This window comes from Mercenaria mercenaria, chromosome 8 (genome assembly GCF_021730395.1).
Source record: "Mercenaria mercenaria strain notata chromosome 8, MADL_Memer_1, whole genome shotgun sequence".
Classification (NCBI taxonomy): Eukaryota; Metazoa; Mollusca; class Bivalvia; order Venerida; family Veneridae; genus Mercenaria; species Mercenaria mercenaria.
The window spans coordinates 75,192,759-75,303,601 of NC_069368.1; the positions used below are offsets into that span (position 1 = coordinate 75,192,759).

At 33.7% G+C, this 110,843-nt stretch overlaps 3 protein-coding genes across 7 annotated transcripts; 1 reads left to right on the forward strand and 2 right to left on the reverse strand.

Annotated features, from left to right (window-relative positions):
* Positions 1-2,108: 2,108 nt before the first annotated feature.
* Positions 2,109-3,038, reverse strand: LOC123565254 (putative deoxyribonuclease TATDN2). Its single transcript, XM_045359122.2, has one exon. The coding sequence runs from the start codon at positions 3,036-3,038 to the stop codon at positions 2,109-2,111; it is 930 nt and encodes a 309-aa protein (XP_045215057.2).
* A 15,075-nt stretch (positions 3,039-18,113) lies between these two features.
* On the reverse strand, positions 18,114-18,821 carry LOC123565253 (uncharacterized). Its single transcript, XM_045359121.2, has one exon. The coding sequence runs from the start codon at positions 18,819-18,821 to the stop codon at positions 18,114-18,116; it is 708 nt and encodes a 235-aa protein (XP_045215056.2).
* Positions 18,822-30,004: 11,183 nt separating this feature from the next.
* LOC123566048 (uncharacterized) lies at positions 30,005-76,731 on the forward strand. Of its 5 annotated transcripts, none has more exons than XM_045359878.2 (7): positions 30,005-30,965; positions 48,151-48,231; positions 48,601-48,684; positions 52,683-52,745; positions 67,138-67,439; positions 69,391-69,495; positions 74,397-76,731. In XM_045359878.2, the coding sequence occupies exons 3-7, from the start codon at positions 48,660-48,662 to the stop codon at positions 74,904-74,906; spliced, it is 1,005 nt and encodes a 334-aa protein (XP_045215813.2). In that variant the 5' UTR covers positions 30,005-30,965; positions 48,151-48,231; positions 48,601-48,659; the 3' UTR covers positions 74,907-76,731. The 5 variants fall into 5 exon arrangements, with proteins under 5 accessions (XP_045215813.2, XP_045215811.2, XP_045215812.2 ...); XM_045359877.2 differs by lacking the exon at positions 30,005-30,965 and adding an exon at positions 33,082-33,773; XM_045359876.2 differs by lacking the exon at positions 48,601-48,684 and having other exon boundaries at positions 30,007-30,965.
* Positions 76,732-110,843: the final 34,112 nt, after the last annotated feature.

Sequence of the window (110,843 nt, forward strand, 5' to 3'; positions counted from 1 at the left end):
AGATTGTTTATATCATTTTGATTCGTCAAAACAAATGACCACCAGAGGGCGTGGTCATAGCTGCCCTGATTTTGAAATGATTTTGCACAAACGGTTCTTCACCAAAACTGTTTACCTTATTCGTCAAAACACATTGCTGCCCGGCGGGCGTAGTCACTTTTCTGAATGTATTTAGCAGAAATTTAGGAAACCTTCTTGTGTAAAACTACTAACCCGATTTTTAGATATAATTTCACACAAATCGTTCCTGTGTGACATTCTATAGATATTGTTCATATTTTACTGATTCGTCAACAAACATTGTTGCCAGAGGGCGTGGTCACTTACATCAAAAAAGTCTTTAAATAACCTCTCTTAAACTACTGAATATATTCTGATAAAACTTTACACAATTGATCTTTCGAAGCTGTTCAAATGGTTCCGGCTCATTGAACATAAGGGTATTTTTGGTAAAAAAAAGGTTTTCAGCTATTAGACTTTAAAAATCTTTGTTTCTAGAGCTTTGACATTTGAAGTGTGACATCAAGGTTTGAATATTTACCATACGTGTCCAAGATAATACACTAAAGTCAAAATTTTGCAGGCAACTGTGTTTGAAATGTTTTCATGATAGGCTTATATATAAGAAACTTTGTGCCGTGTCTCACATCTAACATCATACTGGGAAAAGGGTATAATACTATTTTACATCTTTAACTAATTTTTGATTGAGAATTGCAAATAATTGATTAAAGTAGTGTGGTTGCCTGAAGTCAAATATCGAAGAAAATATCATTAAATCTATTTCCGAAGTCATGTAATAAAACACTTATTGAATGACATTACAGTAAACACTGTAAGCCTCTAGTTCAGACCTCGGGCAATACTTTTGACTATAAACCGGCAAGTCATGCAATAAGTGTTATGTTATTAGGACTCCTTATCTAACCGGCTGGTTTATAGAATATGCCTTTTGCCATGTTGATATTTCAGCATTTCACAAATTTGTCATTATGTAGCTTTATCATCTCCTGGCAAGTTGAAGTTAAATTTGTTTAGAGCTGAATGCTTAGCACTCGGACATCAACAGCAATATACAAAGAATTTAATGCAGAAGGAAAGGCATTTGAAATGTTTTGGAAATACTGGAAACTTTCAGAAACTGAACTTGCCTTCTGGTGCAGATGATAAGCCGTTTTCGGAAATAACACTGTACTTTGCAAGTTTTAGGTTATACCCCTGTCACACATACGGCGCAGAAAGCTACGTCTAGCCACGGGTAGAAACGTAGTAATTCGTATCGATCCGTACCTGAGCAGTACCTTAAAATAGTAATCTTTATCAGTCTGTACCAATCTGTACGGCTCAGGTACGGATCGATACGTATTATTACGTTTCTATCCGTGGCTAGACGTAGCTATCAGCGCCGTATGTGTGACTGGGGTATAACATGAATTACTACGAAGTTGGCGTATTTCACATTAGATTGAAAAAGAAAAAAAAAGAAACCAAACACAAAAAACCTATTCAGCTACAATATTTTGCCTGTTCAGTTTATAGCAACTCTGAATGAGATCAGACGTGTCATATTGATTTTGTTTGTAGTCGAACAATGTCTTTGTAAGAAAGGCATCAAAATGAATGAGTTGGGTTTTACGGCGAACCGACACAAAAAGGTCATACATCGCCGAGAAAGAAAATTAAATGGATTACGTTAATTTTAAAGCATTATTATAATTGGTGATAATTCAAAGTAGCCCAAGACAATTTACCAATAACCTTAGAAGGTGGATACTGTTGTATCAGATGTGATACTGGCAGATTACTGAGTTGTTATGAAGGACGTCTAACCGGCTGGAACGCTCCACAGGAAATCACCCCTTTCGGCTTCCGGTAGGGCTATCCTCACGTATGCCGGACCAGACCGGACAGGCACTACACTCCTCCCCGTCCTGTAGAAGGAGGTAGTCTTAGACCATGGGAGTTAGCCATGGTCTCTTACTCTCAGTAATATGAGAGGTTCCTGGGTAAAACCAGTACTAGTATTGCGGCTTTTCAGTCACAAAACCACAACTACCGGTGACCATGGATCTTTATATCCATAGTGCACCGGGTTTAGCCCCTATGGCTTAACCGGACTCATCACCGTACATTGAGACTGGAGGGAGCTTCGCAATGTACAGTCTTTGTGCATTAGCACTTGCAAACCTGAGGAGGTCACCCCAAGACTGGCATCTGGCCTCAGCAATTCTGGATGCAACCCATCCAATCATGTAGGGATTGGACTTTTTACAGCGTGGCGGGCTGAAATAAGGAGCATCCGTCTCAAGGAGCAAACGGGAAGACTCTAGTTTCCGGAGCATGTCTAGGTAGTCATTGGACTTACAGATCATAACTGTGAACCCTACATAAGTGTTAGGGAACACCTCTAACCATTTCTGTAACATGTCCAGAGACCCTGTAAAGCAGTGAAGATGAATCAGCCGCTCTTTCTTGACTGAGGGATGACTCTGTAACAAGTGAAACATAGTTAACAGAGACTCATCCGAAAGGTTTGTCAAACGTCTGCAATGAATAACAAGCGCATGCTCCGGTTGCAGCAAAGTCAGGACTTGCTCAACCTTGCGGAGCTGTTCAGCCCATTTTTCAGCAGGTTCAGTTCGATCAAGACCGATCTCCCCCAATCCAGCTACCTCCGGAAATTCGAGAACTTCCGCCAGCTTACTGAACGCTTTCTCGGTAAGCGCCTTCCGGGGGTGGAGTCCCACGACCGGTACGACACCCTGTTCAGACCATGATTTAATACCCTCCTGTGTAGGGTAAGTCTCAGGGTCACAGAAAACCCCAACAACTCCCACGAGGTGAACCCCATGAGACTCTAGTGGGTTCAGGTTTCTCATCTCCTTCAGAGATGGGTTAGTCATCCCCCACTCCCTCATAGTCCTGTCAAGGTGACAATGACTATCAAAAGCCTCGGGCAACTTAGGGAGGTGCTGTTGATCATCCTTGGACAGCTGAAATAAGTGTCCAAGTTTCTCCACCTGGTGTCGCTCCAGCATCGACGCCAATGACAATAGAAAGCGCCAGTGCACAAAGGCCATGACATCATTACCCTCTGGTCTTAATTTCACGTCCCTGGGAACCGACACCCCAAAGTCACACCTAAATCAACCATTGCCTGCACTGTGGAGGCATCTGGCTGCTCAACCGAGGATAGTGGACTCAGCGATTCAAGATAGACCAGCAAATCACTGAGCTCCCGATGTGCTCCTAAAAGGCACCTGCAGGATAGCTTCAGGGCGCTTAATCTGCGTTGAGATATTTCTTCTCCCGAAAGAGCAAGATTAAACACACCAGGCAAATGACAGAGAAGCGCATGTTTGCGACTAACACCTGCCCCACATCCTCCTATCGGACCCCTAGGGTCATGCCCTAGTTGCCCTGTTTCTCCCAAAGACAGCTTTGGCTTCTTTGCAAGGGATTCTCCATTCAGCGAATGCTGAACCGAACGGCCTTTAACATGGGACCCTTTCCCCAGACCAGCAGGCTGCTTCCCCTTACCCGGCACAGTTATGACTAGCTGAGGCTTGCCTTGCCCAACAAAAGGTCTTGTTGCCCTCTATGCCGGACTAAGCGTTCTAGAAACAGGGCCTTGCGGAACCTGCCCTGTTCCAGAAGCACTGTGCTGGGTCTTCCTCTCGTCTCGCTCACGCGGACGAGGCTTAACCGGACTAACCGGCTTCCCACTGCCTGAGGGTTTTGTTGGGCTGTTACCTCCCAAAAACTTTTCGGCAGTTCCAGAAGAAACCGATTCTGACTCGCTGTCGGCCTCTCCCCCAACAAGCAACTGTTGCTCTGTCGGAGGAAGCAACTCGACATTTCCACCAGTCCGTTCAATAGCCGGATCTGTCCCTTATCGGATGCCCCTACTCTGTTCACGTGGGGCATCCTGCCACTTGGATTTACGAATGGGCCCCAAACGGCTCTCATTCTGGGAAATCCACTGACGGGAGTGACACTGTAGAACGTCTAACTCCCTGGCCAGATCTCTTAACCAGCTATACCTATGCCTGCTTTTGGCTTCACGGACCTTGTCCAACAGTATTTCAAACCTGTTCGGTCGCCTACTAGAGGTGATTTTGCTGCCAATTCTTTTGGGTTGGTCAGGTTGCCCATCTTGAGCACCTTTATCACCCTGCCCAGACCGTCTTTATACTCTTCAGCCATATTCTTAAAACATACCCAAAAATGATCAATTTTGAGTCCTCACTCTTCTTTGACAGTCCGGACACTTGTATTGATTTATGTCTAGTGCATCAGAAGCGGTTATGTTCGCACAGGACCCATGGAACCACTTCTTACAGAAATCACACTGGATCATAAATCTACCCTGCCATGGCTTTCGACATAAGCAGTAGACTCGGTCGCTGTCCTTAGCAGCAGTTATGTCTCCTGGATTTTGCTCCCAGTGCTTAATCCACCGTGGCACTTCCCTGTCCTTACACTGTTTTAGTCTATCATGGTTTACTACCAAAACAGCATTTCACACGGAAGAGGAATGATAATAATTTGGATACTATCACCCCTGGTCCCTTCCATGGCGGAAGAGCTTACGGCATTTACCTTCAACACCGCAGTATCAAGTAGGTAAACCCTATCACCTACCTCATAATTCCTCTCAAGTAAACGCAAGTCATAATTGCGCTTCAAATTTTTTGATGAAGTTTTCATCATTTTGAAGGCTGTATCATGTGCCTCCCGCAACTTTTGGACCAATTCATCTGAGTTATCACTAGGGGACTGGCCTTTACCCAGATGCTGAGGAAACATTAGGTGAGCAGGCGCATTTACCTCCCGACCCAACATTAACTTATCGGCCGTAAACCCGGTCATACGGTTCACAGATTATCTCAACGCTGCTGCTATCTGCTGCAGGTGCAAATCCCACTGGTTTTGTGATTTGCCAATGAAACATCTAACCGCATCCATCAGAGTGCGATTGTACCTATCTACCTGACCGTTGGCAGAAGGTCTATACGGAGTAGTCCTTGCTTTGTGTATTTCAAGAACATTACAGACCTCCGTAAACAGTTTCGATTCAAAGTTCCTGCCCTGATCTGAAAATATCTCAAAGGGCACCCCAAACCTTGTAAAAAAAACGTCCACAGCTGCCCGTGCAGTAACTTCTGCGGACTGACTAGGGAGTGGTATACATTCCACCCATTTGGTGAACTGGTCCACCATCATAACTACATATTCATTGCCCCTAGGAGTTTTAGGTAAGGGACCTAGGAAATCAATGTGCACCCTTTCCATGGGCGAACCTGCCTCGTACTCGTCAATCGGCACTTTCCTTGCCGATCTGCTTTCTTATTCTGATTACAGGTTTCACATTGCGACACATACTGTCGGACGTCCCTGCCTAACCCATACCAGACAAATTTCTCCTTTACCCTCTCCTTAGTGCGTTTCACACCCTGATGTCCCGAAGATGGAAGTCTATGATTGAGTGCTATAGCTTCCCCTTTCAGGCTTTCTGGTATGACAAGACGAATGTCATCTTGTCCTGAGTCATTCTGGTATAAACACCATCTAACAGAAGAAATTGTTCTCTGATTATCCAATTTGACTTAGCCCCTGGACTGGCACGAAACAGATCGGATCTATTCTATCTCGTAACCAATTCAAAACAAACAGCAATTCCTCATCCTGTTTCTTAGCATCTCTCAAATCTACTCCTGAGAACACCCAACAACACAGCCGTGTTTTATCCTTCAGAGATCCTTGATCTGGTACCGAGATCAAACTCTGAAGGCTAGACCCCTGGCCCTGTGTAGAGTCAGAGGTACCTGTCGCACCCGTAGGCACGGCAAGTCTTTTTAATTTGTCCTTTCCGGGGGATCAGACCTTAAACTGTGAACTTGGTTGCCCTCCAGTAGGTACTGAACCCGACTGTCCAGAATTGACTTTATCACCGAGACCCTTACCAGCCTCAGTCTGATTTTTGGCACCCCTCCTTGTGGTTACCATATTTATGCTTGTAACTTCAGTTCCTGGGCTGTGCTCAGACACCTCCCAGGGAATGAGTTCTACAGCATCCCTGAACATATCTACCACAATAGGGCTGACTCCCCTGGAGTGGTCTACGTCCATGCCAGATAAAATTACTTCTTCTGGTAGGCTACTCTCAGAAATGCATTCTGCATCTGAGACTTTTATTGCAAGGGCTGGCTTGCCACTCTCACCTTCAGTATTAGTGGCGGTTCCATCTTGATACCCGTAGACAGTCGTATCCATGCCTTTGTTGGCCCCAGGCTTCCCAGATGCTCCGTGATGGCCACCCACAGAGGTATTGTCTGGGTTACCCTTATTTACCAACGGCACTGCGTCGACTACTTCTTCATAAAAGTTTTCCCAACTTTCATGGGCCTTCTTACAATATTTGCACCCTCCACAATGTAACTGCTCCAGCCGTGTACCAGCATGATACTCTTCGCAATGCCCCTCCTCAGCCGGCATTCTAGACAAAGCGTCAGCATTACCATGCTCACGACCTGCCCTGTGCTGCAGCAGCATATTATACTGCGATAGCTCCTCTAGCCATCTCGCCAGATGACCTTGAGGCTCTCGAAACCCCATTAACCACCTTAAACTCGAGTGGTCAGTCCGTACTATAAACGGTCTGCCAAGTAAATAGTGTCTGAACTGCCTGGTAAATCTAACTACAGCAAGCAGCTCCTTTCTGGTGACACAATAATTTCTCTGCTCTTTCGTAAGAGCATAACTACCATATATGCAATGACCTTTTCCTTGCTATCCTGGACCTGAAATAATTCTGCTCCAATAGAATTATTAGAGGCATCCGTGTCTATTATGAATTTATCAGTTATCGGTTGGCAAGGCCAACACAGGAGCCTCTTTCAAAGCTTCAAAAGCTTTAGCCTGCTCTTCCCGCCATACAAACTGACGTTTGCCTGTCACAGCATACTGAGGTTCAGCTAACTTTGAAAAGTTCTTAACGAAACCTCTATGGTAGTTCGCTAAGCCCATAAACCGTTCCACATGCTTTGCACATGTTGGAACCGGCCATTGCTGGATCACTTTAATGTCAGTATTAGACATAGCTAAGCTATTGCCACTGACATTCCTTCTCAAGATTTCTATATCTTTCTGAAAAAAGATACATTTCTTAGGCTTTAGTTTCAGCTTGTATGTGCGAAACCTTTGCAAGGCCTCTCTCAGATTAACCATATGGTCTTTTCCAAACTTTTGCCAAACACTACTATATCGTCCAGAAAGCACTGCGAAAAAATAATTAATATACGGGAGTGTACGGGATCCCGTATTTTACCCGTATACGGGAAGAAATACGGGAAAACTTAAATACGGGCGTGTACGGGGCTTGTATATTTAAAAGTCCGTATACTAATAAAATACGGATTTCCGTATACTATGAAATACGGAATTCTTAGTATACGATACCCTGTATATTATTGAAATACGGGAAATTCTAAAAAGGGTTATTCTGATCGTATACAACACCGTATATTCCCGTATATGTCTGGTGTACGGGAATACATAAATCCGTATATTACGAAAATACGGGACGTATATTTCCCGTATATGTTTCATATACAACCCCGTATATTTCCTGTATATTCTGGATATACGGAATTTGTTTAGTTTTTATATTTCGAAAATAGAGGGATTAAATTTCCCGTATATTCTTCGTATACAACTCCGTATATTTCCCGTATATGGCGGAAATACGGGATTTAAATAATTTGTATATTTCGAAAATACGGGACGTATATGTCCCGTATATGCTTGGTATACAACTCAGTATTATTCCCGTATATGCCAGAAATACGGGATTTAAATAATTTGTATATTTTGAAAATACGGGACTTATATTTCCCGTATATTCTTTGTATACAACTCCGTATATTTCCCGTATATTCTGGATATACGGGATATGTACAGTTTGTATATTTCGAAAATACAGGGATTAAATTTCCCGTATATTCTTCGTATACAACTCCGTATATTTTCCGTATATGCAGGAAATACGGGATTTAAATAATTTGTATATTTCGAAAATACGGGACGTATATGTCCGTATATGCTAAGTATACAACTTCGTATATTTCCCGTATATGCCGGAAATACGGGATTTAAATAATTTATTTATTTCAAAAATACGGGATGCAATCAATATGTGTAGCGAAAATTATATTCTCCGGCCATTTCAAAGGTCAGACGTTTTGCATGTTTTCGAACTTGTACGTGTATGTAGAATGAATGCCAATATTGAAAGAAAGAAATGTTTAATACTAATATGACATGAACTGAAAAAAGCATTCACGGACCAAAACAGGTATAAAACCAAACATGAATGAATCTATCACTACATCTAGTGCGTTCCCGATTTATTTTAACATTTAATCTAAATAGCCGATTGAAAAAAGAAAAAGATTAATCAATTCATCCCTATTTATTTGTAGTGATAAATACATCCGTGGATCATCGCCATTGTAAAAATCAAATGCAAGCATAAATTAACTCTTTTTCTGCACATTTCCAACGCTTGTGCATACAATGAAAATATTTATAGAAAAAAAGAGAAATTAATCCATTTATATTTTGTACTGAAAATGTATATAAGACATGTATTGATACTCTACTTATGAAATCAATTCTAATATTTTACAGACGCAAAATAATCGATATAATTTGTCTGCGTCCAAAGATTCGAACAAACGCCTTTCGTTCGATTTAATACAGTATCGTCTGCTTCCGACCGAGTAGGTCGGGTTTTTTGTGTTTTTATGTTGGGATTAACGTTGCGCTGACAGACTTATAGGTCCTTTAGCGACTTTCCAGTATTCTTGGTGGAGGAATACCCCAGGTGTCCTAACGTGCATTATTTCATCACGAGCGAGCACCTGATTAATGTCTTCCTCACATGGAGAATTCAAGACTCTGAGTGAGGCTTGAACCCGCATCGGTGATGGGCAACTGGTTTGAAGTCATCGATCTAAACCACTCGGCCACGGAGACCCACTCCGGGTAGGTCAGTCCTTTAAACCAACATGTAGATAACATAGCATTTTGTTAATAAAGAAAGCACATAATTAACTGAAGTCATTCAGTTTAATATGATTCAAACAGCTATAAAATATGTATTTTATACCTTTTTGTTCAATGTTCACTTTCAGCTGTTACTTAATTATAAATTATTAAGCGAAAAATATTTTCATATCCGTTGACTTTTGTTTCGAAGTAATTCTGCAGATGTTCTATGTATAGTACGGTGGCATAGCGAGGACATAGGAAATATTTTTTCTGTGCGCACGTGTTAGCTACCACGTGCGTATGTGGTAATTCATACGTGCGCGGGTGATAACTATCACGTATGCATGTGACAGCTATCACGTTTGCACGTTATACTACCATGTGATAACTAACACGTGTGCACATGTTAGCTGATAAATGAAAAAGCGTGAAAGATCTGCAATTTTTCTAAATGGATGTCTTTCATAAGGAAGTGTTATTTATAGTTAGCTGTAATTTACGAAGTAAGTGTTTCTTGTTTTTGAAAAAAGGCTGATATCTCGATTAGTTTCGTTGGTAATTTTTCACGTTCGCACGTGTCAGCTAACAACTGCGAACGTGATAGCTATCACATGCGAACGTGTTAGCTAACATAGTTATTACGTGCGCACGTGTTAATCAACAAATCCGCACGTAGTATCTAACATGTGCGATTGTGGTCCTAACACGTGCGCACGTGATAAATAAAATGTTTTTCTTATGTCCCGTCTATTCCACCGTAGTATACACTGTTCCAAGGCTATTTTATTTCTCGTGGATGTAGTTTCCTTTAGTATTGACCTAGCACATGTGAATATTTCAAATATTTCCGTAAATTCATTTTCAATGTCCAAACATAAATAGCGAAGCAAATATTAGATATATAATTCTTAGTTGATATAATACTGTCGTATGTGCAGGTAGCTGAGCGGCAAAGCGTTTAGCTGCCAATACCAGGGTAGTGGGTTCGAGTTTTGGCCATACGTTTTCCCCTAAATTTTATTTGCAAATTTTCCACTTATTTGTCAAACGCACCGTGATATTTATGGTCCATTTATTAAAAGTTATCATATTCATCCGTTGTAAAAAAGTCGATAATTTAAAATATTCTAGACAAATCGTCATTACCTGTCACAAGCATACTAGAAAATAAATACTTTAAGAGAAAATAATTAAAATTCATAAATATAAAACAGGTCGCGATAACATCACATTACTTTAGTTTAAAGAAATGATAACCGTGGTAACGTGGATGGCGTGACACTGATTAACAGTAAAATATTCAAATATTGCTTAAAATTAACGAAAACGCTCGAAAAATATTGGCAAAGATTAATGAGAGTCTTTCATTAAATCAATTGATATAAGCATTTACACTGGTTTATCCATCTCCACGAAAATAAACTGTACATTTAAATTCTGCAGAACAGTTTTACTGCAATTAATTGATAATAATTGTATCATGTATGCATATTAACTAAATCAGATAGATAGCCCATGTACCCTAAGCCTGGTAATCAAGTCTGACAATTTCTAGCATTTTTCTACCTGCATATTGACAATATCAGAAACTCGATGAATGCCAATTAACACAAATTAGCGCAAATTAAGTGGGATCTTTAATGCATAGATATTAGGTATGATTTCTTCCGTCCAATCAGTGGGGAAACGCTTCGCGCGTTCATGTCCCGACGCGATAACATCTGGCTCAAGTGACCGCACGCGTTAATCTGTATATTGCATATTTCAGAGGGAAAGGAAGTCACGAGTAAGTGCTTATTTGATTTAATATGTTTCAATTTTTAATAAACTGATTTTTTTGTGACAAACCAGACCATGAATTATATTTCAATTAATCGGAAACACGGGTTGCTTTTTTATTGCTTTAACAAATTCAAATTCAGAAGCGTCAAAAAGGTCAGTTTAATTTTGTAATCTTAATATAAAAAAGAAATTCAGAATAGCCGTTAAATAATTCATTCATTCATTCATTCATTCATTCATTTTCCATTTTTCACAACTTATCATTTAACTATTATTTCATTCATTCTTTCATACAAAGAAGTCAGTCACCAAAAGTTCATGTTGCAAGTGTTTGAAATAAAAAAATATCGTGCAAAAATCATTTGATGAAAACCATTGGGGTTAGATGAGATAAAAATTGCAAGAACAAAAGCAACTCCTGATAGAAGTTTTATTTCGTAGAAGCTATGTAGCCGAGGCTAGCTTCTTTAAAAATGAATAAGGCGGCACGCACATTCATTCATTCGATCAAAACTGGAATCTCGGAAAAGCATTAATGAAGTTCATAATTACAATCTTTTATATTTAGAAAATGGGTACCGGTAATCCGACAAAATAAGGCTTTTTTCTAGATGGCACTTTTGACAACAAGAGGGCCATGATGGCCCTATATCGCTCACCTGAGTAGAGTTGCTTGCTTGAACAAATTTCTTAGCTAAAGCTTTAAGATCTAGGCCTTCTGGTTTATTTTTAGCAAATTTATGAAGATTTCCCTATGTACAATCAAGTAACCCCTGGGGCTGGGTCAATTTGACCCTGGGGGTCATGATTTGAACAAGTTTTGTAGAGGTCCACTAGGCAATGCTACATGTCAAATATCTAAGCTCTAGGCCATCTGGTTTATTTTTAGAAAATTTTGAAGATTTTTCTATGTACAATCAAGTAACCCCATGGGACGGGGTCAATTTGACCCCGGGGGTCATGATTTGAACAAATTTTGTAGAGGTCCACTAGGCAATGCTACATGTTAAATATCTAAGCTCTAGGCATTCTGGTTTATTTTTAGAAAATTTTGAAGATTTTTCTATGTACAATCAAGTAACCCCATGGGACGGGGTCAGTTTGACCCCGGGGGTCATGATTTGAAATTTTTTTGTAGAAGTATATTAGGCAATGCTACATGTCAAATATCTAAGATCTAGGCCTACTGGTTTATTTTTAGAAAATTTTTGAAGATTTTCCTATATAAAATCAAGTGACCCCTGGGGCGGGGTCAATCTTGACCCCGGGGGTCATGATTTGAACAAATGTTGTAGAGGTCCACTAGGCAATGCTACATGTCAAATATCTAAGCTCTAGGCCTTCTGGTTTATTTTTTAATTTTTTTTGAAGATTTTCCTATAGAAATCTATGTAAAATAAAGTGACCCCTGGGGTGGGGTCAATTTTTATCCCGGGGTCATGATTTGAACAATTTTAGTAGAGGTCCACTAGGCAATGCTACATGTCAAATAACTAAGCTCTAGGGCTTCTGGTTTCTGAGAAGAAGATTTTTTAAGATTTTCCTATGTAAAATCGAGTGACCCCTGGGGCGGGGTCAATTTTGACCCCGGGGTCATGATTTGAACAAATTTGGTAGAGGTCTACTAGGCAATGCTTCACACCAAATATCTAAGCTCTAGGGCTTCTGGTTTTTGAGAAGAAGATTTTTAAAGTTTTTCCTTTCAGTTGCCATGGCAACCAGAGTTCTGCATGGAATTCAATTCTTTGAACAGTTTTTAAAGAAGACCATCCAAGGAACATCCCTGTGAAGCTTCATCAAAATTGGCCTGTTGGTTTAGGAGGAGATGTTGTTTAAAGAAAAGTGTGGACGGACGACGGACGGACGGACGGACGGACGCCGGACGGTGATCGATCACAATACCTCACCCTGAGCACTTTGTGCTCAGGTGAGCTAAAATTACAACATCTCTTGCCTCTGTTTAGAGAGAAAATGTTTTTCTGCGAAAATATCAGTGTAAGTATGAAGAAATTAATACTATTACAGATTTTTTGATCTCTACAGACTTAGTAAGTCTATGTAAGCGGTTGTGATGCGTATTTTTTTTTCAAAGTATTATATCAAGACAAGGTTGGTAATAATAAAAATTCATATTATGTAGAATTTGATTATTAATCTGAAAGTTTTAAGAATTTTATAGTAACCTAAAAATACATACATACTACAGATCTTTTGCATTACCAACTTTTAGTAACACCTTTAAAACCGATAAAGCGGGAGAGCTTTACCTAAGAACGAAAAATCCAATTTGTCGATTTCCGTACTAAGTGTTGTTTTTGTAGTAACAAGGGTTGGGGGTGGGGTGAATCGATAACTAATAGCTTTGGTCATTATAATTTTTTATCTTATGCATTAACAGGTGAACGGTTTACTAAACAATGTACTTGAATGAAGTTTAAATTAATATTAAAGTAAAATGCGGAACAAATCGAATATGTATATAATACTTTATTTATTGTCAAATAAAAGTAATATTTAGTAATATGAATATGGTATCTAGCATATTTAAAAAGCGTTACATACTATACATCTAAAACAAACATTTACTTTCAAGACCATACATGTACAAACAATAATATGAGTAATTGCTCAGCTTAGTCTGTTATTTTAAATCGATTTTCAACGGACCATTATGGCATTTTCACAAACTAAAGTTGACGATATTTCCGATTGACTGGTATTTTTTCAGTTCTCTGTTTTACTCCATTTTGCAGCTGTAAAATCTTCAAATATGACCACAAACGTCTTTTTTTTCAGCAGGGCGCAAAATGATGTACTTAACAGGTTTTCTAAGTAGCGTTTCTGTATACAACAAAAATACAGCAAAAATTGGTTGTGTTAAACTTATCTCTCCGATAATATATAATTTGTCAAGTTTAATTAGACGTCATATTGGAGGCAAACGATTTTGAACGCAAAACACTGACGTCGAGTTTCACCAAAAATTTTGCGTAAAGACGCCTGTATTTATTCTTTTTTAACAATTTTGAAAAAGCGTACATGATTTCATTCACTATCGATACCAAAAATTAAAAAGGAGAAAAATGGAGGAGGGTGGGGTCACCATTTAAGAATTCGATCTACTTACCATTGCGCTTCCCCTACCCCTGTAAAAATAATGATACCTTAAGTGTTTTCGTGAAATTTGGGCCAGGATCTTTACTGTTCGATATTCACTCAGTATATGCAATTCTATTAACATGTCCAAGGCTGGGTAATAGTTTGTACTGATTCCTCCGTCTGTCATAAGATTTATGACATGGGTGCAAAAATCATGAAAGCTAAATCCCCGAGAGAAAGAAAAAAGACGATATAAAGACAGAACAAAGAAGTATAAGATATATTTTTATACCTCTTTGGACAGAAGAAGGAAAGTGATATGTATATTACAATGCAAAAAGCATAAAACCATCAAAAGTACCTATCACCTGTAGTTAGTGGGTTAACATATTTTTATGACCCAGCTTGAAACAACACTGACCGGATATTTCTTATCCCCAGACAATATTGTAATACACAATGAAATTTAAAGGGTGATTAAACATTTGACACAATTGAATTATTTTATTTCTAATGTAACTATATGCAATCTTAAATAAATTTAAGAAATAATGCAATTTTAAACGAATACCTAAAAAAGGCACTGGCCTCCTGATCGTCCGACAAGAACAAAGAATATATAATTGAGCCGTGCCATTGGAAAACCAACATAGAGTTGGTTTTCGACCAGCATGGATCGAGACCAACCTGGGCACCCGCACAGTCTGCTCAGGATCCATGCTGTTCGCTAAAAGTTTCTCTAATTCCATTAGGCTGTGAAAGCGAACAGCATGGATCCTGACCAGACTGCACGGATGCGCAGGCTGGTCTCGATCCATGCTGGTCGCAAACCCACTATGTTGGTTTTCTCATGGCACGGCATTATATTTTTTTAGATATAAGGAAATTAATGGTGTATATGCTACGTATACTGACAGACTATAATGTTGCGGAAACACACGCGAATTAGATGTTTTAACAAATTTTTACCATAAAATTTGTATATTTAACGCACATTCAACACTAAACCCTCAATCGCGTTATTGGTAACGACAGCGGAAAACTATTTATTGCCACTGCAGTCAGGGTTCGATTCCCGGCGCGACCATCTTTTTTTCTATATATGACATTTTTAAATAGTTTATGGAAACTAAAATTCTTATTTTAAGTTTCATAATGTGACAACTACAGCTTATAAGGTATCCTTGATGAACTGATGATTCTGCTTTTTAATCGAACATCCTTTCAATATTTTACTCCGTAGATGTCATTTGTAGAATTTTATCGTCAAGTATATCCTGTGCATTGAGGAATATTGATTAAGGAATATTAAAGCCGGTTTGCCTAGGGTCTATATATTTAAAAAAAAATAAAATATAAAACAACTGTGAGAACAATAAACATCTCGCGGGAAGGTCTATCTTTGCATGTCTACCGTTTTTCTGTTACTTCAGCCAGGCCTGTTCACGTGCACGAATAGACATGCGCTCATGTGAGAACAATAAACATCTCGCGGGAAGGTCTATCTTTGCATGTCTACAGTTTTTCTGTTACTCTAGCCAGGCCTGTTCACGTGCACGAATAGACATGCGCTCGTGCACAACCAATCATTCTGAAAACAAAGTGGTCATTTGTTAGGAATGAAATCGAGTATGTCTGTAAATTCGATCTTCAAACATTCAATCAAACTAGTACCATTCCTTTCATTATACCACAGATTACACAAGTATACACTGTTACATTATTATTATCGAATATTCGGCAACTCTAATATAATACAATTGAAAATGGAAGAACAACTTCAAACTGGTTTTTAATTTATTTCCAACTTGTTTCGGCTTTCAATGCCTTCATCAGGGGTATAATGTTTACAAGCAATAACGTTGATGAACATGACGTCATAACAACGACGTCAAAACGTATGCAACAGCATGGCGTAATTTAACATTCAAAAACATTATACATATTATACAGAAAAGCACAATGTAAAGGATCTATGAAGATACATTATTTCCAGAGAAAATGCAGATAGCAAAAAGGATAATAAAATTCTGGAAAAAACTTGAACATTTATAATGCTTATTACTGTATTTTATATGGACAAGAAAACTCTAATATGAAATAATGCAAATTATATTGATACTCTGATATTATTTATTATATTTTAGTTAGGTTAATCTATGAGATTTGGATAATTTTAAATCCAGATTAACAGTAAGTTTTCTATTTTCATACTTTAATACAGGATTGCTGAATTAAAAACCGAGATGCATTATATTTATTTGAACATAAAGAGATGAGACGTTTATGATGAATATTTTACTTGTCTAAGAATATTATACTGACCGCGAGATTGGAAATTCTGGAAACTCTTCAGATTGTTTAACCAAATATTAAAACGTTAAGAGGCAAATATATCGTTCAGAACTTGTTCAGTCACATGCTGTTCGCTTTCAAAGTCTATTGCAATTACAGAAACTTTTAACGAACAGCATGGATCCTGATCAGACTGCGCGAATGCGCAGGCTGGTCTGGATCCATGCTGTTCGCAAACCCACTATGTTGTTTTTCTCATGGCGCGGCTCATATTAAGAAATGCTTGATGTTATTGATTACTGACATTTTAATTCTGCTTATTTCATTTGGACAAGAAATGAAAATGATTCATAATCGTTTGAAAAACTGATTTAAAAAGTATTTAAGTTGAATAAAATGTTAATTTAATCTGACATGTCTCCAGTTAATAACAATATGAATTTTTTCTCATACCCTGTCTTTGTCTTGCTTTTTTCTAACATACCGTATGTTGCTGTAGGTATACTGACATTCATTTTGTCATCTTTCAGTGTGTTCCCATATACGAAATAAGTTCAGATAAAAGAAAAATACGGGATTTGTTTACTACACATAGTGCATATACGGGAAAAGTCTGGCAAATGTATCTTTTAGAAATACTGGTCCGTGAATTCCCCGAATACGAAAACCAAATTCAGTCTAAATGTGACACAAATATGGAATCTGTATACTCTGCATATCTTGCATAAACGGGGAAAAACCTGGCCCGTATATAAAAACCTACAGGTTCGTATATCCCCGTATATCAGATGTATACATTCCGTATATGACACAAGTACGGGATCCGTATATTGCGTATACCATGCATATACGGGACTAGTCCGTAGCCCGTATAGTAAAAAATACAGTTTCGTATATTCCCCGTATATGACACAAGTACGGGGTCCGTATATTGCGTATACCATGCATATACAGGACTAGTCCGTAGCCTGCATATCAAAAAGTACAGTTTCGTATATGCCCCGTATATGACAAAAATACGGGATCCGTATACTTAGTATATCATGCGGAAAAATCCGAAGCCCGTATATTAGGAAATACAAGACCGTATATGCCCCGTATATTAGATGCCATCACAGTCCATATATGACAAAAATACGGGATCCGTATACTACGTATATTCGGAATATACAGGCTCGTATACGTGTTCCGTATATTCTAAAATACGAAAAGTATACGGGAAAAAAGTCTCAAGACCCTTAGAATACATGAAAATGAAACTTATGTTAAAGCAGGACACGAATAAACACCATTTCTAGGGATTTTTGTTAAAAATTTGGTATATTGCATATATACGGCAAATATACATTTAGGTATATTCGGCGTATACGGGATCCTGTATATGCATCACAAATATACGGACTTCCCGTATACTAGATGTTCCGAATACGAGATCGTATATTAGGTCCGAATATTTGTAATATACATCCCGTATATTCCCGTATTTTCGAAATATACGGGACCGTACACTGCCGTATATTGACCCTTTTTTCGCAGTGTTAAGGCTAACACCGCTTTCCATGTTAGGCCTCTGAGGACTAAATTCATAATTCGGGCATATGTGGCTGATGCTCCACATAGACCGAATCCCATTCGCACATGCTCAAAAAGACCGTATTTCGTTATTTCGTCTTTTTCCGGTCTTCTTTCCTGATGGGAACCTGCCAATAGGCAGAGTTAGCATCAAGCTTTTAAAACCATACACTCCCTGACGGAGTGTCTAGACAGTCATCCACTAAGGGCAATGGAAACGCATCTTTCTTAGATTTTTCATTTAAGCCTCTATAGTCAATACACCACCGAATTGTCCCGTCCCGTTTCCGTAAAAGTACTGGGGCGGAAGCTCAGTCAGATATTGACTCCTGGATGACCCCTGCCTTTAACATTTTATTGAGATGGGCCTCTTCCTCACCAGCAAAACACACAGGCGTGCGCCTCATGCGTTGCTTAACTGGTTCGGCATTACCCGTTTCAATAACATGTTCCATTACAGTAAAATTACCAAGATCAAATTCATCTTGAGCAAACACATCTTGGTACTCAATAAGCAACTGAGCCAACTGCCGATGTTGCTCCTCATTCAAATGTTCACAGGAATCGGAGTATACTTGCTGAAGGTGGGGCGCGAGAGCACTATCACTCTCCGGCCTAGGAACAATGTCCTGTTGCCAACCCAAATCAGAAAGTTGATTTATATTATACTCCTCATCCTCCTCCCCCACTTCAATAATTTCGGACACTGGATAAGCTCTCCCTATCTCAGATCCCTTTGAAATTAACTTATACCTATCAGTGGGGTTAACAACACAAACTACTGGATCAGTGACCCCTTCCCTGACCACCCTAGGCTTCCATACCTTAGACTGGTCCAACGGCTCAATGACATAATCAGTAAGTTCTGTGTCCATATTACATATTACATGGGCCACAGAATGAGGCGGAATAACCCTGCGTTTAGCCACAGTAACCCTGGACTCTGAAGGAAAACCGTTTATACTATCAACAACAAGAGTTATGTGCATGCCGTCAAAGATTATTATACCCCTACCCATGTCTAAAATCGATTGGCCTTTATCACAGAGAATGTCAAAAACTAACAACATCTGTTGTTCTATTGGGGCAACATATACATTCTCCTTATATCATTTCGATCCTATTTTCAACCGGACGGGGCCGACAATGAAGCTGTTTATCCATAACTCCCTCCCAGCAGTCATAAGTTTGACCTCTTTGACCTTAGTGGGCTTATGCCGCAAGGAATTATAGACCTTGTCTGAAATAATTGTGACCTGGGCAGTAGTGTCCCAATTGCTTTAACCAGTTGATCACCCACTTGAATTCCCATGGAAAATTGAGAGGCCGACTTTACCTGGCATACAACAACATGCTCAAGATCAGATTCAACCTCCACCTTAACCTGGTTATTACAAGTGCTATTGCAGTGGTCTTTATGTTCTACCGGAACAGGAAATTTATCTAGGGTCGAGGTGCCACTGCCTTGTCCGACCCTTTGTAGATAAACCGATCCTGTTGATCTGTTCTTGACTTATGACAACCCCTTCGGAAATGTCCCTCCTTGCCGCACCCATAACATCGGAGAGGCCCTTTCTTAGCTTTCGGCATTGGCCTATCTCGGTTGTGCTTAACCGCCATAAATTTATCAAACTTAAGCTGCAATTGCTTAATTGCCTCCATGACTGTTCTATTATCCGGTGCTTCTCCAGAACTTCCGGATCTTTCACTCACAGCGTAAACCCGTTCTGGTTCACGCCGTTTGGTTTCACGCTTTGGTTTATCATATATGGCCGAATGTCCCTGCTGGTACTTTCGAACCATTTGTTTAGCCTGTTGGATGCTCGGAGGATTAAGCATGAACACATTCTGTCCAGCACCCTTATCCAATAGGCCCTGACAGAAACGATTTATGACCTGATTGGTCACAAACGAATCTGTAAGACTTTTAAATGCTTTCGCCGTAAGAATCAAAAGCCGGTCTGCATAATCATCCAACAACTCACCATCTCTCTGGCAAGCTTGTTGAAATTGTGTTTGAGCTGCTGCCGGCAGCTCCTGTTCCCCAAAACGCGCTTCCAGTTTACTACGTAAACTCTTGTACGAGTTCACGTCACCACTATCATGTATTAATACATAATATTCAATAGCTTTGCCAATAAGTGCCCAGCACAAGCCGTCAATGTTTCTACATCTGACCATCCGCAGGCCTCTGCATATCTGGTAAACTTTAAATCAAAAGCCTCCCAGCTGCCTTTACCGTCAAAGGTCAGATGCTTTGGCAAGGAACTTATTGACTTCCTTGTCCTACTACAGTCAGCGCTCACCCCTAACCCTGGTGATGGTTTGGTTGCTTTCGCATTACCATCACTCTCTTTAGGGGTGCTATTTTCACCAAGGTCGAACTTTAATTTCGTACTTGGTACCGGTACATTACTCCTGCCCGCCGGTGTTGCAGATACAAATTCGGCCGTAGTTCTCAACAATGGCTGAAATTTACTTTGAAATTCCTTATGAGCCATTGCAGACACAATAATAGGTCTGGGGATGGCCCTTACAGGCGAAACCTCAGGTCTAGCATGAGCAGACCTTATATTTCGGCCTTTATACGTCATGCTATGCTAGGCTCCTTTGGAGTCTTAGCCTTTTCATCACTGTCCTCTTGTACCCACAATTTAATCAATTTTACTCAGCTCTGACTCCGTAAATGTCTTACGACAAATTACAGACAGCGTTTCTGGGGTTAAATTCCCAGTAGCCTCACGAACGGACAAAAGTGCTTTTTGGCAATTTTTTCATTTATGCCCGGTATCGTTTTTAATTGCTCAAGTGTCGCAAAATTAATTGGGACCACCTGCGCGCTGAATTCTGTCGCAGAAGGCTTACCTTTTGAATCTTTTTTCTGTGCCATCTTCGATAAAATCAAAAGAATAACAACAGACAATGTAGAAATAATTTTTATTATTTCAATTAAAGAATAACACAAAAAATATACCTTTTATGGATCCTGAAAAGTTCACCAAAGGAAACTGTAATGCCGACTCTGTGGATTTCCGATGGCGCATGCGAAGACAGTTATCCGCGAGATTCGAATAATTATTTCAATTATTCGACTAAATACACCTAAAATAAAATTTTAAATGTATCTGACCAAGAACGTAATCGACTAAATACAATTACGCCTTACTTGGTCCTTTATCTCACTCAAATTACAAAGTTTTTAAACTGGCAAAATGGCCAAGTCCAAAAATAAAATCTGCTATGTAGCGATTTATTGGTCTACGAAATTGGGCTCTTAATCACCGCTGACACCAATATTGTAATTGGTGATAATTCAAAGTAGCCCAAGACAACTTACCAATAACCTTAGAAGGTGGATACTGTTGTATCAGATGTGATACTGGCAGATTACTGAGTTGTTATGAAGGACGTCTAACCGGCTGGAACGCTCCACAGGAAATCACCCCTTTCGGCTTCCGGTAGGGCTATCGTCACGTATGCCGGACCAGACCGGACAGGCACTACAGCATATATAAAACTGTTAAAGTAAAAACATATATACATATATAGTGTAAAAATCAGTTGCAAACATAGAAAAGTGTAAAAGTTGTGAATAAATATCAAATAAGGTTCAGATTTTATGATATAGGCCTATTTGCTTCAAAAACTGTAAAATTTTGTCGGCAGGAATTTGCTGAAACAACTCTTTTAACGATTCAACATTATAGTATGAATTGCGCTGTGGATCAAGTCTACACAGTCGATTAAAACATGTTTAACAGTAAGCGATGTTTGACATGGTACACATTCAGGTTGATCTTCATTGTTCAGAAGATACGAATGAGTCAACCAAGTATGGCCTATTCGACAAAGAGAAAGAACAACATCTACCCTGCGAACAGATCTGTTTCCTTGGTGCCATTCACCTAAAGTAGGTTTAATTTTAATAAAGTTTATTGAACGAAGCATTGTTCCATGAAGACTACCATTTAGTTAAAATGTATTTGTTGATATTTTGCCTAAAATCAGTAAATGGTAATTTCAATTTAGATCGATGTAATGAAAGTGATTTCTTTTCTGCGGTTTCAGCATCCTCATTTCCATAAATACCAACATGGCTAGGAATCCAACAGAATATGATGGACTTCTAAAAAGATAGTTCATGAACCCTGAGAAGAATATTTTGAATGGAAGGATTTTCAGTATTTCGGTTGTGAATTGATTGTAATAGTGAACGTGAGTCGGAAAAGATGATAAACTTTTCTTCGTTATATTCTGAAATAAAATTAAGGGCCAAATCAATAGCTTTGGTCTTAGCTGAAAAAAGTGTAGCGTTATTTGGCAAACGTAATTTTGATTGATGAAGGTGGCTAACGGCGGCACATCCAACCTTTGAATCATCTTTTGATCCATCTGTATAAATTCGAAAATGATCTTTGTAAGTCGACTTAATTTCGTTATATTTGGACTTTAATATTTCAGGGTTTGTTTCAGACTTTTTCAAGGCGGTTTTCATATCAAAAAGAACTGTTGGAGAATTAAGAGTCCATGGTGGTGTATTCAGGACTAAATTTTCTTTTATATCATCGAATTCAAAATCCATTTCCTTCATATAACTGTAGATGCAAAGTCCAAAAGGTTTAATTTGTTTTGGTTTTCTGTCATACGAATCGTGGTACTTAGGTTTAAATATGATTTTATGAGCAGGATTGAATTTGTTGGCAGCTACCCTCAGAGCATATTGCAATGACAGTTTTTCACGTCTCGTGTAAAGGGAGAATTCGTTTCCTTCAACATACAAACTTTCAACAGGCGATGTTCTAAATGCGCCAAGAGTAATACGAAGACCTTGATTATGGCTAGTATCCAACATTTGTAAATACGATTTACTGGCTGAACCATAAACAACACAACCGTAATCTAGCTTGGATCTAATCAAAGCTCTATAAAGTCTTAACAAAACCTTGCGATCTGCTCACCAATATGTATTTGAAATTACCTTTAAAAGATCCAATGATTTCAAACATTTGGCTTTCAGGTATTTTATATGTGGTATAAAAGAAAACTATCAAAACTAACACCAAGAAATTTTGCTTCTTCAACAACGGGTATTTTTTACCATTTAGAAAAAGCTCAGTGATGTTTCTGTAATTGACAAAAGTGGACACACTGAGTTTTTGATTGGGAAATTTTATAACCATTTTCAATGGCCCAATTTTGAACTTAAGTTAAACACTGTTGTAGTTGGCGTTCGATCGTACGCATATTTTTTGAACGATAACATATCAGATAATCATCAACATATAATGAACAATCTGTCCCTGGTAACAAACATTTCACAATATTATTAATTTTGTTGATAAAAAGTGTAACAGATAGATCAAAACCTTTTGGAACTCCCTGTTCTTGCTCAAAAGAGTCAGAAAGGGTAAAACCAACACATACTTTAAAATTGCGATCAGATAAAAAATGTGATATAAATGTTGGAAGACGACCTTTTAAACCTAAGTCGTTAAGATCATTCATAATATCATAATTCCCTGTAGTGTCATAATTTTTTTCTAAATCGAAAAAGACAGACACTAGATGCTCCTTTTAAACAAATGCATCACGAATAAATTTTACCAGTCGAACAAGATGATCAGTTGTGCTGCGCTGCTTGCGAAAACTGCTTTGAAAGTTAGTTATTAGGCCTTGAAATTCAAGATACCAAAATAGATAAGAATTGATCATACGTTCTAGAGTTTTACATAAACTACTAGTTAGGGCAATCGGTCTATAATTACTGGGGTTTGTACTATCTTTCCCGGGTTTTGGTATTGGGATAACTATAGCTTCTCTCCAGGAATCTGGAAAAACGCCAGTTTTCCATATAATATTGTAAATTTCAAGGAGGAGGTCTAATGATTCTTGTGGTAAATGTTTTAAAAGTTGATAATGAATTTGGTCTGGACTAGCTGCAGTATCATGACATTTGTCTAAAGAGTCAAGCAATTCTGTGAGCGAAAAGGGTTGATTATAATCTTCATCATTGTTTGAATCAAAATTTAAAGGTCCATTACTAAGGGAAAGTGAGTTAGCAATTTTTTTCATAGCCAGTGCATAGACTTCTGCAAGACACTTAATAATGAAGATTGGCAGGTCAAAATTTACAGAAGGTCTTTGGAACTCAAAGAAATGTATGTGTATTATGTTGAAATTTCAATGAATCGACAGAATGACCCCCCCCCCCCCCCCAGGTCTTTTTAACTTTCTTCATACTTCATAGAAAAATAATTGTACATATACTGCGATTTATTTCGAATTTCTACATACCAACTTTCATTTTCCAATAAAATGAAATAGTTTCTGTGCTTTTTAAAAGAAATTAAAATGTTCACTTTCCTTAGTATTGGACCTTTAAAGGTTTACTTTCTTTAGTCGATTTAATGTTTTGAAACCTTTGATCATAATTGTTTGATGAAGAGTTGTTCGAAAACGATTCACCAAGTGTTTTAGCAATGTCCTCCTTAGTAGATGCAATAAACTGGTCTGATTTTGTTAGATGGGAAACACTCGATTGTTTTCCTTTTCCGCTTATTTTACGAATCATTTCCCAGACCTTTTTAACCGATGACATAGAATTAAGTTTTGAAACGTATGAATGCCATGATTTTTTCTTTGCTTGATTTCTAGTTCTGCGAGCTTTTGCTCTCAGAATCTTAACTGATTGTAGATTGTCTTTTGTCGGCCGTATATTGAATTTTTTAATTGCCGCTCTACGTTTTCGAACAGCGGTATTACAATCATTATTATACCAAGGCTTATTTTTATGTTTACCATTTCTTGAAGTTTTAGGAATGGACTTGTCAGCAATATCGGACAGAAGAACCTAAAAACGATCAATAGGATCATAAAAACTTTTCCAAAGTCAAATCATTTTTACATAACGTTTGAAATTGATTCCAGTAAGCTTTATTAAATTTGAAATATGAAGGGTGGTCAGAAGGCAGATTAAAAGTATTTGAAATAACAATTGGAAAATGGTCACTGCCATGCAAGTCATCCAGTACTTTTCATTCAAAATCAAAAAAGATGTGCTGTTGACAAATTGTCAAATCAAGCGAAGAAAAGTTACCTGTTGCAGGATGAAGATATGTTTTTGATTTAGCATTTAACAAACAGAGGGCATTTCTTTTCAATAAAAGTTTCAATAATTTGACCTCTAGTGTTGCTGTCAGAACAGCCCCAAAATTCATGATGACCATTAAATTCTCCCATAAGCAAAAGTGGTCGTGGTAATCATTTTATAAGATCATCAAGATCTTTAAGATTTAGTTAAACTCTGGGAGGTATATAAATCGAACAGATAGTAATTGGTCGATGCAATGTAACGTTTATTGCAATTGACTGAATACTTGTATTTAGAACAATTTGTCTGTGCGGACATGCATTATTAATAATAATAGATGTACCACCAGAAGCTCTGTCAGTGTTAGTATTAATGAAGTTATACACTGAATAGTTTTGAAATCTATTTTGTCCGTTTCTTTTAAAAATGTTTCACTTAGGCATATAAGTGTAGGATTATATTTTGATAAGAGAAGGAGAATTTCATTATAATTTGCTTTAAGTCCACGGCAATTCCACTGGATAATTTTACTTGCCATTTACAATGGTAAACAAAAATTGAACGACTGGAAATTTAAGGAAATATTAGTGTTGCATTGACTCGGGAGGGAACCTTTTGATCTTTCAATCTTTTGTGCTAGTTAAACAGGACGGAGCAGATAATGGCGGATCTTCATCATCCTCCCTCGTCAACCGGTTCATATCAAGAGGGAACAAGTTATGGGTTTGTATGGGATTATTTAATCCCTTTCCAAACCCATCAGTTTTCAAGTCAAATTTTTGTCTGGGTCTTTGACTCACCCCATGTTGATTAGAATTCAAATTAACATTTTGCTTTGACGATTGCGAATTTGCGTAGTTTGGAACATTTTGTACAGCTGGTGGCAGCCTTGGTTTAGCAGCTGCATTTTGAACTACTGGTTTCTGAACAGGTTTTGCTGCAACATGTGACTTTTCGGTTTGAACATCTGGGACACAATCAGTTTACCTTGAATTGATTCGTTTGAGTTAGATTTTGTGAAGGAAGAATATGTTGATGTCAGTGATGGAGATACGAATTTAGCATTGGCAATTTGTCTAGCCTCAGGAAATCCAATGCCCTGTGTGAACTTGTCATGGAGAACTTCCTTTTCAATCTTCCATGTCTAGCAGTCTCGAGACCTGGCTGAATGCGGCTCGCCGCAATTCACACAACGTATTGGATAATTGCAGGTGTCATGTTCGTGAGAATATCCATCTTGGCAGCACTTTGGACAAATATGGTCAGCTTTACAGGTGTTTTCGTTGTGGCCAAACCTGAAACGATTGTAACACTGAAGATGAGTGGGTATATAAGAAGTAACTTTTGTACGTAGATAGCCAATGTTTATAACAGAAGGGAGAAACGGAATGCCAAATGTTAGAATAATAGTGTTGGTGTGGATTTCTTTACCTAATCTTTTGATTTTGATGCGTCTCGCAGCTGTCACGTGTTGAGCAGTAAGTTCATTTACAATCTCCGTCTCTGATACCCCAGCAAGATCAGGACATCGGATGACCACCCTTGAGGAGTTCAACGTACGGTGCGGTATACATTTACATGGGTGGTTAAAGAAGGATGTAATGCCAAATAGATTTTTAGCGTGTGCTGCTCTGTCAAATTCAACGAGAAGATCACCAGTACGCAATTTTTTAACTGATTTAACACTAGCTATACTTTCTATAGTTTTCTCAATTGCAAACGGTGAGATACTTGTCATTTTGAAATCTTCGATATTTGATTGAATGAGAAGAAATCTTGGAAAAGCCGTATTTGATGTGAGAGGTTGATGAGAATTCTCACCTTCCATGCCGTCAGAATCCGTTTCGGTATGCGGTCGTTTTTTATTTTGATTTTCCATACTGAGTTTTTTAAAAATCACTCGCAGCACCCACCCGCCGCGGAGTCCAACAAGGGAACATGAGAACAGAGCGGATATCCAGCTCATACATGTTAGGGATACTGTAGTGATATACTCGGCCAGGTATTTCACAATCTTGTTTATATCACCAGCTGTATTGCAGAAAAGCAAACATGAGATTCAAGAGATTGTTACTCTACCCACCCGATTGGCCCTAAGCCATCGCCTCCTAGGAAACATAGATTGAAGTACATATGAATATATATTGTAAAATAAATTTGTGTGAACGTAATATGAAATTTGCTGAACACAGTAAAATGTGACAGTACAGCAGAGTAAAGACAGATTTTGTGTAACGTATTTTGTTTCAAAATTATGTTTGTGAAAATATAAAAATGATCACATTAAGATGCAATTTGAAATAAACAATAGAAAATGTAAACGTAAATGTGAGATTTCCTAGGGCTTGGCATGACTAGCCGATTTATCGTATCGGGCAGTGTATTGGCATCCACATCCTTGGAAGAAGATTCGCACATGCAAACAAGCACACATCATCTCCCCGGGATGCTATGGGGTACCTCAACATCCAAGACCCTACTCTCCGGCTTACGGGCCGCCACCCACGGCAAACAGATGGCTCCATTTTCGGGGGAGTCGTATCCCTCTGCATGGAGATACAGCCAGCATTTTCTATCTTTTCCTTGCGTAATAATTGAGCATTTTACTGCCGAGCCACAATCAAGCGTCAAATATGTAATCTGTTCATTTTGTCTATTCAATTTATTGTCATTTCTCGTAAAATATATAAATTTGTTAAAGTTTACATCTTTAAAAACCACTGGTCTTCCGTAACAACTTTTGTAATTGTTCAAGGCTTGTGCCTTCAGGCGACCAGCTCTTTTTCCTCTGTACTGATTCAATATTCTCAATTTTTTTAACCTTGATAACACAATAAGATTATGTCTACATCTTAATGATTGTCCAAACTGGTGTAGAAAATTGCTGTTATACATTTACAATTCCATTACTGAAAATAACAATGGTGAGCGAAAGTTCACAACGTATCTATCAACAATAAATGTATCCAAATTGATTGTATGTGATTGTTTCTGATGCTGATTCTGGATCAACACAAGCAGCAATCAAAATAATGATAATAATAATAATAATAATAATAATAATAATAATAATAAAAATAATGACATAAACCCATCCAGTACACATTCACAAAACCACACTAAAAATGCTGTTTCTTGTTCATACGTCATGCAACCATTCATACATATCTCCAAGACATGGCTTCGACGTGAAGAGAAATTGTACATACGTATTTCTACCATTTCAAATTGATTGGAAATTACGATGTCGAGACTTATATTTTCTGGTCCTTCGGGATCACTGATTTTAACTTATTTAGATTTGGAGATTGAATACTTCTTAAAAACAAAGAAAAATATCAAACAGGGAATGCCACGCACCAAAAGCTAAGGGGGCGATAGCAGTGTTGCATTTTCCATTACTACTCATGAACAGACTCAATCAAACTGAGTCAGCAATTTTCACTGTTTGCCTTGTTCTCGGTGACTGCGAGGGATATTAATTTTAGATTATATTTACTTCACAACATCAGGTGTTAAGTGCTGTGTGGCGGCCGTAAAAAGTCGCCCCGACTACATCTCAGTGTTGTTATAATTTCTGGTCCTTCGGAATCATTTAATTCAACTCATTTAGATTTGAATATTGAATTCTGCTCATGCAAGTGCATTTTAGGCAGTGTTGCATTTTCTATTACTGCTCATGAACAGACTCAATCAAACCGAGTATGCAATTTTCACTGTTTGCCTTGTTCTCGGTGATTCCGAGGGATATTACTTTCAGAATGTATTTGTAACACGATATGTGCGACGTTGTCACATATTTTATGTCATCGTTGAGACCTTGCAGCATTTGTGTAGCAAATCTTTTTATTTGTAACTAGTTCTTTTTTTTTTTGAAAATGTTGTTTACAGCTAATATATCTTTTACACAATCAAACTCACCTTTCCAGTTATGAAAACGTAGAATAAGTGCTTTATTGCTGAAATAAAACGCCTTTCCGTTCATAAACACACGGAGGTGCAAAGGACGCCCAAAACAAATTAGATGAAAATATTGCATGCTCGGTTTGAATAAGCCTTTTTATGCACAGTAGTGGAAATAGTACACCGTCGACGCCCTTCGGCGCCGGTTTTAGCAGAACTCAATTACACATTTCACAATTACCGAAATGAAATTTTGAGACACCCGCAGATGTATTCATACGGCAGTGTAAATAGAACCTTCATTGATACAGAGACTACACGTCCATTTAAAGTGGCGTATTGTACCCAGTTACAATACTGGGTTTGTCATAACTGAGAAAACAAACTAGAATTTAGAGCGGGGAGTTTATTAAAGAATCATTAGATGCATTGATAAGCAATTTGGATGTATACTATCTCTTATTGTAAATATATTTCATAGTATATTGTAGACCTATTGAGCACATATGAGTGCGTATGCTTCATTTAGCATAGTGTTGTGTGAAAATTATATATTTCACAATATTGTCGATCGTTTTTCTGCAGCTTATGGAATGAAAGAAACATAAAATTACTCTAAATGACATTTCACAGTGTTTCAAGAAATAATTTTGTCTTTAAACTACTTGTTTAAGGCGAGCTATATACATCGATGGACACCGATTTCAGAGACGTGTGTATTTTTAGAACATACCCTAGTCTACAGCTAATGGAATGAATGTAGCATATAATATCATTAAATGACACTTCGATGTGCTGCAAGAAACAATTTTGTCTGTAAAGCACACCTTTATATGTAACCATTTTATGTCATGTTGTAACCAGTGAAATACGAGCTCATACCTATTTTCAACTACTTTTTGATTAAAGTTCAGCTTTTCTTATGTCATTAAACATACAGAATTAAGAGTAGTTGACTTTTATCGACACAACTATAAGTTATGAGACACTGAAAAGTAATACACGTTTATGACGTAATATTTAATTTCTCTGCTCTGTGCGTACCTCTCTCTCTCTCTCTCTCTCTCTATTAACATGCAAAAAGAGCTTCCCGATGCGCTTTACTGGTAAATTTTCGAAGAAAGGCATACCCAGTATGACATTCAATAACAGTGCATGCCGCCAAAACTACAGACATGTTCATGTTAGCAATAAACAGTGAAGTGTTTGTATACTAGACCTTCCAAAAAGCCGGAAACTTCTAAAAATCGGACGATTTGCACTGTCCCGAATCTTCTTCTTCTATCTTCTATATATAACGTACTTCTTAAAGTCCGAACTTCCAACTTTGGAACACTTGAAGATATTTTCGAAGTAATTGACTAATTTTAATATAATTTTACTTTCAGAAACTGTACTTCACAAACAAGTATAGATTTGTTTGAATGCAAATCTGCTCTTCCGGGAAAAATTTATCTGTGATTCCATTGTTTGCTAAATAGCGATGAAGGATTATTTTGACGCGCATTAGAATCAAAACATGTCAATCAAAAGATCAAACACATCCGAAGATCTTGTTGATAAGATAATGACATTTTGTTAAAAAAATGATTAGCTGCTTATACCAAACTTCTTCATTGACTTTTAATTTTAATCGTGTTATTTTTAAAAAACCAACATTTAGTTAAGGAATTAATCAAACAGGCTGAGTTCGAATATTTAACTTCGGACAAAGGTTTGATTTCTTTATTTGTCAAACTGTTCAAGGCTTGATGAAAGTTTGCAAAAAATATGAGTAAACCTTTTAAATGCACGGCATAATCAAAATGACTTCGACATTGTAGAAATATCGTAAAACGGAAATGTCCATACAGGACAAAAGAAAGGATAACTTTCCCGTCTAGACTTGCTCTAAATCACAGACAACAATTGATGGTGTGCAGTTGTATTGTCCAAAACACTTTGTACTTCCAAATACCGGAAATTACGTTACACAAAACACCGGACCTTTCTTCTGATCCTGTAATAACAATAATCATGAACATCCAAATACGTTCTTAGTGATTGGATAATTGCCATAATATCTATAAAATGCATAACACAAACCCCCTGTACCGTAAGATACATTCAAAGTCGTAGGAGAAGCATCCGCATCCAGTTTTCGAGGGATAAAGTCATAACTATGAAAAAGGTAATCATTTGCAGTTTTATGACTTTTTATTTTCACCGTGCTGTTGCAAATGATCGGGTATTACACATTATCAACAGTTGAACAGCTTTTATGAAAAGTTTTAAGATTTGCGCTAAACCTTCATGCATCTGCGTAATGGAATGATTTTATATTTCAGTGAATAAAATCTATACTTAAAGAAGATCCTTTGAAATCATTCAACGCAAATACTCTGTTTGACTGAGTCTCCTCATAAAAGCTATATCTTCGTCAGACTCCGTTTCTATAGAAACTATTTTAAATTCAGACTAAGAACAATTTTCCGACTGGGCGAAACAGTGGCTTGTTATAAAATTTAATCCTTTCAAAACAAGTTATGTTTTTCTCCTTTAGAGATATAGCCCAACCTTCCTGAACTTTGATAATATTCATTTCAACTACGTTGACGATCACAAACATCTTGGTCTTACAATAAGTCATGATGACAATATCACTAATTTAGCCTCAAAAGTAGTCTGATCGATCGGAATGTTAAAATTCAAAGTTAAAAGATCTACTCTTAACATTTATATATCGTATCTAAGACCTTTGCTTGAGTATGCGTCAGTTGTATGGGATAGCTGTACCCAATATGAAAAGGACACTCTTAAAAAACTTCTTTATGAAGCTGCTCGTTTAGTTACTGGTTTTACTTGCTCCGTTCCAAGTCAAAATTTACTTACAGAAATCTATTGGGTTTCCCTTGCAGGTAAAGGAAACAGCGGACCTCTTTCGGATTACCTTATAGAGGTTTTTCCACCAACAGTTCATAATTCTAACAATTATGAACTTAGAAATAATACTAATTTTGTTAAGTGCCTTAGAGGTTTTTCCACCAACAGTTCATAATTCTAACAATTATGAACTTAGAAATAATACTAATTTTGTTAAGTGCCTAGACGTCTTGAAATTTACTCAAAATCACTTATACCCGATTCAGTAAAACTATGGAATAACCTTGACTTTCTGACACACAATGTTAACACACTTACATATTTTAAGAACAAACTGAAAAGCAAATTCAAATCTCAATTTGTTCCGTTGTTTTATCTAATAGGAGAATGATTCTATAATGTCATTCAAACTCGTATTAGAAACCGATGTAGCAACTTAAACAATTATCTCTTTTTAACCATCTATGCGACTTTCCTGGTTGCTCTTGTGGACATGGTATTGGAAATGAGGAACATTTCTTTTTAAATGTAGCCATTATGCCAATGCCAATCGCTAGTTATATATTAATACTCGTAGATTCCATCCACCTAGTACTCTCAAATTAATTCGTGGTATTGACCCACTATATGATGGGGAGAACAAAATTTTTTCTAGAAGAACAAACATATATAAAAAATACACATCGCTTCTCTAGTACTGCCCCCTGATCGTTTGTCTATACATCTGATTTAAGACCTCTGGGTTGGACTAAGTGTGGAAATGTGGCAGTAGGAGTTTAAAGGTATCATTAAGTCATTTTGCGCTTGATTATGTTGTCTTTTTCGTACGTTTTCTTCTCGCTCGCTTTTCTGTTTAGATATTTTGTTATTTTCACTGAAATTTGTATCTGAAAATTATAAAATATGTACAGCATTTTTTTTTTCTATTCTAGTCCAAACAAAAATCCGTCATTTAGTTTAATCGAACATTAATTTTACACCCAAGGACGGACCCGTTTCTAATGTTGGTAAAACTTGTGCTCAAACCCTTGTTTTTCACACTACTACAAAATTACCGAATGTATTTTGATGTGCTATAGTATTATATGTCTTGATGTACTGTATATTCATGTCTTGAAGCAAATTTACTATCGTGTCCTGTGTGATAATTGCAATAAAATATGATTAAACTAAAACCCCTCATAAAAAGTAATGGATAATGAAATATGCAACGCCCTCATGCCCTCAGATACCGACTCTTATGGAATGTTGTGTTACAGTAAAAATAAATGGGCTCCATGGGCCGAAAGAAGCAGAAAACATAACAGCATTAACTTATTTTATCTTATCTTTGATAGCTATGCGTAAATTTTAAATTGAAATACACAGGACGTCCTTCATAAATATCACATTATTTGGCTTGGATTCTTTAGAACATTTTTTCCGCAACTGCACAATATATAAAGACCTTAAAACAGACTTGGAATTAATTTAATGTTTTGACATCATTTCTACATATTACTGAACTATAAATATTTTAATGCAAAATGGGCATTTTATGTTGTGTTACAAATGTATTAATTCCATTATGTTGATTGTATAATTAACATCAATATTTGTGTCAAATAAACGCTGAACTACACACACTTTGTATCAAATATTTATGTTTAGATAGTTTTTAGTTGAACGAACATTAAGTGGGTTGAATTGATCATATTGCATCCGTTGCAAGACGAAGTCAACATTAATTAATATGGTTATAAACTTATGCCGTAAAAAATATTTACCAATGATCACCTGTTTAAAGCGATTAGCAGAAACGTTTGCATGGATAAATTGTTTGCATGGCTGTATTTATAAGTACGTGCTTTGTTTCAACTATTTACTTTTAGATGGTTTTGGGTTGAATGAACATTAAGTGGATTGGAATATTACTTTCGTTAAAAGATGATGATGACATTAATGCATCTGTTGTTTTTCTGAACTGTTCCCGTTACAAAGTTGTTTTGATCACTATAACGTATTTTAAGTGATTAACAGAGACGTGTCCATGGATTAATTGTTTGCATGGCTGTACTTATTAATCTGCATTTAATACTGAAGATCATGTTGAGTCATGTAAACTGCTTAAAAACAGGTATTTATACAGATTTTCAATTATTGTCTGGAATAATTTTACTAATACATTAATAGAACAGGTTACTGCATAATACTTCGCTCTTACAAAGATTTTGCCTCGCTTGCAACATAATATTTGAATCGTAGTTTTATTTTATTATGTTATACACTGCGCCTAAAAATGCATATATCGTTTTGTTTCGCGAAACTACAATTCAGAATATCTAAAAATAGTAAGTAATATTCTTCAGATACAAATAAAGAAGATAACATTATTTATGTCATTAAATTTAAAATATCACTTCTAAAATATGAGTAAAATCCAAAAAGTATTTATTTTGACATTTTTCTTTTAGTTATTTCTGGAAATGTACGAGTACCGAATAATATTGTTGCCTTTAAATTGGGAGAAACACTACTTTGTACACTATAAGCATATAAGTGTTCGCATTTATTCCAGAAAATGTCGGAAAAGTTTATTTCCCCGTTTGAAAAATGTTTAATATCAAAGAAAGGAAGGCCATGATAAAATGTCAACGACAAGTTAGTCAAACTGGATACCTATCCTACTATTGAAATGTACATTCACATCACACATTTGTCGTTTTGTTGTTCCCATTATTGAACGAAAATAGTATTATCATACTGGAGATAATGTTAGTTATATAAAGTTCAAACTATACCATTTTTATCAGAGGGAAAATTTACATTTCTGGTTTCCCTTTATTGTGAGACACTACGAAGTTAGCTTTATCTACTAAAGGATTTGTTAAAGTATTAAAGAAAAAGCCTCATAAAGTTTTTTTCAGACAATGTTTCACTTGTGGATTTTCGAGATCTTTAATTGATGTACATAACTTTAAAATAAACTGTTAAATCATAAAAGTTACTGTAGTTATATATCTTGAGTACAAATATATAAAGGAAGCTCGTCGAAAACAGATACACCACGTTACTTTGAACAAATACATCGATTACTCCCATGATAAAATTCTGAATGCAAGTCAATTAAGCAAGTAATATTAACATAATTAAGCATGATTTCTTAATGGAGTAATAGACAATGTGTCTTGGTTCTCATCTTAGTCAATATGTAAAACTCTTGCAGTGCTATCCATTTATCTTTCGTACATTAGAATTTCAAAATGTAGTTAATCTAAATTTTAAAGGTGCGTTTCATTACATAAGTTCCTATGCATTAAACTATTATTGAAATAGTATTTATATATAATGTTTCATTAAAAATCACTCTTTTATTGAATTTTCGGCCACCTGGCCTTTATCAAAACATGAAAAGTCATTGATACAGCTATGTAACATCCATATTATAATACTTGTTTTGTCTCAATGACGTGACGTCATTTCCTGTAAACACGACGTCAAACGACGTAACGTCACTTCTCGTATTATTTCACATGTGTCTGTCACTCAATTTATGTGTTATATTTAACATTGCACCATATGGAAATTTCGTTGCAAGCTTCTTCATCCATTTCTCCTCTATTATCTGTCTGTAAAGGCGGCCTTCATGGTATAACTTTTGCAGTACTACCACCTGCAAGTCCCTTTCAGTATGACCTATAAAATGACGATTAATAGGCTTGTCAACCTGTTGTCTGATATCACGCAAATGTTCACTTATTCTTTCTTTCAGACTCCTCTCAGTTTCCCCAACATATATTGTTTTATTGCATGGTTTGCATAGCAATCCATACACTAAATTGGTATTACTACAACTGGTATGTGTTACTGTCTGGTATGTGTATCTCTTTGTGGTGTCAGCTACCTCCCCTTTAAATATCAGTAGGCAAATGTGGCAGGAACATATATCAGGAGAAGATCTAAAAGCTCTATTAGTTTTGCCATGTACCAATACATCACGAATGTTTTTATCTCTTCTGAAGGCTAACAATGGTGGTTCCTGGAAGACAGTTCTCATACGTTCTGAATTATAGAGTACTTTTTGATGTTTTCGCAGGTTGTTTCGTATATCTGGTAACATTTTGGAATAGGTCAGCACTAATGGGACCCTCTTTTCTTCTGGTTCAGTCTTCTTTTTTGTTTTTAATAATTCCTGCCTGTCTAATTTATCGACCCGTTGCAGCTGTTGTTCAATTTCTCTACCACTATATCCTCTTTTTCTTAGCTGTTGTTTCAGTTCTCCTCTGTGTTTGATATAGTCAGGTTCTTTTTCACAAATTCTTTTAATTCTTATACCTAGGCCATAGGCCAATGCCTTCTTGGTATGTGCCGGATGACATGAAGTTTTCTGTATATAGAGCTGTTTGTCTGATGGTTTTCTGTACAATTCAGTATAGATATTACCATTCTCTAACCTAACCAGCGTGTCTAAAAATTCCAATTTTTGATGACTCCATCTCAGTTCAACTTTTATGTTCTGGTGAATATTATTTGCAAATTCACTAAATCGCTTCAGCTTTTCAATGCCACCTGTCCATAGTCCAAATCCATCATCAATAAATCTTTTGTAGAACCATTAATCGTCATTTTATAGGTCATACTGAAAGGGACTTGCAGGTGGTAGTACTGCAAAAGTTATACCATGAAGGCCGCCTTTACAGACAGATAATAGAGGAAAAATGGATGAAGAAGCTTGCAACGAAATTTCCACATGGTTGCAATGTTAAATATAACACATAAATTGAGTGACAGACACATGTGAAATAATACGGGAAGTGACGTTACGTCGTTTGACGTCGTGTTTACAGGAAATGACGTCACGTCATTGAGACAAAACAAGTATTATAATATGGATGTTACATAGCTGTATCAATGACTTTTCATGTTTTGATAAAGGCCAGGTGGCCGAAAATTCAATAAAAGAGTGATTTTTAATGAATTATTATATCTACTTCCCTATGGAAGATCTTTGAATGAATATTTAATGTTTGTTTAAAGATAATTATAAGAAAGTACAGTATTCACAAACAAAAAAGTAGGTTCTTAAATGTAGACAAAAACAACTAATAATAGTAAATAACGGTCATAGAATTTGGTAAGTTCTCTTAGTTGTTACTGCAAACAGTAAGACAGTGTTAAAATACATTTGTTCGACAATTCCTCTACAATCGTAACGAGCGATTCATTTCGTATGATTTTTCATAGATAAAAAATCAGCCTTTGTTTCTTCGTTTTAATCAGTTTTGAAATATGGACTTTGGTGTCATAAAGTATGTTTCGACAGTGTATTCATAATTGCAGTATATTCTAAATGGTTATCAGATGTGCCGGTGTGGTATTTTGTAGTAATACATATATTATTTAAGCTAAACTGTGATGAGATCGCGAAGAATGTTTGAATCATTCTCATATCCGGTTCCTCAAAAATCTGGCACTGGTGTTATACTTGAAGGCATGGTCGAGATTCAAATAACTAGAAACTACAGCCTCCGGATTAAGCGACCGACACATTAACCATTAGATCTACATAAATATATTTATTAATCTTGTATCCTTTATGTGTCCTAACAAATGTATGTAACTGTGGGTTATAAACATTGGAGATGTTTCCATGGAATGTGCATAAATGTTTTAATTAAAGGTTCATTTAAATAACGTTCTGGCATAAGCCTTCTACAAATACAATTAAGTGTAAAAATGTAGATAATCTGCAAATTTTGCAATCTGAAAAATTTCAAATAGTGTTATTTTGCTTATTTGCTGCACTTTCCATTTGTCTTCAATCTTTCTGTGAAGTTTCAATCAAAGGCTAAATTCAGAATTGTTCAAAATCGACCCAAAATCAGAAGTATTTGAAAATTATATAAATGAGGCGTTAATATGGCTTTATTGATGTTCCTTTATTAACATTCATTCATGTTTTTTCTTGTTTTTATCCGAGTTGTTTATTAACCAAATCGTAGTGTACATTTTGATGTCACTTAGGTACAATGATAAACGACGTCATGACGGTGAACTTTAAAAGAACAAACGGTAATGATGCCGCAGTTTGTAGCTTATCAGTCTTGTTGTGTCTTGTTGTGTATTAACATATAGATAACATATATATATATATATATATATGTGTGTGAATTGTTCATGGATAAAAACTTGATAAATGCAAAAATAATTACAGTAGATCCATTTTAAATTGTCTCTTAAAATTAATTTCTAACAAGTAATATATCGGTAAAACCAATGCATGCTCTCCAAAGTATGACTATTGCATATTAACTCACGACAGCGGAATCCATTGACTGAGCACATTACTTGTCTTAGCCGTGAAGCTTCCAAAAAGGTTTCTTAGAACACCAGCAATTATTCATAGAGAAATAAGCACGCAGACTAGACGAAGTTATTACATACTTCTTTCTATTTCCAGTTAAGTTACAACAGTACCGAAACGTGAATATTTTTTCCATACACTGACGCCTGAATTTCATATCGGATACATGGAGTATTTTTGATTTTATGTCTGTTGTTGCATAAATTGTTTTATCTAGTTCAGTATTGTAAATCATTCAGGCTGTTAAAAAAACCCAAAATATTTACATGACATTTATACTTGTAGATACGTCTGTAATAAAAATGTTATTATCTATACAACAATAAATATGCACTCGTTCTTTAGCGGAAGAATATTGCGTTCCGAATGTCGCGCAATATTTCCGTTGCAGATCTCTTGCATACATCCCCGTAACCTGTAACTATAGTACACTACTGAATAATCAAAAGGACAATAACTCGAAATCGAACCGAATCATGATACTATGTGCATATCAATTTAGCTTGAAGTTTCACTTAATTGCAGTCAGTACCGGACAAGAATTGCGAAATGGACGGACAAAGCAGCGACATATATGCTATTTAGGATATTGATTGAACAGTATAGTGGTAATTCTTTCACATATACGACTTGTAGTTCCGGCATTCAGGATAAAGCTTCCTTACTTTTGTTGATTGACGCCTTCAATTTTTTTTTTATAAAACTTGTCTACACATTTTCATACCTTACTGTACGAACATAATGCTTAAAAATAGTTCAATCGTTTTCGTTCATTTCCGTCTCCTAATTTTAGGAAATTAAAGCTTGACTGTATGAATATCAGACCCGTTAAAAAATGTAAAAGTGGCATATGGACAGAGCCTCGTTACGGCCTAAACCGGAAACCGCAAGCGTTATGATCGCCAACAAAACTATGGACCATATGATTGAAATCATAGATGAATGGAACATATTTGCATTTTGCAATATCTAAATTAGTGCAAAAATAACTAAGATAGTGTCAAATGAATGATAGACAAATTATATCGCAATGACTGAATGTTTACATTACAATATAACTTCGGATACGCTTTAGAATTGAAATATCTTAGGTATATCACACAAAAGCATGTTTCATCTTACAGACCGACGCCTATCTTTCATTCTGAATTTATGTTTTTACCGAAGTAAAATCAAGGAAGACAAGCGTGCTATCAATATTACAACAATTACATGAATAGCATTCATTATCACTAATAAAAACGAGATCCGAAAATAAAATCTAGAGATAACTTTTCAAACAAGTGAAAAATTGAAATCTTGAAACGGAGTTATCCAACTTGAGCACTGCATGGCATCTCATCACAGTTAACATGTGTTCAAAATTTCCATCTAACAAACTTATAAACAAAACCTTAACCAAATAAGACATATCATTATGTAGTTTTAATTTCTTAGTATATATAATTAGAACGTCAGTATCAGTCATAAATGGATGTTTTAAAACTCGTTTTGATACAGATATAACAAACTAAGTCAACATATCAATTTGAATCAGTCAAAACTCCACAGACATCAAATGCAAATGACGTAAATACTATAGTGTACATGTACGAATGTTGAAACAATAACCGAAAATTTATACGTCTATCTCTGACACTACTGTCATACAATCTTACTGTTCTGCAATTATTATTATTATCATTATCATATACTACATTTATATAGCACTCTTTTCATATAAAAATGCGTTCAAAAGTGCTTTACATAAAAACATTTATATAATGTTCAATAAAAAATGGTAATTGAACTATCATAGAAGAACTTAAAATTGCATTACGGTAATAAGTTACCAAGCATTTTAAATTGAAGGTAGGCAGATCAAAACATGAAACAACAATACAGTATTGTAAAGCATAAACTGACCTATCTAAGACACAGAGCAGAATAGAACAGAAGATATCTAACATTTTGAACAGACAGAATTAACCGGTATGATGTCTGCGAAATGCATCACAGCATGCAAACCGTACCGGATGATTGGATCAGTCCCTACCTAAACGGTCCGGAGAATATCAATGATACATCCCACAGAAAAAAAAACACCGCTAACATTATTCTGTCACACTATTTACATGTTGCTCCATCCTCATGTTCGAATCCAGGAAAGCACCGAGGTTCCTGACACTGCCTGATTGTTTGATTTCAGAGCCGTCTACATTCACAGATATGTTTGAAACAGATTTTGTCTTGTGTTCAGATGAAAATATGATTAATTCTGTTTTTTTCAGTATTGAGTTTCAACATGTTGGTATTCATCCAACTTACTATATCCTTTAAACAACGTTCAACGCGATGAATGGTCTCTTCAATAGACATTTTGTTTATTGGTTTGAAGGATTGATATAACTGCGAATCGTCCGCATAGAAATCATTGTTTAGTCCGTGCTTTCTGAAGATAGCTCCGACTGGTTTTGTGAACACTGTGTAGTTCTTTGAACCCATGACAGACCCTTGGGGTACAGTTCTTCATTAGCACTGGTTGTGATAGCTCGCCATCTATGCATACGATCTGGTAGCGGTCACTTAGTTATGACATCATCCATGCGAGTGGCTTGCCTGTAATACCAAAGTGACGTTCAAGGCGATGAATCAACGTCCCATAGTCAATAGCGTCAAATGCTGCAGAGAGATCAAGCATCACAAGAATAGTCACATTGTTCTTATCCAACGATTGAAGAATGTCATTTTGGACTTTTAATAGGGCGGTTTCGGTTGAGTGGAATTTCTTATATGCAGATTGATTAACTTCATGGAGTTAATATATATACCATTACAACAACTTGTAACACATTATATCTAGCACAGTATTAACAGTCACTCTTCCATAATACTTACTTAACTTTCTGAATCTGACATATCTATTGGCTCTGGTATGTTATTAGTATCAGCGAGATGTTATCCCAAGTTTTGAATGCCATACATGTTACTCTCTAAATGCCGCGCATAACCAACATACCAGATAACAAAGGCAAGTGACAACACATGCCGACTACACATTCTCCGGCACGACATTTACAGTACCGACAAAAATGTCTGATCCACAAAAGATGTTTCCTTGACGACGTATGACGACTTTGAATTCTAACACATAACAAATCATTGTCGTCAGCATGTAACTGTATATCGCAGCCGTTGTATGCATCTCGAATACATTTTCATTGTATACACGTCACATTTCAATGAGCGTGGTTGCTCCTCGGTGAACCGTGGATATTGTCAGGCACAACATAACTTAACGATTTCAAAGTGTTACCACCGGATGATAATGAGAGCACTTTCGAAGCCAAACGAGAGTTATCGTCTTCACTTTGAGGAGAAAATAATAGCTCGAAGTACCTATTCGACAGCGCACAAATTATTCTCAGGTAGTCTCCAAGGGCAAGTTCACATTGGAACTCTAGAGAAGTGTAGGCTGTTGTGTAAATGATACTTGCTCCCACCAGTAAAGTTAACAGACCAATCAAAAATTGGGTCCTGGAAATATCTAAAACTGTTTTTCCCCTGCACATTAAGCGCTGTGATGAAAAGCAAGGAACCAGTTAACCCTACCTCGACGTGGTGTTTGCAGAGTTCAACTCTCCAACAGAGAAGGTACGATTTGTGTACTAATTTATACCGTTCAAGTGGGTTATCGAGTATAAAGTCGGTCTCTACTCTACCCTAGAGCTTCCATGTGAACTTTCCCCAAGATATGGAATTTGGTTCGTTGGCAGAACGTAACTGAACTACTTCAATTCTTGCATTTGATGATTCTACTACCAAACGAATCTGTAAAGTAAATAAAAAGACATTCACAAAGAATATAAGAAAATATAGGTCTATAATGAAAGGCTACATGCAAACGCAAATTGAAATTGTGAAGGAAGTATACAGCGTATCCGTACATGTATGACAGCACATTTTCCAACATACATACGTTTTATAAACTTGCATTAATTGCTTTATCTAGTTTCATCACAAATTACATATGTCTAACTCAGTACCTTTCAACTCGGTCTGGTAGTTTACATGAGGCTTCAATACTAAACTAATTTCCTGTATTTTCAGATATTTCTGGATGCAAAAATGACTATTAATATCGAAATTTTGAAATTACAGACAAGTATTTACCTTAAACTCTACTGTTGTTTGCATCTTCGCAATACATCTGCTTCTTACTTAATTGATAAAAGATGGCATTTCAGCCCTAATACCCAAATTCCTCAAGTAGTGATAGAGAATTCTGAAAAACACTATCAACTACAAATACATCGTCTATTTGTACAAAGTTTCTGAAATCCTCTGTATTTGTTTTTTTTACATATGATATAGAATGAACGCATCATTATTTTATGAATCAGCAAAGTAAGGTTTCATCATAGTAACAAAATATGCAGTTGCCGTTACTTTAACCATGAGCTTAATTAAGGGACGCCCTTTGTGCATTGAGTTAGTACGTCTTTGAAAGCTAATGTTGTTGCTCTTTTGAATATATACGTATGTGCCATCAAGAACGATTGTCAGTTGCCCATTTTTTAACAAAGACTTTGCTAATGGTCTGATGTAGTTGTTTATAATGTCTTCCATTGTCTGGCTTTCAACACCTAGATATAAGGAGCAAATCTTCTCGACAGAGCATGTCTGGTAAAGGAATGGCACGTTGGATGCTTGATCTCTTATTCCAAACAAAGTGGAAAGTAACTTGTTTGATAAACCCGACTTCATCTGTAGCAGAAATATACCAGAGTAGTACGTGCTGATCTGGTTGGTGTATTTCGAATTTTGTCTGCTACATGACGAAAAACATCATCAAACTTAATACGGTTTAACCCTGTCAAACTTTCATAATCAGAATCTGTCAGGTAATCCAAATCAAATTTGTTTCGTCTGCTGCGACACACTTTCCTCATTTGTTAGCAGTTAAGGAATGAATGTCCTCTTTACGTAAGCATTTTCAATAACTCGCACATTTTCAAAGAAGCAGGGCTGAAAAGTCCTTCATACAGGTGGACAAGACAACATCTGGAACCAGCAGGTATTTGTTATTCTGTTCCAGAAATACACTGAATCTTGCCACAGAAAACAAAACTACAAGCTTTGGACCTGGACGCTTGCACAATAAACACCAAGAATGACTTTTGTTTGCAGTTTTCATATTTATACTTATTGATGGTGAACTAATTGGAGTACATTTACTCCTTGGTTATGATGTTGATGGAAAATATTCTGGATCATATCGATTGTTTTTTTTTTCGTAAGTAACTGTTTCTGTCACATAGTACTTGTGTCTGCACTTGTTACATATAGTGTCACTTTCTTTGGTTTCAATAAACAACCTCCTTTGTAAATATGTCTTTATGTCTTTGTTAATTGACCATCGTTCTTTGGCTTTGTTCTTTTTAGACAAACAGTACATGCATCAAACTTTGGCATTGTGGAACAAAAATAATGTCCACATTTAGATATATTCGTATAATTATGTACATATATCAACATCATTTAAAAGCAGCAAGTGAAATTGTTTTTATTTATTATAAAGCATTGTTGTTGTGTTTTAAACACAAAAGTTTTAAGACCCGTTTGTTTAGTGATATTTTAGGTGGGCGCATGGTAAACCAGTAACTCTGCGATACTACGAAAACAGGGATTATGATTTCGAGCTCCTTCAACTCTAATTAAATTAAATACCATTAGAAAAATGAGTCCTGTGTTGACTTGATTTACACTGACATGCTTAAGAACCAGGTAACATTCTGAAATTGGAGCGTCTTCCGTTACCGTACCTTGCACTATCCTTATACTTATTTTACAGTCTCTGGCGACTCCCACATGAATTACCTCTTACGACTATAACTAAGCTTACAATCAAATGTCAATTATTTTCAATCTTCAATTGTTTTCGGTCATGTTGACAATAATATGCTCAGTAGAACGTTCTCTATCCAGATACGAGAGGTTCGGCAAAGTAAAAAGTGTTCACTAAATCTAGTTCACACATACAATTTATGCTTTCAACTATTTATTCATATGGGGAAGTTGTCATAAAACATTCTATCAATATGCCAGGTTTCTTTAAAACATTATCAATCAAATATGATATATAATAGCATTATCTATGTAATACTTACATCAAAATTTATTTTGTTGATTTTGGAAAAAGCAGTGCAAAATTGCTTAAAAAAAGAAAACAATCAAAACACAATATAAGGAAGGGTCGATCGTCGAGATCTGAATGCCAGTGATGTATCCACTGTGCTAATTTACCACTGCGTAACTCCTAGATAAAATTATATGAGAACACAAATATGTTTGCTATTTTTAGTAGTCTAAATTTAGTTGAGTAAATATTGACTGCAGGTGGGCCGGGTGTTTTTGATATTTGCAATTTGTCTCTTTCAAGACGCTTTCGTTTGTATGTACTACAAAGTGTAATTATTACATACAGATCAGTAAGTTTACATTGCGATGGCTTTAATAAATCAACTTTGCAGATCATGGTTTCAAAAAGTTTTGACTTATTTGAACAGTTAATCTACCTACTTGATGATTTTTTCCTGGCTAAAGCGGGTTCATATTAATTTGGTAAATCACTTCTCTTCACAAACATCGCTTAAAAACTGAGCGAGTATAACGATATATTTTCTACCCTCTCATGTTACTAGGTAGGTTGTAAACTATGCAATGTTGTTGTTGTTGTTTATGTTCTTGTTGTCGTCGTCGTCAGCTACTAGGGTATTTATCCCGTTGAAATGATCAACATAATAAAGAATTATAAGAAATAGTGTTGTATGGTGAATATGTAGTGCTTCTAGTCTAGATTTCGTTACAAAATATCAGAAACATTACGCAAACATCTACGTAATCCAGGATTTTACCAGTTCATTGAACACTTTTTGTACGAAATCAGCGGACATAATAATAATGTTTCTCCATCAGCACAGGTTTCAACCAAAAAAATGTAACTATATTTTTGAATGAAATAGGTTTGTTAATTTAAAGAATTATAATTGGTGGTCGAGGCCTGTGTTCATGTGATTATTTTTAATCAAATTGTAGGTCAATACTTCATTATCTTTTGTAGTTTTCAATAAAAACAAAACAAAACTCAAAAGTAAGTATTGTATATAATGTTCAAGGAGTGCCCCAATAAAAATGATCGATTTTTTCAAAAAGCATTATTTTCAGAAATTGTGATTATTTAGGCCGATTTCATGCCTTCGTGGCTTTCGCCCTTTCTCCCATCTCATTTAGGGGCGTGACCATCACAGCTAAACTGAATGGAAGATTTTAGAAAGTCAGCATGGTAAGATTATAGGGATAATACACGTTTCTTTTTTAAGCAGAAGCCTGCGAAAATATCCGACAGTCGAGGCCAAAACATATCCCAAGGGCTTCTGCAGACTCTACTACACAAAACAAAACTGTATTATCGCAATTCTTGCATAAAAACACGACACAACGGTTAAATGCATTGTTTTCATATGAGTTGACCTTACCATTCCGGTACAATATTAAATGACCATTCTGTTTTTCTTCGAAACGGTCAACATGTTTTAAATATTCATAAACGGGACTCACAAATAAACAGCATTAATAAAACCATGTATTGAAGGTGTTTGAACGAATTTTTATTAGAGTAATTTTGAGTTCAAATAAATTCCACAGGAAGAAGCAAGTAAATATGTTGTAGAGGGCAGTGTTTTAATGATTCGGAACTTACACAGCAAAACATACTATAAATTAGACTGCATGTTAATGTTACGAGGAGAACATATTATGAAAGAGAAAAAAGACCAGTGTTCTATCTGCGCAAGGATATATGTCAGTCTCTGGCATTGCATTTGCCATGTTCATACTCAAATTTTCTCCCGTTAATGCATGACCGGATCAAATGAAAGAAAATGAAGAAATAAAAAAAAGAAGAAAAAAAAACTGTACATATTTATGCATGACATTTTTTGTACATATGCACTACCAATAAATGAATTCTGACATGGTATTCAACAAAATTCTTTTGATAATGTCGGAATTGTTGTTTGGACAAATGTAACACGAGTGAATTTTAAATTAATAAAATAATTGGAATTATATAAAACGTAAGCGAGATACAGATATTGTTTTAATACACTGCATGTCCCCTTTATGTTATTTGTATTTTTTGAGCGTTCTAATCAATACCATTCAACATTTTAAAGTTCTGGTCGTGATAAATAAATTTTTCATGGGTTGATGATTTAAAACGTAATGTTATTGTTCCGAGATCAAACACAATTGATTGCTCTACAAAAGTGACATGAGCCAGATAATAAAATAAATAAGCAAAACCAACAAATAAAGGATTATAGTTGGGCACCGCCCTGGAAAGGACAGTTGCAAAAATACCACTGGGGAGCATCAAACCTCATTTTTACACCCATCATGTTCCGAAGTTACAGGACAGTGTAAATAAAGTAATCCACACCAGACTACTCTAATACAAGCAAAGGTAACAAAAGTCATGGCATGTAAAACATGAAAATTTTTTCAGTATAAACGCAAACCTTAAAAAAATAAAAAAAGTCGTGTGTACTCAGTGCCTTTCCAGAAGACAGAGCATCAAGAGAAAAACCCTAATGGGTCCGACGAAACAGGCAAGTACACGGAAATCAAAACAGTTCAAACCTGGTAGGATTTAAAAACAAGATAGACTTATGTCTGTTGTACATCGCACTTTCTCTAGATTTAACAAATGGAGATTTTAAAAGATAGCATGTTTGAATAATGGTTCCACTATACTGCACATCCTCTTAATGCCTCTAGTCATTGTTTGAAAATTTAAAGAAAACCCCATTTAAAAAGTTCTGATATTGATTTGAAGGTTACAGAAACAGATACACAAGCAAACTGACAGATGAACAGACGGACTAAAGGTGTCAGTGATCTTAAACGAGTAAAAAGACAAATAACGGTGGTTTCAATGTAACAATGTAACAGGATTTCTTAAGAAAAAAATTAGAGAAAGACGAAGTAAAAGAAGAGGGTGACGATGATCCTATATCACTTGCCTTACAAAAAGTAATTCAACATATTCTGCTAAAGCATGGAATTACATATACCTCGAGCCATTTGATCAGCACCTTCAGATTTCTTTACTGAGCATACTCTACACTTTCCTGGTTTTATTTTAAATGGGTGGTTACTAGAGACATTGCACACCTGATGTTCATCTGGTCTTCGTCTGTAGAAACGCCTTTTTGTGCTTTAGTTAAGTGCTTTATGGATACCATTTCAAGCTCTTATGGTTGGGTACAGCCGATTAATTAGTGAATAAAAAAGAACGAAAGAAAAAAGAAAAGCAAATCGGCCTTTCATTTGGGATAGTCTAGGTAACATATTTTCAAAATCATTGAAATTTTAGGTCTATATTTTCATGATATGGTTTCCTTTCTTTAAATCATAAATAACTGAGAAAATTGATTAAATTGGTGTACAGATGATAAAACTTATTTATCTGAATATAATGATTTGCGAAAACTGATGATAAACCAATTTATGGTGCGCACCTAAACCTAATTTATCAATATGTTATTTACATACATGTTATGCCAATTTTCAATTAGTATTTTAAAATTAGAAAGTATTTATTACATATGATTATGTTCGGACAGTGTGAGACGCTAAGCCTACCTTTAAAACTTTCTGTCGGAACAGGTATAATATAGGCATCTCTAAATGCTCATCCAGGTTATGCTGCTGTAATGTCTGACCTTCTCGTCTGTGTCATATGGCTTACTTTTTTATTAACATACAAAGTCATGACTTTGTTTTAGATATAATTATTTCCGCTCAACTAAACACTTTCAATCTGTGTATGTACAGATTTTTTCTTAAATTTTAAAAACAATGCATAAACTACTGACTTGTCTGTAATTGTCATCTCCAAGTTTACTACTTTTTTATATAATGGCTTAACTCATGCAACTTTCATATTATCTGGTGCAACAATTTCTGAAACTGACATATTATATGTTTAAAGGTATTGCAAACTGAATATTTGTAGCTGATGTTTAAGACTCTTAACACTGGGTAATACAGTCCGGAAACAAGCCTTTCTGTAAGTTTATATCATATCGTACTTTTATTGTTGTAGGTAGAAATACACGTGTGTTCTTCATCTTAATGATCATACTTGTTGCCGGCTTGCAAGTAATGATTCATCGGATAAAAACAAGTAAGTATAAAAATTACCATAGTAATATGGTCGTGTGTTGTGGTCACAAATGTAACTTCAATGACACAGATGTAACTAAAATGGCAAATTTATAAGTAGTTACAAATGAAACGCTCGGACTCAATGTATCATATTGGACACAAAACTAAAACCTTTCGTGTAATTACCACGAAACATGATATGATACTTTTTTTTAAGAACAACATGCATTTATTTTACTGTGTGCACTGCTTGTTTATTGTAACATGTAATTGTGATAGTGTCCAATACATGCTATATATATTGATATTTTAAATCTAGTGTATGTCAACTGACTAAAAGAGCTAATCTTACACATATTATTTTCCATGATTCCCAATGTTGTCATAGATTGTGATCCAACTATGTGCTGAACTTGCTTGAAAATTAGGATGAAATATGTAAATTAAATGGATAGAAAGACCTGCAGGAGAGGTAAATTTTTAATAATAAAAGTATTCAAAACGACCCTATATAGGCTAACTATTACTCACATACACGTTTGTTAAAACAATATGCTTGACATAAAGTGCACTTTGTATCCGCTGGTCCATGGTCTTACAGAATATACATTTAGTCCATTATCACACTAATTCGATCGTAAGCATTATCGAATAGCACATTTTCTCAAGGTTTTTTAAGGGACAAGACTTGGCGTAAATCGGCAAAGGAAGCTTTTTGTGATTTTGCATCATCATTGAAATATTGCAAATTTTGATTTGGTTAATATTTAGAATAAAAAGCAGATAAAAAATATTCTATGTTATGGCTTTACGGGGCATACAGTGACATTGTATATTGTAAACATGCCGATATATATACAAATACAGCATTTCTTGACATGGCAATTTGTAATTTCTTTTCAAATTATGCAAATATGTGTGCTTCCTTCTTTCTTCGATATATATCGGTATATTATGAGAAGTTTAGCATTACACAGCACCACGGCATTCTGCATTTATACAACGTACAGTTGCCGAGATGTGCTGACTCTGTGATTGGCCACAATTCTTCGCGGTTCATTTGGTCCCTTGCGTTTTTGTAATGTTAAATATATCGTAACTGTATCGTATAATAGAAATCGGTACAAACACTCTATAATTTTGTCCTCATGAAATCACTATGTCTTTTTATTCTGATTATGCTATTTGAATAAGAAATAAATTATGCAAAATGAACTAAATTTAGGAATTACATGTATATTAAACTATACAGACTTTAAAGAATCGCGTTTAAGAATAGTGGTTTGTTAGATATCATAATGAAATAGTTCAGACAGTGCAAATTAATCAAGAAACAGGTGTAAGTAAATTGAACTAATTGAGGAACTATATAGAGCTAGACAGACTTTAAGATATTAGCTGTTTAAACAAATGGATCTTGTTATTGATAATAGAGGATAATAGAGCTTCAAAGGTAAAGGTCAAATTTAGAGGTCAATTGTCAATTCAAATGAGACGGTGTGTCAATGAACGCATCCCCCGGGTTCCTATCTGAAAGGTCTAGGTAACAACAGAGGACCAAAAGTCATTTAAGATCTTATGTGGGATGTATGTTTACCGTGTATTGCATAAAGGGATCTTTTTTCTTTTATTTTGCGAAATCCCTTTTCTGACATTTTTATAGAGATGTTTTCCTTTGTTGTTACTATGAATGACTGATTCAGTAACTTTATTTCTTATTGGCCATAGGGGAAAACCGATACCAATTTCCTGTGCTAGAAGATGGATGTTACCTGAAATATTTAGATGTAATTTGACATACCTATTTGGTAAGGATTGTTTGGGACCGGATAATATTTTTGCGGACTAATGATAGCTTCATTTATACTTTTTTATGATAGGTCGTACGGAGAAAAACAACATCACTTTACTCTGTTTCAACATGGATGGTACATAAAACGTATAAGTGTACCTGGTAAAATAAAGAAGTTGAAACTCCACAGGTAGCTCAACACAACAAAAACGTTCATGGACGGTAGTGAAAATGAATGCTACCGTCCACGCCCTCTCGCCCAGGGTTGAGAAGAGCTCACAGTTACGCATGCTACAAATACAAAAAAAAAATACAATTTTTTTTAGAGACATCTGCAGATGTGATCATAAGGCCGATGCACACGGAACCTTCAATAATGCTTTAGTGTTATTTCATGAAAACGGCGTATGGTTCCAAGATAAAATAATGGATTAATGGCAGAACTAAATGAACTGGAATTTAGAAAGGGTATCTGTTGTTATGGAGCCTGCTTATCAAAGAAACTGCCAAAAGACAAAATTAAAAATCAGGCACCTTATCCAAGGGCTGATTATAAAACACCCAAAGCTATAAAAGCGGGAATAGTGGAACCTCACAGGCCAAATTTCAAGCTGAGAAACTACACAGCACCAATAAAACGACAAAAATGTCGTGTTGAACGATCTGAGATTTGCATTCTTAAAAATATCTTTCTTGTGTAGATGATCGTTCCTGTAAAATAACTTTAGTTCTGGTCAAGATATATATTTTTTTACAAAATAACTTGTTGTAATTGATTGAAATGATTACGTCATTCAGGCGGTGTGTCAACAAAAAAACTGACTCGACATTGTTGTCCTTTGGGCTTCAAACTTTTAGTTTGAGAGATTATTAATCAAACATACTTAACAAAATCAAATGCTAAAATATATTCAATATCTTTTATCACTGAATATTCAAATCTAGAGTTCATGCAAATTATAATGAAAAAAATGTAGTTCATCTTTAAAAATATTAGAAAGTAAGTGCCTTTAGTTGACAGTAGTTATTCGTGAATAGATGTTTTTTACGACAATTTTCCGGTCATACTGCATGTAAAATTACCTGAATAAGAATTTGAAAATCGACAAAGTAATTGTTTCACGGGTTTTTTTTCTATGAAAATATCAACTTTGAATAAATGACGACACTTTAATATTTAATATATCGAAGAAAAAGTATGTTACTTGTAACTATACTTAGAACACATTGCTTCATTCTGAGCGCCATAGCAATAGCATTGAATTTCAAAAGCAGTTTATTCGAACACCACAATACGTGCTGATATAATTAGAATATATATATGTCCCAATATTTGCAGCATATGAAACATTTGGAAATGTTGTGTAGGTATACATATCAACAGTATATGTATGACATATACAGTTTACCAATATCACACGTTTAGACATTATTAACATTAAATAAGCAAGTCGAGAAATATAACCAAACTGTCCTTCTAACTAAAATAAGTGTTATTATAGGGACTGTATATGGATTTCCTGTCACGATTTGAAACGGAAGGGCATTATAACGTCTGACACTTATTAAAGGCACATACGAAAGGGGATATCAGCCAGTTCATTTTCAAGGTTTAATGACAATGTTAATGTAGAGTTAATATATTTCTAATGCTAATGACAAATACAAATAATGTATTTAAAACTGTAGTACGAAATTTTAAGTTTCTCTTGTCCTTAGAGACTTATTTAGCAAGCAACAGCGTATAATATTTATATCGCCAGTTGTCTTGTTTTCGGTCATTCTGCAATATGACTGACCACTTTCGATTTATTACTTGTTTGTAAACTTACACTGCTCCTCCCCTATATGTCTATGTTGTATATTTACTGTGGATTTAGCTCTTTGGACTGGTTTATTGTGGTTACTCGTACGCAAGACCATTTGACTAAAACTATTCTCCAAGATTGAAAACATGCGAGCATACACTCTCCAATATAATTAAGATGCATGCAGGTTAGCACACATATGCAAAGAAATAAGAAACAGACCCCGCTTTAATCTGTATTGTTGGATGTGTCCGTTAGAGCTTGGACAAATACGACACTGCTTGTTACGGTTATATGTCCTGCGATTTAACATTTTCGAGATGTCCGGCAGCTAGGTATATTTCCAACCTGTATTGCTTTGTACAACCAATTGTTTACTGACCTAATTTTGAGTATGTTGTATGTTATCTATATTCGATGGGTTTCTATAACAATACTGATATACAGGGTGTTACAAGTATGTTTAAAGTCTTGGTAGTTCTTAGTTTTCCAGAATCTTCTTTTTATTCTTAGTGATACACGAACGTTTTGAACCTTCCATGATACTTTAAATACGTAGCTGTCTGAGGACGGGGAAGAACCTGAACTACAAACTTATTGAATAAGTTTCATATATTTCTAAATAGAATTATATTACAAGTTTGAACATATAACATCTGAAGTATTAACATTCACATTAAGGATTTAACAATTTATCTTTGAAGACAGGATATATATTCTTTTGATTTACTAATTTCAGTTTCGAACTATTTTGAAATATGCTATTATTTGTACTTATTAGATATTTTTTTATTATTAAATGGAATTTCCATACGAATATTAGAAAAATGAAATTGAATATTAATTTCATCAGATTTACAATATTTTCAGGTGAACAAATTGTTTTGGTCCAAAGCAGAACGAAAGCAAATACCAACGAGGACTATTATGAAGGTACTTGGTCTATTATTACGAGTTGAGCTTTTTGTTCTAGGTATATGAGGCGTTTCTCCTCCTCCCATGAGGTTATATGTAATTATTTAACAAAATACATTCAGAAGAACATGTTGTTTAAAGTACTAGCGAACAAGTAAAATAGTTATGTAATGCAACTTATAAAATTATTTTACTCGAGGTCATTGTAATGTGGCTTGGTGTAATATCTTGTCAAGTGGCACTGCTTCCAGTGTGACGGATATAAATGCATAATTGATATTGAACTGTATCTTTATCGCTTGCAATCACATGCAAATATAGAACTGGGTGCTAAGAGGCAGATATAGGGGAAAATTGAGCGATGTATTTTTGATATTATTGAAATAGTGATATATAATGTAGCTCGAATAAATCTAAAATATGCCAGCTTTTAAAGAGAAATGTCGGGTATTCTCTCCCATGATTATCGAATGTTTCGAAGTAACTGCCTCAGATCCGATTGTATCCATTACAGATAGCAAACTCAATGCTGCATTCATTTTTCAATTAATCATATTTTGAAAAATACAATAAAAAATAAACCTTCGCAAATTATTCCGTAGAAAGCACAATAACATTTTGTATTCTAGTTCGTTCAAGCATTTTCATCCGGTTTATTCGTTATAGTTCATGTAAAAATTCATGTAGAAAAATCATTTTGGCATTCATTAAAATAAACGATGTGATGGATTTCGTGTTTTTATCCAATACAAATGAGATCAAATGAGAACATATAGATAAATTTCTTTAGTTTCGTTCTGAATCTTTAAATTCCGCTAATAAATGACGTCTTAAGGTGGTTCGCGGGGTTCCTACCAAAATTTCGAAGTATGAGATATAAGATTGATATTAGGTATGTATGTACTAACATCTCCTGTCTTTCATTTGGAGAAAAAAGAAAATCGTTCCGAGTCCACATTTCCTTTGAAGAGCGCCACCTGGCGGCATATGTATTTTTCAATGGAAATCGCCGTTTTACTGTAATAATCTCATTAAAATTAATGTTATTACATTTTTTCAAACTCAGGAATATAGCTAAATTCAATGTTATTGTGTATATGTTGCGTTTTGTAAATTATTTCATTTGGAAAATGCTTAGATAAAGAGATATCCGTAGTAGGGGTGGGGAAAAATGGCGAAAATATTCAATGTATTTCATGGCCGTTTAGCCGAAATAAAATAAAACGGAACGGTCAAAGTTCTTGATTTTTAAATATATTCTTCTTTAATCATTTCTGAACTAGAAAATAAAATAAAAATAGGGGGTCTTCACGGCAGATTTTTTGCAAATTTACTTTTTATTTGTTTTGGTAATGTAAAATGTGTGACGTTGATACACAATGACGGCGTTAACGTCGCGCAAACGCTGATTTCATTATGTCTTTCATTGATATAAACAGGACCTTCAGAGTTTACAAAAATCTTTAGAATCTTTTTTATTTGAATATATTCACATGATGTACATTGTTGCGTATTTTGCAGTCAAAGTATATTATCTATGAATATATATCAGAGTCAGTTAAAGCTACTTGCCCACAGTTTCGGTGAAATTATTCAACATGTTCATGTTCATAAGTGGTTGAATTTTTTATGAAAATGTTTAATCTTGCATAACTCGCGTATCTGACTCCGTATTTAAGGGTAAGTGAAGTATTGGGGGACGAGGGTTGGGGTGTAGAAAAAAATCTTATCAGTTTATCCGCTATGAATTAAAACGGAGTCACAATTCTTTATTTTCAAACATAGCTTTCTTTAATTATTCCCCGCCAAGAAAATAGAAAAAAAAGTGTGATTTGCAAATTTACATTGAGCCGCGCCATGTGAAAACCAACATAGTGGCTTTGCGACCAGCATGGATCCAGACTCCAGGCTGTTCGCTTTCAAAGCCTATTGCAATTAGAGAAACTGTTAGCGAACAGCATGGATCCCGACCAGACTGCGCGGATGCAAAACCATTATATTGGTTTTCTCATGGCGCGGCTCATTTTACCTTCTGTATGAAATGTTTAAGTGCGAAACTGAACGACACTCCTTATTGTTTCAATATTTCAAGTGACTAGCTAACAACGAAGATACAAGATACGAAAAGTGGTGAAACTGTTTTCCAGACAAAAATGAAATACATTTTTAACGATAAAGAACATTTTGAAGGTGGCTAAAACATCAATATGTTTCTTTTTTGTTATGACATGTAACTTTATTTAGAGGTTTTGATTTTCATTATAATTCTAATTGTGTATTATATTTATTGCTTTTTAAACCTATATTGAATATTTTCAATAAATAAAATCATGGAATCTTAAGCAGATGATGGATAAATGAGATAATGCCTCTTAAGGTAAAAATGTACTTCAGTCTGTGAACTTGAAACCGTTACTTGAATAAAGCTCATTTTGGTGCCGCTTAGTGCATTAAATTTATAACGTCAACGTGAATGCACAATGCAAACCGTATTGAGGGAAAACTTGCTTCAAAATGACACAACAAAAATAAAACTCTAACTCATTTCGCTTCAAAACATTCAGAAAATAATATAAAAGAGATACAGTCGACGCAGACGATATTTTAGGATGGAAAGATGGAAGAAGGGTGGTTTAATTGAGGCTGCTCTTGCGAAAGGTTTAGAGGCATGCGTTCATTGTTCAGACCCGCTGTTTCTGTCAGATGTTTTCAAGGAAACGCACTTTCGACATGGTTCACTGTTGTACATACAAAAAGTTTCGATTATAGAATTTTGGCGGCAAATTGGGATCATTCTTATTTGATGAAGGTTTTATTCCAAAATCGAAGTATGGTATTCCAGTGCTGAATGTAATATCAAAAAAGTAACCACTATGATTTCATCTCGTGCATTTCTTTTGGTGTTTCAAAAATTTTAAAAGGCGGATAAAACTAAGAAATAAATAAAACCACCATTTACATGTACTTTGAAATGTTTTCGCCAGAATGCTGAAAACAAAATATTTGACTGGTATTTAGTGTAAAAGTGCATTTTGACGCAGATGCGAATAAATTCGGATATTTCAGGACTGCAACTCACTGCAACTGTAGACCTGGAACGCCTGTATAAATTACAGACCCCGGTATATACCGGATTCAAGCAATTTGAATGAAAATTATCTTTAATGTATATATTTTGTGACCATTGTAATACTAACCCTAACCTTTTGTCAGTATATTATACATATTATACACTAAATGCATGCTGTCGTACAATAATTTGCGTATTTTTGCCGTGCGCTCCGATTGATAATCAGTTCAGGACTTGCGCAGAAGACCGCTCCAGCTGTGACAGACTGCAATGAGCAACACCGCATAAAGAATGTCCGTGACACTGAGCGCAAAGTGAACAGAACTTACGATATGCAAGCATCAGATGGGGAGTTTACATTTATGCGTTTTGAAGCGCCTTGTCAGATTTTTCTGTTGATTTTATTTTCACAGTTTTACATATCATGGATCACAATTGTATCATAGTTAAAATGATTATAGTGAAGTCTACAAGCAACCACCGACTGTATATATTCCTTAATGAATTACTGTGATCATTGCGTTGGAGATCCATGGCTTAAAAATGTACCATGAATTGACTGCAGTGAAGTCTTCATGCATTAAGTTAGCTCTAAAACTGTTTCAAAAATGAATAAAACAATTTAGCAGATGCGTATTGGTTGCACGCAATGCTAATTACGACGCCAGTATTCAGAAATCCATGTGAATGTAGGCTCTGTTCTTGCAGCTAGTCTAATAGAATTTGAGACGGGCTGAAATTTTAATACCCTGACAGAAACGGCAAGGGTGTCCGTGGTCATCATTTTTAAATGACATTTTACATAATAATATAAACAAAATAATTAACGTCTTTAAGGAAATTGTTGAACTGTCATGAAAGTATATTTCTAGATGATATACTTAGATTGTAAATTACTTAACACTGTGAATCTATTTAGTAAAAATATTTCATTTTTGTGTACTTTCATCATCCTGCGTATACAAAAATGTACCTTTAAAGGACATAATGAACAAAACGTTTGTGTGACGTTAACACCATAAAAGATGTATCAACGTCACAATATTTACATTACCAAAACAAATAAAAAGTAAATTTACAAAAAATCTGCCGTGAAGACCCCCTATTTTTATTTTATTTTCTTGTTCAGAAATGATTAAAGAAGAATATATTTGAAAATCAAGAACTTTGACCGTTCCGTTTTATTTTATTTCGGCTAAACGGCCATGAAACACATTGAATATTTTCGCCATTTTTCCCCACCCGTACTACGGATATCTTTTTATATAAGCATTTTCTAAATGAACTAATTTACAAAATGCAACATGTAAACAATAACATTGAATTTAGCTATATTCTTGAGTTTGAAAAAATGTAATAACATTAATTTTAATGCGATTATTACAGAAAAACGGCGTTTTCCCTTGAAAAATACATGTGCCGCTAGGTGGCGCTCTTCAAAGGAAATGTGGACTCGGAACGATTTTCTTTTTTCTCCAAATGAAAGACAGGATATGTAAGTACATACAGACTTAATATCAGTCTTATATCTCATACTTCGAAATTTTGGTAGGAACCCCGCGAACCACCTTAACGTTAAGAGCCGATTATAATCTCATACTTTCAAATTAAAAAAGAAGTAAATGTTTCCTTTCCCATACTTTCCCATACTTAATGAAACACTTGTTCGTAAAATATGCAAGCACATTCGACGTGTTACCAATTTTAACTGGATTTGATAGTTTTTATTGTAAATTACAATATATATTCTTAAGGAATAAATGCGATTTCTTCCCAGCAGCATAATGGTGGTGACTAAATCAAACTTTAAACAAACAAAGTTTTTCATAATGTCCGTATTAAAGCACTTGTCGGCCTTAAAGATAAATAAATTCAGATAAAATGTCATGATCCGCTATAAAGAATAAACTTTTACTTTATGCTGATGATTCAGCAATCCTTGTCTCGGCCAAAAACAAGCTAGACATCGAAGAGAGTTTGAGTCCTGACTTGAATCCTTTCATTCAGTGGCTTGTTTGTAATAGGCTGTCTTTGCATATTGGCATTTGGGTCCCAAAAAAAAAAGGTTAATTTTGATAAGAACTGCAATGGTCAAACAATCGAATCCAAAAAATCAGTTAAATATGTTGGTGCCACCCTTGATCAGTGTTTGTCCTTTAATGCTCTGGCTAGATCTGTTATCAAGAAATCCAAAGCTATGTTTATTTTTTTTTATCGTCAAAGCGAATTTCGCACCCGACTCACAAAGAACTTTTAGTCTCTTTCCTTATACAGTGTCATTATCACTTTGCTTCATCTGTTTGGTTCAACAGTTTAACTCAAGACACAAGTTACAGGTCACACAAAATAAGTTCATAAGATTTGCATAAGTTAACCTCTTAGGATTCATATAGGTAAAGAGCATTTTTCAAATATTAAATGGTTACCTGTTGTAAATACCTATCGTGAATAGAGTGAACAAAATTACCCTTTGACATGTTTTAAAAATCAATTCAAACCTTGCTCCCTTATATGAGTGATAATTTTACCCCTACCAGTGCTGTCCATGATTACTCAGCTAGGTTAAGGGTAAAGGCTGGTTCCACTCTGACAGTCCATTTGATATAGTGTCAGATGGCAAGAGATGTGCTATTCCTATTGTCAATGGCTTTGCCTATATGGGGTGCACCCTGTGGAACAGATTGCCTCAATATTTCAGGGATTCTAAGACTACCTTTTCTTTTAAATCCAGGGTCAAGGAACATTTTTTAGATTTTATTTAACTTCTACAACATGTGCTATATGTTTTTTTTTGTCATTTTCTTCTAGCAAGTTTTCAACTTGTTCAAATAGATACTCATAGCCTATTCATTTTTATGTTTCACGGCAACTCAGAATAATTCTCATTCATTGATTCTTCCTATGTCCTACAACACTACATCTAAAGGACCACAATGGAAATAAGAGTTTATTAAAACTCTTCTTTGTGTTATCCTTGACTTATAATGTGGATTGTCATGGTTATATTAATTCATACATTGATTATTGTTTGTTGTATGTATTGAATTTACACTTGCCGTGTCACTCGGACATTTTATGTTGAAATAAATTTATCTATCTATCTATGTCCACAAATGAGATCACCTTAGTGAGCAGATTGAGCAAGGTTTAAAATTTGGTGTTCATATAAGTTTGTTAACATGTGAATGAAAGTGTTTGTAGAGAGGTTTACATGAGCTGCCTTCGATAGTGGGTTGAAAAGGCTGTAAGCCATGTCTGTAGCTATTTATTTGCTTAACTTTACCTTTTATAGCTATCTGTCTAAACAAAAGATTTAGCGAGACTCCCATAATTTATTGACTTCTTTGAAATATTACATGAATTGAGAAAACCTCATAATCATCAAACTATAAAACATCATTTTCATAATAAATCATCACTATATATCATTATACAAATTTCACCAATGATATTTGCTAAAATCTCATCTGTTATCTTTTCTCTAGCCGTAGCGTATTAAAACGTATAAGCGTCTGATAGCCCTTTCACGCTTCCGTAGAATTAACATTTATCTCACGAAATTCATTTTGAAAATATTTCCAAAATATCTAGGCATATCTCAAAAAAGGAAAGAAAAGGTCCAACATCTTAGGCATGTACTGACCTTTATGAACATCTAAGAGAACCTTTTGGACGATTTGACGAAGTTTTATAACTTATTATATACACTTGCTCCGCCACGCACCACTGAAGGATTTGTGTTTTACCAAAGTGTTTTCATAGATGAAAAGCTTACATGCCGTGCTAAAGCCCAGGTATTTACAAATTGTAAATAAAATGTTGGAAGTTGACTCCCATTAGCACTAAAAGAAAGAAAAAAGAGGTCCATGTGCATACATTTAGACCAGGTGTCCCCTGCAAGTAACCCTATCTATAGACTACTGCAAATACGATTTTCCGTTTTCAAGGTTAGCCTGTTTACTTTCATCTTCTCTACTTCCGGGAAAAGCTGAAGGTTTGTCTGACGTAATTTTCTGTGTTGTCAAAAACATGCGCATGCCTGGCTAGGTTGTGTAAATATGTGCCGGCCCTCCTAAGCACAAAGCACAACTTTAACCATTTAACAATATTTGATATGAGATATGTGACACATTAAATGCTTTATTGTAATTCAAGAACTATTTACCTGTTGTTTTTTTTGTTCGTAGTGTAAATTTCAAATCCATTAAATATCCGTATTTTATGCGTGACATATTGTATTGTTTATAAACAAATAACAACGAACAGCAGTGCCAGTCAGCTGTGTGCATAAGCATGTAAATTGTTACATACAAAAAAGACAAAAACTAACAAAGATTCTTGTCTTCAACTTTCCTTGATGATATCTCCAACTAATTAAAATCAGCTTTCACGTTTAAATAATTAGTTGTTACTTCATTCTTTTTATTTTAATCGTATTTGATGGTTCTTTGTTTCGTCCATAAAAAATTACAAGCATATCGTTTTAACACAGAGAAGAAACAATAAAGGTCGGACTAAACGTTCTCTTAACATCTGCAAATATAGCTATTCCCACAATGTAAATTTTCATCTTTTTAAATGAAAATTTAAAACCATGGTTTACAAGTATGTACATTTCAGATTTTATAATAATTCTCGTTTCGAAGACATCGACTACAACTGACCCTTAAAAAGTTTCTTGTCTAATTCATCCTTTCAATTATTACCCGCGATTCTCATGTCGGACTGAATGACACACTGGTTGGAAAGTTCGCCCATCAATCGAGCGGTCATAGGTTTGGTGTCAGTTACAATCACTCTATCGGTGACCTAGATTTTCCGATTGGACAGTTATAAGCTTTTGTGGAAAAAAAAGTTAAGTGCTTGTAAATAAATAAAATGTTGACAAAACGGGCGTAAAACCAAATACAAACAATAATTATTCCCGGCTTATTGTGACTTGAAGTTAATTAATGTTTGACGTTATAAATAAGTTATTGCAGTTATGCATTTGAAAGCCATTAACTGTGCTAGGTTAACACCGTTTCTCAACAATCTTCAAACATGTCACGGCGGTCTGTTTACACAAACTTTCTTTATAGTTTCTATCCAGTAGGCACTCTCCGTAAGAAATTGACAACTTTCCCACTTCACGGACCGCTGCAGCTACTCGGACTCGAACTAAAATCTCCGGATACCGGGGAATTTGTATTTAACTATTTATGAAACAGTTGAAACGGACTGAAACCAAAAATAATGCAGCATGCCGTTCAGTAAAGGCTACAAAATCCTACAAACAGACAATGTGAACTTGGTTGGAAAACGCGGTAGTCAAGGAATTTTAAAGTCATATTTTATTCAAAAGCATTTCAGGAACATTTTCAGATTAAAAAAAAAATCTATGGAGAAGAGAACGAACAATAAGATGGTTGATAAGAAGTTTTTTTTTCATTACGTTTTTAGCTCACCTGTCACGTAGTGACATGGTGAGCTTTTGTGATAGCCCTTCGTCCGTCCGTCCGTTCACAATTTCATTATTGTCATTAGTTGGACTGAGACAATCAGGGTAGATAACTATGGACTGATTTTATGTCAAATTAGCTCCCTTTATTTCAAATTAAAATGAGTATATCTGCGTAACTAATGAAGATACTGATCTGAAATTTCATTTATGCCATCAGATTGACTTGGACAATCACTGAAGATACATATTGACTGAAGTTTTGACAAATTACCTCCCTTTATTTTTTTATGTAAATGAATATTCCTAGCAGCTTTTAATGAGATTGGTTTGAAAGGTTATTTATGTCTTCCATGGTAAGAAATAGTCATGTTAGATAACTCTTGATGGAATGTTTATCAATATGAATACTTTTTTTATATATTGTTGTAAAAGCTTGTACTCTGTATCTTCTACATGCATATACCAATGCATGATTACCTCCCCTGATTTTAATCAAAATGGATTTATATTAGTAAGTACTTATAGGACTCATTTGAAATTTCATTATTGTCATTACTTGGACTGAGACAATCAATGTAGATAATATCGATGATTTTATGTCAAATTACCTCCCTTTGTTTCAAATTAAAATGGGTGTATCTCAGTTACCAATGAAGATACTGATTTGAAATGTCAGTTATGCCATCAGATGGACTCGGACAATCAGGATAGATACCTTTTGACTGAATTTATGACAAATAACCTCCCTTTATTTTATGTAAATGAATATACCTCAGCAGCATCTAATGAGATTGGTTTTAAATGTGATTAAAGTCTTCCAGGGTAAGCAAAGCTAGTCAAGCTAGTACAAAAATGCAGCATTTGAGCCTAGGACTCTCAAACTTAATATGGAGATTGGCCCAGACTAGTATGTGACCCATAGGTCAAAAAGGACAGTTACAAGAAATTTTTTATCCTGATGATATTTAATGTGTATGCCCATGTGATCTATGTCAAAACTTGATCTTATCATTAAGAGCAATAGTACTTAGGTTAGCGATATAGGGCCATCATGGCCCTCTTGTTAGTATGTAACATGCATTCAGATATGCAATAGTGACAATAAAAATCGGAAAGGAATCGGCAAACAGCTTGCAAAATTATAATATGCTTGAATGAAATTTATGTTGTTGTAAACATTTTTGTGATTAACTTATTTCTCCTAAATCACAAATAGTTCTTTGTGAAATATTTATGCACAAAGTCTGTGCTTGAAAATGGGGGCAGGGGAAAATAAAAACAATACAGCAAAAACGAAGTCAGAGACTCACGTATTTCATTCGCTCAATTTACAGTAAAATAAACATAAATGAAAATTTCAAAGTTAACAAAAAATTTATAGGACAGTTTACACACTACTTATTCATTCCAATCACAGACAATGTTACTATTTAGGGCTAGGTTAAAACATGCTTTTTGACGCCTTTTGCGTAAAAGTGAGCAATTGACCATTTGAATAATTGTACATCTGGTGAAGATCAGCTTTTGCTATTATCAAATGATGTTATAAATGATATAACTTGTTTTTGAAATTCTCGCTCATTACACCTTCTTTACTTTAAATGGCAGTGATGGACGAAAAAACCGAACGCCACATATAATAATAACAGTAATAATAATAATAATAATAAATTCTTTATTTAAAGAGGGTAAGACTCATTACGTTTCATACATAACATACATATCTTTTTTTCAATGAGGCCCTCTAACAAACACAAAACCATTTACTCAAACAAATGAAAATGTCACAGTAATTCCATAGAGCAGACTTGTAAAGAAGATAAACAAATGTTAACAGTCACATAACATAACTCTACACTGTATTAATCAAAAGAAAGTTTCTAAGTAAATATTTAAATGAATTTACTGTGCTAGCATTTCTTATTGAGTAAGGTACATTTTCCCAAATTTCTACAGCCATAAAAGAAAACGAACGTTTAAGAAACTTTGTTTTAGGTCGAATGTGCTGTAGATCAAATTTCGTATTAGAACGAAGGCAATAGTATGTATTGTCACAAATTCCAATAGTGTCACAAATATAAGATGGTGCAAGCTTATTTAATGCTTTATAAACTAAAACACCAATATTGTATTAAATCCTGTTTGGAAAAGTTGATCATTTAAGTTCACAAAAAAGAGTACTAGATGATGTCTGGAAGGATACTTTCAATATTAGTCGAGCTGCCCTCTTTTGAATTTTAAAGATTGTTCTATTTCCTTTGGAGCAGTTTCCCCATATAGTGGATGCATAGTCAAAAATCGATAAAATGTACGAGTTATAAAACATATTCTATATATCAACACTTAGATATTTAGATATTCTGTAAAAAGACACAGTTTAGAATGCAGTTGTTTACACACCTTTTTCAAATGTTGATCCCAACTTAAATTTTTATCAATATAAAAACCTAACAATTTTGACATGATACATTTTGAATACAGTTATCATTTAGTGAGTGAGTTGGGTTTTACGGCGAATCGACACAAAATGGTCATATATCCGTTATCATTTAGAGTTAGATTTATGTTTCTTACTTTATTTAATTTCTTGTTGGTACCAATTAACATACTGGTTGTCTTATTTGGATGGAGAGCCAAATTGTTAGACGTGCACCAATTATTAACTTTGATAATATCAATTTGCAATTTTCTTTCGAAATCAGATACGTTATGGTCGCATACATGCATTGTAGAACCATCGGCATATATGTTAATGTTTGAGTTTTCAACAATCAATGGAAGATCGTTTATATAGATCAAAAAGAGAAAGGGGATAAGTATAGATCCTTGTGGAACGCCAGTTTTTATATACGATAAAGAAGATTTGATATCATTCATTTGGACATATTGGGTTCGATTCTTCAGGTACGACTCAAACCAGCATAATGAAAGTTCACTAAAATGATACAGTTTCATTTTGTATAGGAGAATGTTATGATCCACCAGGTCAAAAGCCTTACGAAGATCTAGGAACACAATGCATTTTTTCCTGAATCAATGCCTTTAGCCCACTTATCAATTAATACAGTAAGAGCCGTTTGGCAAGAATGCATTTTTCTGAAACCAGACTGGGTGGTGTGTAGTATGTCACTTCTATTGAAGAAATTATGCAGCTGAGTAGCAATATGTCTTTCAACTACCTTGGAAATGGTCGATAATATGGATATGGGTCTGTAATTGTTCATTTCCTCTTTAGAACCAGATTTAAAAATTGGAAATACCTTAGCTTCTTTAAGTTTGTCTGGGAAAACCCCATACTGAATGCTGCTATTTATGATGGTAGCTATTGCAACAGTTACAGTGTCAGAGCAAAGTTTGTTAATCCTGGGGCCAATACCATCTGAGCCGGTAGCTTTGTTACTGTTCAGAGAATCAATTATCTTTTTCACTTCAAATGGCGTAATATAATCAATATTAAATTGAGAATCTTTTCATTTGTTATTTAACATAGTTTCCAGTGGCTTAAAAACTGATGGTTTAGAGGTACTTTAGAAACAATATTTGCAATGTTTATGAAATGATCATTCAAAGCATTTACTATCTCTAGTTGATCATTTAATGTGATGTCATCTTTCGAAATTATGTTACTAGGAAAAGATACAACTTTATCATTCATCGAAATATCGCTTCCATAAAGTCTTTCAATTCAACATAAATTAAGAAATCATTTTCCTGTAAAAACTCCAAAACCACTTTAAATGTTCATATTGTACAAATTTATTTAAATATCTTAGAATTATAACTAGCCTAAATTTGCCATTGGGTTTTGGCACAATGAAAATAGTTGATATGAATTCTCCATTTTCATGCGTGGGTGGAATAATAGCACCCTTTTCGAGTAAAGTCAAAACGTCTTCATTGACAATATCCCATTGTTCCTTATTAAAAGGAATTTCTTTCGGATTTATTTATATATGGCTGTTTGTCAAAATCAGTACAATGACCAGACACAGTTTTAAGAACCCAGTTATCTTCTGTGATAGTTTTCCAAAAGTCTAATGAAATCTTAGATTACCGACCATACTTACTTTATTTGTTAATTCTGGTCGTTTGGGGCAGTGGATGTTGCAGTTTGTTTTTAATTCTGTAGCCAGTCAGCTTAACTGGATGCCTGTACTGTCCTCTTGGAGGATAAGGCTGATCTAGGAGAATTTTCAAAGTAACCACTGTAACTGTTACCAGTTCCACTAAAGTAAGCCCTACGAGGGAATTTTCCATTGCCTCGACGCCTATATGGTTGGCCTCTGTAATAATAATCTTTCCCTAGGTTGAGTGATGATTCACAAGATTCAACAGTCTTAGCAATATCATCTCCAAATAACTGAGTTGAAACTGGTGTTGAAATACTACACAAACTTTGGTACTTCCTTTACAAAGAAGGTCTTATCATGTAACGTCTACGTATTGAAAGGTTGTACTGTACTTGACCAATTAGTGTTAATGCATCAGAAACTAATCCTTTTGTCTCACTGTTTTTATGAAATTTAGGTTTAAAAACCTCACACAACTTCATTATCGGATTCATACATGCTGACAGAATATTCTGAGTGTCAACCATTGATCTATCTTGAGAATGACATCTTTTATCCACTATTTTCCAAATTTCTGGATTAACGGTAGGAGGCCGTATCATTTCAAAGTTTTCTGGGACCTTATATTTTTTCATCAAAGAATCAATATCACAAGAAGAAGTGCATACCACATTTATCATTTTAGCTAGTGATGACAAACTAGGTTTACCTTTAACTGGGGTCTTTAAACGTGCAAGATCCCAATCTTTATCATCAACAATTTCACCTTCTTCAAGAATGGCATTAGCCATATCTTTGTGAGAAAACCCTTGCTGACCATGTGGACTTTCTCTATCTGAAATATCATCTCTGTTTACCTGAACATGTTTATTTGGTACATGAGGCAATGAAGGATCAAACCCTTGAGTTTCCCCGCTCAGTATCATACTCAAATGCCTAGGACTTCTCTCAAATTATAAATGTCTGAAGCAGAAAGCTTTGTAATACACTTTCTAATACACTTTGCCTATTACTATTACAAGGTAAAATTTCAGTTTCATTGTTATTTTGGTCTAAAACCTTTTCTGTGTTTTTCGACTTTTTCTTGTCTTTTTATTGAGAACATTTGGCATTCTGTTTTAACGGAATATTCTCCGTCGGAGTGTCCTTTTTAGATTTTTTTCCAGTCCTTTTAATAACAACAGACATGGGTTTTTTCCTTGTCGAAGAGAATACTTCCTCGTTGTGTTTGATTTTTGCTTTTTAAAAAGCTGAACATTATTGATGTTGGAACGATATGCTAGTGTATAAATGCGAAGCAAAAGGCCCTACGGAAATTAATATCTTTTTCACGTTTTATAGTAAACAAATATTGTTCAAAGTGTTCAGATACACGTCTATATTTATGACAATGGCATCGGGTTCGAAAACGTACCTTTTTCAGTTACGTTAAAACTAGTGTGTGGTTTTTGCCAGTAAAGTAATATATATTTACATTTTAACAAGTTAACGATCAATACAAACCTACCATAGTTATTCATATCATATATAACCCGTGTTTTGAGTTCTTATGCGTAAGAATATATCACGAAGGCCGTAATTTCGCATAAGAACGAAAAACACGGTTAATTCTACGACAAATCATACTTTGGCTGTTGAATAGTCCTCCAACATGTACAGAATCTTAAAACTTTACACGCAGTGTATAAATGTAATAGCCAAAACTCGATACGCGAGCAGCACAGTTCAAGGGTGGTTTATTGCATAATAAACCGAGATAGGTTTTGCTCTACATGTATATAGCTTATTCGCTGGTCGTGTTAGAATAAATTATATATTGTATTGTAGAACATGTTTCAAGTTGCAATGAAACTTTCAATACAACGTTTGAAGACAATCTCCAGGTTATACAGAACTACCCCATAGGCAATGCAGATGTATATGTACGACGTTTCGGTGCATACAACGATGGGCCGAAGGAAATCAGAGCATTTCCTGTCTTTGTTACAGCATTTGATGAGACGCATTACAACGAATCGCAAGGACTATTTAAGTCTATACATGAAACATTTCTGGTCAGTCCAAAGTACAAAGATAAACTGCTTATCCTTGTGTACGATCTAGGAATGACACCGTCTCAAATTCGCACGGTAATATGATAATATATTCATCACAATTTATATGATTTAATTAAGCTGAGTATAAAAGAAATGTACATTTATCAAGCTTCTGAATATATTGAAGGATATAAGTTTAAATATTGGTCAATCTGAATTGTACCCTTATAATGAATTTATTCATCTTTATATATTGCAAGACATTTTGCAACCCTTCATATCAACAGTTTCAAAGTGATTCATCAAATTTTGGTCAAGTAATATGTAACTCTATGTAATGGGTACTTTTTGATTTTATTAGATGTTTGACAGAACATATGAGAACTAAATAAAAATGTCAACAAATGTTTCTACCTCTTATAACGGTAAATGTTAATATTTAGTAACAGTCTGCAAAGATATACGTCTGTATATTGAGTATCGTACGATTAGAATGGCCGCAAGTCTTGCTGGCGACCAAAGTTGTCAAGTTTTGATACAAAAATTGATTTGATTACCCAACAACTCTGGACACCAGGTGACTGCTATTAATTGATTTGGTAATAAACTGATCATAAAGGCTAAACAAAGAGTTTTTTTAAATTACGTCATCGATGCAGTAAATGTAGATGTCTTACCGAGTAGGGTTTGTATAATTAAAAAAAAAATGCCATATCTAATCTTCAATATTTGCAATGTATTTATGATAGTGTCTATGAAACAAAGATTTTGGTTTAACGTTTCTTAGGAAGTTCTATCAACAACATTCAGAGACTAACGGCGTCATTCCGCTTTGTACAGTGCAACCTCTGTAGAGTAACACCATTTGGGAGATAAAACTTCTGACTGATATGTAGAGGTTGTTGTTCTGGAGAGTTAAATTTGATAGTATATTTCAGCTTAGGGTCATTCTGATGATGTTGTCGCTCTGGCGTGGTTGTACTGAAGCTTCAAACATCTAGCATTTATTTTTTTAATTTGTTCTCGCTTCTTTTTGTTAACTAGTTTGAAGAAATGAAGCACGAATTGTGAATTTAACTAAACTTACAGTTAAATTGAATATTGTAGCAATGTACAACAAGTTTTGAATATGAATGAATTTATGCTGTCCAGTTAGATATCTAGCTTTTTGATAAAACTCTCAAAGTTTGATGAATTGCACATACTTTTGTCTCATGATTGTTCAAGACAAACAAAAATAGCAAAGATAATTTTCACGTTGAGTAAGAAGTTTCTGAAGCATTGACATTGTTCAGGTAAAATAAAGCTGTTACATTCTTGTAATACATCGCAGTTAAATGTTTATTGCAGCAGTTGTTTTGATACTAAAACGCTATAATCGTCTTTGGGTATATCAGTTCATATGCTATATTGGAAAGCATTTCCTAGCGCACCTGTATGATTACCATATTCAAGTATTAGAAACTGCTTATCTGTATCAACATAACATAAAGGCGCAACAGAATTTAAGACTTTCTGCGCATTTCCATTTACCAGTGTAAATAAGGTAAACGACTAGATAGCTTAAACCATCAACAAGTGCCGACACTAACCACTGAAGTTTCATTTAATTGTAACATTCGATATCATACGATAGAAGTTTTAATATTTTCAATAAGAAAACAAAATCTACAAAAACAATCCCTTGGAGGCACCGACAGCAACAAAGCAGAAAACCTGCATGTTATGTTAGTCTGACTCTTTGAGACTCTTCAAACAGATACTTATACAGTAAAAAGTATTACAAATCACTTAGTTTTACTTTTAAAAACAATGCACCAAAATTGAGCAATTTATTCGTGTATTACCTAAAAATTCTATTTGAGTAATCTCCTAATGCGATGATTATAGTTGTAGTTTTAAAAGCTTTACAGTATGTAACTGTAGGGCAACAAAAGAATTTTATGCATGATTTAATAAACGATTAGTACGGAAAAAGCTTTTGTCATGTTGAGCGACATGTTGAGTTTCTGCTATTTCATTTTATTTTTAATGCATTTCACAGGTTGAGAACAATTGTAAGTGTGAAGTTCGACAGTTTATATTCCAGCAATTTCCGCAACATGTCAATGTTCTCCAAACATACGCTTTCAAGCCACTTATAGTGCAGGTAAGATTTAAAAATAAATCAAACGTAAAAAAATGTAATAAAAAAAATCAAAACTGGCTTTATATCTGTTGATTTTTAGAAATCCATTGAAACTTTTGACGTTCATTTCGTATGAACAGCAAAAGGAAAGGCGCGAAAGCTACGTCATCGCTGCTTAGTGATAACCGACAGCTGTTTTGACAACGTCCGCGTAAAGTCAGGGGGGACATTCCATAAATGACATCGCAGTTGTTCCGTCTGGTGAACATAATGGCTGGGAAGCTGATTTTAATGTTAAATGCTATAAATCATATGCAATTCATACTGTTATATAATTTACAAATGGAAAGGAAATATAATGTAAATGAAATAAATAAAATCATCATTTCCGTGTTCATGCGAAATGAACAACAGAATAGGATCGGCAAATTAAACATAGCGATTCATGAATTTACCGATCCTATTCTATCGTTCATTTCGCATGAACACCGAAAAAAAAATAATTTCATTTCTTAATTATACGAAAAAAAAACCTAAGCTACCAAAATTAATACAACGATAATCCAAAGAACTTTGAACATGTCATAGCAATTAAATTATTCAAGTTGATGTAGTCGGGAAAAGAATAATGGCACACTTACACTGCCTAGCTTTAGACGAAGTGGAAGTGTGTCGGCCCCAAGTGTTTGAGGTTTTCGGTTCGAGTCTCAGTCAGAGCTTTAATATTTTCCTTTTATTCTGCATATACTCGTATTTGAAGACTTTTGAACTGTTGTCCAAAAGATAAAATTCATCCATGTGGAAATATCCATTTTAACATGACTCGATATGATTTTCAGTTACAAAAAGAAGGAATCAAGCTCTGTATATTCTGCAACGGTTGATTCGCGGACCGGTAAGAGAGCATTATTACGTCAATTATGACGTCAAATTGCCGCATGACGTCCGATATATTATTCCTCGGGAAAATGAAGTCCAGCATAATATTTATTAAAACATGTCATAGAGCATAGAGAATGAAAACAACCAAGGCCTTCTTGTGATTTATCGTCTAATTTACCACGGTTCGTCGTTCGGATGCTTGAGTATATAACCACCCGGGCTAACTGAAGCATCTGAACGACGAACCGTAGTAAATTAGACGATAAATCACAAGAAGGCCTTGGTTATTTGTTAAATATATTATGTCCCAAGTCAAACGAGAGTTACATTTCCTTAATCACATTTTTTTAGATTAAACATTAAGTTCTCATATCTCTGTACTTTGGGTTTAAAATCGTATATATATATATCGGCCCAAGTATAGTATGAACAAGTATCATCCGTGTGTGAGAAATATATGGACATTTATATGCATTTCAAACCTTTTGATTTCTTACTTCATGTTTTGAAAGGTACTATCATGAATTTAGTGAGCTTGAATACGTTATTTGAAAATGGTAGAGTATTCAAATAACGACAAATTATAAATTGAGAGAAGCAATGTTTGTTTGTCAGTATAAACTATTTTATATTGCAATCTTTGCATTTTGTTGATGTGTATGCGTCTGTGTGATCGTGCTTCAATTAAAAAAAAAAAGGTGCATGCATAGTTAAAAGAAATACACCAATCTATCGGGTCATTTGTACATTCATTTTTTTTCTTTGTTTTACATTTATTTATAATTTTGCTGTCTGTTCATATCAAAGCCTTTTGAAACAAATTGTTTAAATTTGAATGTGCCACAACATTCAATTTCAGTGTTAAAATGAAAAATATAAACATATTAGAGTGGTGGAACCTATGCTCGCGGTATTTTGTAGATATATAATCGATTTAAGAAGCAAGAAAAACTTACCAGTTCGATTTTTCTATGCAGAAACATAAAGTTTTCTTTTTATCGAAACATATTGTTGATGTGCGTCATCAGGTGACTTATTTGTATTGTGAACTACATGGCAAACGTAAAATGGTGAAATTTCGCTCTGAAAGGGAACATACGCTGGCGGTATGTAATATTTATTGAACTAAAGCCTCGAAAATTTTTCAAACGGCTATAAAGGAAAAAGAAGCATATGCTAGTAAAATATTTAGAACATTACACATTTATTATGCGAAAAAAAGTCAAAAGCAATTTGCATGAAATGTCAATAGTATGTACGTCTATGTGTATATTTCTCTTACAGAAATGGAGTCATTATAAGAACAAAGATGAAGAAACGTTAATATTTGCATTATACGTAAACATCATTTTGGAAGTAAACTGTTTTATATAGATATTACACTTTAAACTTAATTTTAAAGAATAATAATTCTATTTTTATCAAACTAATTCAAAATAAGAAAGTTCCCGAAGTGTATGTAAAACACCGCAATTGTGCGCTATGTGTCAAATTTGGGGGAAATTTCATTATAACTGGATTTTGCACGTCCATTTTTTCAGAGTTTTTCTTAAAAATAGTTTATATCTGAATGAAATTAATAATTTCTAATACACTAACTTTAACTGGATAATTTTGACATATTTGTCTGAGATTTTTGCGACGAAAAAAAAGATTGCATAAAATATATCGGCTGCGGTATACGTGACGTAAGCCGCACGCGAGGCTATCGCTACGTTTGTTGTAAAGGCATATCGTTACTGATCGGTGTTGAAAATAGTTGATAAAATAGTTTCTCCTGTGCTTCTGCAGAGAGCGTATTTATTGAGATACCACGAACATAGGAATACCACGAGCATAGGTTCCACCACTCAAGTATGCATACTGGTTTTTCCATTCTTAATGTTTCATTAATACAGAACAATGTACTTAATATTTCTTGGTTTGTATGGTTATCAAATTAAAGCGAAATGAAGTAATATCTTAGTTACTAAATATACAGTGTTGAATCACAGTGAAAAATATTTTACCTGTACACGCATCAGTCTGACTTCAATCTCGTCCAGATCTTTAACAAAATAACTATATTGGAAGTTTGTTTTATGTTTTCCGATGTTTAAATTTCAATTCCATGCCCTTTCTGAAATTCTTTAACAATGTACATTTAACGTATTATAGGGCATTTAGTCTCTTATTTTTGGAACATGACATGTCTTACCCAAGGTATTTTCAAATGCCATAACAAACTAAATACTGTGTTTCTGCTTACAGTATATGAAGTGAAAAAGAAGATTGTGAACTTGTTTTACATTTCACCGTACATTTTTTCGTAGGAAACAAATGCATTGTACGTTTCAGATGTTCTCAAAAAAAGCCATATTTAAAATAATGTAAATAAAAATAATTCACTTATTTGAGCTTTTTTATTATCTTTTTTTGATCGAAGTTTTTGTCTATTAATTAAAGCTGAAATAGTATTACATACATGTACAGAAACCTATCACTTTACTGCAGATAAATTACGTCATACTTCACCAATTTTATTCTTGCAAAATCTGCACCAGCTTAGTAAAGTTGGTTCGAATTCAAATATTGGTCTAGTGTCTATTCAACATGACTTATCATTTAACATGAACAATGTAAACTGGACAGAAGCAAGCGTTTTAATTTTTTTTTTGTAGCTTCGGCAACATTTAAAAATAAAACCTGTAAAAATTACAGCTGAAGCTCTTCTTTGGTATACACATTCAGTCGTTAAGAAAGGTTAGCAATGCAATCTGTTCAACCAGAAACAGCAAAAGACAGTACGTTTAGTGCAAAGAGGGTTTTGTATGCTTCATCTCTGGAGAAGACGTTGCAATACTGGTACCATTGAAAAAGAATAAAAGTGTTACCGGAAAATACTTCAAAGATGTGATATCGAAAACAGGAAAGGATATTTTTAGAAACGGCGCCCAGTCAAGGGTTTCAAACATGTCGTCTGACTTCTACATGATTATGCTGCAGCCCATAGCCTGTTATTGTTACATTTATTTCTATTTACAAAAAGAGATGGTAACCGTTTTATCACACCCTTCATATAAACAAGACTTCTTTATTTTCCCGAAATTGAAAACTTCATCGCTGGACGGAGATATCGGTCCAGACAGGCACTTGGATCTGCCGTATACCAGACACTTACTAGTATTCCTAAATTAGCTTACCGTGGCACATTCCGAAAGTGGATTTTTTCGACTGAAATTGTGCATTTCTAGTTATGACGAGTACTTTGAGGGCATGAAATTTCTGATAAATTATACAAAATAAGCAATTTTAACACTCCTCGTACAATTAAACTTGTTTTCATTGATATCGCAGATTTGTACTTTATATGCACAGGTATACTATTGACCAGGTCTGTCTTAAAACTAAACAAAAGGAATCACTATGAGATAGAGTTTTGTGTTTCTAAAATTTCTCTCATTTTTATAGTATATGACTTTGTATGAACTGATAACAGGCTATAATCGTAGACAAAAACATATGAACTGTCGGAGTTCACCACATTCAAGAGGGCTGCTTGATTATTTCATATGTTTAGTTTTCTTTAGTAAAAAATTTATGTTATTTTTTTTGCTAACTGATATCTGTTTGAAGAAACAAATAAACGAAAGAGTTTTGTACGATTATTGTATATAACGTATATAATATAAATATGCAATGTTTAAATATTTTTACTTCTCTTTTTCTCTAGCTTAAATACACTGTGTAATCTGCACAAATACACATATTAAATCTGCTGTATCATATTTTACATTAACATTGCTATATGATTAAAAATAGTAATAACAGCAAAGACTTTGTTTAACATAACTGTAATATAACGTAAATATGTTACATTTAATAGTGAAAATAAATACCTTATAGCAAATGTATGACACTAACAAACTTAATATTATGTTTTTATTTTATGTTACTAAGATTTCTTAGAAATAAACTATGTCTAATTAGGTAAATTCTTAGTTTATCTGTCGAATACATGTAATTATAATACTGTCTATTGCATTTTGTTTATATTTCAGGAAGTTTTAATGGAGTTTGGCTTTGTTTGGTGGATGGATACTTCTATACGGTTTAGAACGAATGATATTGATTCTGTGATAGAAAATGCTAAGAAGTATAGTTACCTATTCACAGTTTCTCTTAATTATTTAGCAGTCGGCACGCTTACTAAACATACTTTCAAAGCAACTTTTGACTTTTTACGAGAAGACAGATGCAAGTTTAAACGATTCCATGAAATATGGGCAACTACTCTGCTCTTCCATTTTGATCGAATAACGAGTATCGTCGTCCGAGCATGGGTAAAGTGCGCCTTAAATGAACTCTGTATTGCACCCGAAGGAAGTCTTCACAAAAGAGGTTGTAATTTTCAACACGATTATGACGGACGCTGTCATCGTTTTGATCAATCTGTTTTAGGTATCATAACACGCAGAATAATCAACGAATATGATTATCCGACTGCAAGAACTCTTCCCCCAAATATCTACAACATAGAACGTCGCAATATAGTGCCATATTTTGAATAGTATGCAATGTATATTAATAAACTGTTTCACATTTGCTGATAAAGTCCCTTGTATTCATTTGACAGTATCAGCGGCTTATGAAGAAGTTGATATTTGTCAATAGATGACGTGAGTCGCAGGACTTTCCGATTTGAATGGAAATTAAAGTATTCCATTCCAAAACGAAACGTGGCAGCAAACTTGTTTATAAATGTACCTGTATATTTCAGGTGATGACTATCTGGTCCATAATCATGTTTGTTAATCTCCATGTTGTTTACTCTTGTTAAAAGCGAGAGCAATCACGAAAATTGCCATGAACTATCTTGCAAATTGATTATAGTTTCGCTTTTAATTTCAGTCAATGATTCGCATCAATTTGTCCCGATCCAAAACAACTTCTTTAGGCGCTGAAAATTTCTATCTTCTAGTTCCATTTGGCTCTATATTACCATAAACAGTTCTTCTTACGTTCCTCATAAAAAACTACACAAAAATACCTATATTACAAAAGACAATATTTAACCTATGTCATCATTTCTGTCCCTCAAAGGGTAACAACTGCTTGTAACAGTAAGTTAAATTAACAGAAAATAAACCAGCAGGTATTAATCATAGCATAATTTTATTAATAAAACTTATAATTCAAGTACCTTAAAATATCAAATAACCATAAAGTCCTGTCTTATATGTAATAAAATTCCAATTCCCGTCCTGGTCAAATTTCAATCCAAACAAATTATTCACATACCCAAACTTAATTTAGTATGCCCAATGTATATAAATCCTCTCTCAAAGATATATTTTCTTTAAATTCACAATTTTAATGTGAATCATACAAGTGCTAAATATAAAGCTTTTCAATAAGTTGTTTCTAGGTTCTGCCCTGTCCTCCGACAGCTTTCTTTTTTAAAGTATGACGGAAGGTTCCGGAACTTTCAAGTATCACTAAGAATAAAAGTGAAATCTTGGAAAACCAAGAACAATCCAGACTTTAAAAATAATTGTAACGCCTTGCTTATCAGTATTATGGGAGAACATGTTTCTTTCTGGAACATCATAAAATATAAACGACTAATATAATAATATAATGTAAAGTTGTATTTTTCGATAATAATTACGTAGTTGTGAAGTAAAAGAAATGACGTCGTGTAGTTATTAAATTTTAGACTGACAAAATTTAAAAAAGACTAAAGTTATTTGTATAAAATGACCTGAACATAATACGCTTACATGTTGTTGATATATCAAGACTATCCTTCTCAAACGTCTTTAAGGCTAGCAACTGTGAAAAGACTGGGTTTTCTTTTTTATGACCATCACAGCGTAAAATATTCTACCAAGTGTATTTCATAAGAATTGTTGCTAATTGTCGTCAAAAAGATGTCCTTTTAAAATTAAGATATATAACATAACGCATCAACATACAACAGCAGCAGACGCAGTTTGAGTTAGTATAAAATGTGCAAAACCTCTTAAGAACTATCTACAATGGCAAAAATGCTGAACAAAACTATGATGACAGCTCTATTATAGTAGTTTACGCATGTGCTGCACTAAATTCTGGATTGTGTGGGAGCTTGAAAAATCTGTCGTTACTCTATGTACAAAAAATAGCGAAGTTAAAATTTGAATTTAGATTTATGTCAGATGAAAATGTTTTGGTTTGTTGCGTTCCATTAACATAAAGATTATACTCTTCATATATTCAAATCAGACAAGATCATTCCTTTGTTCATTTATTTAAGACTTTCATATAAGGGCTTTGAATCGCAACTGTTCTTTGCCTGACATTTACAATTGTGTAATAAGTTATTTACGTTTTAAGTACACAACTTGTTCTAAACGCAAATGTGCTTAATTCTTTGGTATATCAAACCTCATTAGCGTGATCTTCATAACTGAGGGTATAGAGGGATTGGTTGGTGACAGAGCCTTGTAATGCGAACATACCAATGAATCAAGCTGGATTCTACTGGATTCTGCTGATGTAAAACATGAAACAAAACTTATGCCAACGCAATCTAAAATGTGTAAACCTTAATTACACGCCATTAAATTCTCACGAAATGTGCGGGAATGTCAAGATTGTTTAATCACGTATATCAATGCAAGAATGCGTATTTTAAATAAGTGTGAGGATACTTCTGTCGAAACACTTCCTGAAAAGGACAAAAGCAGAAGTTATCTGCTGGAAACAGCTGAAATAGCTGTATTGTTTATTTACTATCGAACCACCGTATTTCATCACTTTGACTTTTTACGAGAAGACAGATGCAAGTTTAAACGATTCCATGAAATATGGGCAACTACTCTGCTCTTCCATTTTGATCGAATAACGACTAATACGCGACTTCGGGCTAAGACTATGAGTGTTGCACGTGACATGTCGGTTAATAATAGGGAACATTTTTGGCCAAACAATGTTAAAATCCATAAATAATTAAGCTACAGACCGGGCAGGGAGAACGTTTGACATATTACTCCTTTATGTTTCTGCCTTTCGGAGATGATGGTTTTGTATCAGATGTAGTCATATACTCCAAGCAAAAACAAAACGTGTAGCTTTTAAAAGCGAACTGAAATTTGAAACTATTTAAGTACGTGTTATTTTTCTAGAAATATCTGCAAACTCATATACTGGTGGGTAGCGCTTTTTCTTGTCATATCAACGGGGAGAATTCTTACCAAACATTTGGGTTTTAGAAAGGTTAGTGCTCGATTGGTGCCATTCATATCAACCGAGAAGCAAGCGGTCTATACGGTTTTATGTTTTAAACGAACTCTAGAAAAAGTTCCAAATTTAGATAATTGTACAATGGTACAGCCCTCAAAGGAGATTAGTCCTTGATGCCTTTATGAGTCACAACGTTGCGTTGAAAAGAAACAGTGTCTGACAAAAGATGACCGTAGGCCAGTAATGCCAAAATCCTCAAAGAACTAAGTGTAAAAAAATATTTCGTTTTCCATCTTCTTTTCCCTAAGGGGTTTGTTGTACACATTTTTACACCGTCAAGAAAATCACTGAACAGTTTTATAGACACAAATAACTGGACTGGTGTTCGCGGCCTACGGTTGATCAATGACATCGCTGCAGCTCACAAACGTGCATTCGATCAAATGGTCTCTGAGAGATGAAAAGATAGTACCAATTAACTATCTCGCTTATTCACCGGATCCATGACCTTGTGTCTATTTCCTCTTTCCAAAACATCAATTCATGCGGGGTGAAAACACCTATCAAATGAAGGAGTTGGAAGTGTTACTTTCAGTTACTCAAGATCATAAAGAGGACACTAGTCTGCAGCGTTCACCTCCTCATTTTTCGAGTGCTGAAGAGAAAACTTGAAGAGAAATTTGAAGCCTGTACACATTACTGTGTACCATATTCCAGCATGATTGTTTTTATTTGTAGAATTACCCTTGCAATGAGACAAAGTCTCTTCTGAAGTCCCTTAACTCATTTGTCTTGAAAAATATGTATTTTACTGGTAAAATTTCCCGAAATTGATATTTGAATCATCATTACTGAAATTCCCTAAACTTATTAATGCATTTCGTAGAAATTTCAAATATGCAATAATCTTATTATAAATGTATTTTTCCTGGATTGTGATGAAAGCTTCAAGCTGATTAAAGCTCTAGATCCGCTTTCATTAAAAAGAAGTACTGGTGTGATATGAAAAATTTTGGTCGTTCCATTCAGGCAACACACAACATTGATTTTAGCGGCCGACATGTTTACCAGTAGACCATTGCTCGATGCAATTGACATAAAATTGAGTATTTACGTGCCAAGTCTTGGATCCCTGCGTTTCCGTTTTGACAATTGATCTAATAGACAATTAGACAAAAGTAGTATAGTACTTGTTTGTGCGAGCATTATTTGACCTGACCTTATTTAACCTTTTGGCCACTTCTAAAAAGAACAAAATCAAGCAATTAAAAACCAAAAAAATAAACAAGTTTTCATAGTACTATATGAAAACCTATAGTAAAATATGATTAAACACTTCCACCAAATATTTATCAAAATCCTACCACGAAAACAGGGTCAGTTTAACCTCACTTAACCTCTTGTTTCTATTTTGTAAAGTGCACAAAGTTTAAAACCCAGAAGAAAAATTTATATATCCTTATTGGTTAAAATAATTTATAATAGTTTGTTCATTTTGTTTTTACATTATTAACTTTTAGTATTTTATACAGTAAATTATACAACGGTACTTTGTCTTGTAACATTTTAATGAAAAATAAACAATAATATCCACAGAGTGTACTTGTTTTGTCTTGATATTGAACATTGTTGTATTTTACATTTGGTATATACTTAATTACTTCTTTCGGCGGAGGAAGCCCAAATGGATCAAAGTACAAAGTATTCAAGTAACAAACCCAATGTGTTCCAGTTCCAACAGAGTCGTTCAAATTTATAATTCCGCACTCGTTCTTTGCTTTTGTTTTTGGTAATTTATTTCTACTAAATACACCCCTAAAGTTTATTATACCGAGTTGTTTTACCCATTGTTCAATTTCGAAGTTAGAAAAAGGTTTGTTTATAAATTTTATTTTTTTTTTAGTATAGGAATTCGTCTGTAAGGTCTTTTCTGAGAATCAATCTGTGTACCCTGACCATGTCCTTTTCCACTTAACAAAGACGTAATCAAAGGTATCTCTAGACTAGCAGCCAACATACCTAAAAACCCATCATTTTGTTTTTGTTTTTGTGTTAATTTAATAACTCCAGATCCTACTAATTGCTTTCTTTGATTAGGTGTTAGATATGGTGATATTATATTTTTCTTATCATTAGCTACTGAAATCATACCATTTCCAAGTATTTTACTAACACCAGTACTGGCCAGTCCAGAAAGGGCACCAATGCCTAGAGGGGCTAATATTTTGGAGCTATTTCTGCTGCCATTGGAAGAATTGTTTTTCCTAACAAACCAGCCAAAGCTCCTAAAAATCCACCATTTTGACCTTGACTGGACATTTGTTTTTTTGAAATTGTAATTTCTAATCCCTTCTTATTTCTAATAGACTTTTCAATTTGATTTATTTGTGTTTTTGTTAAAAGTAAAGGAAAGTTTCCACGAAATTGTTCATGTTTTAATCTAAAAGTATGTGGAATTTTATTATTATAAGCTTGTGCTAAATTTTTCTTTTGTCCATATGTTAGGTTAACTTTATGTTCAATATAATTTGATACCATTATATATAATTTATATTTAATTTATTTTTAAACAATAACAAGTTCATTTCCAATAGTATTTATTTCAACTGTTTCTTCATACAATACAATTGCGTAAATACGATATCTTGCAGTGGGAAGTGTATTTAAACGAAAGTGTAATGTAATATGCTAAGGATCTTCTGTTATTACTTCCTTTTTATATTCCAAGTTAAAATGAACAAATCCAAACAAACTTTGAAAATTAAATCTATTTAAGAGACTTCCAGTAGTTTTGTTATTTTGTTTATAATAATAATTAATTACATCATCATATATTCTTGATATACCTGTGTATTCTATTTCTGGATAAAAAACACCATTACCAACTTCAAGACGACATGAGCTTAAAGTGCAATCATCACCTACTGCATTAACTTTAAATGTATCTAATAAATGCGGATTCTGTCTTTGTGAATTACTTTTGTCAGGTCGTTGTAAATAAACAAATACATGTTGTGGTTTTGTTACACCAGCCGTTATTCTAAAAGTTGTATTAATCTGTTGTGTATCAGTTGATTGTGTCACCATTTCCCGTAGGTATGACCACCTTGCTTTTGTATACCTTTTTTCCAGCATCAGCAGAATTAGCTCTCAAAATTAATTCATCATCATCTGTCAGCTGCAGTGTTATTTGAATTTGACTTGGAGGTAAAATGTTAGTTTCTAAACCCTGAAAAAATGAATAATTATTTAACGGAATCTTAGCATTTACCTCTTTATTATCCTGGATTAATTCCTTTCTAAATTTGAAACCTTTATTATCATCATCAGCAGCAGTAGCAGTTTCATCTAAATAAATAAACTCATTTGTTCCAGTTGATTTTGCATAATCTTCAGATAGTTCAACCAAACTCTTTACATTTATTACTTTGTACAAATTATTACAATCATATACAATTTTCCCATTTTGTGTAATCACTAACTGATTAATTAATGAAGCTGCATTATTAATTAAAGCAATCTGATCTCCATCAGCATAATTATTACAATTAGCAAGCTTATTTACTTTAAAACTTACTTCAAAATAACCATTAAACCAATCAAAATATGAGCTTCTATCATTATTTGTAAAATGATATCCGTTTTTTTGTTGCTTAACATTATTTCCCAAGACAGATATTAAGGCTGTATCTAATTGAATAGGAGTTAGTTCGTATCTTTCACAATATTGTTTTGTTCTAAACATGTATATATTATATATTATTTTATTTTTTATAAATTAATCTGTTAATACGTTTACGCTGAGCTGAAGGCCCAGATCCTGACAATAATCTATTTAATCTTATATTAATATCCTCCTCATTATCATTATTATTTTTACTGTTATTTTTTTTTTTTGTAATTCCTTAGCAATTAAGTTACCAACTGCCGGAGCAGGTTCCTTTTTAAATTTTTCAACAATTTTTTAGCAGCTAAATTTCCAGCTTCTGTTCCAACCTTTTTTGTTCCACTTTCAAGTGCTGTTTTTCCTGCTGTTTCTAATGCTTTTTTTCCAGCTGTGCTAATTGAAGATGCAACTCCACTTGAAAAAAATTTCGTTAAAGTGTCAAAGATACCTGTACCATGTATAATTTCTTCTCCTGTGTAAGCATTAACATAAATAAATATTCCTTTATTTTTGTCATAAACTTTTTTGTACATTATATAAAACTAAAATTTATAATTTCATAATTAATTAATTTCTTTGAAAATTAGTGTAAAACTTGTTTCAACCTCATTAAAATTGATTATTCTACCAAATATATCTGTAATATATATTCGTATTGAATTTATAATATTTTTATTAATTTCAGAATATCCGACTCTGTTTGGTTCTTTTGTAAAAGGATAAGCTCTTCTTAAATCTGCAGTACTTAAAGCATAGATAATATCACTGAAATTACCATCAACAAGTGAATTATCAAGATCATAATGAATGTAAATTGTATCCACAGAGTTAGTTATATTTGGTGTTGTAGTTCCCCATTCAGTATTTCTCAATGCTTTATTCTCAAATCCAAGCAATGTATGAAAATTTGACATTCTTAAATCCAACATAAAATTATCATGAATTGAAATCAAAACCTTAAAACTACTTAAATCAAATTCCAAAGTTATTGGAGCAATTACTGATTGATCAAAGTCATAATTACTTATTAATGTTTCTGATATAATTATTAATATCTGTGTAACTGTAAGAACCATTTGTAAATATAATATCTTATCATTCTTTACCATTATTATAACGAATTCTTTTATTATTATATTCATCACTAATATTATGCCAAGAGTAAGTCATAGTGTTAATACTATCCAAACCAACAACATAAGTTTTATTTTTATCTAAAATTAAAAAACGACTAAATCTGATTGTAAAATCACTCGGAGTATTTTTATTATCGTTTTTAACTGTTTCAGAACTTAACATAATTTTTTGTTCCATTTATATATTCAAGAAAAATATTTTTTATATAACATTTCATGTTGTTCTAGTAAGAGTGAATTCATTTTTAATAATTGGTCTACTACCCTAATACCTTCATTTTTTAGTTCTTCATTATTATTTCCAGCATCAATCGAACCACAAATTAACTCCAAGTCATTAACCAATTCTTCTGGATTACATGGACAAACGTCATAACCTTGTCCTCTAATTACTTTTTTAAATTTCATAGATCTTTTATTGATAGGTAATCCTGATTTTTCTGTTAATTCTTTAAATATTTTTCTTGAATGAATTGAATGCTTTTTATTATTGTTATATCTTTTATTAATCAAATCAATTAAATCATCATCTACTTTAGTGTTAATGACTTCCTTTCCAGTTATTCTATCCTTAGCAATTAATTTGTTTTGACTATAAAGTTTATTTAAGTTAATAATTAAATTACCATATTGTCCATTTGGTGAAACTTTATATGGGTTATGATATTTTATTCCTTGTCCATATGTAGAAGACATACCAAGAATATGATTTAACCGGTCTTTGTACTTTATTAATTCGCCTAGGCTATGTTTTAATTCTTTTGCTTCTTTTTGCTTATTTGGATCTTTTGATTTTGATTTGCCAGTTATTGAACCATTTAATTTTTTGATAATCGTAGTAACGTCATCTGTTGTACCTTTAAGTACGTCGTTATCTATTTTATCTGCAGTAAAAAAGTCAAACATTTCAGACGGTTTGTAATATCTATATTCTTCTAAAACATTATCATCCAGAAAAGCATCTAAATCTACCGTAGATATTTTTTTTCTTTTGGTCTTGCTCCCAATTCTTCTTCTAATTCTTCAGTTGTATCATCAGTTGTTTCAGTTATTCCCGTCTTATTTCTTCCATAATCTTCTAATTTCTAAAATTCATCTTGAAATCTCTTAAATTCATCTTGAGAAACCCGTTCAGCAGGTTCATCTCCCCAATCTATTGATGTGGAAGTTGGTTTTAAAGCTTGTTCTTTTCTTATTTTATTTTCATAATCTTTCAATATCTCTTCAAGATTTTTAACACGTTCAGAGGAGTCCGGTAATGATGACAGCGGTTCTTGGAATAGCTGTGGTAAACCTTGATATGTTTGTATGTCTTTCATTTCATCACCTAGTAACGCTAATTGTTGCTTTATTCCAGTTAATGCTTTTAACTGACTTGATAATTTTTCTTTTTGACTTTCTATTCCTTCAGTAATTGGTTTATAAATTTCAGTGTACATATCCCGATTTGTAGCTTTCTAAATTTTTTCTCTCAATATTTCTTCTCTAAGAGCTCTCATCTTTTGCCCGACTAAGTTTTTTCTTTTTCTTATTCATTAAGTTTTGATTGCATTTATATAATAATGTAAGATAATGTAAGATAATGTAAAATAATGTATTATTACGTATAAATGGAAATTCCAAATTATGATACTAAAAGCGATAAATCCAATAACTTTAAACAACATTATCCCTTTATGTCAGATTCATGTTTTAGAATGTTAATATGTGGATCTTCTGGATCTGGAAAAACAAATACATTAATGCATATACTTCGAAAACCTCTTATATATTATGATAAATTTTACTTATATGCTAAAAATCTAGAACAATCTAAATATCAAGATTTAATTAACCACTTAAGTCAAATTGCAAAAAAAATTAAAGTAGATCCAAATGAAATACTTGAATGTTCTAATAATGTAATAATTGATGTTAATGATCTTGAATCAGAAAAACAAAAAATAGTAATATTTGATGATTTTGTATGTGAAGATAAAAAGGTTCAAAATGAAATAACAAAAAACTTTATTCAAGGACGTCATAAAAACTGTTGTGTTATTTATTTAAGTCAGTCTTACTATAAAACACCAAAAAGATATCCGTATTAACTGTTCAAATTATATTTTATTTGAAAGTCCAGGTAAACGAGAAAATGATATGATTTGTAATGAACAAAATATTAACCCTAACTCTTTTGCTAATGCAACAAATCAAAAATATGATTTCTTATATATTGACAAACCAAGGAAGTTTTTAAGAAAAAACTTTACTGGTAATATATAATAATTATATAATGGGAGTTTTTAATAATATAGAACAAATAAGTGAACCTGACAGTATAAGTAAAGTTAAATTTGATATTGATTTAAGTGACTATGCTACTAAACAACAATACAAAAAGCTTAAAAAGGACATGGAATCATATCTTCATAGAAGTAAGGAACTTGATAACACAATAAACAGAGCATTAGATATGGGAGGTAATGAAATATTCAACCTAGGAGATCCAGATAAACCCAACGATGCAGTTTCAAGACGGTTTATGTATAAAAAAGTTCAAAGTGTAATAGATGACTATAATCTTGAAGATATTAAAGTATAAAACAGACGCTAGAAACAGAAGTAAAGAATATTGAAGAATTAACAAAAGATTTTAAAAAGAATTCATTATAAATAGTTGAATTACAAGATAAAATTGAAAAAGAAATGAAAGCTATGGTTTATTCTATTAAAGAACTTGAAGAGAAATCTGATTTGACAGATGACAACATAAAAAAAGTATTTAGAGCCAATTTTGAAAAGTTATACAATCAAGTTCAAGAATTAAAAGATAGTATGATTAAACATGAAGAACTAAAAGACAAGAGTATTGAAGCTGAAAAAAAGTTACAAAATATGTTTCAGTTAGAAATCAAAACAGAAATAAATAAACTAAATACTGAAACTGAAAATAAAAACCACCAAGATTTGTTAGAATTTATTTCAAATAAACTTACAGAATATAAATCTGAATTGGAAATGGCAGCTTCACAAAGAGGTGATGACCATGACACAGCATTAGATAACCTTAAAAAAGAGCTTAATTCTAAAATAGAAGACTTTAAGAAACAAATTCGAATTTGGATTAGTACTGTTGACACACGTCACAATTTAAAGTACGCAGACTTAAATAATATTACAAAAAAATTACAAGAAGATACGACGCAGCTTAATGCTAAAGTTGAAGAACATAAAAATGATCTGGACTTTGTAGTTGAAAAATCAGTTAAACAAGGAGAATCAATTACCACTAATACTGAAGCAATTAACACAATTAATGATCAGCTAAAAAATTTAAAGAAACAACTTCGAACCTTAATTAGTACTGTTGACACACGTCACAATTTAAAGTACGCGGAATTAATTACACTTACAGGTTTATTACAAAAAGATATTAATGAATTTAATGATAAAATTAATGATAAAATTAAAAAAAATAATAAATGATCTGGACGCTGTAGTTGAAAAATCAGTTAAACAAGGAGAGTTAATTACTGCTAATACTAAAGCAATAACCACTAATACCCAAGCAATTTCTACTAATGCTGAAGAAATTACAAAAGTAAATTTTTTTTTCTTAAAACAAGAAACACAATTAGCTAGAACAAAGAATACAGTTGATAGTTTGTCTGCTTCTGAAGTTGCTACAACAAAACGAGTTGATGATTTAGCTGAAGTAATTCTTAAACTTAAAAAGAAAGACAAAAAAAATAAAAGAAGAATTGGAAAAAAGAAATAGAAAAAGTAAAACGTGAAGTGTTTCTTTTTGAATATAACAGTTTTAATGAAACAGATCCAAGGTTTAAATACGGTTTTTATGAATACGTAAAAATGAAAAAGTATTTTGACCGTCGGGGTGCCTGGATATATTCAACATATGAAAATATGGCCGGTTTGAACTATTTAAATGCATTTGAATTAGGATCTGGAATTATCGTAGATTATAAAAAATTTATAAACACAAACCAAGAATATAAACTAGCTGTACCAGATGTACTTTTAAAAGGTGTGTTTGTGGTTGAAAAAACCGGAATTTATATAATAGATATTAAGATTTTATTAGCGGGGGCTGGGTTTAAAGCGGAACCGAGTAAAAACCATAAAAGCCCAATATCAGATTTTATGTTTAGGTGGTGGAATGATAATGCTGATCCATTTCTTAGTATATTTATCGATAATGTAAATATAGTAGCCGAGGACTTTGACATTGGATCGGACAAAACAATATCTATGTATAAGAAAAAATTAAAGTTTATCTAAAACAAGGGACAATGTTTGACATTCATCCTTATGACAGTTCATAATCTACAGAAATAAATTTTACGCTTTTGACGGATAGTTACATCAGATTCTACATATCGGATGAATATGTATCTTATGATGGAAACAGACTTTTGAGTTAATCTTTAGTTTTTATTAAAGTTAAAACTTTAGTTTTTATTTAACTGGAATAATTAATATAATGGGAATATTCAATAATATAAATGAAAAAGTAAATAAAATAGAAAGACAAATAGAAAGACAATTAATAAGAAAACCTCCATTGTTCTTAACATGTTATACCGAAGATACCGATAGTGGATTATTTCAATGGAAAACTGTAAATGCTAGTCCTGGTTGAGTTCAAAATGGTAATAAAATAACAATTAAACAAAATTGCATTTTAATTATTCTTGTTGATGCAATTAAAATAGCTAAAGGAGAAGTTAAATTACAACTAAAAAATAAAGAAAATGTAATTCTTCAAAGTTACAATGCAAAAACAAACAGAAAAAATGAATCTATTTCTATTAATTATGCTAATGAATTTAAAATAAATGATGTTATTTATATTAATTCTTTAAACGTTAAAAATATTCAATTAACAATTTATGGTTCTATTATTTAAGTTTTAATTTAAGTTTTAATTAATTTATGAATAATCTAATGTATCAATACCATTATAAGAATATATCTTTTATCATCATAACATGATAAAGATGTTTTATTTATAACATAGCTGGAAAGATTATACCTATCAGAACGAATAACTTTAAAGGTGTGATTACTTTGGGTTGAATTAAACAAAGTATCTTTGTAATTTTTATGAACTATTGTTTTCTTAACAACAAGTTTTTTAATTCCTTTACATTTTTTAACATTAACTTCATTTTCTGATAAATATGAATACATTTTACTTCTTAATCCAACAAATTCAACAATGGGAATGCCGGCAGCTTCATCTTTAAATTTTCCAATTACTTTTTTATTATTGTCGAAATAAAATTTTGAGTTGTTATCGTAATCACTATTATCAAATAAATCTTTGTCCTTATAAAAATCCTCATATGCATCTTTGGTTTTAATTTCATAACATAATGAATCAGTGTCAGTGAATAAAAGCTTTGCTGAATCCTCGTACTCTTCCTTGATGTAATTATAATGAAAATCATACATTAAATATTTTGATAAATCTAGAATGCACATTCCAACATAACAAGGTTTGTTTAATAACAAACTTTCTTTTATTCTATGAATACCAAACAAATTCTTGTTAAATATCGTTGAACTAACAAATGAAGCCTTGGCTATATATTTTAATAAAAGGTTTTCATCATGATTTAATTTAATATTAACTCTCTTGCGTAAATTCTCCATCGTCTTACCGAATACAGAGTTGTTCATCAACTTAAAAAAGTCCTTTTCAAATGAATTTTTTGCTTTAGATCTTTTTTGAGTATTAAAATCAATATACTTTTTTAACCAAGGACTTTCGTCAAAAGTTAATATTCTATGTATTTTGTTACTTTTAACCCTAATTGTGTATATAGTTCAAGATTTTTAAAATGAACTACATAATTTTGTTTTTTAATTAAAGTTGGAACTAATTTTTTTTACATTACTTTTTCCTATTTCCAATTCTGTTTTAATATTTTTACTATAATTGAAAAGCCATTGATCTGGTATTTTAATTTTTTCAGGAGCTAAAGGATAATCGTTGTGGGTTTAATGTAATTCTTTGGGATATTCAAGATCACATTCAACTATAATGTTAGTTTTACCTTTTGCAATTAATTGCAATTAATTTCTTGAATTGTTTACCGGATATAAATTTAAAGTTTCCAGAGGGTAAAGGTTGACACATGGCCCAACCGTAAAGGTTATTGGCGTCGAGGTACATAATGTATTTGCTGTCAAGTTTAGGATTATAATCTTTCATATATTTATTGTTTGCTTTACTGTATCTGCTTGAAATATAACTTATTCCTCCTCTCAGTCCCTTTTCAATAAAAAGATACATATCAATATCAGTTATTAAATCTAACTTAATTCAAGTCATTTTTAACATAGCATCTCAAGCTAAACCAGGACTACTAAAATAATGACAAGGGTCTAATTTGTAGTACTGTAAACATAGTTTTCTAAAATTTGCGAATACATCAGCTAAAAGTAATACATCGGTTTTTAAATATAGATCATGATATTCTCCAATTGTTTTAATTTAAAATTTATTCCAAACATTTTTATCATGTTCATATTCGTTGTCAGATATGTGTGTTTCATTTAAAATTTAATATAAAATCTTCTTTAGGAGGTAATTTTGTTTCTTTGAATTTTTTAAATGAATCCATGTAATCATATGGATAAACACCTTTTGTTTTTAATGAATTAATGCTTTCACAATTCAATTCTTGAGATAAATATTTCAATTCTGGAATAGTTTTTACTAAGTTATCCAATGATTGAGACATAAATTGGAATGAATCAGTAAAAATTAAATCACTTATCATAAATGCCATATATCTTTCCATATTGTTAGGAATAACATTAATTTCTTTTTTGAATTTCCCTATTTGTTGCATAATAAAATGACCGTCATAACCTCTTAAATTATAAAAAAATAACAGGAATTTTGTGTGTTAGTCTAAAATTAATATTACATTCTGAGTGAGCACTTCCTCTGAATTTTCCTGTTATATGACAATGGTCTCGGACAGGATTTTCATTTTCCTTATATTCTTTTTCACAGATATGACAAAACTTTTGTTTTTTTAAATTCACTTTCATCTTTTTTAGACATTCTTAGTTTTTTGTTAAAGTGCTCTTTAAATATTTCTTTACAATATTCCTTTTCCTCAAGCATTTTTTCAATAAACTTATAAACTGCATTAGGGCCTCTATAAATCTGGGTTGGTTTATCATAACAACAAACAACTTTATAGCCTTAACCACAATCTATATGATTTTGATATGGTTCAGTAAATGAGGATTCAGTTGATGGTAAAGTAGTTAAAACTTTCTTAGTTATTGATTCAAAATCAGCATAAATTACAAAAGGTACTGCTAAACCTTTATGATAATTTTTAAATTGTACTTTACTTCACTCTTTTGGCATTTTTACACCTTGGGTACCATTAATAGCTAAACAATTTTCAACATGTTCTTTTAATATTCTATCTTGGGTAAAGTGTTGCAGGCAAGATCTACAAAAAAAGTTTCTTGTTTGTACTTCTTGTTTTGTTATTCATTAATCTATTAAAGTCTTTTATCCAAACATAATGTTGGACTACAGTGGCTTAAGCCCTCTTACAGTCATCATCAGTTATTTTATCATTAGTAATTAGCAACATGTCACAGTGTTCTTCGTATTGATATTTTGATATGTACATAAATTCCCGTAGGTTCTTCATAACCAAATATATTAAATGATATTTCATTTAAAACTTCTATTTTAGGTATTTGATTTAATGTAACGGGAAACTTTATTCCAGTATAATCAAGATCGTTTATATGTTTTTTATATTTTGAAATTTTTTGAGGATCTTTTTCAACAGGAAATTTATAAGCTAAATGACACCATCTAAAACATTCGTTATCATCATTCTTTATATTTATTAATCCTTTCATTGAATTTTGTAATGGTTTTGGTAATTCTAAATAACTTGAAGCAGCCAGTGGACTATACTGATATCTATTTATATAATGAGCATCAACTGACTCTATTCTCCAGCCACTTCCTTCAGAAATCCAATTACCAATTCTATTTATCATTTCATCAAAAGCTTGACGTAAAGTGTTTTTTATTTCATTTGTGTTAATAATTTCTAAAGCTTTTCATTGAAAATAAGCTGATTTACATATTGTATCAGTTTTATCCATTTTTGCAAAAGTTATTTTTAAAACAACGTTTATTTTTATACATTTTGAAGTTTTAATTTCACATTTAAGTATTTCATAAGAGTCGTTTATAGTTAAATATAATTGATTCTTTGGATCTTGTCTATATGTAATTTTAATTTCAAATTTCTTATAATATTGTTTTGTAGATCTCTCATCAATCTCTCATAGATTTCCGTCTATAAAATATATTAAAAAAAAAATCACTAAGGAAAAAGGGATTAAGAAAATAATAAAATAAATAAAGTTTAAGAAGAATTAAAATACTTAAATTTATATCTTTTTCCGCTGGCTTTTGATATTCCACTTTTAACTTGTTTTTTTTCCTTTGCAGCACATTGTTATTAACCCTGAATTAATATTAAGGTCTTTGGATGCTGCATAAGTGCTTTTATATGTTTTTTCTTCATTAGTATCACAATCGGTTGCAATACCTTTCTAGGATTGTTTCGAATATTAGACAACCGCAGTTCCTTTCAAATAAATTATATTTTAAAAGATAAGGATCTATAACATTTTGTAATTTATCAATGACATGATTTTTATATTCATCAATAACTATTTGATCAAGTTTTGACTTAATAACATTTCTTCTTTTAAGAACATTTTTATATGAATTTTTGTCTGGATTCATTATTTCTCCTAAAGTGCTAGATAATTTTGGCATAATCATTCTATCTACCTTTCTATTAACCATCTATATATAATATACTTATAGAAAAAATCTTTAAAAACACACCTAGAGAAATTATATTGATTTGAGAAATTTGTTTATATTATCTATATCTTTTGAATAAGATTTTAAAGTCACTTTTTCTAAATTGTTATCAACTGTTAAAATTTTAATACCTTCTTGAGACATTCTGTTTAACCATTCTTCGTGTAATTTGTGTTTTTTTTCTAAATAATCTAAACCAACTCTGTTTTCTTCCGTTCTGTTTCTTTTTTGGAGTCTTTTAAAACATATTTCTGGATCGGTTTTAACATAAACAAATCCATCAATTGGTTTTTTTCCGTATGGTGTTATAATATGATCAGTTAAGAAAAGATTGTATACTGCCCACTCGGGGTTATTTATAACACCGTTGTCGTGATGTTGTTTTGTAAAAACGTTACTGTTAGTTAAATAACAACGTTCAAAGACAGAAACTCCATCAAACTGTTTAGCAAAAGATAACATTTTTATATGACTATTTAAAGTTGTTAGTTGAAAAGGAAATAAGTATTTGGAAGGTTCTTGAGCAGCAAGTTCAAAAAGGTTATATGAATTATAACTTGGGTCCATAACATTTTGCCATTCGTGAATTGGTTCTGGAATTATATTAAAATTAGGATTATATTCTTTAATAATATCTAAAAACGTACTTTTTCCTGATGCAATATTACCTTCAACTGATATAATTTTTCTCATTTATATATAAAATACTTATAAAAAATATCTTTAATAATCTTTAATAATCTTTAATACAACTCTTCTTCTTTTTTGCTTTTATATCCGTTAAGTTTAAATCCCTTCATGTGCATTTCAAGAGGTGTTGAATAATTTTTTTCTTTCTGCATTTCTAATAGTATTGTAAAAATATTCTGAATAACTTTATTTGGATCTGCTTTATTTACTTTTCAAATCCGTGCTTTTGTTATTAGTTGTTTTATTTTGTGATGATGTGCTTTTAAAATAAATTTCTTGTCGTCAAGTTTTAGTCTATTAGTAAATATGGTAATTACTGATGGAACAGCGCCAGCAACTGCTACAATATAGGAATAGCTGGAACAAGTGCTAATACAGCTGAACAACCAAAGATACCTGCTGTAATATATAACCCTGTACCTACTCTCCCACAAAGTTTATAACTTTTTCTGTAAGCAGCAGCTAGTTAAGTTAAGTGAATGATTAACTGATCTATTGTTTCTATTCCATTATTAGAAATCAAAATTTTATAACTCATTTATATAATAAATATTATTAATATTTTTTAAATTAAATTTCTTCCAATTCACTAAATGGTACCTAACTATTAAATTTTTCACTATAACCTTTCCATTTTACTAAAGCTTTTTTTTTCTTATAGTCTCGTCTGATAACTTTTTCTATTCTAAAAACCTCTTGTGCAGTAGGTAAAAGTTCTTGTTCATAAAATGAACCCTGAATTATCTCATCATTTAAATCTTTTATAGTGTATGTTCTGGGATTTGTATAATTAATTTTATAAATTATAAATATCTCCTCTGTCCAGTTTGGTGTATATCCTTTTTCAAAATGTCTTTTAAGTTTGCTTAAGCGAACACGATCACCAATTTTAAATTTTGCTTTACTTTTTGGTATCTTTAAATTACCATATAAATTAAAGTAAACAGTACCTTTATTTAAGTTTTTACTGGCTTCGGTTGGTGTCATTTTTATACTAGAATGTTTTATTTTGTTATATTTATCAACCATATCCTGCAAATTATCTAAATAAGTATAAGTATTATTTGCTTTAAAATATTTCCACATTATTCTCTTTAAACTTCTATTAAATCTTTCTATTACTACAGCATTTCCTTCATTAAATGTATGGTACATGTTAATTTTATTTTTATTTAAAAATGATTCAAACTTTTTATCATAAAATTCTTTTCCTTCATCTACCCATAAATTTGTTGGAATCCTTGCAGTCTTTGGGGATATTCGCTCCTGAATTCTATCTTCAGAAATTATTTTTTCAAATGCTTCAGTAACGGATTTTCCAATTTTATTCTTTAATGGAATAACCCAAGCATATTTTAAATATATCAATAACGGTTAACAAGTACTCTACTCTTTTATTATATTTTGAAAAAGCTTGCATGGCAACTAAATCAGCTGACTAAGTGTCATCAATATCATTAACTATCACTCTTCGTTTTCCTAAATTTTCTTTTAATTGGTTTGTGTAATTCTTCTGCTAAATCATCGTGATTAACACAGAATAATGATAATACTTAAATGCTCTAATACCTTAACGCGGTTATGTTGTATAACATTAAAGAACTATGTTCGTAAATGTTGTATAAACAACTGAAGCCATTCGACGATGCATGGTTGAACAATATTCAAAAGCGTATGTTCGATCATGCATATGCCTATGGCATACTCAAACGGTTGAGTGATTTTCATAACATAAAAGTATTATGATATTCAATCATGCATATGCCTATGGCATACTCACACGGTTGAGTGATTTCAGTTGTTTGTTTGTTAAAAAAGTGCAAAAGCCGTGTTGCGTACATTTATTTTAACCCCGACGCCAGGTAGAATCTATTACGTGCACACCCGACACCGGGATGAACCATTAGTCTTTCCTAAGAGACCTCATCTGTAGGCTCACCATACAGCTGGTTTTTCCTAAATCATCAAACCTGCCCGGTATTTTTTGCAGCCAGAATCACCTTCAACCCCATTGTTCGTTGCCTCCCGAAACCTTCGAAACAAGAGACAAGAACGAAGTAAGGCAATTCAGTGCTATCACGACATTGACGGAAGAATTCTTTATGTGCACAACCAGTCAATGTCATAACAGCAGGCTGTAACCGTTAACAGACAAGACGACCCAGTACACAAACCATACGGCAAGCTACCTTTAAACAGACAAGGAAACATCGAATTTAACTTCTGGAACAAAGCGTAACACAACTCGACTCAATGATATAAAAGTTGAAACCGGTTTTATATAGTGTATATTCTTTATTATAATAATGTTATGGTTTTGAAATTATCATAATTTTATTTTTCATGTGTTATAATTTATTCAATTACTTTTTGTCTTTAAATAATAACAACTCCTAAAGTAATTTTATTCTTCCAATATTAATTAAAATAATTTGTATGAATTTCAGTTATCAAAGAGAGATATTATTTGTTTATTTTTTAATTTCAATTATTAAAGGGAGATAGATTTGTAAATAACCTGACCTTGTTATATTTGTTATATTTAGCATTTGGTTTTCCCGGTCTGTGTTATTTTTAGTTTGAAATATTCTTGTTTTATGGATAATTATTAATGTATTTATTGGTACTGTGTACATTTTGTGTCATTTCTAATGTCTTTAACAGTTGTTATCTATGTAAAAGGATTATAAAACAAGGAAGTAGAAGAGTGATTTAAACAGAAAATAAATGTGGTCTAAATTCAACCACACTATATTTTACTTCCTGTATGTTATATTAGGCCAAACCTATTCTACATTTTATCTCTCGTCGTACTCTGTTTTCGTGGTAGGATTTTGATAAATATTTGGTGGAAGTGTTTAATCATATTTTACTATAGGTTTTCATATAGTACTATGAAAACTTGTTTATTTTTTGGTTTTTAATTGCTTGACTTTGTTCTTTTTAGAAGTGGTCGAAAGGTTAAATAAGGTCAAATAATGCTTGCACAAACAATTACTACACTACTGACAAAACGGGTGTTTTACTTTGAGTATTTCTGAAACCAGGTAGATAAAGCAATGAAACATATATACTTAGGTTGAAATGATCATTAGCAAATATTATACAGCAGGTCTTATCACGCTGAGATTTGTTTAGCGTCACAAAGCTTTTGGTGAGGGTACTATAGTAGCTGCAAGTATTTTTGGTTAAAAGTTGCTATATATAACATAATAATCTTACATTATTTAACTTTCCTAGCTTAACTTCATCTTAACAATAGAAGCAGATCATCTGAGCTTTTCTCAAGATGTTAATTTTATGGTGTGTGTCCTATTAAAAGGTCGACATTTACGTCGTATGAATATTATAGTTTTACGTGTTACATATAACATGGCTCATTTGTATTGGAAAGCTTATTTTCCTAATTCATGTTTATCCCTTTATGCACATTATTTCTAAATTCAGTATATCCTCTGGATCGAGATAATTTTCAGAAAGAGAATATATAGTTTCTTATGTCTAAACCAGTTAAACAAACATCCTAATCATTGCTCTTCGCGCACATTGGAGCCCAGTGGGAATATGTAAATTTGCAACTGTTACAACTGTGTAAACAAGTTACAACTTGTAGTGAGTGCAGTTCGGATGTGTACCTAATAGCCCACGGCCATTTGTTATCCCGCTCGAAAGTAGCTGAGAAATATAGCCACATATACCAAATTTTTCAAAACAATATGTACGTATCTCTTCTGGGTACCGCAACTTGATCCGGAAATGACGTCATCAATATGGCGACCGATTACAAAATTAATTATGCTGAATAATGTCTGAACAAATGAGTAAAACTGTTTATAATATCGGATATCATGTCGTAAAACATGCCAATGGGACATTTGAAATATTTAGATTTACACTTTCTCGGGGAAAAATACATTTAATTTATGATTACTGTTTAATTTGCACCCAACTTAATTTACAAAGCATTTTAACACGTCGCCGCTTGATATAAATTACTTTCGACTATATTTATGGTGTTGAATTTGAAATAAGATTATTTCCAAAAGTTACAAGAGTTACAACATACAATAAGGGAATATACTGTATAGTGCTCTAATTAACAAGTTCTGTCAAGAATTCACGAAATCGTTTACAAAAAATGCCGCCAACTGAAACTAAAAGTTCTTTTTGTGTAAATGCCTAGCTTTGTTCCTCTTTGTGAACTTGTAATACTTTCTGTATTTCTGTATAAGACTGATGATAGACAAACGGATGAAGGATTTCAGTTTACACAAATTCCTAGATAAACTGTTATAGTAGATAATTAAGTAGAACATATTCACAACAAAATGTGTTAGTATACAGCATCTTCAGTGAATGACTGTACTATAAACGGTAAAAAGGATGAAAGGGACAACAAGTTAAATAATCAATAATGACTGTTTTATTTTGAAGTATAACAAGTTCATGCATGTTCACACAAATAAAAATATCATATATATGATCAATACACAATTATGCATAGAAAGCTGTGCTACAAAAGGAACCAAACTCTTCCCCTTATCGGTACAGTTTGACAATAATCCTTCACGGAGGTTGCAATGTGAACTTGAATGGTGTCGACAAAAAATGTTTCATTCCATTATTTAGTATAACGACGGCTCAATAATGTTATTAAGTAAAACATATATACTTGTAACTTTAACAAATGAACACAGAACAAATGCGCATGTCTGCATAATGTTTATGATGATTAACAAGTTTTATTAGAACGGAAGAGAAAGAAAATACAACGTAGTTGCCATTCGTCGTTAAATAAGGGCCACAACTCCAGACAATATTTTGAGGCCCCATATGGGTAACCCCGTTTATTGCTTTACATACATGAAACCATAACATACACATACTATAATCCAGTATACCAAAGCAATACAAGAAAATGCAAACAACACAATGAATGAATATAAGTTTCAGTATTTCAGTCATGTTTATCAAAATATGTATCGATATTCCATATGTAAGTAAGAGGATTTTTTTAAATGGAAGATGTGAAGTTGATTGATAAGAAAAAGAAGGGGATAAATAAGAAAAGAAAAAAGATGAATCGTTTCCATTTAATTTGAAAATCTATATGCGATTTATGTTAAGAAAGAATGCAATTTTGGGGTGGCTAAATTTCAGTTAAAAATATTAAATTATTCCAGAAAATTGTTTTGTTTTGCATTCGTATTTCTGAGTTATTCCATATAACATGATTTATGTCTTCTCTTATTTGGTTGTATTCGTGACTAATCTAAAACCAAGCAACGTTTTCATTGCAGATAAGATCTATGTCATCTTTATTTTAGTTATATTCAACAATTAATTGAGCACCAAATTTTTCAAGAGCATTTACGTAGAATAGTTCCAAGGGACCTTTGTTCTCGTCACATATTAGTCGTTTTACCAAACAGGCTTTTATGGAATGCAGAAACAACCTAATATCTGTTAGTTTTAATCCTCCTAGTTCATAATCCTTAGTTAAAACCTTACGTTTTATTTTCTCAGATTTATTATCCCATATAAAACTGAAGACCGTTCGGATAATATCTGTTATAATGTTTTCTAATGGATTCGCCAAGACAGTAAAGGGATATATGAGTTTTGGCAGAGCAAACGTTTTTACTACAGTCACTTTACCTAAAAGAGTGCGTTTTCGGTGTTGCCATTTAATTGTTTTAAACAGTTTTTGAATTCTTGTAATTTCGGCTCAAAGTTTAATTTTGTATTTGATTCCCTGTCATTATAGACCAAAAAATTGATTATAAAAGTCAGGGCAACATGTACATAATCACTTCATGCTGTTGATGTATACCAAGTTTCAATTCAGTTGATGGATCTGCAGGATTTAAGTTCACGATGTGATGAATTAGTTCGAGGTCATATAGAACAACAACTCAAGAAAAAAACAAAACAAAAAAATAACAAGAATTTGTAACAGAGTAAGCAACGTCCCCCGCCTAAGGAAATTTTCATTATACATACTGTATGCTAATACAGCATCTGGGCATGAACAAAATATAACAATAGTGGCAGGATGTTAAATATATGCACGTCATGGAGATGTTACAATAAAACGTTTTCTGTACAAAATTTAAGTTTGGTAGACAGTAAGCCAAAACAATTACATATCAAATTCTAACAACCAGGATAAAATGTTTCAAGAATAATCGTTTTATAGTAGCAACAAAGGGAAGTAAGTCTTGCTTTTTTAAGTTCACAAAAAATCTCCTTAACAGGAAGAGGTACCTTAAAATACACCGAAAATTTAAAAGTAACAAAGAAAGATGTCTTGATTTTTCTCTACGCTCAATTTAAAAAAAATATGATGTATAAATTATTTACAGTGACTACTTAGAGAAGTTAATCTAAACAAGGCGGTTTGAAAGACAGCTAAATCCCCCGCCACTGTTATGGATAGTGAAAGGGTAAACCTTGACCTTGAGCTGTGACCTTAACCTTGAACACACATGATTGACTCATAAATTCTGCACATCATCTTTATGAGGTGATCATTTGACCAAAAATTCATGAAAATCCTTTGAAGGCTTAAGGAGATTCAGAGCTCAAACCTTTGAACTTGAGTTGTGATTTTAACCTTGAGTTGATATGGCTGACTTATGATGAGGTGATTATTTGACCCAAGTTTGATGAAAAGCATTCAAAGGGTTTAGAAGATACAGAGTGGACACAAAATGGAAGGCTCAAATCTTTGACCCTAAGCTGTGACCTTGACCTTGAACCGGCATGGCTGACTCATAAGTTCTGGACATTGTCTTGATGTGGTGATCATTTGGCCAAAGTTTTATAAAATTCTTTCAAGTGGTTTACAAGATACAATGTGGACACAAAATGGAAGGCTAAAACATTTGACACTGAGTGGAGACCTTGACCTTGAGCCGGCATGTCTGACTTATGAGTTGTGCACATTGTCTTGGATAGGTGATCATTTTACCCATATTTCATATGAATCCCTTAAAAGGATTACTAGTAGGATATATAGACCGGACACGAAATGGAAGGCTCAAACCTTTGACCATAAGTTGTGACTTTGATCTTGAGCCGACATGGCAGACTCATGCGTTTCTGCACATTGCCTTGATGAGGTGACTATTTGACCTAAGTTTCAGGAAAATACTTCAAGGGGTTCAGGAGATAAAGAGCAGACAAAAAATGGAAGGCTAAAAATTATTACCTTCAGTTTTGACCTTGCCCTTGATAAAAGTGTATTACAAGTTTCAAGGGTATTGAATAGAAAGTGTTGGAGGAGCTGAGTACACGAAGGACAAAAGAAACTGTAATATTAAATTCAAAATTCTAAAAGGGTCATAACTTTAGAAAAGGGTCATCAGATGTAAATTTACTATCGTATGTGTATTTCTGCTGCTTGGCAATAAAGTATACCATGCTCCATTTGAATATGGTGGAATCTGCAGAAAGAGTTTTAATGCGCAATGTATGAAGGAAGCTATGATATGATGATTTGATAAAAAATGACATAATAACTGAAGAAACAAATAATCCAATTTGACAGTCCTGGCAATATGTGCATGTCCACTTCTTGCTGATGTTGTGTACCAAGTCTCATTTGAACTGATAATTAGTAATTACATGAAAGAGTTTAATAAATGCAGCTCTTAATAATCCTTACCTTTTTGTTGTCTACTGTTCATGGTCTAGCCAAAGCTCCACAAGGCTGCACAAGGCTGCATTGTGGGCTTTTTGTTCACCATATCATACTGTTACTGAAATAAACGACCAACATGCACATTTATATATATATATATTTTTCTTTTATACAATTTTTAGCCTCCACATAAGAAAGCCTGTATACCCAAAACTTTCTGAATTCTGAATGATATTCTATATTGTTGCTTAAGTAATACATAGTAAACTTGTCATTATCCCTGACTTTTTCGTTGAAACACGTATGGTGTTTTATTTGTTAATTTTAACGTCACACTGACATATTTATTCGTCATATGGTGGAATACCAGTTTTCATGGTAGAAGAAGAGCACAGGTGCCACTACGTACATTATTTCATTACAGAAGGGTATCTGGGTAGGACCATCGACATTCTGAAGCAAGTTGGATGTTTTTCTTGACATTTAGCATTCAACGCCCTGAGTGAGGTTTAAACTCGCATCGGTGGCGGACGTGTAATTTGAAGTCAGAGACCTAAACAATTCAGCCATGGAGGCACCCCAAGCACTTTTAGTCTTGCCTAGGTAATGGTGTTGTAAGATGGGAGACTCATAAAACATGAGATTTAGTTTCAGGGAATTGTCCCAAAAATGTATTCTTCCATTTTCTTAACATAAAGCAATATGTTGAAAATCTCATTGTGGGAAACTTTTTCATTTTATATATTTTTTTAAATGGTTTGTATAGAAATGTTACTTTTATATGTTTACTAAGATTTCCTGAAAGATTTATAACAATCCAACAGATAAAGCAACATTTCAAATATTAACAACTTTTGATTTTGCAAATGGTCGAAGTTTACAATGGAAATAACGCAATAAAGATAAAGTCGAAATCATTAAAGGTATTTTGAATCTTTTAAAGAAGTTCCTACTACCTTCCATGGAGCTCTTTGAAAAGATGCATAATATTATTGAAAATGTCCAATATTTAAGGAGGAAAAAAGGAAATCAATTTTTACGTAACATGTTGATCAAACAGTAGACTTTTAGTGTCTCTCTGGTGTTAATTCTAAGAAAAATGTTACTATGGTAAACTCCTGCTATCGGCAAAACAAACGCTTTATTTATTATTAAACGAATCTTAGAGAGATACATGTTCCAATGTCTGAAAATGTCAATGATTTCATATGAATAAACCTCAAACTACATAAATTTCAGCTCCAGATGCATCTGAAAATGGAATCAAAACCATATTGTGACGTACAATATGCGTTTGTGTGGAATTTATAAAAAGTAGCAATTTTCCCTGTGTGGTATAAAACTTTCTGCTATTTTGATATTGAACTATTTTACATATATCTTTATCATTCATCTTTCAAACAATGAACATTAAAGATAGCATGACTGTCGAAAGAAGCAACAACGAAAGTATTAGCCAATTCTAAAATGCTCGAACGACGTCTTATAAGAATACTTAAAATTCACAAGGATACAAAGAAACAATTATGCAAAATTCGGTAGCAATGATTTTATATGATACATAAAGAGAAGGTGTTATTCAGCACCACTCAACGGAACTCTAAACGCTTCGCTTTGTGAAGTCTCATTCCATTATAATTACATTCTATCGTTACGTGTATTACAAAATTGTGTCAAATGAATTATTACACATTTTAGGGCTAAAAAACAAAGAGAAATGTTTAACAGATTCGGTGATAATTTACTCTTTTAGGTTACTATCAAGGAAAAAAAAACATTACCACTTTCAATGGAAACAGACAACCTACTGTTTGACATTTAATATGGTTGTTTGACTTAACTTTAGTTATATAAAATCAGATAAGATTTTACCCCAATTTGAAATGGGTTTAATTGCTTTTGGCGGGTCTTACACGTTTATCGAACAGACGATTCTTTCAAAGACACTATTCAAATAAGGAAATACTGTTAAAAAAGTACGCCGATGTACACTCCAATAAAAATGGGGACAAACCAGGTTAAGAACGAGAAAAAAAGATTCTATGAGACACAATACTAGTAAATCATGCTTGTAAATGATTTTGTCAAATCATTATACAACAAATAACAGGTTGACCCTACACTGATAGATTTCAGTAAAGCATACAATAAAGTAAGCGATAAGAAATATAATCTGGAAAGTAGATCCCTCGGAAGCAGCGAGAACAATGCAAACAGTGAAAATTGCAGACTCGGTTTGACTGAGTCTGTTCATGAGCAGTGATGGAAAATGCAACACTGCCCACGCCCCCTAGCACCGGTTTAAGCAGTATTCAATTTTCAAATCTAAATGAGTTGAAATCAATGATCCCGAAGGACCAGAAAATATAACAACACTGAGATGAAGTCGGAGCGACATTTTACGGCCGCCACACAACACTTAACACCCGCTGTTGTGAAGTAAGTAGATCCCTAGGAAGCACCGAGAACAATGCAAACAGTGAAAATTACAGACTCGGTTTGATTGAGTCTGCTCATGAGCAGTAATGGAAAATGCAACACTGCCCACGCCCCTAGCACCGGCTTAAACAGTATTCAATTTTCAAATCTAAATGAGTTGAAATCAATGATCCCGAAGGACCAGAAAATATAACAACACTGAGATGAAGTCGGGGCGACTTTTTACGACCGAGTCCTGTTTAAAATATAAAATTATGGTACACATGATCAACCCTGGAATGGATAAATAGCTTTCTCAACAGCCGGCTTTAATCCGAGATCCTAAACGGTACAAGTTTCGAGCCCGTTTCTGTTTCTTCTAGAGCTCAGCAGGGGTCCGTGCTTTGGTCCGTGCAAGAAGGAAACATCCTGTTCCCTCACAATACTACCTGCATAAAACACTACAAGAATTTGTCACCTTAGCATAATACCTTGGCGTAGATATCTCAAACGGTCTCTCCTGGGAAGCGCACATAACTATGTCAAGAAAAGGTAAATCAAACTCTAGGTTTCCTTAGGAAGAATATAACGGTGAACGTCATACTCCTTAAGTCCATGGCATATCAGACACTCGTCTGTCCTCCATACACACACACCCTGATAGACCTAGTGCGTTGGGCAGTGTCACTAACATGTTATACAGCCTTAACTGGTTCTGACTAGATCCCCGGCGCATTGACTGAAGACCCTTTCTTATGTATAATATCTCAAATCAACAAGTTGCAATTCCGTAGGAGTGTGCACTTTTGAATCAATTGATATGACAGTGTCTTATGTTTCATTATCACTTTGATTATTTTCAAGACATTGACGCTAAAGGAAACCCTTTGAGAATGTTTTCTGGTGCATGTATGATGTATTTTTATTATTACATATCTGATTACGAATCTGTTTGACATTTAAGCATGAAATTGCACTACTGACATTTTTAATGTATATTGACTGTGCAATAAATGATTCTGCACTTAAGTGTCATCAGATAATGGAAGTGGTCCTTACTGGTGTGTTCAAGTTTGAATCAAGTCGGCCTGTCGTCCACGATAATGCACTTACTATATCGGGCGAGAGGTTTAGATTTTAGCGACAGTGTGGATCCCGTATCTTGTTAAGAAAAAACATTTAACGATTGTTTCTTGCCGAACACTCTTTAATTCCGTATTGTCTAAACTTGCCAACTGATATGAACTTCAGTAATAACAAGTTGTAATTGGATAACCAAAACGTAAATGGGCACAAATTGATAAAGCCAAAATAAGAGCAACCTTGGATTGCAGATGATGACATAATGGAAACATTTTCGCGTCCATCTTTCACGTCTCGTCAAATGATGCAATTGGAAATTGACGTCGAAGAACATAGTTTTGCATTAAGAGAAAACTCGTCGTCTTAAACGTTTTGCCTATCGTCGTGTCATTATTATGATGCTCTAACTCCATTTTGGTAACTTGTGGGAAATTGACTTTGAAAATTGGTTTCTTGTTTTCTGTGATAAAAATGGAAAAAATATCTAGAATTTTTGGCTTGACATTGCTTTGGTAACAACTTCAGGTGCCCCATTTTCATGATGTCTACCGGTAAACTTTTCATTTGGAGATAAAACTTTTTCCAAATTCCAGCATTTCAAACGTTCAGTATTAAATTGCTTTTGAATAAAGGACATCTTAAGATAACAAATGATAGCTATGTTTGTTCAGTATTATGATGCAACAGGACTGTGTTCCTTTGCTTGTTCGTTTTGTCCTCGTGTGTTGGCTTTTTGTGTGTGCACGTGTATGTGTGTGTGTGTGTGTTTGTGGTGTGCACGTCTGCGTGCTGTAGGTTTCGTTTCGGGGAGGCTGCGATTTTGGTACGTGGCATTCCCTGTTTGATATTTGTCTTTGTTTTTTAGCACTCTGTAAGAGAGAAAACTAAGTGGATAATGTTACTGTATTTTTCAAGAATATTGCAAAAAATTGTCACGTGATCTCAACTGAAATGCAATATTATTATAACACTGCTCTATCTCCACAATGATTTAACATTTCTTAGAATTACATTGGTCTATGTCCATGTAATAATGGACATAAGACATTGTAATACTAAGTTCAACTTCAGTTTTAGAAAACAATGAAGGAATTCCATGCTATTATGTCAAGTAGAATTGTCAGATCAATGAATGGAATAGAGCTGGAGATAGGACTTGAAATCCCGAATCCAACGGTATATCATACTCAATTTTCATAAAAATGGAGTTAGAGGATCGTAATAATGACACGACGCTATTTCGTTTCTTCTGATATCTTCTTAATGTTTAATTGGCTCCCATAAGCATTTTATTTAGGTATAGTGGCGTAAAATTTTATGCCTGACTAGTTGTTACGCAACTCATAGATAACATTCAAGTACCAGAAACTTAATCTGTGTTGGATGTTGAGATTTAACGTATAATTTCATTCTGCGGTTTTGGAAAAAATATTAAAATTAACCTTGATAATTTAGGAAGCTTTATTGTTTCGAACATCATAAGTATTTGTTTCATTTCCAGTCTTTGTTTTAAAAATGGGAACTCTTCTTGTCTTTTAACTCTAGACTCCTCGTTTGCGTCTACGTTTTATGGAATACATGATTTTTTTTTGTGCGTGTTTGCGTGTTTGTGTTTTTTTATTATTTTATTTTTGCTTTGGCGGCAAGTATGATATATATATATATATATATATATATATATATATATATATATATATGTTTAAGTATATGGTTCTTTAGAATTATCGTTAGAACTTATTCTGCTTCATTTACTGATATACCTTCGAAATTGCATACCACTGCCATTTTATTCAGATAGATAACCACATAAAACGAAGCAATAGCTGTTTAAAATTGATAATTGCTTCAAATGTGAGAGAATACGGCATTAATCATCTTTCATATTTTACATATTATGATTATGGACGATGATAAAGTATGGAGGCTACTCAGATAAATCTATATATTTGATAATAGTAAATGAATTTAGTCCTTAAGTTTCCGTCCTTGTTGATATTATCTATATATAATTGTGAGACGAAAGCTTAAAATATGCTCCTAGGACGTATAGTCAGTATGCCAAATGCCAATTACCTACTTTTTTACCTCAAGTTACAGTATGCACAAAATATTTTTGCATAAAAAGGTCCTACCACATGTTCCTTCATAGAAACTTCGTGATGTAACTTTGTCATCATTGAGCATTTTGAAATATTCAAGATGGCCGCCAGAATTATGTAAAATTGACTTATCCCTAAATTATAGAAGACTTAGGCAGGATTATGAATGTGTGTATTAATTTTGTTGCTAGAGGTAACAAGATAAACATTAAATGTATATTACAAAGAAGAAAATCATTTGAAAAATCCAAAATGGCGTTCAAAAGGGCATCTAAAATGCAGTTTGCTACAAATAACAGTAAGGATACCGTCAAGGACTTTAAAACGCCCGATCTATGCAATTGAATAATTGGATTCAAATAGATAATCGTTATGCAGATGCATAATAAATTAAGGTATAATGGCTGAAATTTGTCTTTGCTAAACGAAGCGTGACTACTGTTCATGAAGCTCATATTCGGATAAGTGTTTGTCGGATATCGGTTGCCATCGCTGGATAGCAATAGCAAATATGTGTTTGTCTTTACATTGTTAAAAGATAAACAAATATGACCATGTTGTCCAATGGTAAAAGGGTTAACTGATGTTTGCATTGCATCACGCCAAAGTAGGTGACGTTGATGTAATGTAAAATGCTAGCATGGTAGTGTTAAACAAGAAGCCCTAAAGACACAGCCTGTCCAATATAATTTCGGTGACTCTCCAATACCGTTATAAGTGGTTGGTGATTGATATTTTCGATTTAAAGCGTTTAACTGAAAGATTTTGAAAAACGCCTTCAAGCAAAAGTTGGGAAATTTTGATGAATACGTTGCTCATGGGCTTGTTATCGACGTCAAACATGTAATAACATTTAATTTTTATAAATGCGCGCTGTGAATTTTGTAAAAGATGAGTTATAGAACAATCTACTCTTGCAAAGGGGGCAACGGTCACGCTTCAAAAATCACACAATATTGAACTGATAATAGGCAAATACAAAAATACTTCAATACATCTTGCAAGAATGAAATAAAAGCAATTTGGATGAGCCTTTCAAAATCCTTGAGGGTTTATCAAGTGTCATCTCAATGTTACTGTACTAAAATAACTCGTGCTGCCTCATTATAAAAACACGATTATTCAAATACGTAATATCCAGTTTGACTTTCTATTGGACGATTGACATTGAGCACTTGAGTTTTCGAAGTCGCTGTCACAATCTCTAGAATTATCATCTGCATCACTGAATATTTCACTCCATCTATATTGAGAGATACGGGTTTTATGGTAGTTACAGAATAATGTGCAGGGGAGGAGAGCTACAAAGCAATACCACCGAGTTGTTGCAAATGGTTATTCTGACACACAATCACAACAGAACAGGGGGCATGTTGTCTTCCGGTATTGTCTTCAGTACAAGCCTCTTAGAGTTTGGATCATTGTTCCATCAAAAGTGGTGGCATCAAATGTTGAAGGGTCTGGGTCCAAAGCATTCTTCCATAATGCGTGTCTGTACGTGTCCTCCGTTGACAATCTCATAGAAAGAGTCTGATGAAGGTGAGAATGATTGTAGTCTGTGCATCTTTTGGATGGTTTTCTTTCCCATAGTTTATACACAAACGTCATATCTGATTTACTTTCAGCTCCTTTTTTCAAACAAAGACTTTTAACAGGCTGCAATAAAACAGCTTCTTCAAAAACCTTGTTCATATCTGCATCGACATATCGACTTTTGTCCAGATTGAACTCTATTGTCAGCTGTTTGGCAACGTCTGTCTTTCCAGTGCCACTTAGCTTGGAGACATTATCGCATCGAGACAGACAGAGCATAACTAGGGCATAATAGCTGACTTTTTATGTTACATGTAGCTTCAGATTCCACTACGGTATCGTCCAACGAGCAAAAGTTCCTTCACTCAGTATTCATATTCTGTTCCCTACAGCCTGTGTTTGTCAGGATCGTATGTTATGCCTGAGTATGTGTGTCATGGTATTTACTTTATGATTAACAAGATTCAACTGACAGATATAATTTGCAAGCACCAAAAAGACAATGAGGTTTCCTGCAAGCTTCAGTCACAAGTTGACAAACATAAGCTCCTTAAAGATATATAAGTGGGAGGTGTCGTTGGTAAGAGTACATTTAATGACTAGCAAGGAGGTAAAGGATGTCCTAATTCCACAGCAGTTGGTGTGTGAGTAGATTTGTTTTGTTGTACTTTTATGTTTTGTTGGTACACTTTTATATACTAAAGTATTTGTCATGCTCTCTGCTGATGAAGAAAACTGTGTTCAGCAGACAATAGTAGATATTGTAGCAAAATGTAAGGATCTTATATGAATGCCTGTGTAAGACAGGGTCTCAAACCCGAGAGACAGCGTGGAATGGTAAACCGAGCACTACGTCATTAAACGACGTCAAATTATGACATCAATATGCGCACATGTTCTCCAGGCCGTCTTTCCCCGCGTGGTGGCAAAACACATTCAGTTATTACATCCCAGCTCTTAGCAGCCCACACACTTTCAAGATGCGATACTGTTGCCGAACAATGTGACACTGGAAATACAACGGCTGTCAAACAGGTGAAATGAGGATGAATTCGAAACAAACTTGGAGGTGTAGATGGGATATGAACAACATTTCGAGAAACTATCAGTTTTTTTTTCTGCATGTTATGAAATGAAAGGAGCTGTCCGATATAAACAAAAATGATATCTGGACCTGAAAAGTGGGAAACAAGACTGCTCAAATGATGTCCAAACAACAATCGTTGCCACCTACATTGGAATCGTTAGATGAAAATGAAAATAACACACATACAGACATGAATATGATGCAGTGGTTTGGACACAGGCCCTTCAAATTTTGATACTATCAGTTTTAGATGGAGCAAGGATCCAACTCTGAATAGGATTGCACCAACGACAATCCTGGAAGACAAGCCCCTATCCCGGCACCAGCTTTGTCCTAAAGTTGATCCTGTCTGGATCAAAACAACCGTGTGCAACATCCCGCTGTCTTTCTGTGGTCACCTCGCCTGCACAATACTATAGAACTGCCATTAAACTATAGCTGTTAAAAAAGGTTGGCGAGGGATGTAGATGAAATACTCATTGATGCAGTTGATTATTCTAGTGATTCTGATGGAGAGTACGAAAACTTAACAAAGTTTTACATGCCAATCGTTCAATGCTCTTTGGAAAGTTAAACAGAATTATATCATATATATAATAGTGTACCTTTTGACATATATAATACGAAAATAGAATTAAATTCATTTAATTTTATGCAGTAATATTGTAATGACATTTGATATATTATTATTGGCATTTATAGCAAATTGATCGCAAATCAAACCTACTTCTTATATGCATTTTATGTTCAAATTGTTATGCTTTTGAATAAGAACATCCATTTAATCCACCTTTTTGTTATAAAATAACTGAAGAAATATTTAAAGTGTTGAAAACATTTCTAATTATTTGAAGTAATATATACTGTTGAAAAAGTCTGCACAATTCAGAGTGTTTAATGCAATATATAGGGATTTTCCGTTTTGGCGGCCATTTTGACCGCCATTTTGGATTTTTCTAATGATTTTCTTCTCTTACATTTACACTTTATGTTCATCATGTTACATCTAGCAATGAATATAATATTTACATTGCAATCATGTCCTAATCTCCTGTAATTTAGGAGATATGTCATTTTTGCAATTTTGGCGGCCATCTTGGCGGCCATCTTGAATATTTCAAAATGCTCAATGATGACAAAATTGCATCATCCAGTTTCTGTGAAGTAACATGTTGTAGAAACATTCCATGTAAAAATATTTTGTGCATACTCCAACTTTTGGTATTTTGGTCGGCACACTGACTAGTAGATTTACATTAAAATATGTTATGGAATTCTAAGACGTTAAAAGATCTTATTCGTTTCATACTATAGATGAATTCACAGATAGTGCGAACCATCTTTTTCTTATCATTAAAATCATTGTCACAGATGGTATTACCAGCTGTGTGTAGGTTGACAGTCCTTTTTTCGGCGTAAATATATAACTTTATTTGATCTAATCCATGGAAAGTAGAGCTGTCATATTGTAGTTATATTCGAGATATCCTCTACAGTTATAGTTGAATCTTTTCAAGATCTTGTTATGTCTTGTCATGTTGAATTTAAATACTATCATGTTTAATGTGTGTACTATTTGTCAAAGTGATGAGCGACCATCCTATTTTCTTAACGGAACATGGTATTATTTCCAGTGTATGTTTTTATCTTGTAAGAGTGACGTACTATTGTGTAAATCGAACATCCTTAGCTGTTATGGATAGTAAATGTACTATCTTGTCAGAAAGATGCACTTGATGATATTTAATGCGTACTATTATGATAAACGATCATACTCATTCTCAAAGTAACAAAAAAGCTATCATGTCTAGTGTATATTAACTATCAGAATGACACACTTTTTTGTTAAGCAACCATCCATTTTTTTCAAAGTAACATGTTATCATGTCCAGTGAACATACTATTCAAAGAGATGAACTATTTTTTTAAACGACCATCCCATATTCTCAAAGTAAAATACTCTCTTGTCAGAATGACGTACATTTTTGTTAATTGACCATCATATATTTTCATAATAACATGCAATCATATCAAGTAAATATACTATATTGTTACAGTGATTTTGTTTACATGCCGTGCTTCTTGTCTAATCACACGATGTTATTGTTTGTGATGCTTCGTGATAGTTGTGATGTTAACTTCATTGTAACCATTCAATGGTGTTTATCCTTTCAAAATGGCAGATGCAAACGTTCTTCTGATATGTTTTCATGAAAATACAAAGTTTAAGATAGTGTATAAACTAGACATGATAGCATCCTACTTGGAGAAAATTAGATTATCGTTCAAAAATATTACGTTACTCTCACTCAGGGTCTTACTTGGCGTTCCATAAAAGTACGTCTATGTTCAAGTATTTTGTTTGTGCGTAAAAACTGGGTCTTATCTCAAGATAGTAACGAAAAGAGGCATTGTTATTCCACACAAGCCTGAAAAGTATTACCTGTAAATTCGATATATCATTAACAATTTTCACAAAGCTGTACCATTCGGAGTACAAATCTTTATCTTACGTTTAAGAATTAAAGTAAAACTGATTTGAAATAAAGAGGAAAAAAGGGATCTTATATTTTCATAGAGTGTTTGTCCTTGTCACATTCGTTTATTGTAAAATTCCATCAAAACCCAACTCCTGTAACCTGATGATTCAGAAACGTAGTTCACACATCGAAATGGCTTTTACCTCACTTGATTCAATCTTCTCTCCCATTTTTGTACCAGAATGGCAAAAAAATACATTCATAATGAACATCTTTACTTTTGACCATTTCTGACTTTGACAATTGAAAAAGTAGTGACCAATAAACTGATCGTTGTTACACAAATAGACGGCTTTAACGCTGATGCTTTAAGTAATGTCAGTGCTACTTAGTTAATATTGATACCAATTCTGATAGTCATTGCACAGATGAATTGACCAACGGATGAAGAAATGAGCTTGATTATCTCTATATTGAATTTCGAAAGCATTTTAAAGTTATGAACTATTGCACAGTAAACGTGTATATTGTCTGGTTTTTAACTCCA

Excerpts from the sequence above, each read along its gene's own strand:
- LOC123566048 (XM_045359873.2), top strand. The coding sequence starts at position 33,704 with ATGGCTGTACTTATTAATCTGCATTTAATACTGAAGATCATGTTGAGT. Across the intron at positions 67,440-69,390 it reads CACCGTCTCAAATTCGCACG|GTTGAGAACAATTGTAAGTG; the intron begins GTAATATGATAA and ends TGCATTTCACAG. Across the intron at positions 69,496-74,396 it reads TCAAGCCACTTATAGTGCAG|GAAGTTTTAATGGAGTTTGG; the intron begins GTAAGATTTAAA and ends TTTATATTTCAG.
- LOC123565254 (XM_045359122.2), bottom strand. The coding sequence starts at position 3,038 with ATGCTGGAGCGACACCAGGTGGAGAAACTTGGACACTTATTTCAGCTG.
- LOC123565253 (XM_045359121.2), bottom strand. The coding sequence starts at position 18,821 with ATGGGTAGGGGTATAATAATCTTTGACGGCATGCACATAACTCTTGTT.